This window comes from Rutilus rutilus, assembly GCF_951802725.1.
Source record: "Rutilus rutilus genome assembly, chromosome: 11".
NCBI classification, from domain to species: Eukaryota; Metazoa; Chordata; class Actinopteri; order Cypriniformes; family Leuciscidae; genus Rutilus; species Rutilus rutilus.
In genome coordinates, this window is record NC_140216.1 from 27303657 (window position 1) to 27431708 (window position 128052).

Consider the following 128052-nt stretch of genomic DNA (forward strand, 5'->3'; position numbering starts at 1 on the left):
TTACCTAATATATTAAATGAAATTCCACAAATGTTTTTCACCTTAGTGAACATATACCACAGCACTATTGTTTGAAATCATAATATTTATTCAGGTATTACTAATCACAATGTTTAACTCCTTCTGGCCTTTGTGTTTCTACAACATTTTCCTCGAGCTCTCCAAGGAAATGGTGTGAACCTATGTTTGAGTGCTTTGTTACCAATATAACAGATCCATATAAAAAGATAAATAGGTTCTTTGAAGGACTGATTAGCCAGTACTGAATGCCTTATATTCAGTGATGTTTCTGAAATATTTTGTTTTTACTATATTATCTCATTGCAAGATAACCCACATTTCAAATGAGGCTCGAAGAGTAAAGCAGAAGGTTTGGAAAATGATCAACCCATTCTAATTTCTTACAGTAAATGGTGCAGATCCATTTCATATTCTTCAAGACATCCTTTAAATAGTTTTTTTTTTTTTTATTAAACAAATCTTATTAAAATGATCATGCTGTGAAAGATACGATTCATTTTTGGAAAATGTTCTCAGATATGTATGGAGGTTGCAAATTTGACTTAGTATGACCAACAAAATCTGATTCTTGAGTTAGCCTAGGTGATCAAGACTGCTTTTGAGACATGAGCTTCCCTCTTCACCTGGGAGGAGGAAATTGAATATGCTAAGCAGCCAATCTGAGGCCTAACTTGGCTGCCTTGGTAAAAAAAAAAAAAAAAAAAAAAAAAAACAGAATAAGCTGTGCTGAAATGCTATAAATAAAGACATGCACTTCAATAACATATACATTAAATAACCAGACCAGTTCTATAACAATAAAACGGTATTCATCATGCTTGCTCCCTTTTGAGTAAATTACAACGGACAATTTTTTTTCTTGGCGCAGCTTACGGTGCTTTGTTTCTTCAGCCTGGACGCACTGTCTTCGATGCACCGTAAATAACGCGGATAGACGCCAGAGGAATATGACTTTCACACACCCGATTGATTTAATGTGACCTCTACTTTCTTAATACCACTGGATGCCTATTTAACCAGATGAAGGCTCAGATTGTCCCGTACACTTGTGCATTAATTCCCCATTCATCATCATTAGGCAGTGAGCGGTCCATTCACGCCTTGCTCTGCCTGCTGTAAATTAGAACGTAAACAGCCTTTTAAACAGTCGCCGCCTTGAGATGCGCTCTAACGGACAGATGCGCGGGACCGCCCCTGCCTACGGAGTATTGTCTCTCCAGAAAAAAGGAAACGAGATGTCAAATCTTATTCTCACAATTACAGTCATATGATCTTCAACACGCTCTTTTTCATAGATGTAGGTACTGTTGGTGTGTACTATTATCATCTGACTATTTTCATTCATTATTACATTTTTAAGATGATGGATATGCAGAGAGGTGACATGCGCCGAGGTTTCATCAGAGAACAGATTAATTATTCCGAAGGCTGAAAGTAAGCAATTCTGCTTGTATAAGACTGAAAATAACTATATGAACGGACATAGGTTTTATTTCATTGATTATTATTATTAGGCCTATTTTTATTATTTTTTATCCCATATATGCTCATTGGTGCAGGTAAACCAGCGTTGGTTACGCGCATAAAATGTCACATTTTAAGTAGGCTATCAAACATGCTGAAATTTATTAGACGTTGGTGAACTATCAGCCCCATGTGGTATTTTTTCCCTTTTATTATTAATTGTCAGTTGAATCGTTGGCCATTTCTTACCTTTGCCTTTGGTAATTTAATGTAACAAGCGGACATAAATCCGACTTTGAGTTAACTGCTCTGGTTTAAATGGCGTATTATTCCAAACATATGCATTTTAATCAACTTGGTCACACTTACAAGAGCTGCTTCTAATAAGGCCATCAATCACGTGCGCAACCAGGACGTTCCGGTGGGGGCTCGAGTGTGGGAGGAGGTAAATTGTTTGGGCAAGCGATCACAAGCAATTGTTGACATTTTGTTTGTAACATATCAAATGGAAACAACTATTTTCAAATAATTATTTTAAAACATATAGCCTAGTTAAAAGTGACTGAACATGCTATAACACGGTTAATTGAAAAACAAACAAACAAGATTATTATTTTCTTTTTTTAAAATAATTAAACAGCTTTGCAATAACTGCAATTCTGAAAATTGTAATGCATTTTAGTTTGTCTATTTGGTTTTAATTCTGTATACTGATACAGGGCAGTCACTTTTGTTCTTTTTTATATTTGAATTTTTTAATATTCTAGTTTTTGCTTAGGCAGTTCGACATGTGATGGTTAGACACAATATCCAACCTTCTCTATTATGTCAAGAAAGCTTTAATTTGCCGCTCCAGGTGCCACAATTACGCAGACAACCCAGCTAATTAACGTGAGTTGATTGGTAAGGTGGAGCCATCATCGATCTTTCTGCATTCCAATATTTCCACTAGACATTCCATTCCAATCTTTCTATTAACAGCGCCGGGATATTGGTTGTACTAACGGTCCCCGACAGGGGACTACTTAACAGCTCCTTCAAATAAAGATGTTCAGTTATGTCCAAGCTATTAGATCATTTCAGTGTTTCAGATGAAAAAATAGAGGCCACATATAAGAGATTAAGGTGACAAACTGTCATTTGAAAGCAATACTTTGTGTCATATTTAAGATTGCTGGCTGCTGTCCTACTTTTATTGTCGTTTATGTGTCGGTTTTCATTCATTTTCATTCTCAGATTCTTCACATCTGAATGATTTGGCGCTTGTTCGTCTTTCAGAAATTCTAGAAAGATACATTTGCGAATAAAATAAATTCATTCTACAAATCTTGGACGAAAGTAGCTTATTACTTACAGTGTTCCATCACTAATATAAAATATTTTCAAATGACACCTTTGGCGTTTTAAGAATAAACATTAGTCACTCGTCACTTTTCGTTTGAAATAGTTTATTATGAAATTCAACTTAACCAGAACACTACTGACCCATTTTTCGCGCATTTTCCACAACCTGAAATCAACCTAACTGAGCAGAATAGGAGTATGTAGCCTAATTATACATAAAAGAAAACTTGATGCAAGAGTTAAATTCAAAATACATAAATGGAAAAACATTATGGTCAATAAATCAATAAATAATCCCATCTGATTATGTCCATAAATAATAGCGTTATAAATGCGGGATTTACCATTTTACTTGTGTGTATATTTAGGCTATTGTATTGTGTGTCTCAGAGTGAAGTTGAAGCCGACAGCAAGGCCGGGAAGAGACGGTACGGGATGGTATTCAGCTGACGGTATGCGGGGAAGACAGACATCTCTGGCTCGCCCCAATTTGCCGCATCTGATTGTCCAATGGATCTCTAGCGCATGTTCTCCCGTCAAGCCAGCAAGCCTCGCATGGAGCTTCTTAATCCGCTCCCCTGGCGCCTTGTTACCGGTTTGGCAGACAAGTCTCTGAGCGTGCAGCATTATCATTAATTCAACATTCAAAATTTCTCCCTTCCGAATACATCACTCCTTAATTTCCCTCGCATCTGCACATTTCGGTGTGCTACCGGGACCGGGTGTTCGTGGAGGAGGAATAATGAGCCAACCGTGCTCGGTTAACAAATCCCCTTGTTAAAAAGCTCGATGAAAAACATCGTTTTAATGTGAAAAACTGCATGTGGGTCAATTTGGTTATGAAAGAGTATAAATTATCATAGATTCTTGCGCTATATCCTTCAGTCATTTTTTTACAAATACATTTCCTTGTCTCCTTTGTCACATTTTTGTATAGGGTGTAGCCTACTTAAAATGTATTTGAGTTAATATGATATCTCTGTTATCAGTATCTAATTTCTCCAAAGATTATTTAAAAGTCCGTGACCTGACAGTGTTAAAATAAGACTCTGCACAACATATAGCTTCTTAACTGGAAAACATCCACAGTTTCGAAACCTTAACTAAAGCAGATTGCTTTTGTGTTGTGCAAGCTGCTTTGAGTAGTTCATGCGTTGACTTGTTAAATACTGCCAAAGTGCCCAAAGCTGATCCGGATACCCGAAGAATCCATGGCCTCTTTCTGTCGTCTTATCTGGTAAGTGGCACTTCCTCCCTCTGGTCCAAAGACACTGAAGTTGATTTGCTGATGACTGCTGGCGAGAACGTGAGGAAGGCCTCAGTCCTGGTCGTGGGCGAACACGAGAAGTCTGCGTTATTGGACCTATGTGGGAGCCCGTTTGATTGACTGGCAGCGTGACAGGCAAGGCAAGAGCATGGGCTTCCCCCAGGACCAAGCCCGTGACCCGGGCTGGGGTACAGTGATGGGTGTCTGAAGGCGCACAGTAGCTCAGGACGCGGGTATGGATGCGAAAGCACCCGAAAGCTGTCCAGCGAGCGCAGAGGATTGGAGAATGGACTCCCAGTAGCAGAGGCTGAACCTGCAGTCACACCGCTGAGTGGAGAGTAGTAAGGTAGAGGAAGGTGAGATTGGAATGGATAGGGCAGGCTGCCCGTGGCTGCAGCATGGCTCATCATATAGGTGTAAAAGGCGGGGTCGGCAGGATGCGGCCATGTCATAGCCAGCCGCTGTCTCTTGTCCTTCATGCGACGGTTCTGAAACCAAACCTGTAACCAAAAGCAACAAAGAAGGCGTAAAATAATAGTAATGACTGAGGCCTAGGTGCATGCAAGCAAAGCCAATTTGGATAAGAAATAAACCAAGAGGAATGATCCCATAATTAAGCAAAAAACAGGTATGATGCATATTTCACATAGAATTGTGATCGTTGTATTTCTTATCGTAATTTTAAACCATTCTCATTGTTTGATGAATTGCCCGCATTGATTGGCGCAATCTTGGCAGAGTTTTTATACTCATTGCTCGTTGGTAGCCTTATCAATCAGTTCACCTTTTTCAATACAGAATCGGTGGCGCAATGCAATACCTTTATTGTTGTTTCCGGTAAATTTAGGGCAGCCGCCAACTCGCACCTACGTGGCCTGGACACGTAATTTTCCCGGTAAAACTCTTTCTCCAGTCGTGATATCTGATCCCTCGTGAAAGCTGTTCGATACCTTCGCATCTGGTCAGAAGCATAGTTGAGAGAACCGGGGCCTGAGCCCATCTTGTTGTCCACACCGACTTCTTTACCGTGGTTCGGCGAGCCCATCGCCAGTCCTTACAGAAAATAAACATTAGGAATTTTAGGACATAAATCGGTAAGCAGAAACCTTGCATTGGATGTATTAATTAAAAGAGTTCATACTACATCTCTTGCTAACGATTTTTGGTTGCATGATAACAGAAAAAAATATAAGATGAGTCTGAATTCAGTTCCATATCTTAATATTACGGAATCATTTCGGACAAACGATAGCGCAAACAACAACTACAACAACAACAACAACAACAACAAAAAAGCATAACAGCTTCAGAGATTAAGACTGCATGTTTTTATTAGCTTTTCTTTATAAAAATCTAATAAAACATGCACTCTTAATCTCTAAACATATTATGATTTATTTTCGAAATATAGACTAAACAAATGGTCTGCTTTGATATTGCATTTAATTTGAATTAATATTAATATTTGAATCATTCATGTGTTGATTATATGCATATCCTACTTAAAAACAGCAAGATCATTCATTAATATTTGCACTATTTCTTTCAATAATGTTTAATAGAATGAAATTAATTGAGAGACGCCGTAAGAATTTTAAAGAACACATTATGATACACTGAATAGTTAAATGCAACCGTATTTACAAAGAACATTCTTAAACAAAAAAAAAAGAAAAAGAAAAAAGTTAATGAGTTGTTAGAGATTGGTGAAAGATGACTTAACAACATGTTAAAGCCCAGACAACACCCCAGATACACAGTGGCCTTATAATTGACTCGTTAATTCAAAAAGCTTGCAATAACGTTACATGAGCTGACAATCTAACGCGCTCACAAGCAGTGAGCTACACGGCAGATCGATTAAACGTGATAATATGCTCGCGTGTATTCTCTCTCAGCGAGAATTTAAAAACATGAGAAGAAAATGTGAATAAATAAATGCAAATAAAACAAGAATACTATGAGTCGTTATAAAACATTTTGTTGTTGTTGTTGTTGTTTTTTACCTTGTCCACTCGGGTAATCCATGCTCTCTGGGGTACAGCTGACATCTATTTCCTCATAGAGGTCTGATTCCGCATCCGAGCTGCTGGCCTCTTTGTTGGGAATGTCTGACAGGTCTCTGTCCGGCGCGGAGGGCTTGCTAGCAAGTGTCACATCTCCGTACTTTGCGCTACGGTGTCCCTTTGTCGCGTCATCCACTAGGTTTTGCGAATAAGGCACTGGGCTTAGTCTGTTCTGGTTAATCTGTTTGTCCGGTAACTTGCGCATGGGGTCTCCGGTAGCTTCCGTCAAATTAGAGCCAGTTTTGGCAGACAGTGTGCCAATCTGACCACCCTCGGCGCGCATCAGCATGTCCTTAGCGCTGTCCATAACCGTTAGACGAGAGCAGACGGCCAGATCTCTCGGAGATTGGTAAAACAGTTTGGAGCAGCAAACGCAGACGAGGAGCTGTGCGATGCGAGCGCTCGAGAGTGCTGCACGAACTCTGGGAGGGATCACCATTGCCCTCTCTCTCCTCACGCGCTGTCATTGTTAATAGGGCAGTCGTCATAATAGAAGGCTCAGTGACGCCACGCGTCGATTTAGAGTGAATAAACAGAGTGGGAGAGTAGTCTAGCAGAGACAGAGGTGAATTCAAGGCTACATCACCGAATACTAGAAGCATGAAAGATGCACCAGCTTTACCTTTTTTAACACGTTTAAATTACAAGATTTATGATTGTGTCATAATAATAAAGTGTTTGACTCAGCATTGTTTATATTTCTCCCTTAGAAATGTCGTAATTGAATCGAATGCGTTTGTTATTATTGTGTTAGGCTAATTAAAATGATAATAGTGGACCCAATATAATAACCAGAATATCAATGGAATTTTTGTTTTACTGACCTCAGATAATCTTTTCACATAAGAGAAGAAAGTGTGGTTGAGGGATTTTTGATGGATTAAAAAAAACTAATGTCCATTAACGAGGACAGCCAAGGTTGGAATAATGTGATAGAACGTAGATATGGTAAAACCCTATCTATTATCTCCCTGTCTTAAGCCCACTTGGATAGGAAGGAGTCATAATGGCAGCCTTTCGGAATATATTAGCACATGTTCTTCGCCGATCAACACAGTCAGTGCGCGTTGGAGGACGTCAGACTGAATGGGAATATTCCAAAGATGAGGAGGGCTGTCTCTCTGCCAGTGGCGTAATTTGAAGTGTACAAGTTCCATCCTTTCTTCAACGCACCATCTCAGTCACGCTCTCTTCCCTTCGCTTTTCCTCCCGCCCTAACTCGATCTTCCAAAGTGGTGTCAAGTAAAGTGCAAAAAGGTCAGGCCCCCGTGACCAGGAGTAAGAATAACAGGCTATTTGACATTTAATTAGATTTGTTTGAGCCGCGCCAACAATGCATATACCCTCACCGCCTACTGGCGGGAAGCAGCTTTCCAGTTTTATTTCTGGAATCTTTCAATTTGAACTCTAGGTTTCAGATGATTAGACTCTATATTCACAATTATTAACACGTTTTTTTTTTTTTTTTTTTTTTTTTGGTTACACGTTTTTTTTAAGGTGACGTATTTACATTGAAATTACTCAAATAAGTACTGAGTAGCCTAATATTAATTAACATGTAGCCTACTATAGAGTTATAGGGTTAGTTACTTGTAATTACGCATAATTTACTGTTATTACTATAGTAACTAACATGTAATAACGTGTAATACGTCACCTTAAAATAAAGTGTTAGCCTACCAATTTTTTCCAATAGTGTTATAATTGCACGTATTCTAATATCAAATGAACCACAATACAGGTAATAAACAAAGAAGAAATAGACCTATATAAATGATTGGTCTTCAAATCCTGCAATATGCAAATTAGTTATTTTCCCCTGTATTATTACATTTTATGTTGTTTATGATGTTCTTCAAAGCGTTTTCTTTACAAATCTTAGATTCCATTGTCTATTTTTGACTTGTTTTGATTTATTTTTATCTGCATGTCTCACATATAGCCTGTAGTTGAAAGCATGAGCAGACTGAAATGGACAAAGTTCAGAATCCTGTTCTGTCTCTTGGTCGTTGACAAAACCAACACTTTAATGATAGCGAGGCTTATGAGTTTCGGGCTCCAGGAGACGAGTCTGTCGGGTATATTATATAGACTGCAAAGATAACCTAGCGCAATGCTTGCTTTCAGGGAGGAGGCTTTGATGTTGCGATTTTTTACTGCCCGAAATCCGAGCTGTGATGAAGTTCAATAGCTTTACAGAATATGTCCTCAGCAGTTTAAAACTTAATATTGCTTCTCAAACCAAATGGCTTTCATCGTTTTGGTGGCGTAATATAACCTGCTACAACTGTGTGGCTTTTCCTTATAACCTTGTAACACTGTTGATACATCACATAGGCAGCAATAGAATCATAACCCACTGGGATGTAATTAGCTCGACTTCTGTATCTTAATTGCACACAAACCACCCATCTCTCTTAAAGAAAACATGTAGCCTACAACATTTTCCAAAATTGGCCAAATGATTTTTATTAAAAAACATCATTTCATTTTAATTAAGTTAATTAAAATAATTCACGAGATCGTTAAAAATGCCAATAGAGTAAACCTATAAGTGACCATATCAGGTTAAGGGGTGGTTAGTAGAGTATTTTATGAAGTTTGCGTTTCAAAGGCTTTGTTGACAACAGTGGTTATTGTCTCAGTGATTATTATCTAGTATGCAGCTCAACGATTCAGTCTTCTCATTTCTCATCAGCCTTCTTTCACGTCTTCTCCTGTAGTTTAGCGCATGGGAAATCCGGGGATGTTTCACGAGCGCTTCGGGTGCGCCTTGAGTGGATGGGACGCGCATGTTGTGCAGTGACGTCAGACGCTCTGTTTGTGTGGCCGCGGTGACAGATCTCTGAATCATCAAAGCTGTCCTCGTGCGCCCTCGCCTGTTAGGAAAGATAAGAGCACTGCAACTCTCTCTCTCTCTCTCTCTCTCTCTCTCTCTCTCTCTCAAGTGTTCTGTATTGACAAGGAAATATGTATAGATGCTTACAATGAAATGTACAAAAACAACAAATGTAACGTAATAATAATGATAATGCAAATGAAAAAGTATTGTTAGATAGCACTAGCAACCCTAGGGTACTGGTTTCAATTCGGCTAAATGCCTATGTGAACTTTAAAAAATAAAAATAAAAAAACGGAGTAATTTAAAGAAGAAATATGAATTGCCGAAATATCGAAAAGACGAACTGCATTGTAATTGTTTAGTAATGGAAACAGATTCAGATCACTTACTGTCCCATATTGTGGCAGACAGACAATCTCACAGCAGTGCTTGTGTTTCCCTTGAGAGTTTCTCACTGTAAGATCATGTCAAATGTGCAGTGTATCTGTTTAAACATTTACTGGATGATTCTGTCATTTGTGAATTTTGGCAGAGAAGTGGGCGGTAACACTTTATTTTAAGGTGACTTATTAGTTACATGTTACTACATGTACTTACTATAGTAATAACAGTAACTTATGCATAATTACAAGTAACTAACCCTAAACCAAACCCTAACCCTAACCCTTATTGTAACTCCAAAGTAAATATATATGTAGTTAATTAATATTACTTATTTGAGTACAGTGTAACTAAGTCACCTTAAAATAAAGTGTAACCAATTGGGCTCTGTCTAATTTGATTGCAGTGTCCATTTCATGGTTGTGTCTAGTGTTAGTGTGGTTAGTGAAACACCAGGACTTAAGTTGGCATTGCATTCTCTCTCTTGGTATTGCAGAGATTTATAATGAATTTTAGATGGTTTCAGAATGTGATTGGCCTTTTTTAATTCCTTAATAATCTGTAGACTTGTGTATCTCTTCTTTTGTTGTCATGTTTTTACCTCAAACATGGACCTTTGTTTAGCTTGCAAAAAAATATTTAAGTATCAATGCAACAAGTTATCTTTTGGCTGTACAAATACTTTGGGACAATAAGTATAGCCTATCAAATCTCTTAACAAGAGGTGCCATCCGATCTTCAAGGTCATAAGGTAGAGAATAAAAGTCTAACCTAAATTGCTTAAAATGATGTAAACAGAACAATTTTATTTGAATAAATGAATATGTTTGGCCTGACTATGGCTCACGCAACATGGACCCTGATTTACATTGCTCATGTCTCATTTTGTGTACATTCCAATAAACCTCTTTTGTGGGCAGTCCTTGCAGGCGTCCTTGAACTTTAAACAATCATATATTTGTAATTCTCTCCTGGAAAGCACAGGCTGCGTCTTGTACTTTTTTTTTTGCTCAACCAAGTCTTTAAATTCAATGGACAAATTCGCAAATTATTGTCAGTTATATAGAGGTTGCAAATTCCTCACACACTTTAGGCTGCTGGTCAATATTTTGGAATTTTATCGCAACTAATTCTCCCTAGTTATCTAATAATAATAATAATGATTCTCACATTCTTAAATTAAGAATCTTTCTTTATTCCTATTCTTCCCTTTGAACGATTTAAATTTTAACACAAAGTTTCCTCTATAGAAATCGTATCTATAGCAAGTTTAAATTTACCATTATACTTTTGTAGTAGGCTATATTCCCAATTCCATTTTTTTTTTGGTTAAGTAAGTTTTTTAAACTAGTAAGTAATAAATCAGTAACCTAATATTTAAACTCTTAGTGGTAGGCTATTTTATTGATTAGACGACAATATATTTCTCTTTTTTTATGTCATCACTCCCTGGCCCCCATGCAACAGTGTTTCCTTTCTTTGGTTGATTGACAGTTCAAGTGATCTATTAGTAGAATGGGAACACTGAACTCAACTTGCTCTCTAGTTTATCGTGGTTTCTTCTTGACAAGTCTCTTTCCTTGTCAATCCCATAATGTTAATTATGGGATTAAATAACAAAATGTACTCATAAGATGTTGCGGTTTCTGTAATTCTGGTGTGAACGCAGATCAGAGGGGAATTTTAGGCCTTGTCGCGCGTTGACTGAACCAGGTCCGCCCATAGTGCTTCCCAAACTTCCGCTAGAAGTTTAACAACAGTGCCCAACTTGAACTTGACCATGACGCGCACAGAATAGTCTCCACTACAACTTCACTTTCCCACTTTCAAATATGTAGTAATTTAATACTTTTTAAGCAGACCTATTGGACAAAAAGTACATATTCTAAATAAAGAAAAAGAAAAAAATCTCTACATCTGCAGTGATCCAGTGGCCAACTAAAGGACGCTTACCAGAAGAGACGGATGTCAAAACACGTGCACATTGGTTTCCATTTATCATAATATCATTTACTTTGGGAGGATGTCCAAATTTAAAGCGTATCCGAAATCTCACTGGCCTATACATAAATTCATTTTAAGACGTTCATCGACTGTCTCTGATTTTTGTATCGCTTTTTGTTATGAACTTTGTGATACATGCTTTGAATTTGTCTTTAACTCACACGCTAATTTTGTTTAGGCCTATAAATGACTTTTGTAAATAAGATAAAAACATACAAGACTAATCGAATTTGACCGAATTGTCGTCTCTAATTTGAAAACTTTGAAGGAAATTAAATGCTGCGTTAAAAATGAGAGCGAGGGGAGTAGGAATAGCCTAATAATAGATCGTTTATAGCCTATCACAAAATGTGATAAACAAGTGATATATATGCAATATAAACAATGTGATATATGTGTTGATTATATTACGCAATTTGATATCAACAAGGTTTATTTTCAAGGCCTTCCTTGAATTTGGGCCTGACAACGACAACGGTTAACTCGACGAACGAGTGTTAAACTGTTAAATGTCGTTTTTATTGTTCTACGCGTCAAGGTGTCATACAAATGCATATTTAATGCAAATTTTAAATATGAAACAATATCAATAAACAAAACATGTATTTGCGAATTTGTAGTGTTCAATTCATTCATAAGTCAGAAAAAATATAGCATTTACTGTGGAATTTATGTTGTGCATAATCGATTATTTCGTTTAAGGCATTCGTTAAAAACGCTATTTGTTCATTCATGGGCAATAAAGCAACTGAGATACAACTTGTAAAAGTAAAGGCAGCATCTTTAGATTTTCTAATCGAGAAAATAAATGTTTTTGCCTTATGCAATGAACCATTATTTAACATTATGTTTGTGTGTTCATCTTTACTGAAAAGTTAGCCTAATACACAAAAATAAATGTTAACTACCGATAATGTTTGATGATTGAGCAATGTCCAACGCGTTCGACTTCATGCAGCTAAATATTAAAATTTGGCTTTATTAAAATGTTCCCAGTAATTGATGATAACCGCATGTCTTATTTCCATATTTTTATGGTTAAATATGTTGCTTGTGGCTACCTCTGTTATTTCATAATAATCATTATACAAACATTCATCCTATTGTTTTCATATAATATTCATTGCGGTAGACGTCGAGGCCAGCAAGTTGAATGCACGTTAAACAAATATTTTATTAAAATATTATTTTGGTTTTGCAGTGAAAATAAGCCTTTCGATGTTGTTATCTATTTTGTTGCCTAAAAAAGAAATATCCCCTAATGTGTTGGGAGTAGAATCCATTGTGTGATATAAAAGATACCTAATAGGCTACTCTTCTTGCAGTATGCTTAGAATCACAAACGTGTCCTGCATTACTGTTATTTAACACAGTCTTGCTGCCCACAGATCACAACACGCGCTATACGCACAGCGCTTCCCTTCCACCCCACAGTATTATTTAACCTAATTTTCTAAAAAAATATATATTTTTTTAAATATCACTAGCGTTCACATCACATCACGTTCACTAGCCTGAAATCATAGTAAAATATTCGTTTTAAATACTACTAGGCTACTAGCTATTACTATAGTCTTACTACTACTACTACTACTACTAATAATAATAATAATAATAATTATAATGTTGCCCGTGCTGTGTGTTTCTCCGGACAAAAAGTCTGAATGAGTATTCTGCAGGCTTTTGTAGTGTTGTTGAGGTACAAAAGTCGTCCGATAAAGACAAAAGATGCGTTTACTTTTAAATCTTTGCATTGTCATATTAATACATTCTAGTTGAGCATGTGGAATAATCAGGAAAATAAATAAATAACATATAAAATATGTAATTATAAATATGTAATATAATAATAAAATATGTTTATATAGGCTATATATGCGCTCACCATAATAATGAGGCCTACTTATACGTAGGCCTATATTCTTAATAGTTAGGCTACTTACGCATATTCTTATTTTGTCTGCGAAATAAAAACATAGAAAATGTCGCGGATAATGCTATTGTGTAGTTTTCGAGCTACTAAGAAAACAAAAAGTAGCTTAGTTTACACATCAGGAGGTAATTAAAAAAACATGATGTGTTGTTTTATGAATCAGCATAATTTAAATATGTCGACATTCAAGAAATTTCGCGCGCTCTGGACTGCAAATTACCTGTAACTAAATTAACTAAAATTTCTAAAGAATCATTTTCATGCAACATCAAAACCAAATACTAATTTGTTCCTGCATTCAACCATTCAGAAAACATTCTATATGCGCCCGCCCAATATTTAGTTTGACGCTTTTCAACCTTCTTACCTATTCGTCGTTTTCTTCCAAAAACAAAATCGAAAGGAAATCGTATTAAATTGTAGACTAAGTTATATTCATTCTCCTCAGATTCGCTAACATTTGTGATACAAAGTGGCAGGCCAGACTGGCCAGTAAAAGTAAAAGGCTTCTGTGACGTATCTCATTCACCAAAGATTTCTCACCATTCGACTCTTCTCCTTTGTAAGCTTTGAGACTAGCCATCAAAGTCTGAATAGGCCAACAGGCACAGTGTCGCGGTCAGACGACAACTTTCAACTTGACCTTGGCCTGCAGACGCGTCAGCTCCGCACGTAAAACGCACAGACGAATACAGGGGGTGTTCTCTGTCTCCGCATCTTGTAAACAAAACGGAAGCCGTCGCAGCAGGACTTCATGCCACGTTCAAAAATTGGACCTTTTTCTTTAACAGCCATCACTTGCAACCAATTTTCTAAGTATTGTAAAAAATAACCAGTAGATTTCGTTGTTAACCGTTAAAGGGCACACCTGGGTTGCTGTAGCACACAGTTGTGTTGCATCATAAGTCGTGCAATGCTTACAATTTGATGAACGAGTAGGCTATAGCCTGTTGTTTGAAGATGCACAAATTATTCGAAGATTTAGAGAGTAGCCTAACAAATTTGGGAAAATGATGTAGGTCTACTTTTTAAACCTCTCTATTGAGCAGTTAACAGTGAGCAGGTTTTAAAAAAATCTTTAAAAGTTCTGTTGAAATCTTAATCTTCAAATTGATTGCAGGGCCACCAAGGGCTGAACAGTGCCAGCGGCTCACAAATGGCGGTCGTGCACAAATGGATCTTTGCAAAAAATTGACTGGAATCTTGTGCGCTTATACAATTACACAATATTCGTTAAATGTTTACTCCAGCGCTCGTGACTATTTTAAATAACAAAACAGTACCTATGAACCTTTTTGTTGTAGTTCCATGAAAGTGGATACAGAGATGACATCGCATGAAGGACCACATCTGGAATCACCATTTTCTGTTTATCTATCCATTCAACTTCTTTAACATATTTAAACGGGTAAAATACTTTGACAGATAGTAATCTCACATCACGGCATTTTTCCTCGGTTTAATTGTTAGCACTTGAGGTGATTATCGTCCTAGTTTACATATCACATGACCAGTTTTGAGCCAATCGAGTCGTGATCCTGGACGTGCGCAGGGTGCGTCAGAGCCGCTTGACTCTCGCGGAATCGACTGTCTCCTCTTTTTCAGTCTCAGGGCTTCTCAAAAAAGAGCCACACGTCTCAATGTCCGAAGGGCTATGACAACGTCACTGCTTCTCCGCACGCGCTGGATTGACCCGGTCATGTTTCTCTATGATAACGGTGGCTGCTTGGACGACACCGGCAAGAATATGGAAGGGTTCACGGGAGGTAACTTCTCGCCGAGCCCGTGCAGGAATTTGATGGCTCACCCTGCCTCTCTTGCGCCCAGCGCTGCCTATACCTCAAGCGAAGTGGCTGCCGCTGGAGCGGGTGAGCCTGGTAAGCAATGCAGCCCATGTTCAGCTGTCCAGGGTTCAGCCAGCGCTTCAATTACATACGGATATTTCGGTGGCGGTGGATACTATCCTTGCCGAATGTCCCACCACCACGGGGGCGGTGGAGGTGTGAAGCCATGCACCCAATCCCCCGTCTCTTCCTCACCTTACGGGGAAAAATACATGGACACGTCCGCTTCTACAGGCGAAGATTATACCACTTCGCGCGCCAAGGAGTTTGCCTTCTACTCGAGCTACGCCTCGAGCCCGTATCAGCCGGTTCCGAGCTATCTAGATGTGCCTGTAGTCCAGGCAGTGAGCGGGCCTGCAGAGCCCCGGCATGAGTCCTTATTACCAATGGAGAGTTACCAACCATGGGCTATCACAGCCAGTGGCTGGAACGGGCAGGTCTACTGCACCAAAGAGCAGCCACAGACTGGAAACGTGTGGAAGTCTTCTATACCAGGTAAGGCTATTGTCAGAATAGCGCAAAAAAAAAAAAAAAAAAGGGAAGAAAAAGTTTTATACAGTATTACTTTTTTTCCCAGCGTATCAAAACGATGTGTTCATATTGCATTTATAACAAAGCACACAGGACTGTGCATTCATCCTTAAACACATTTCAATACTCTTATTGCAATTTTCTTTTCAGAGGCAGTGTCTCATGGAGGGACAGACGTCAGCTCCTTCCGCCGCGGGAGGAAAAAACGTGTTCCATACACCAAGCTGCAGCTAAAGGAGCTGGAACGGGAGTATGCCGCCAACAAGTTTATCACCAAGGACAAACGCAGGCGGATATCCGCTCAGACCAACCTGTCTGAACGACAGGTCACTATCTGGTTCCAGAACCGAAGGGTAAAGGAGAAAAAAGTCGTCAACAAATTAAAAAGCAGCAGTTAGCTTTTGCTCTGTAAATGTAAGCGAACAATTGTAAACAGTGATGGCCCACACACACTCAAAGCTATGAAATTATAGACGTTTTGACGAATACATGTTTTCCTTGGACTACTGCTTTGAAGTGATCACTTTGGATCGGACAGGGATGATAGTGACGCGGTGCGTCATTTCTGCGCTGCAAACGGTGTATGGCCATATTCCCAACTCAGGACAAAGAGGGCCAAAAGATAAGTCTGTTTGTTGAGATTATTTACTGCTCACCAAAATATCTAATGAAGAGAAATACATTGGATATTTAAATTGTGATACTGTAACTCTTTACAGTGTGGTACGACTTTTTTCCACCACCCCTATTGTCGATTGTAATTGATATTATACTTTGCTTGAAATCTCAAGTTCATGAAATTTCGTATCATGCTGGAGAATATGAGGCATGGAGCCTGTAGTTTATCAGGTCCATGTACAATCTGTGGTCATATTTGTGCCAAAATAATATACACTATAAACTTACTGTGTGTGTTAAAGAGTAGCCTACCTTATGTGTGTTTTGTCGTTGTATAGTGTTGCGCAAAATCCGTCCTAATAAACCATTCTTAAGCAAAATATGTATGGCGACGTATTAATTTATACCCTTGTATTGCAACATCAAACCACATGACAAAAACGAACCATTAAATGGCAAAAATACAAAACTTGAACTTGAATTGCATTTAACACGCTAAGAATCTTTGTAAATGCAGCAGTTGATGCAAGCAAGTAATTGACCTGTTGGATGGTATCCAAAACTTTATGGACTGTAAAAGACGTAGCCTATGTCTTCAGCATGAATATACTATGATTTTTTCCCCTGTCCGTAGGCTGTAACAAGAAGTGATGCATTCGAATTTGCTCTTGAGTTCTGTAAAACTAGGTGGGTGCGTACTTCAGCCGAATGATAGAGCAATTGCGCCATCTTCTGATGTACATTTGTAAGTGAAGCAGCCGGCCTTAGTCATTCTAATTATTAAAATGAATAAGCCTAAAAGGAAACATTTGTACAAATTGAATCCCACATAATGATCTGTTATGTATTAATGTATTAGCTACTCACTCAGTTTACTTTTTCCTGTCTTGGAGGTTAATTTCCACAGAGCGTATAGGCTATACGCAAATTGGTTAATAATATAGGGCTAAAATAAAAACAAGAAAACAAATAGGCTATGGACTCAAAATAATTAAAATATAAGCCTATACAAAAGAGCGATCTCGGGGACAATATTGTTTTTAACAAATGTATCATACAATTATAATAAAGTGTGTTACCATCTTATTTTGAGATCGCTTGAATCTGTTCACGTTGCTTCTCGGTCAAGAGAACGTATTGTACGTATTTTATATACATGAAACATTTAAGTTGCAGACTATTTGATTAATTGAGAGAAATTAAGACTTGTAGATAAATGTCAATTTGTGGCAATTACACATGCCGGACAAAGAGGACAAATTCTAAGAATATCGTGTTTATCAAGCCTCTGGCGTTTTAATGTGCATCGAATCTATAGTTTAGGACAACATGAAGATAAAACTGTAAATTTGCTCATCAGGCTTGATTTCTTATAACATCTACAAGGCATAAAGTGTAATTTAATTTAACGTGATGTTAAGTTTAAATTTCTTTAATTATAGCTACATCTTTAAAGAATTTTCAAAAATAGATTTCTTTTAGAAAGCTTATAGAATTTGGAATAGCTTACATTTTGTTTTATAATAGAACGACTGCAGCTGAATCCTCTCGAATTCTGTTGTTATGCTCTGGCTTTTCATTTTAGTTTTGGAGTACAGTATAGTTTTTGTAGTAGGCCTAGTACTTTATTTATAATCATGTCATGAGTAATTTTTAGATCAGGTTTCATGGGGAATTAATTCTTTTTTTTTACGCACACAAAAAAAGGACGCACACAAACAGACATGTGTATGTAAAATGCCCTTTTAAACGTATTTATTTTAGCCATCCTTTGTTGTGTTTTTTACGTTTAAAAATAAAGTATTATGATCAACAAAATTTAACAGGAAGTCATTTTTATCAAGATTTTATCAAGAAAACTTTGAATTCGGCTGACTGCTGAATCGTTATCACACACTGTTAGTCTAAACAGACTTTAGGCCAAAATATTGAATAATTATAAAAATATTTAAACCTTATTTTAACACGCGATTGGCACATTTAGCCTACATGAGTAAATTTCAAAGAACTTTAGACAAACAGAATTTCCTTATTTTGCAGCAGTGTGTAGCCGATAGGCCTATCTTACAACCTTCATGGTATGGTCCCGACGGCCCTCATATGAATTTCCAAAATAGTTTATTATTGTTATTATTATGCCATGTAAACAAATAAATAGGACTATAGGCTTCACAGTTTCTAGGTTCTTTATTGTAGGTTATACACACCCGATATTGATCTTTTAGCTATATATTAGCTAGATTTTCATAATTAGGTAGGCCAACTGACTTGATACTGGAGATGAAAAGATGCTTATGCCTTCCAAAGTCAAGTTTCAGTTTTCTGCGTCAGCCTGTCTGTGTGTGTAAGGTCTGTTGTGTTGTGTTGACGTAATGTCTTGAAAGAGTGAATGCATTTGAACCATTCGCGGGTCCTTTGCTCACTAGTAAATCTGGTTTCTGGCGCCATCTACAGAACAAAAATTTAACCGCACCTTCATTTTTTTTGGGAGGGGGTAATTTTATCTCTGGATTTCCTCTCTCTCTCTCTCTCTCTCTCTCTCTCTCTCTCTCTCTCTCTCTCTCTCTGGATTTTGTAGGCTATAGTTGTCCGTTAGTGAACGATCAGTCCGAATTCGATTGTATTGTAGCATAGCCTACTGTCCTAAAACGGACATATCATAAAACATTTTTTTTGTTTTAATCATTTTAATGGGATTTTTTTTTTATAAAACCCTTTTACATGTCCGTATTGATAGAAAACAAAGAAACTAGAAACTTTGATAATTATAGATGAAGATCATCTAAATATAGACAACTGACCAAAGAAACAATTGAAACTAGTATTGCCTATGTTGTTTAGCTATAATTCGGCGATACCCAAGACTTTGGCTCAAACACCCGAATGTTTCAGAAGAGAATGTCGGAATGTGTTGTGAGAAAGATTAGAGATTTGTGAATGACTGGTAAAATGGCGCGGGTATTTATCAGGTTTCATTCTGTGAGCCATTAGAAGGGGTGAAAACTCAGGGTGGTCGTCTAGACAATGAAAGCCAAGGCCACATACAATATCTCAAGCGTACGTCTGGTTTATCCATTTTATTAAAAATAGGCCTATATGTCTATTTTATATTTCATAACGGTTCATTGGTACTCTCTTGACAATGTGTTTGATGTAGAATTTCATGACGCAAAGTCTTTGTCAGATACAGAGATATATTTAGATGCATGCGCATTTATCGCGCTCCTTTTTAAAACACGACTCGATCAAATAATATTGCTATAACGTATTTAAAACACTTCTAATGGTGAAGGAGATGGTAGAGATATAAATAGAAATCATAACCTCCAAATTCAAACAAAAATTATCCCAACACTATATTCTAAACAACACAGAAAAAAAACTTAAAATGCTCTTCATGTGGTAAAACGTTATTTATTTGATTTTGTTCTAGTCAAAAACAACATCGCTGAATATCAATACATTATGCAACACAAGATATAAACTCTTAAACTTGAAAAAGTCATTTACGATTTAAAAAATCCCATACATAGGCTATATATATATATATATATATATATATATATGTATGTATGTATGTATGTATAATGTTTTTTTGCTTTAACCATTTTAAACAAATAGTTATTCATGACTAGAACATTTAAATGCATGTGTTTAAGTCATGAATCTTTTGCATCCTCAGTCAACCCCTGAACTGGCGTGCACTTTCAAAACAATTTTCTTTGACAATATATTTTTAAAGGTGTCAAAAAGATACAGGTTTTAAGCGGTCACTTTAGCCTGAAATTATACGCATAATATATATAGATAATTTATACGCTTTGTAGATAACACATGAGTTACTAATCAGTGAAATTAAATCCGTTGTAGTTTTAGGATGTTTGGGTAGCGGATGTTGCATGCCAATTTCAAAGTCTTTGTAGCTTAGTTCCAAATAGATTCGAAAATTTTAGAATTAATTCCATCTTGGTATTTCGTTTTTTTCCTTCGTTTGATCCTCAGTGGAATGTACAAAGAGACGCTAAATGGCATTATTTAGCGTTATTTGCAATTGTTTGACTACAGTACATTTTGTTAATTATTGTGTAGGCTACATTACACTGTTGTTTTTAAAAATTGGTAATGTAATAGAAATTATCGTAATATGCTGCATGCATTTTAATATATAGGAACATTTTACAAATAAGTAACTTGTAATCTAATTTGAAGCTAATTGCAGACCATTAATTCTCCGCCCTCATGCCCAAGCAAAAAACTAACAAAAAAACAAAGCAAAGGGCTCATTAACTGTTCTGCATTTGTGATAGACTTGCTCTTGCAATGTTTCGCTGAGGTTAATGGGGATTTCTAGAATACAATTGACAATGTTTTGTCGTACTAAAAGTGATATTCATGGGGATCGGCTGTCGGCAAAATCCAGTTTGGCTGCAAAAACATAATTTTTTTTCTTCTTTTGATTATATTATATTATTTAGCTTCACATTGATTATTCTTTTTTTTACGGCTACTAAAAACGGCGTGTTGCTGCGTGTGATATAGGCTAGGCCTGTTCAATTATTGTTATGAATTACTTTGTGGCATTAGTGTGAGAGAGACTGTAGCCTATACAATTTTATTGGGTGGTTTCGTTCTCTCTTTTTTTTTTCCTCAAGTGCCTGTTTTCCCTACTTGTCACGTTATAGTATTGCTTTCTGTCGTTCCCTTATGTGAAAGCGACATTTGTGAAACTCCATCCGGGGCACAGAGTGGCTTGCGTGGCGTTTGTTGTTCATTCTCTTTTTCAGACTTGCGCGGTGGGCGGTAACCCGTCCCCCTCCCCGAACTTGAAGTCGACCCTGAGGGAGGGGGTGCGGGCCGCGACATCAGACTAGACATAGATACACTGGGGAAGAGAAAGCCAAAAGAGCAACAGAATGACATTATGTCATAACTTTATAGCAAGTTGATACAATCTCTTACTTAGAAAAATGTAGGCCTGTATGTAGTTGGATATTAATGTCCGTGTGGCATTATATCGTATTATTCATATAGCCTATTCTTATTATTTCAGTCCATGTTCCTGTTATTATAAATAGGCTATTATTTTGTCTAAACTAATCTTACCTTGCTCTTAAACTGTAGCGCATCCCTATAGAGTCGTTACTTACTTTTTTGGAGTACAGAGAAATTGTTGTCTTTATAGCTGAGATTATGCGTCAGTGTTACCCATTCATCTCGGCTGCGCAGCATAGTTCTGTTGTGTATATATAAAAAAAATTATAAAAAAGATGTAGCCTACAGGGGGTCGCACTATATAGATCCTACAAATTGCATCAAATTCTCTGCTTGCCCATCGCAGGTTTCCGTTGCACTAGGTCCCAAATGCTGGAAGCTCTAAAGCACACGGCGCGGAATTTGTCATGAGTTGACGAAGAGGCGGAGCATCTGGTTTCGGGGCCACCAATTTTGTGTTTATGTCATTCTGCTATTTGTCGTGAAGAACCTATTACTGGTGGTAATATAATCGTATAATCAGAATATTTAAAAAAGCCCGACAATCACACCGTGCAAATATTATAAACGTTGCACTAAACGAGGCTCATGTTTCTCACCTCCCTCTGCGTTCCTCGGAGGCACGTATGGGGATTAAGGGTAATGCGTTGTGGAAAAGCGAGGCCTTTATACCGGCCTAATCCAGGTTTAAAACCTACGGTTAAACTTGTTTATTCTTGGGTCTTTCAAAAGTAAAAAAAAAAAAAAAAAAAAAAAAACACTTTTCTAGAAGAGCTGCCAAAACAAAATGTCACACACATGATATTTAAAAACCAATAACAAGGTTCTGAAATTTGAGATAGTTGCCAGAATTTTGTTAGGCCTATATAAAATAAGGTCCCGGTATATACTGTGGAATTCTTGAATTGAAGTTGAAATTATGTAGCCTATCACTTATTTTAGTAGACCTAGGCCTATGTCAAAACTTTAGGCCTATCGCGTTAACGCACAAAGTGGCGCATCTGAAGATACGCGTCTGAAGGTATTCGTCAGTTCTATATTAATTGGTATTGGAATGAGTATTGCAAAAACTGAACAGAGAAGTAGCCTAACCATCTAGGACTAATTATTACGAATAATCATCTGTTCAGATTTATATGCATAATCATTAACTGTTAAATGTCATGCGGTTAAATGTCATTTCAAACTTAATGAAAACAAAATAAGAAATATGATTGAAATACTGAATAGTGAATATATTTCTAAATGTTTTGGTTTAGGCCTATATGATTTCTGGATTACAGAAACCATACACTTTTCTCAGCAGCCTTTATATAAAAAGACTTGTTTGCTTTTCTTCGTATTGATGCCGTTTGTGGTATATAGCCCAATAGCATTGCCCGCTCGCAGTCACAAACAATGTTTTCCTGAATTATAAACTTATAAGCTTATAAGAATATACAGCAGGCTATTCTGGGAATACTTTATAGCCTAATTGTGTTTTAGAATTTCATTTAGAAAACAGTAATACATCATAACGTCTATTTTCTAGTTTAATATTCATACATCCCTGTCAATTGAACACAATCCAAATTATTTGTGTTCCGCCGCCTCAACAGAGATTTTTTTAATCTTCACAAACTAGTTTTCACAAAGACATTACAAATACATTCGTAATTCATGGATAGATTTCTCGTCAATATACAAACAGTGAGCGAGTCTATCAATTTATTTTCCAGACCACGTGATCCTGGCTTCAGTTGGACTGGACAGAGATGAATTTCCACGTCATCTTACGTCTCAACATTTCTGCCTCTCGATACCCCTACAACGCGGGTAAGAGGCACGCGCACATGAGAGCATGTTGTGGGCGTTGCGTATAGTTCTCGCTAGCCCAAGCTAGACGCTGCGCGGGTACAATGATGGATTTTGACGAGAGGGTTTCCGTTGGCTCCAACATGTATCTGCCCAGCTGCACGTATTACGTTCCGGGTGCTGATTTCTCCACGTTGCCCTCTTTTCTATCTCAAAGTCAGTCTTCTCGTCCCGTCACCTACTCTTACTCCACTAACCTGCCTCAGGTACAGCATGTCAGAGAGGTTACATTCCGTGACTATGCTATTGACGCGTCCGGTAAATGGCCTCACCGGGGTCCACTGGCTCAGTGTTATCCGTCGGAGGACATTGTACACAGGGAGTGCTTACCAGCGGCAACGACAGTTGGTGAAATGTTCCCCAAAAATAATGCATCTGCGTATTATCACTCTACATCGAACTCGACCTCCGCGCACAATTTCTACGGCAGTGTTGGAAGAAACGGGGTGCTTCCTCAAGCATTTGACCAGTTTTTCGACAACGCTTACGGCGGCTCGGACAGTGTAGCGAACAGCGACTTTGCAGCGAGGGATAAAACGCACTCCAGCAAACAGCCAACGCCAGCGCCCGCGCCGGAGCAGGACTCCGAAGGAAAGGAGCGACAGGAGACCAGTAGTCCAGAATCTTCTTCCGGAAACAATGAGGAAAAGACTAGCGGTGCGAGCAGTAAGTATGAGCTCAGCGAGACTGTCATGCGAGAAAGTTTGCAATCTTGCCGCTCCTGTTAAATTTTTATATGCTGTTTTATAAGCGTATAAGGTTTATAGAGGGCCTGAGATTTTCCCAACAAAACCTAGGCTACTTATAAACTGTGAGAATCACGTGCTTGGAATTGAAATTGGCCATGAAAAGACTTGAAACTTTTAACTTGAACTTTAAAATGCGTTTAAGTGGCCGCAGTGATTTCACAGGAATGCTTACAACATTTAGAGTAGCAAGCTTCTCGTATGTCTCTGGTAATTCATGCATGTTTTTTTCCACTGGTTCAAAAAATAAGAATATGCAATTATATATATATATATATATAGGCTATAGGCCTATATATAATTTTACAACGCTTTTGATAAAAAATATGTAGCTTGTAGGCTAAAATAAAACGGTTCGACTTATTGTTTTCGTATTTAGTAATAACGCTGACAACCATTACTAACATTATTAGCCTATTCATAATGATAATAGGCTATATGAATAATATAGTTATATAATAATAAAGCCTATGTAATAATAAATTATATATTCGTTTAGCCTATATTTATATATATGACATTAATAACCTCAATAACCAATATTTCATAGCCTATAGGCTATTCTTATCTTTCATAATCTAGACTAAGAGCAATGACGTTTTTTCTTTTCTTTTCTTTTCTTTTCTTTTTTTTTTTATTGTCTCAGGTGGACCCAGGGTACGCAAGAAGAGATGTCCCTACACTAAATTTCAAATTCGGGAGCTCGAGAGGGAATTCTTCTTCAGCGTGTACATCAACAAAGAGAAACGACTTCAGCTCTCACGGATGCTTAACCTCACCGATCGCCAAGTAAAAATATGGTTCCAGAACCGGCGCATGAAGGAAAAGAAACTAAATCGGGACCGGTTACAGTACTACACCAACCCACTGCTCTAGAACAAGGAAATATCAACAGACAATATACAACAGCTGCAATAATGAGATCACATACGAGACGTTATTGACTCTCAGCGGTTAACTTCAAGTTCGTGACAAGGCACCATTCACTTGTATACAATTACAGAGAGCATATAGTCCATATGACTGGATTTAAATTCACATAATTTATGTACGTTTTATGCTCGTAATAAATAAACGTATACAATTTTGTGGCGAACAGAAATTATTTAATTATAAGCTCGTGATACACACTAAACAAGTAGGCCTAGGCTACTTCTCCCCTTGCATTTATGATGGACACGCGAAGATTGAGTGCAAATGGCTGAAATATATGGGTCTAAACAAGGAAAGACTTGACAGGCCATTCGTATGGCGTGTTAATTTCTGTAAAGGAATGTTGTACAAGTTGGCCTAATGACTTTGGTGTGACCAAATAGAAGAAAAAGTGCTAGAAGCAGACTGCACCCAATTTTCGAATTATTTATTTGATTTGCTAGCAAATGGAATTTCCACTATCGTTGTTAGTGAACACTTTAATCAGTAATACTTCTTCTACATGTCGTCTCGGGATTGTAAATTTAAACTCATTACAAGCAACTATGTACTCATTATATTCAAAGTTTTCACTTGGTGCAAACTCTGAACAAAGAGACAATAAGCTCGTTGACTGCACGGAAAATGCAAACTCGCTCAATCTCATCCCAGTCATAAACAACATTTCCGGACTCGAATAAGGTCATCTTTAAGAAGTGGACTCTTTACATAACTGTTCTCACAAGAAACTTATTTGCCCATGTTCTTCTACACCGTGATGTACATCGTCACGGGGTTAAAATAAGGTTTGGCCGATTGTAATCCAGAACATCATCACCAGAACATAATGTTTAACATATATTTCCTAAATTAAATAACCAAAGAGTTACAAAGTATATTTGTAGTACACCGTTTTCTTATAATTGTATATAGGCAAAATATTGCATGAGCATAAACATGCGCATTATGTGCATTCATGAAGAACAATGATTATTGTTGTTGTTTATTGTTGTTGTTTTTATCTCCTTTTTTTCTCAAGAACTCTCTCGGACCATGGGATAAAGCAATTGTTACCTGACAATTTTTCAATAGCACTGTGGTTACAGTATTTGCAGTTATCATCTGAATGTTTATGGCCGTACTCGTAACGTTCATATATGGCATCCTACGAGCAATAAACTAAGTCAGAGGGAGGGAGAAAGTAGAAAGTATAAGAGGGGGAGAGAAAGACTGAGCTTTATGGTTGCTTGCTGCAAAGCGACTTGGCCTGGCTGGTGCATCCTTTGAGGCGCTGAGGTATATCCGCCTAATTACGGGGACATCCTCCTTGTTGCTTCAGCAACACGACCATAAAAGCTGTCTGTGTCTGGAGCATTTGGGCAATTGCAGTGTGGTGCCATAAACTGTCTGAGAACCAAGGTTATTAGCCACGATTCCAAGGGGATAGAGGCAAAGAGATATTGAGGGGCGGCATTACGAAGTGCTCGTGTGCTTTCTATCTGTTGTATTAATTTAACACTATTTTTTATTTTATTTTTATTTTTTAGGCGCGTTGTGCTGTTTCATCTGCTTTATTTCCTTTTTTGGAAAATTTGTTTTTCTGTCTATATTTACTTGCAATAATAACTCTCCCATTATGAGCATGTTCAAACGGCCTCCATTGGGAGGCACTCGTGAGATCAATGTCATGGCCGTGGAACATCGACTGCAGACTCAAATCTTTTGAGATCTTTGCAGGTGTTCCAACCGATCTCCCTTAAATTCAGCAAGTCACTAAAACATTCCACAACTTTAACTGTCTGGATCCAGAACACGCATTAAACGTCTACTGTTCTCATTATATTAAATATGATAGTGTAAAATATGAGGGCATTAACACTAATAACAACTTTTACCACTAAATCAAAAAGTTTATGGCAAATTAACTATGCTCCGTCGTTTAAGAAATCCATTAAGGATACGGAAGATATGCGTTTTCGCTTATATATTTTAGGCAAAATTATTAGATTAATGTTTTACAAAAATGGTTAAGGTGATTTATTGCCAGCTGTAATCAAGGATTTATTGTGGCCTCAGAAATGAAGTAGCTTACATTTTCATTCGAGCTTTTAGCGATCATTGAACATTAACTGGAGAATATAGCTAACAGTGAGTAGGCCTATGCTGTCTGCACATTTCTTTTTCTTTCTCTTCGGTTGACAAATTGCATTATAAATGGTGTTTGTAATTGTGATACATTATCGCGACTTCCCGCAAGAGGGATTCAGTAACAACATGAAAAGGAGAGAGCAGGCGAATGGGTAGTGTTACAGTGCGTGTGGACTATTTGTCTCTGGTGCAAAATAAATGCTTCCGCTGATAGCAATAAAATGAGAGATTTTTGTTCTTGGGTTTCTCTTACAGCGAACTCGATCTTGGGAATAAAGAAACGTGCAAACGTGCTGAGTTTATCTGACATTTGAACTTTGGTACATTGGCCTAAAACTAAAAGACATATCAAAGATAAGATTTAGATCGACAAATATTAAAGAAGGAATTGGTCAGCTGTTGTTATTTTGATGAGGACTGAAATAGCATTGCCTAAACATTTGTGTAGTCCCCAAACTAAGCCTTACTTTGTTATTAGACCTAGTATTTATTTTCCATAGACTGCACGAATCTAACCACTAAATGACACCTAAGACAAATTTCCAGAGATTATTGTCTTGGGATAGTGTATTAAATATGGTCTGTACTTAAGGCAAACAATATACAACCATAATAATAATAATAAAATGTTATATAGCCCTATCCCCAAAATAAAGCTTTACAGAGCATAATAGAAAATAAGTGGAGAAGGAAGAATGAACACGATAGCAAAGCAAAATAATATTAGTTAGTTTAATATCCATAGTTCCTTAAATTACACTGTTACATTTACTTAGTAAAGGTCAAGGGTTAGATCGCCCTTATTTTAAAAACAACTTAAAATATCGAAAGAGAGATAAATGGTCCTATGGTGGGATTTATGATTGTCTTTAAACTATAAATCCCCTTTTTTTAACTTGAATTTTAACAAGCCAGTGTCAGCGTCACACTCTAAAAAATGCTGGGTTGTTTTAACCCAATTTTGGGTCAAATATGGACAAACCCAAACGTTGGGTTAAAAATGTAATTTAAAAATGTAACCCAACGGCTGGCTTTGTCCATAACAGTATTTTTTTTAGTCCAGTGTCATATCGGACTGCGTGTGTTTTGCAACCCAAGAAACATTGTGTTGTCATTGTGTTTTGTTTGTTTTATTTTATTTTAGCATGTGGATGTTTTAAAGAAAATGAATAATAGGTCTATTCTGGCCAAGTTTGATGACGGTACTTTGTACCTATCTGTGCACCAGAAAGTCTGTCCCACACATAATTCTACAAATACGTATTAATTAAAGAAATTACATTAATATTTAATTGTTATTAACACAACCTGACAACCTGACAACAATTAACAACCCGATTTCGAGTTGGCTAGGCCGATATGTTTTAAAATAATCTCTAAAATTAGCGTGCATCTTAAAATAGTTGTTTGGTCGGCTTTACAATCTAAAAAATGCTGGGTTGTTTTAATCCTTGTTTGGGTGAAATGTGGAGAAACACAACCGTTCGTTTTTTACATTACGTTTACATTGTAATTTTAAACCCAATAGGGTTTAACCCATATTTGAACCAAACATCTGTTGAAACAACCGAGCATTTTTAGAGTGTGAGCGTTGTGTATTTCTTCAAACACTGAGGGTGAAAAAAAAGTTTGTGGCAACCCGCAATTCCACACATAGCTACACACCTTTTAGCTCTACTTCGAGAATCTAGCCGTCCCACATGGTCTTCTCTGCAGTCCAAAAGTTGCTGCTATACCACAGACAGGTGACGAAGGCATGGAAGGGGTGTGGCTTTGTGTGCGCACTGAATTGAATGAGGGCACCTTTTTACATCCAGTTTGTCAAACGAAGTAGGCTATAGCCTAAATGACGCCCATCCTTTCTCATCTCCAAACACTTTCCGGTAATGGCGTGTCCAGTTAGCGGGGAGTGAGCGTCATTTGGATTCCTTAATTAATAAGCGGACTGAACCTGACAGGTTGACCAGCATCAGCAGCTGGAGTTTAGCATCTGACTTGGAAAATACAAAACTAAACAAATGGGGCTGTCCAAACCATGACCACTATGGCGATGTGGTCTGGAGAAGCTCGTGTCGCATCGTGAATAGATTTTTACCTCTGTCCTCAGGACATCAAAGAAGACGGGCATGTTGTTCGAGTAGCGGAAGTGCACTAAAGGAGCAGCCAGCCACAGTGATTGAGGATTATGGTTCACGGGATGCGTCGGACTTATACATCCAATAACTTTATCATGGTATCTTGCAGGAATCAGATAGGCCATATCATATCAGACGTCGAATCCTGTCTCTACTATGGCTGCTTATAGGCTAGTATTATCAAGGGACAAGATGGAGATGAGGAAGATGCACAAGAAACAAAGCACGTTTGGGAAATATGTCAAGCCTACAGAACTTGATACTTGATATAGCCTATTATTCGGTGTAATGTGACAAAGGTAAGGTAATCGGTTTGTAATTGGTCTGCTCTCCATACCTTTAACTTTACACTTAAAGACATTAATGTAAAAAACTGGTGCAGAAAATAAATGAATATATTAATTAAAAGTAGGCTAGGCTAATATATTTCCAGATATTTAGTTTAAGGTAAATATCATAAAGAACAAACATATAGGTAAATGCTATATCTGCATGGCTCAAGAAAAAAGGTTTAGATACCTACTAAAGCCTACTAAACTGTGTTGAAACGGTTTTAAATCATGTCGTAGCCTATACTATAGGCTAATGAATTACTAAAATAAAATATTTAAAAAGAATGTCACTTTTGGTTAAAACTATTCTATTAAAAATGTATACAGAAATAAAGATCAACTGTATTCATGCCATCAGTGCAGGCCAATACTGAAGATTATTGATATTAGTTCGTAAAGCCTTCTGAAAATCGTGATCTAAAATATTGTTACTTTGTGTTTAATTTTGAAAACAACACTCACATTTATTTATTATGTTGACCATGAAACACTCACTTTACTAATTCTATATCTCATACAGGAAACATGGAGTGTTCAACAAACTGGCTAACGGAAGACTTCCCGGAAGAAGAGCTGTCCTTGTATTAAACAACAAACCTTACAGCTGGAGAAGAGGTTATACACTTTATATAGGGTATGTAGTTTGACTCAGGAGCGCCGCCTAGATATTGGCTGCAGTGTGCACCTGACCGATAGGCAAGTCAAAATAGTTCCCTAGAACCGCCATGTATAAAGTGGAGAAATTACCCGCGAAAAGACAAAAGACCCGCGAACTTTAGCACGGTTATGAGTTTTCATCATGACCAGAAGCCTAGCGACATATTTTTAGGTTTGGCTACTTGTTTTCTGCATCTTCTTTTTCTTCGAGATTTTGTTATCTGATTTTCTAGGATGATAATCATGTGGTTCAAAGCCTATACTAACGAATGTAATCGATATATCTTTGTTCTTGCAACAGGCTATGCCTAGACAGCACCCAACATTGTGAAAAAGAAAAAAATATAGGGCCTAATTGAAGATTATAGATTATATTGAAATGGATGTATTAGTGTGTCTATTTTGAATTTAATTGTAATGGTAGGCTATGCATTTTTAAAGAATCATATAGGCCTAGCTAATACGTTAAACTATTTTGAAACCGTGCCCGCACAGGCGCTTTTTTTTTTTATAGCCTACACATTAAAATATAATATAAAACATTTAAAATACCAAGGTCGTTGAACGACGAATTATAAAATGAATTAAGAACGACATAAACACTCGACGAAAAAAAAGTAAAAAAAAATAAAAGTGGATAGTGGACTAGGCTACTGAATGTGCTTGAATAGGCTACAATGTTGCTTTTGCAATGTGTGTGTATATAGGCCTATTTTGCATTTGTGTTTACTTGACATTTGTTGAGTTTCGCTTAGAGAACATATAGGATTTTCAACATTTAATAGGCTACGTTCTAGATTTTTTAAGTCATAAATTTCGTTTCCGTTCTCTCCGGCGGAAATGTATTTAAACCAAGGCTACTTCAGCGACTGGCCACAACATGTATAGACAGTCTATACGAGTTTAGTCCGCTTTTGTGGCGTTTTATTGCTGGCTACTTTATGAGGCTCGTCACTTTTCTGAGTGACTATACCCTCAGTAGAGACTGGATAGAGGTAGGAATAAAGACGTTCGGATTTGAAGCGTTGGAAAACAGTCCATTTTTGGTTTTTTTTTTTCAAGTTAACACAGGTAAGGTGCTATTCTGACATTACTGGTTTTGGCTGTTACGGAAAATGCATGTTGTTTGATAGTTCTTTATAAAGATTAAATTAAAGACAATGCCGGAGATTTGTTTACATAGCATAGCCTACTATTAGATTTTTTTTTACCGAGGATGTGAACCAGACTGTAGAGTGGTTTAGGTAGTTTCATGTTGTTGGGATTATATAATTAAACCCTACAACACGAGACTGTCTTAATTGCCCCAGTTTCATTCGTCAGTAACCTACTATCTTTTTTTTAGCGGATATCGAAACAGACCGAAAGCATTTAAATGATCAGTAGCCAATACATTTTACAGCCTTGCTTTTTCAATTGTACGAAATGCAACCTCTTTTTGAACATAATCGGCATTAGTTTTATTTTATTTTAATTTTTTATCGCTCTGCTAGTGAACCGGGCTGATGGCAGAGACTGATTTTTCGAACTCAATGTAGACAGCCTTGACAAGGCCTCGGTTACGTCCAATACACCGTAATCGGCCACGTCTGCTGTAAGCAACAGCGACCTCGGTGGCGTTCCACTGAGCTAAAGAAATTGCCTTTCCTGGCTTCCGCCTAGCGCCGTATAAGTGGCTGAACACAAAAGACAAGATTGGCTTTATGGTGGCACTCCAGTACAGCTAAAGGACCTAAAAAGCATGAATAGCGCCTATGGTAAAACTCAGTTGTGTTAACAAACACCCTATCGCAGTTTACGGCTTCAAAGGGCCATTCTGTTTCCGTCTCTTTTTCTCTCTCTTCTTTTTTTGAAAAGTAGTGGTGTTTCCTGCTGTAAAATGCTTCTGACTATCTGTAATCACTGGTGGACCAATAAGAAATATGAAAAATTATATATATATATAAATTGTTTTTGATAGAGCCTTTGTCTGCGTTGTCATCAGGCCTACTGTACGAGGCTCATAATACTGAGCCGATGCACATTAGACTTTCTTTATTTGTATTTATGGCTGTTGAAAATATACCTGATTAAAAAGTAAAAGAAAAAAAGGTTGAAAAAACAGTAATTAGCCTACTCATTTTTTTTTTGTTTTCTTACGCATTTTGTGTTATATTGTTTGCTTTTGCCGTTAAATACTAAATGTGTAATTCAGTTTTTTTCTTCTTCTTTTTTAGGCTACCATGATTTATATCTAAAGCATACAATGTATACAATATAATCTATTTATGGGCAATGTTTGCCGAATAAAACGTACAACAACAACATTTATTATAATAATATTTAAATATAATATAATATAATATAATATAATATAATATTACCTAATAGCCTTTTATATTTTCACTAATAATAATAATATTGCATCGTTATAATACTATTGCAATTTGCAATAAGGTTTTATTGGTTAACATGAACTAACAATGAACAATAATTGGACAGGATTTATTAATGATGTTAATCTCAACATTTACTACTACATTTTTAAGATCGAAAGTTTTATCTCTTAACTTTAGTTAATGTACTGTGAACTAAGATGAACATGAACTTTTTTTACTAATTAACATTAATAAAGGTTAATAAGTGCTGTAATAATATTTCGTTAGTTCATATTGTTAATGTAGGCTATTTGCTAGCTAATGTTAACAAATGAAACCTCATTGTAAAGTGTTACCTTTACTATTTTACTGAACAACGAAATTTAGAGGGATTAGTTACACTATTGTTAAAATAATATGGTTACAGTTGTTAGTAAATGGTTACATTGTTACATTGTTTGATGTATTGTTATGGACACGACGACATGAATTAACGGGAAGCTACCATGGTCAGCTAATTCTGTTCATTTATATTTTCACTTGGTGTTCAGCAGCAAGCTGTTGCTGGTATATTACTATCTAAAAAAATGTGTGTCCTTTATGCATTAAAATATACTCTTCGCATAGTACATTATTCCAACATATTCAGTATGAATGAGAATATACTGTAATGATGGACTAAAAGAGATAACTTCTTATTGATTATCCAGAATCTTCTGTATTTGCAAATTTATTGAATATCAACAAACTGCAACAAACTGCAACAGGAAAAAATACACAAAATGCACCTTGTAGCCAAACAGAAGCCTTACATGTCTCAAACAAGGTATACAATCCATAAAGAATATAACGAATGTGGAAAAATACAATTTGACAGTTAATGGCTATTCATTATACGCATTATATTAACTAACGATCAACTCAATCGAATAGACAATAAAGTCAAAATTGTTATAACATTCAAACAGACTTGGTGCAGAAAATGTAAGGACCACTTATGAAAAATGAAAGAGCTTTTATTAATATTAATACTAATCCTATTAATAAAAATAACAGCATAGTGTCAGTTTGATTACATGCATTTCTGGCAATGTCTCTTGCCCATGGCTTTTGTCTGAAGAAAGAAAAGAAAACCTTTTGAATAGGTTTTTTTGTATATTCTTTGTAAAGCTTATTCGATTGTGGTTTATATATAGAAGAGTTTAATTGGAACCAATGCAACACATTTCACTTTTCTTTCTTTTTTTCCCCCTTTTTTTTTTTTTTTTTGTTGTTGAGAAATTCCATTGATTTTTTTTTTTTTTTTTGTCCCAATGGTCACGTGTGTACCTCACCCAATCAAATGGCGGTTTGCTCTCAACTTATTACTTGACTGGGGCTTTGCGAGGGGGAAGTTGTCTCTCCATTTTAACAGATTGTTATTTTGTGAGCGTGTTACTGTATGTGTGTGTGAATGTTTTTATGGGTGTGTATGCATGAGAGTGCGTGCCTGCAATGTCGACATCTGGAGCTTTGACAGGATACTATATTGACTCTCTTGTAATGCCGGACAACGAGGAGACTCGCTTTTCCTCAGGTTCAGGGCTCATTCAGCACAGGCCCTCCGTTTTACCCACAGATCATACAGAGATCGGTCCCTGCACATTCCCGGCAAAGCAAGCCGTTTATGGTGGCTCAGGTTGGGGCCACATCCCAACGCATTTCTCCAGTGGTGTACCGTCAGTGTATCAGTCGCATACACAGCCTCCAGTAGCTGGGGATTACGTGCAGTCTTGGCTTTTGGACTCTGCGTGTGGGCTGCCTTTCACTGAGCTACCGACGGTACATCATCACTATCATACCAAACCCGATACAAATAGAACGAATGAGGACGGCACTGAGGCCAGTTCACATGCTGTACTCCCTCCCGGAGGCTTCATTAACGGGGGATGTTCTACCGACACAGAGAAAGTATCTGGCCGGACTGCTGAGAAGGGAGGCGATATCGAGGAGAAACCGGGCGCTCATCCAGGTAAGGCTGACCAGATGGTGCGATAGTACAATGAAATTAAACTTATATTATGCACCTCATTTTCTTATGTATTTAACACGATTCTCGTAGTTAACTGCTGTAATATTTTTGACGGCGAAACATATTACATTGTTTTACGAGGCTCTGAGACATAGGCTATGTTTGGGTAACTGTGATTTAGGCTATGCCATCGTCTGGATTTTAGATAGGGTATTGTGTAAAAACTATTCACTATTCGCTTATGATTTCGAAACCCTCCTTCCCATATGCCTCTATACCTTTCCCCAGACAACCCTGTGTCCAACTGGCTTCACGCGAGCTCAACGCGTAAAAAACGCTGCCCCTATACTAAGCACCAGATCCTCGAGCTGGAGAAAGAATTTTTATTTAACACTTACCTCACGCGCGACCGGCGGTACGAGGTCGCCCGTCTACTGAACCTCACGGAGAGACAGATCAAAATTTGGTTCCAAAACCGCAGGATGAAGATGAAAAAATTTAAAAGAGATGGAACGAAGGACGAATGAAGCACTTCGTGTATGTGAGGATGTGAGATGATACATCCTTTTAATGAAATGATTGTCGTGGAATTTTACATTAGGTGTCATTCTTTTCAAACAAACCATATTTGACTTAAAGCATGCTGGGATCGTGTTGCTTTATTGAGTTATAGGCTATTTGTCATATGTGGAACACTTTTAATGAATACGGCACAAATCCATTTTTCAGACGTTCGCTGATGCAGCCTTAAACAATCTGTATTTAATTTAGACCTAATTTATTAGGAATTAATAGCCTAAATATGTCGGAGCTATATGTGCTATTTCTTCGATTGTAGGTGTGTATTTCAGACCTTCAATTAACATTTTCTTTTGTTCTGTATCTTTTCCTAATTTGTCTAGAAATATTTGGCCCAGTTTTATGTAAAGATAATACACTTGAGATCGTGTGACCTTAGATCATTTTTTTTAAAATAGGCTATAACATTAGGCTACCACTAGTCACTTCACTACCTATTTGTTTTGAATCGACCAACATTTTCACGCCATATCACACGATGTGATAATGGGTGAAGTCTGCGAATTCAGGGAACAAGTAAAATTAGATACTGAGCTGTAGATATAAAAGCACTGTAGGCAACTTTACAAATACCTCATGGTCTGTTGACCGTCATATTTTTATTTTTATTTTATTTTTGTTTACTGTTTACCTATTTTCTCAGATGTAATTTGTGATTTTATTTATTGAATAATAAAAGCAATGCATATCTCCAAACAAGTCTCCCTTATATTTTGGATTCCTCGTGACATTTTTTAAATAACAATTAAGTTGTAATGTAACGATGTAATAAATTGCTTGTAGGCTACATGTAAAGTTTTAATTGTGTAATTTTTTGCTAGATTTTCTTGTGCTTTTCCTTTTCAGACTTTTTCGTAAAGTTGTATTTTGCATCAAGGGAAGGGAAATATAGGCCTATACCTATTAGATTTAAAAAAAAAATGTTTTTTAATTATTACAGTTATTTTATTTTTATTGGTTGCTGTTGGTTTATTGTTTTACTTTAATGGATGGTGTGTAAACAGTCCTAATTAAAAGGATTCATTGAGAAAGATGTTTTTTTTTTAAGCCTAGTAGGAGCAGCTGTTTTTGTAGAAAGAAAAAAACGCAAAACGATATGTAAATAACAATAATAATAATAATAATAAGTAGAAGTAAAAGTAAAAGAGTGTTCAAACCTTAAAGTCTTATACAGACGCTAATTTTGGCCTGTAATTTACTCAAACCATTTCACAGACCTGCCGTCAGCTCTTGAGGAATGTTCTCTGAGGCTAGGGTATGCCGGGCGAGTTTGGAGTCGGGGAGAGCAGTCTTGTAGACCGGCCTGGCAAGATGAGGTTGTTAGCTGCATGCAGCCATAAAAGACAATTACTGCTATAACCGTTTATGGTGTGCAAAGCGCTGCGAGGCGAGAGAACGCAACACAACAGAGATATTATGAGACTCGACAGCTGGGCTAAGTGAACAACGCACCATGTGTGCATGAATCTGTGGAATTAAAAGAACAGACCTGTCGTTTGGACCTCCATGATGAGGTGATTGATGATACGGAGTTCGGGGTGTTTTTAAATTCTGTCTGTTTAAACAAACCTTAAAGTATAAATATGAATATGTAAGGCCTATAGGCTATAGCCTGGAGGAAGCCCATAAGTGGCACAGATATAGGCTAGCGGATGGACTTTGACTTCAAAGGCCTCCTCATGGAGACAAGGCAATGAATCGCAGACGCGGCAACAGACATTGGCATTCCGTTTTCTATGGCTTTATGGCCGTCCAGACACAATTAGACCGTTTCCAGAGGCCCGACACCCATTTGGAGAGGTGCTGTTATTTTCTTCAGTTACCCTCTGCTTTCAGGGAGACTCGACTTCGTGCACAAAAAGCCAGCGGAAATAATCTAGTTTTATTGGTCTCTAATTGCAGTTTACTCTATACCGCACCCTTTGTGTAGACCTATACATGGTAAAATGGAGGCGTCAGTACAAATTCTCCAGAAAGAAGTTTCAAGAACAGTGCTCACTAATAAAATGAAAATGATGAATTTTTTTCATATTCTTGCTTTCACTTGCGGGAATTATTTTGGCCATAAAACAATGTCTAATCGTGGATGCCCAAGCTAAAAAAATGAAACTATATCGTAGTTATGGAGGCCTACAGTTGCTTGCGTTGTTATACAGTTTGGCCACTTGATGTCAGTAAAACCTCATAATTGAGAAATGTTTTGAGTGGCCCTAGCCTATTTCCAATAGCTTCCATGTTCTTGTTTTTTTATGGCTTCATTTGTTTCATTTTTGTTTGATGAAATAAATTAAAAATTAAAAATCGTTGATGATCTCTCTTCTATTTCTATTGTAAACGTAAAGCAATAATTACAACTTACATTGTAACAGTGAAGCAAAATCATTTGAGCACCGTCTGGATTATGAGTCAATGGTTTATATTCTCGATTTTTAATTAGTCAGTAAGCCTATTGAAGTAGCCTACCGAAAGAGATTTATTTATTTTTGCATTTAAGGCCTATGTTAATGTTAATTCCATATTAACTATCCACTGTTCCATATTCTATCCATATATCTTGGTAATAGAAAATGTCTATTTATTGACATTCCGTTTAAAAAAAATATATATCTCGCAAAAATATCGGGTAAATTTGATACAGAACACAAACTGCTCCAGTTACGGTTTTGTAGAAAATCTATGAATGCATATCGGCACAAGCCTTCTTCAGAGTGTGTCAGTGTGTATGTTTTCAAATAGGCTATTTTTATTCTAAATGTGACCAGCCAAAACAACTGTAAAGGCTTTTAAATATTTTGCAGTCTACTGAAGTGCTAAGATGTTTGACTAAAGAGCACCTTCTGGGATTTTTATACGAGGTCCTTCCAGCAAGTAGCCTATAGCGTAAAATGTTTCCCTCTGAGACTAACATCGATCTAACATTGAGTTATTCTACAAGTCATCTACAATTTATACTAACGTTTAGTCTAGCCTACTATGCACACCTAAAATTACACTTAATAACTGGTAATTGAAATCTTTATTTTGTAATAATTTTTCTTAAAATGTAGAAAAATATAGTTAAAATATATATATTTTTTAAATGCATTAAAGTCCACACAATAATCATAACATTGACATTTTCGGAGGTGAAATGAGCACATAAAAGCAGTGGCATCTGAGGATTCTACGTTTGCAAAGTGACGTCGAATAAAAATATACTGCCTTACCAAAACAATCTCACTGCAATTCGTAATATGCCTATTTGGCGTTATCTTGTGTGCTCTCCTGTGAAAATAAATAAAATAAAATAAAATAAAATAAAATAAAATAAAATAAAATAAAATAAAATAACACGCTTTTGAAAATGCTCTGATTAACATGCTACTTTAAATAAAAGCTTAGTAGGTCTATGCTATTGTTTGGAACACCCTGTGTTTTATTCAAAAACTGTTTTCTTTTGGCAAAATTATCTACAATATAAATTCCTTCCATTATATTTATTATGTTACGTGTATTCAGGGCTCGTCTTATACATCCTGTATAGGCCTACTTCATTTTTCCTCCTTTCTATTTCACAACAATGAAATGTAGCCTATAAAACGAAATACATACCGAATACTACAATGGGATTTTAATAGTTAAACAAACTTTTCCTTTTAATGGTTTGAACCTGTTAAATAAATGTACTTCTAATAAAATAAAAAAAGAAATAGAAAAAAGAAATAAAGACTATTAAAATGTAAGATATGTGTTCTGCCAAATCAATGGATTTTTTCGAAGACTTTCTAAATAAATCAAAAACTATCTAAAGCCTTATTCTTCTAAGTCTCATTAGTATTTCTATATTTTTAAATACTAATTTTCATAAGAACTTTCAGCGGACCATTGACTGATTTGGATATTAACTACTCTTGCAAGCTGACGAAAAGGCAAAAGCAATGCTTATTGGCTGTTTAAGTGCTTGCGGAGTAATCATGTGACTTCATGGACCCAATGCCAGTGAAGTGGTATTTAATATGAACTCTGGCTGTAATGGGATTGTATATCACCCTGGCTCGTAAAAACGACAGCAAGGATTCCTGCTCAACAATTCTGCACGATGAAAAAATATGAATTTGAATTAAATTGGAATATTTGTCACAGGCATGGGCAGGGCGCACTCACTCACTCTTCTTCTTCAGCACTGGCCAGAAATGTTGCTTTGTGTAAAACAAATGGTCGTCTATACAGCAGGAGGAAATGACTTTCTAAAATGTTACTTACACATGACATGGCCAAGCTGTGGCTCATCGGGGATTTAGAAAGGAACTTGGATATATCCCGCCCCAAATTCATATGGCACGGACAGAACCAGTCGGATGTGTATCTTCAAATGAGAACGCAAGGTATGACTTTCACGTTTGTTTGAGACAGCTTGTAGTCTATCTTGTGTAGGTTTTCTTATATTATTGTGTCAGAGGCTACAGAGTCGTGTACTGTAACTGCATACCCAAAGCCGCCGATGCAGCTGTTCATGCATGTGTGAAGTCGTAAACGTTTTAATGTCTTGGCTCTGTGGTAATAAATTAATTACTCGGTGTGTCTTAATTTAGAGGATCTCCTATGCGTATCTGGTTGCATAATTGATTTCTCTCTTTGTGTCTGCTTGCAAGATTTATAGCATACTCTGTTAAAGAAACTATTCTATATCCGATGTTATTGTGCCTTATAGGTTACTGCAACAGATGGCTACATTATAATCGAGTAAGTGACCAGAATACTATTTCCAGCTCACAGGCATATACACTTTTAAACTGTTGGCCTAATATAATTAATCTATTAACACAAAACCAAGAATCATTTTCATTAGTCAGGAGCGATGATATGTATGATCATGACACCCTAATACAAGGCTAAATAGAGTGAATGTCTCTCTTTAGAGTAATCGTGCAGTTTAAAATGATTAAATCTAGAAATGTTTAGATCATTTTACGAATGTACGCATTTTACGTAAAATTTCTATCATTTTGTATTGACAAGGCGACAGGCCAACATGACCCAACGCCATAGACTCAAGGGACACCAAATGTGAAAACTCCTAGGCATATTTGCGCATATCATATTTAGATGCTATTGTCTTAACACGTTCAGTTAGTCAATCACAGCCTAAGTCAAATGGCCACAATTTAAGAATTAACGCGTTAACTCGTCTTCTTTATTGCTCTGTTAACATCAATGTGAGTTTGCAACAAAATCTTGGAGCATAAAGGAAACTTAACAACTGCAATGGTAATGTAGACACTAAGAACACTGATCGGTTTTTCCATTAAATAATACAAAATCTTCTTCTTACCTTTTCTCTTGTAACCCTGCACTACCTATAGGCTACCCTAATTGAATTGGACATGCCTATGTGTTAAAGTAAAACATATTGTGTAATTATTGTGGTCCCATCTATTAAAAACACCTGAACAGATCAGCTATCCTCCACAATATTTTGATCATTTAAAATCCAATGTTTCCCTTATGATTTCAAATTTTTATTTTTTACTTATATTTTATTTTAATAAAGAAATTATTTTATTATTATTATTAATACTAAATCGATATCTATATTATGGTTAAATTAATAGCAATATGACAATTTCAACAATTGATGAAAAAAAGTTGTTAATACATTAGCTACTGCGGATAAGTCTTTAGAGTTAGGCTACTTTTCCTGTGAGCTCCTCCTCTCTGTAAAATGGCGCCTGGCTGAAAACATTGCTTTCCCAGCCCCCACCTCTGTCCTATTCCCTGGAGAAGCTATAAATCTGTTGTTGTTTATGAAAATTTACTACTTTGCCATACAACTTTATGAGCTGCCGCTAGCTCCTATTGGCTGCCACGTTGGTCACGTGTCTGAGGCCACATGAACGTTAACTTTGTATGTGAATGTATCCCTACCCAAAATAGAGCAGCATACTTCTTCTGACCTTGCTTTGTCTAGCATTCTTTTACCTCTGCTTTTACACACAATTTCGTCGTTGTTATTTTCTTGTCTTTCAATTTTGAGGTAATATTCTACATTCGCTGCCATCGAAGTGAGCATTGACTGACGGAAAAGAGAAAACTGCTCATCCTGTTTGGCACACTGTGGCATGATAGAGAAGCTGTCCGAAGATCTGTGAAGTATTTTTCATCAGCTTTTGATTCTTGCCTTCGTCGACCAACAGACACTCTGAACGGTAAGGACGTGGGTTGTTTTTGTACTATCGCACTGATTTTGATGTAATGTGTCTAATATTGCACATTTTGTAGAAATTTTTTTAATTAGGTTTGTTGTTGATGTTGTTCTGGTGATTCTGTTTTTGTTTGCTGCTGTTGCTGTTGTTGTTTGTTATCCACAAGAGAATGTCTACTGCTGTTCTTTAAAAACTGTTGGGTATGTAATTTGACTGCAGTAGCCAAACGTTGCAAAAATGGTCATGTCTTGATAAAAACTTGATAAGAATAGAAGGCTGCTTATTATTATTTTCATATTTGGAATAAGTTTACATAAGCTATTTGTATTCGAATAAGAGCCTACTATTCAGTATGCTATTTTGTTTAATTAATCATGCGTTGTTAAGGCAAGAGCTGTGGTTTCAGGTTTCGAGTAGTAATAATTGTCATAACTTAATAGTAGCCTAGGCTAATTAATCAGATTGTATAGATCATGTTCTTAAAAAAAGTCCAAGTAGGCTATAAATTAAACGGAAGGCTAATACAAATAGCCTAATAAATTAGAAATACCGTAATTAAAAGCTTATTATCATTAGGTCTTTTGAAAATCGTAGTACGAGTGCTAAAGTGCATAATGATATAGGCCTACATGCCGTCACCTGTAGGACAACCGCAAAATTACACCTCAATTTAAATCGGGTTATAGCCTTCGTACAATATCCGATAGGGTAGACTATAATGGTACTTTTAAATCATTCAGATTTTTAATTTATTCATTTTAGTTGTTTATTTTTTATTTCAGCACGTTATTCAATGCAAGCAAAGCGTAAAAATCTCCCCAAACGAGTTGAAGAGCTAGCATCTGTCCTAATCGGAAATGGAACCTATAAGATGTTTAATTTATCCCATATAATCTATTATTACAAACGAATACAATTCATAAGAGATGTGCATAATTCTATAACTTTTCAATTGTGAACGAATGACTTGGTAAATAATGGTAGGCTACATCAAAACCACCACTAGATGGTGATCTACTTTACTGGCTGCACTAGCAAGTGGTTTAAGTTAACTTGTTCAAGCTATGTTACAATGTAACATACTGAAATGTGAAGTGAAACGGCAAGGAATCTATCTAGATCTTTGCCGATGATACAGCTCAAAAACATGACTTTTCATAGCATTACATTTATACAGAGAATGGTCTTGTGTCAGGTTGCCTGAAACATCTGGATCTATCATATTCGAATAGCCAGAATGTGCAGGCTCTTGTGTTTACCACAATGTCACAATTTGCATGGTGAATTTCGGAAGAACAAGTATAGCCTAAAATAAACATACAACGTAAATAGGCCTAAGTAGGCCTATATTATTATTATTATTATTATTATTACTTAGGCTATTATTATTATTATTATTATTATTATTATATTTTTTTCTGTTTGAGTTTTATAACGTTTTCGCGCCCCATTTCACAGTTAATCTTTATCACCACATTTCCATAATTATTGAAGCTAAATTAATCAAGTTCAGCCAAAGACAAAACATAATGTTTTCTGTAACGAATCGCGACCTCAAGGTCATTGGAACTATCTTCGTGCGTAATTATACGACGAGCACCGTAAAACCAGCAAGTAGATTGCTCGATATTTACGGGAACTGTCGGATCTTAAGATGCTGAACTAGAGCCGAAAGTTAAGAGAATATATCAGGACTCCAACTATTTATTTGTCATCTTGTCAAAGGAGGCCTAAATAAGGTTTTAAGTTATGCAGAACCAGCAGCTGCGGAGAAGAAAAGTTGTTTTTAGGGGGAATTTTAACGATACATATATAGCAGATATAGTGCTGTGTATCGTTAATTACGAGGTTATGTTACAAAAAGCATAAAAGGGACAGTTACTTTGTCACCGCTTTGCTCTTTTCATCATCATAAGATCCTGCTTATGTTATTCCTGCATGTTGGTACTGGCAGCTTGTCAAGGAAACCGGTAGAACACATTCATTCATTTATGAAAGTTCTCTTTTTCCCTATTTTTCCCTCTTATAATCAAAGAAATGTAATTTCGTAAATGTGCTTATTCCCTATATTGTATATAGTTAGCTTAGACACATTTTCCCTCTGAAGCCATTGGTCAGTATTTGAAACATCGGTGGTCAGTTTTATTTGTCCCCATTGGGAAAGTAAGTTTGCAGCATAATCACACAGACTTCAAAGAATCACAGTTGGCATATACAAACAACAATAAGTAAATGTAAGTGAATTTAATTTAACCAGACCAGATGGCCATCAATTAACAGTATTAAAAGAAGAATTAAACATTTTAATTCAGCAGTGGTTTTTGTTCTATACAAACTGTATATTCTATCCCCCTGCACTTACCCTACCCCTAAACCCCATTACAGAAAGCTCTGCTATTTTAGATTTTTTTTTTAAATATCATTCTGTATGATTTATAAGCTTGTTTCCTCAGGAACCAAAAAAAGGTCCCCTGCACAAGGTCAAAAATGATTGTATTGCCATCTTTGAGCATGACGTATAGGGATTACCAGGACCAGACACACACACACACACACAGCTCAACATATTTAACAATTTCCATATATGTTCTTGTTTTATAATATTAGCTACTACATTAATTAGCGATGATCATGCAACATATGTTAAAATGAGATAGGCTAATATAAGAGCGTGTGGCGTACCTGGTACCGAATTACGTAAACTCTTTATTTGATAAACCACTGTTTATTTTCCTTATATTCCTTATTATTTTAAGCGGGTAGGCTATGCTATAGACCCAACAATGGTATCCTTTGGTATTATATTTTTATATCCTTGTCGGTTCTTTATTTCAAACCTTTAGATGCATTTGTCTTTGGATCTACTGAATCCATTAGACATTCTGGTGCGTGTTTTGTGTGCAGGTCACGGTGCATTGTTTCACCAGATACAATTTTTCTACCGCAGAGTCGTTACCCTCTGAATGACCCCATCGCGTGCTCGCTTCCAGTCTGATGGTTTATGTAGTACCGCTTTTAACCAGAGGGTGGCGCGCGGCTCCAATCTTTAGCGGGGCAAACAACAGCTAGTTCGTCGAAACTCTTGTTGCGCGCTCCCGTATCCAAACAATTCCACCCTGATTTCCTGCTTACGCGTGAGTTTACCGCTGGAGGTCACGGAATAGGATTTACGACTGGTCAACAAAAACACGTGACTCTAAGCCGTACCCCATATTTGGGAGCCTACGTAAGGGAGCATTAAGTCTGTGTCTCACTCATTTCCATAATTCATCATAAATTGTGCAAGGGTGTAATAGAAGCTCAAAACCACCAAGAGATACAAATCAAACACAGACGGCAGCATTGTTCTCTCCATCAAGGTAGTTGTAGTAACTAAAAATAATTATAAGGTAATTGTCAACCAATGAGCTCTTATTTTGTGAACTCATTTTGCGGTCGCTATCCAAATGGCGCGGACTATCCCTTACATAACTATGGAGACCACAGCTCTAGTGGCCAATGCAGAGATTCTACGGGCATGCATTCGGGCAGGTATGCTTACGGCTACAATGGAATGGATCTCAGCACCGGGCGCTCTACCACCGGACACTTTCTCTCATCTGGTGAGCAAACTCAAAGCTACACAGACAGTCCAACTGCGACGCCTGTCCGGTACAATCAACCGGTTACCGCGAGCAGCGCCGAGACTTCCTCTGACCCTCTCCCCTGCTCATCCTTAGCCAACTCTCCTGTCAGCGAGCAGTCACACCGCGCCCTGAAAACCTCACTAGCGAGCACCGCTGGCTCTGCGACCAACAGCGTCGGGACGGTTCTCAGTCGCGAGGACGTCTCTAAAGCGTCCATGGAGGAAGAAAAGCCGCCGGGAAGTGCGCAGACAGCTTCACAGAATGTATCCGAGGCGCCGCAGATTTATCCATGGATGCGAAAACTTCATCTAAGTCATGGTAAATGGAAAACAAAGTTCTGTTTTTTATGTTTGTTGGAGTAAGACGGAGTAAGGTGTGAATGAACCCCTGTCAAATTACACAAATTCAGTTGGGGACGTCTAATGCAAATACAGTAGTTTACTTTGGTTTTGGACAGTTATATCGAAATTTGTCACCTCCAGCATGCTGTCATGTTGTTTGCTGACTCCATGTCTCGGAACATAATATAAAATATATTTTATTTTATTAAAATGAAAGAACCCAATTGTAGCTATTATCAATTGCCCTGTCTATTATCCAGTAATGAATTGGCTGTGCTATAAAATTCATTATATAAATCTGATTTCATTTGAGATTATTTAAGGAAATAAGACGAATTAAATGTTATGCTTTCTGTCATTGAGAGCGTGCCATGCACGCATACTTTGAAGATGAGGCATGTCCTTTCAACCATGTTTTGTGTTGTGATTACATGATATGTATTATTTTAGGCTGCATTAAATTATAAAAGTGAAAATGTCACACTTTTGTGTATAACAGACAATTTGACCGGACCGGAGGGGAAAAGGCCCAGGACAGCCTACACACGCTACCAGACACTTGAGCTTGAGAAGGAGTTCCACTTCAACCGGTACCTGACACGTCGCCGACGAATTGAGATTGCACACACACTCTGTCTCTCAGAGAGACAAATCAAAATATGGTTTCAAAACCGCAGAATGAAATGGAAAAAGGACAACAAATTGAAGAGTATGAATATGGTGGCAGCAGGAAGCGGATACCGGCCCTGAAAATGTGTATATTGTAAATGTGCATATAACGAATAAATTAAATCTGTTAGTGTTTCAATACGTGTGTGTACGCGCACCCGCGCGCACACGTATAAGTGTATGTTTTACAAGGGGATGAAGGTTTTTCCCATTTCACAAAAGAACTTTCCACTGGTCGTGAGAGAGTGTTGCGCCCTGTTCTGCGGCCTTTGTCGGAATAACAATAATAGTAGTAATTAAAACAAGTCCCCTCTGTGTTTTCATGTAATGTTGCTAATGTGGATGACCTTTGCATTGTCTTAGAAAAGCCACATAAAGGTGTCGATTAATATAACACGTTTTGACGAAAAATGTTTGGTGCATTTGGTAAGCCAACCTGTAAAAGTTTTTGACTCTTGCTAAATGAAGCATAACTTAAATGCGTTTTGTTGTTGTTGTTTTTTATGTTTCCTGTTTGTACATATAAATTGATGTATTTAATGTATTTATTTTAATTCGATATTAAATATCGATTGTATTTAATTCATTGTAAAGTTGAAGTAGAAGACTGTTTCTTTTTCGTGTTACTGTCATTTTTGTGTATTGATAAAATCGTTACGTTCAGTCATGTCCGTATATTTGTCGTGTCCTCATTTTTATACTTGAATATGTTTGTGTGTTTTACTGAACTGTTCAACTAGAATTATTTAATTCACCTTCTTGTGAAATTTGAATGATAACTGGAAGTGCAGAAAACAATGTGGCCAACGATAAATGCAATGTTCATAATAATAAAGTTTTTACCTAAAATGTTAGATCTAAATTTGTTGTCAGGTTTGTCCCATAAGGATTGTGTGTGTATAAAAGAGGCAGGCGTATCTATAAAAGTCAAATGCACCACGTAATTGTTCGATTATTGATGTAAGGGTGAGTATTAGTCATAAATTGCAAAAATACCAGCTTTTCCTCTTTCAAACCCTAAATAAAATATGTAGCAAGAAATTTTTCAATTTCTAGTTTGTTTACAATTTGTTTATTTCTGTAAAAGTTTGAGTGGTTCAACAGGTATGGGACGCACTAATCACTACTTTACTCACCCAATGTGGAAAGGGTACTTATGTTCCCCTTGCCAACTTCTCAACATGAGTGTGCGTCCACGCCCAGTGTTTCGCACTCTTCTCTTCTCTGGAAATCTGAAAAGGGTTTTAGCGGCAAACTTTAGACCCTTTGCCATTCTGGATCCGTGACATTGGCGGGTAAGATAAATAATGAGGTTTTCTCCACGAATTAGATCGTAAAACGGCAGATAGGCTCACTGGCCATAAAACAGTCACGTGGTGGCAATTAAAGTCAGTTTTATGGTTTTGGGGAGTCGACACTATATCGCATATAAAGTTTAATCGCACTGACGTGGAGCTTCGTTCTCTTTCTCTGCAGACCTTAGAGGTGTTCATTGACTGCTTACCACAACTTCTATTGACACACCAGATTGCTATGGACTGGAAACACGTCGACCGGATTCACTCGGGTGGACGAGAGACAGATCCTGGTAAGTTCAAGTTGGTTTGTTTCGGTTTTTAGTTTCTGTTAAGAGATATAATTTACTTTAGGCCCTCAGTGAAAAAAATGAGCAGAACATGAATGCACTCAGTTTCAACTGTGTTAATGAGGGTTTGTACTGTGAAGACCTGCTTATCCGGCAGATGAGTGGTAGGGGGCATTGCTCTCTGACTGTATAATTGCTTCATTCCTACTGCATAAAATTACGAATTGTAAAGAAGTTTTTGGTTACTTTTTTGGTCAGTTTTTCTAGTATCAGCCACACCCTTCAAAACTTTTTGGTAGTAGATGTTGATGCACAAATTTACCGCCTGCCAGACCTGCCTACAAGTTTTGCAACAGAGGATAGGGAGTTGTTCTATCTATCTATCTATCTATCTATCTATCTATCTATCTATCTATCTATCTATCTATCTATCTATCTATCTATCTATCTATCCTTAATGGCAAAAATATAGGCTATTTTGCCTACTTTGTTAGCAAGATAATTTTATACTCTCAATTTGGATAATTTGTTAATATTTCTGGATATTTTAACCAACTGACAATCTTGTGATTATTTTTTTATTATTATTATTCAACCAAATCTTATAGCACTACTACTGCTCAGGAAAACTGTATGTCATGATCAGCAATGCTGTTTTATTTATCTTAACGGCACATAAAACGCAATAGGCTATTGTCGAAAAATAAAAACGTTAATGCAGATGAGATGAGAAAATGCGCATATAACTTCCACATACTTAAAGCGATGTGTGAGAATGAGTGGGAGATAGACAGAATTCGATAGACAATGAAGGAGAGAGACGTGCTGAAGAAAAATGTCTTCGCTCCTGGTTCACCGTGAGGTCAGCGGCGGCAGGAAGATGAATGTGCGCACGCCGTAAACCACCAGCAGAGCTCGCTTTTGGCCAAGTTCAGTGTCACCCGTATTGGCGCCCCTTTTCCCTATAAGGATAAAAATGAGAGAAAGAGAAAGAATAATAACTCCTGCACACACCTTTAATTGCAAGGACTCTCAGTAGAATATACATGGTTCACAAATCTTGATGCAGCATGGATATCAGCAGAACGACATTGATGGCTACAGCAGGCCAAGCTGTCTGCAGATATAAAGCTTGTTTGATACCACATTAATAGATTTGGCCTAATATTAATGGTCATGATAAATTGAAGATATAAAAGATGCACTGGGAAAACAATAGCATAGATTGAAAGAGAGGGAGGAAGAGAGAAAGGGCGAAAGAAAGTTGATGAGCTCGAAGGCTTGTTTGTGTCCATCTGTTTATTTGTGCTTGTTTGTCTGAGAGAGAGAGAGTGCGATTGTAAAGGTAGGGGGAGGGCCGGGGTCAAAAGTTTACGTCAGAACAAGTAGCTGTCATCTGTTCTTGTAGAGCGCAGTGCCACTTTTATAATGGCACAAAAGATGGAATAGCTGTGAATCCCGTGAGTTCTGGTCTAACCTCGCGATGAACTCTGCAAGCTGGGTGACCCTGGGTTAGCATCCCCAAGAGACTACCTCCTCCGCCTATGCCAGAGATTGAGCATTCAGGTTTTATTAAGGGGTTTGATTGGTGAATTTCCTTTGAATAAATCGCATTTGATGACCAAAAGTTCTGCTAGACATTTGCATTTAGGATTGATCATATTTCCGCAAGGAGCATTTCTTTGTTCTGAAGCGTTGATTTCTCTTTGTCTGGATTCTTGAAAACCAAACATTTGTTTAGTTTAATTGAATAAAAGAAAAACAGTACAAGGAAAATAATCTGTCTAGCATTATTTACCGGTTAATTAGGGATGAACGAGGCCGAGACTGTATTTAGATTTGTAATAAAATGACTTGGAATTGTCTTACAAATAATTTTAGGCTATTTAGTAGGCTACTTATCCCCATCTCCTTTTGGATATGCGAAGAAGCATCGACGCCATATATATAGGCTATGTTTTAATTCTCTATATTTCTGTTATAGCGAATACAAGCCTCATATCTGAAGCCTAGAATTTGGATATCTTTATTGGATCTCTTTGGGGTCATTTAATAGGCCTATTAATTGCTTTCTTTTTTTAAAGAATGTATAGGCCTAGGCTGTATTTTGTGCAATATATGACATTTCCGAAAAAAAAATACAAAAAGTAGGCTATAATTTTGTAATAGCCTACAGAAAATGTAAACAACAAATGGCATTAATGATAGTGATAATGATAATGACGAATAATAAAGCTGTATCACACACATTTGTATCGGCAAAATTTGTTTAATGAAATTATTATATATTTCGTATATTTCGAATAATTTTGTCCAAGGCTATATTCATTTAGACAGCTTAATTTACGGGTCTTACCTCAGGTTTATGGTTTACAGAAGACCCGATGACACTTGCTATAGGCGGAAATTCCCTTTTTAGTTGTGACACGGAGAATACTGCGGAGATCTCTGTAAATATAAGATTGAAATGCTTTGAATTGAAATACTGAAATGCTCGCGATTTAAATTATTTAGATTTTTCATTGTATTTTGGTTTCAGCCAACTTTATGTTGGAGTTCTGTCCTCAAATCGGAAATTTCAATACCATAGTATTTTGTAAATCAGTTTTTAACGGGTTTAAACTGAAGGTGATAAATCAGTTGGGCGAAATGTAGGCTATATTACCTTTTACATTTTTCGTGTTTCATTCACTGTTGATTTGTTTAATGTTTAAACTTCTTTATAGTCAATTTATTGGCAACTTATAATTCTATGTAATATAGACGCCGTTTCTGAAATTGACTTTCAATACTCTGAGAGATAGATATTCATTGGAGTAAAAAATGTGACAACTAACCACGATCTCTCTTATTTCTATTTTATTCATATATCAATAAATAACAATTGTAGTTGTGAGATTTAAATATCCATAATCAGGATTTTCTTTCTTCTGATCCTCTGATAAATTGTTTGTTTTACCTGATTTAAATATGTAAATACTGCAGCGTGTTGGTTTTGTTTTGAGTTCTCCAGTTTTTTACACAAAGGAGTGAAGTATATAATGAATAACAGACGACATGGTATCTAAAGCTTCTTTTCTTCTTCTTCTTTTTTTGTTAAAACCTTGTGGGTAAAAGTCTTTAGACGTTAGCAATATTAATTTATCAAGAGGTTAAATCAAATACAACTACTTTATAATAACATTTATAATAATAATAGTAACAATTATTATTATTATTATTATTAAATATGTTGTTATAATGAAGTTGAAAATTAAGTTAATGATAAATGTTACATTTTATATATATATATATATAAAAGGACCCTGTTCTAAATGAAGTCCAAGGCCGGGGTAGATGCAAGGTCACTGCGTCTAACAAATATGAAAATGTCACCTTTTCACGGGGCACGCCTTGTTGTTTAACAAAGACTGTCAGTGAACAAGATTAATAAGGGACGAAATGGACGCTGAGTCACGGAGAGGTCAAACCGAAGTTATCTCTGTGTAGCTAAAGAAAGGTAGCCAGAGCGGTTCTGATACTGTGGGTCCTAATAACGTGAATCTTGCGTGGATGCTTGAACAGGAGTTTTCCGTTCGGGGTGGCTGGTGAATCACTACATGGAAGTATTAAGGATAAAGAAGCGTTACATTGGAACTACCTGTCGCAAGAGGGATGTTTCTTTATATTCGTTTATCTGGGCAGTCTTATCAGCTTCAAGGTCAGGAATATTATTTTGCTCACGAACTTAAACAAGGTAGGCCTTCTCATATTTTAGTGTTCACATAAACATTGAAATTCAACAAGTCCAATAGGTAAAGTTATGGAATAGAATTGTTGTTGTGCATTTCACAGGAAAGGGGAAATATACAAAAATCAGTGATAGTTTTAACACTTCTTAACATTAAGATGCGTTCCAGAGAGATATTTCAAGACCATAAACGTGACATTGCAGCCATTATTATAACGATTTTGAAATATTTTCATTACCATTCAAGCAATATTCATACAAAATAACTCCATCAAGACTGCTATGTATTGCTGTTAATAAAAAGCCTGCTGCAATAAATACAACTGATACAACTAAGCAGTGGCTACCTTCAAACATATAAGCTATTGTGCAGAACATGAAAGTTCTTTATAAGTTGTCCAGTTTAACTGGACAGTTAGTTCATATATATATATATATATATATATATATATATATATATATATATATATATATATATATATATATATATACACATATATATACATACATACATGTGTGTGTGTGTGTGTGTGTGTGTGTGTGTGTGTGTGACCAACATATTTCATTTTGGGACTTCTGTGAAAGAATGCCATATTTATTTATTTAGACTAGGCCTACATTTATGTATTTTTGCTTTTAATGAAGACATATGTAAGGTTGTTCATATACTAATTCGGTACTAATAATCATTTCAAAATCAAAATATGCAAATTTGTGACACTGAAAGGCTCGTGTATGCATTCGTTTTTATTGACTGCACATGCTTAGGCTGCTTTGAGCAGATCGTCTAGATGATGATATTTCGTAATAATTGACGATGCCAATGGTAGAACCTCTACAACTAAGTCCGTTTATTGTGTCTGTAAAAACTGTTACAAAAGACGTGTGAAATTATTGGTTGATGCTGTTGCTGGCTTGAAAATAGTCTTTGTCCTATTCATTAACAGGGGTGCGTTTCCCGAAAGCATCGTTGGCCAACTATGGTCGCAAGTTCATCGCAATGTCCATTGAACTCTATTGGTAACGACGGAACTTGCGACCATAGTTGGCCAACGATGCTTTCGGGAAACGCACCCCAGGTGCATAGCCTACTATCACTGTGTTAGTTGCTTTGTGAAAGTGGTCATGGGCCTTCTTGAAGGTTCTTTTGAGGAACCTATAGAAATTTGAACGTCCCTGTAGGGTTGGCCTACAGAACTGCAAGTCGTGGTACACAACAAACGAGATTTATTTTTGTACATTTGTCATCAGAAAGGGCATTAACACTGGAAGGGGATGCTTTCGTGATAAATCACGTCTTCTGTTGCACTCAATCCTTTATCACTGTATATCATTTTAACATAGAGCGTATACATTCAGCCAGCTGTTTCGTTTTCTATTCAATGTATATGGTAACTATATCGAATTAATTTCTCATATTTTAATTCGATAACAAAAAGAGACGCATATACCGCTCGAACACATTTTTGCTGTGATGATGCCTGGCCTGCTATTGGTGCTTGTTTACACGATGCCCACAGGAGGCGCTGATTGGTCGCATTTCTCACGTGACCGACCAACTTTGTACATTTGACAGAGGAGTAGGTGGGTTTTGGAGAGATCAGAAAAACGACAGCACGATAAAAATTAGAATTGTTGCACTTTTCAAATTAATGATCATGAGTTCCTACTTGATCAATTCAAATTACATCGAACCTTCTTTCCCACCCTGCGAGGAATACCAGCAGAACGGATACATGCCCGTGTCCTCAGATTATTATGAGCGGCAGAAAGACGCGGGCTTCCCCCATCACGAGGAGACATCATACCCGCGATCAAACTACCAAGAGCCGAGCTATGATTACGGTAATGTGTCAACCAACGGCCTCAACGATTTCACCGACCGTCATCACGCGCAACCTCAATCCGTTCCGCAGAATCATGGACCCCGCCTCACCACAGAGAGCTGTGCTGGTTCAACTGCGAGCAAGGATTGTAGCCTCGTGTCAGAGGCTCTCCCAGGCGCACAGAAGGGTAAAGAGCCGGTGGTGTATCCCTGGATGAAAAAAGTCCATGTTAATACTGGTAAGTAATGTGCACGGGCAATAAAAGCTCTAGGAGCCCTGTGGAGGGCATTTATTTGAAGGCATTTATCGGAAGGCATGTAGGGAACAAACCCAGTTGTAATTGCTCATTTAGAGGATTTACTGCCATCGAGATCCCGGTGATAAGGAGTTCTCGCACATTTGATTTCCCTCGATGTTCCGCCCGGGCCATTTGCCTTTTGTTTCTTATGAATCAAAAGAAAGTTTATCGTTGACCATATTCACACCAAACAGGCCTTTTAATTGAGCTATTTTCCCATAGGCTTTGACTCATGTTGCAATGCTACCAAATTAGTTACATCAAACCTACTGTCGTCGGCGAACGACGCGTATCCGTTGTTTCATACTCTACTCGTTTAGTGCTCTTCGAAAAATTCAGTAAGTGTACTAATTATCCGGCATCTCACTTATACCTGAGAATGTCAATAACACCTGCTTGGTTGTGTGTTTATGTGTTTAGTGACCGCCAGCTACTCTGGAGGAGTGCCCAAGAGGTCTCGCACCGCCTACACACGACAGCAGGCTCTTGAGCTTGAGAAAGAATTCCACTTTAACCGATACCTGACTCGACGTCGACGAGTGGAGATAGCACACACTATGTGTCTTTCTGAGCGTCAGGTGAAAATCTGGTTTCAGAACCGCCGCATGAAGTGGAAGAAAGACCACAAGCTGCCCAATACAAAGATCCGCTCCTCGAGCTCTGCGCCCTCCAACCAACACGTGAAAACGGATGCCACTCAGCAGCAGCAAACGCTGCTTCCCACGCCGTGTTCCTCGAACCTATAGTGCTAGAAGCAAATCGACACAGACGGAACTGAACAAGAAAGAAGAACACATTGCAGTATTAGGATCGGAATTTCACAGGGTCACTTTTTATTCAGTGTCCGACGAGGCAACCTAACTTTGCCTTCCCAACCTCTTCCTCCACTCTAATTTGAGCTGGAAATCACATCCTTCCTGTAAAAATAGTTTTTTTTTTCTCCCTTAAAGGAACAACAGTAGAATGTACTTTAACTTGGACAATGGATCGTTATGTTTTCTGTCTTTAACCGAGGCATACCGAGTCTTGTTTGTGAAGATCAACGCTATAGTGACGCGTGTACAAACTGACATTTTAACATGAAGGCACAAGTATAGGAACAATCTTCCTGGAGTAGATATCTTATTTGTCTTAGTTACATATTTTAGAGTATTGTTAAGTGTAATTACGTCATCAAAGCTGTGAATATTCGTGTATTTGGTTATTTGTATATTGGTGAATGATGTCAAGTTGTTTTAGTAAGCCTGTATGCAATTGTAGGCTACCCGTGGAAATAATAAATATGACTTTATTGTGCATTATCCCTTTAGGTTAATCCATAGAAAGGACTAAGGTGGCCTTTGTTATTTAGCTGTTGACTGAGGCATAATACCGTTTTATTCCAAGTATTTTGATATCCATAACAAAAACAAAACTTTATATAGCCTAAAACTGAAAGGAAATTTTCGCATTGGACTAAAAGCTTGCCTCCGAAATTTTTATTACGCATATTGCGAGACCAATACTGTTTAGACCAACGTTTTATGTTTGCTGATTTGATTTTCAAGACATTATAACATTATATAAAAAGGTGCACTTCACAAATCTAATTACTTTTCCACCAAACATGTGAGTTTTTATTTATTCAAATAGACTAATATTTGGGGGTTTTGTTTATAAAATAATTAAAACGTCATACGCATAATGGTTATATTAGTGTTCCTTTACAAGCTTTAATGGTTATATTTAGATTTACCTTTACAAGCTAACTTGTAATACGATAAAACGTTACAAAATTCCGATAGCTGAGCTTGCATTGCTGTTTGTTGAATTATATGAACTAATGCAGTATTTTGCAGTAGTTTTTTTCTAAATATTCAAACTGTTAGGGTATTGTGATAAAATCCCATACATTTGTTGTTTTACAATTTGACTAATTCGTGATTTCACTTATTATATTTCAGTGATATTTTCAATATAAACAGACCTCGTTTGTGTACCCAATCTTTTTGCGTTTTATTTGTCAGGACAAAGACATTTTTAAATTCGATCCTAACTGTAGCGAAATCTCTTTTGCAGTCACTTTCTATAATCAAAATGTAGGCTATTTAAATAACAAATATCATTAACTCTTTCCCCCATAGAAGTCTATTGAAATAAATTAGAGACGGACAGTAGGCTACTTACCGGTGTAAACTACTGCTGGGGTCAAGCAAAGGACACAAATGAGCTGTCCAATCATCAAACTGAAGCACTGTGTACGACCCCTTAACCTCTGACCTCGCCATATTCAGCACCCTCACAGACCATGGTCCTTTTATTTCTCGAACGCATGGGGCAGTAGTGGAACTTGAATATGGCCTATTTGAACATTTAGGGGAGACCAAACACGTTTACTTTGTGCCTTATTTGACAAAATATTTCTTAAATGTTCAAATCTTCTAAATTTCTCGCCCTTGAACAAGCTAATCTAAGAGGTTTATTATAGAAAACACAAGAAATCTAGACTTCACCGTGAAATAGACAGATCGAAGAAACTAAAGGAATGGTCGATAATTTAAGAATACCAATTTAGGGATCTAAAGTCCACTCATAATTTTTATGTGTAACTATCACCAGAATAGCAAATATTATTACACAGAGACAACATTGGATTTTGAATTTGAACAGTATCTGGTCTTTTTACGATCTGTTTATGATATGTTGCGGTCTGTTTGTGGCTTTTGAAATCAGTAAGGATGACTTTAAGGATGATGTTTGTATAAATATTCAGATTTCGAAAGAAAATCCTTAAACTGCAGCCACCATGAGAGTCACAGTCCGTCATCATTGATTCAGATCTTGACAGACAGGAAATTTAAACTTCCATCATGACACTAGCACCTCACCTCTCAATCTACCATGCTTAAAATTTAATTGACTGGCTCACATGACCTTATTAAATAATAGATAGGCTACATCTTGGTTAGAAATAGACACAGGAGGTTCGGTAGGATTTTTCATTTTGCAGTTGACCGTCGACTTAGCCAGACCTCTCAGAACCGACCAGCTGGTCCTCTTCCGGTCAGTCTTCAAAAAGAGGTTTTGGAGTAAGTAATCTAATCTTTTTTTAAATATAGCTAATATTGTGAAGGTTATATATGAAAAACTATGCAGAACATTTTTTGAAGTACAGGTTATGCAGATGTTGTTTGTACCGATGTGAACTAACATTATACAACAATTATCATGGCGATTCCCTGAATAATTGAGATTTTTTAGGTTAAGTAGGCTATAGATGGTCTGTTTATTTGCGAACGTTAAATAGTGAATCACTGTCATTTTAGTGGTAGTGTTTTTTGACTCATATACATGGCAATTGTAAACAGTGCAGTAACGTATAACAATAATGATAATAGTAATGTGTTGTTCGTAAGCCACCAAATCATTTCACTGTGTATGTGTCAATGTCTTGTTTCTATTAAGAACTAAACACAGGATACAAAGAAACGTAAGTATATATTTTAACTTTTTTATTCCATTCACATTCAACAAACGTCATCGGAACTCATAGGCTACATCCAATAAGCAGTCAAAGATCATTGCCGTTTTCACTGGCAACATGGTCAAACTGCTTTGAGCTGTACGTCATTATTAGCTTTGATGATGACCACGGTAAATCCAAGGAAAAGAATTATCTTCGTCTGCGTGTGGTAGTAATCTTAGCTTGCTTGAAGAGCTCCAAATGTCAGCATTGAGAACAGATTTGTTCTGTCCCCTGGCGATTCTCCACGATCCATTTAGAGTGAAAATACAGCCATGCCTGTTGGCTTCTTTAAAGCCACTTTGTTAAGGGGGGAAAAAAACACTAAATTGTTGAAATATGTTTATGTTGGTATGCAGTTAATAATATAATAATAATAATAAAGTCATATAAAAATAAGTGATGTTATCAAAATTATAGGCCTTTTAAAATATGAAGAATATTCGCACCCCGCTTTGTCCTGGTTCAAAATGGTTTGTTTTAAAGCCTTCGTAGTGCAATTGGTGCTGCGGGTGAGTAGGATGGAGACTGAAATGTATTAAGACAAACAGACAGCACCAGGGACATCAGCAGGTTCGCGTTAGGTCTCGCAAAACCCAGGGTTTCTAGTTATAACAGGCAGGTTAATACACCTAAAAGCAACACAAAAGAAGTAGCCTACGACTAAAGCAGTTTTTGAAACATTGTTTACTCCTTTAAAATATCTGACTTTCATAAGTCACGCTTGGAAGCAGGGACATCAGTAACTCATCTACATCAAAATGAAGATGTATTTTGTATCGCCTTTGCACTGTTCACTCAAAAAAGGACAGCGCTGGCCTCTGTGCAAAGATTCTTATTGTATTAATATGTAGTTAAAATGATAACATAGTTCAGCGCATGTTCAAATCTGGAGAGAAAAAAGTTTGTACTCCTTCAAGTTATGGCTTTTGAGAGAACAAAGCATTGGTGCATGGGGGAGAAGCGGTCCTGCCTGACTGAGGTGATTAATTATCTACAAGGCTTCACCACGTCTGGTGGATGAGCTTTCAGTAAACACTCTGCTGCCGGAAAACAAGCACCAAATGGTGTAAAGAGTAGGCCTCTTTTCGGGACGGGTCTTCTTTCTTTTGTTTGTTGAGGTATGGACTTGATAGATCACTGCTCTGTAAAAAAAAAAAAAAAAAAAAAAAAGATGTAACTTTACAGCGACTATGACTCTTGTAGGCTAACTAAAGTTTATGATGTCCACAATAGTAACTAACATAGTAATTAATAGTAACACAATAGTATTAACACATACACTATTGCATATGCACATTTGTAATTTTTAGTACTGCAGAGTTGACAAGAGCAAACTCTATAAGGTTAGAGAGAGCAGTAGTTGGTAGGTCCGCTGTTAACACGAACTTCCACTCGCAGTCTTGTTTGACTGATACACCGTAATCACCGAGAGAGGGCCACCTTGCACACACGAGTTCTTTACAGGTTGGCTATTTAGTAGGATAACAGTGGTGTATTAGCTTTTAATATATGTAGTTAGTTGGTAGCAAGCATTTGGATGGTGCATTTTTAAGAGATAGTCAGAGGGGAAAAATAGGGGGAAATCTGATTGTAGGCTATTATTATTATTAAGAAATAAGAACTTCATTTGTTCTCTGCGAATCCATTTATTTCCTTTAGGAGTAACACTGGCACACAAGAAGACTATTAATGTTATGAGGTATGGTTTTAAGACACCCCACAAACCTCAAAAACACCAAATGTTCTCACATGCAACGGACTACAACCAATCTCATTATAACGTTTCAGCTAATCTGTGATGCGGTCCTTTGGTTAAAAAAAGGCCCAACATTAAGACTAGAATATTACATTTCGACTTATAGTCCAAGCACAGGACTTCCATCGTTTCCATCTTTGTGATCCTACTCAAAGGGGACCAACAATAGTCTCTATTAATGATTCACAGATCAAAAAAGGTTTCCTTTTTAATAGACACTGGGTCACGTGAGTGGGGCGCATAATATGGTTGCGATATTATGATGAAGGGGGTGGATGGCATGCGAACCCCGGTCTGCTGCTGTGCTGATAGCGCTAGCCTACTTTACTAAAGTGGGGTTGGGTCATTGTGGACTTGCTGGAAAGCCGGAGAGATAGAGAGAGAGAGAGAAAAAAAATTAAAAGAACGAAAGACCCTGGTACGTTTTGCGGATGATGTTATACAGCTGTCATGAACGGATATGTTTTTCCACACAGAAAAAGACAGAAAGCCCTGCGCACCATGAGGATGGATTTTATTTTGAGGTATTTCCGTTGATTGTTCATTACTATAGTGAGTTTTTGCGGCTCAAAGAGAAGGTCAGTTACCGTACAATGGCGGATAAACACAGGAGAGAGTAGGACTCAAGATCATTCAAATAAACTCAACTTCGAGCATATTAAAGAATCAACCTTTATTCATCACTTAACCGGCACCGAAACAACCATTACACTCGTAAATGTACATCTATTTGTGTTTCATACATTTACATGAATGTTACGTTGCTTTAAGCAACACTTTACAAAACTAATATTGTTTAAAAATGTAAAGAAACTTACACTGATTTTTTATTAAATAAAAATGTATTAAAGTCATATAAATCAGAATGAATCTGCTTCATTTCACAAAACCTGAGGAACAAATGTTTTTTATCAATACATAGTCTGCATGTATATAATAAAATATAAATGTAATATAAATGTAACTAAATGTTACTTCATGGACTTGCTATTTTATGTAGTTTCTAATACATTTCAAATGTTTCAAAATTTGTCTGCTGGCCAAAAAACATTTTCTCTCACACCATTATGATTTAATTTGTTTTTTGTTTTTCAGAATAAAACTATTAATTTTTATCTTAACATTTTGTTTTTAAATGTCTGAATTATTAATGATAATATATTTGTATTGCACGTGGACTCAAATCGGCAACACTTGTGCGTGGCTGTAAAGCTCTCTAGGTTGTGAGGGTGTGTAAACTGGGTTTTCCCAGAAAGAATAAATCACCAGACAGCGAATAAAACTCAACAGAGCAGTGGCGGCCGGATTGTTGCGGAGCTCGCATGGGAAACGAGGATATAATATAAGGAGTATCATCCAGAAGCACGCTGCCTCGCGAGGTCACGACGCTCGAGTCTTGATTTATGGGCTGGGGGACTAAGGGCGGCCGCTGCTTGAGAGCTAATGACTATTCGATCTAAATTCTCTCGGAAGGAAACACAATGGAGGAGAACTCGATGCATTTGCCCGAGTATTTTATTCCTTATGATATTCCTAATGATGATGCATTCTTATTTTCCCACCTGCATCAATATTTATCTTTAACTGTAAAAATACATTCATTAATTTGATGTATTTGTGCTGTTAATCCTAGGGGTTTCCACTTATTTTTATCATATGCATTTGATATATTAGTAGTGTAATTAATTATATTAGCAAGGCAAGAATCAATTTTAAAATTGATATTCATCACTAATGTTTTTTAGCTTTCGGTTGTTTTTCATGTACAAACCTTGAGGATACGTTACCAAGATCGTTTTCGGTAGTAGCCTAATACTTTTTATTAATATCTGTTTATTATGTACGCTATTTGTGTCAGATATAAGTTGAAGTTAAAGTAGTAACCATTCGTAATGAGTTCAAATGGATTTAGAGTAGAAATAGTGCAACCCAGCTGAAATCAAAAAGAAAAGAAAAAAGTATTTATTGTCTAAATTATTTTGAATTAGGCTACATACTCATTTTAAAAAAATAAAATAAAAAAAAATACATAAATGAGTGACAAACACAAGCGAGTTTTTTTATTTATTTAGAGAGTATCACAGTGCGCCCACTGAATTGTTCAGCTAAGTGTCATTGACATAACAACTATTTACATTTCTCCTGGTTCTTGTTGATGAGAAAACACAAAACAAAGGTATTGTTATGAGAAAAGACAAAAAATGACAATACTTTTATTTTTTTGTCGTAGATCTCCAAATAAATGAATGTGTCCCATCACTAAGCCTGCAAGAGACTGTGTTTTGCTTAAGGTGAGCTCTCAATTGCATTTCACAACCACCATGTCTTGCTTTATTATTTAGTATCATTCCATTTATTTAAAGGCTTACACATGCACGCATGCACACACCTAGGCTACATGTAAAATGAAGATACAATTTATTTCTTGCCACGTTTCTATGGTCCAATTGTCATAATGAAGGAGTGTGCTGCAATGCTCTTAAGCTAACGTGAGAAAATGGTTTTAAAAGACATACGGATTAATACATGTTTTGCTGTAAGACACATCTAATATAAGAAGTTAAATTGCAGTGATTTAAAATATTTTTTATTTGAAATGTTTGACAAAAATGAGCGAATCTATTTCTCATCAGTTTTCGCGCCATTAATGAAACCCCTTAGTCATCGTTTTAATGAAAGAAAAACGGAAACAATGGTGCAAATGTTCAAAATGCTGAAATTGTAGGAAAACCGCATACACAACGATTTTTTAAATCCCACTCACCAACCCACGCCGCCCGCTCTTTTCTCTTTAGTTTTGGCAATCTGTAACCCAGTGGGCCGCGCAAGAACAGGAATCTGCCTCTGTGTTTACTGCCGTGCTGCGTAAGGACATAAATCTTCGCGTCTGACCGAGAAAATACACAAGCTGATGTTGGTAATTCATTCGTATGCAGAAGAGTTTGATCCATAACCTCCCGTCCCCAGCTCGCGGCTCCCTTTTTTTCTTCCTGCTACTTTGGAGGTCCGGGAGTTTTATTACCTTTTTCTGTGTAGCAAAAAAAAGCATCCTTTGCTTTTTATTGCCGATAGTCCTTGATTCAGTCTTCATGACCAATTATTTGTTAAATGTTAAATAGTTTATTGGAAATGTTGCAGTATATTATTATTAGCCTACTACTGCTACAACTATTATTATTATTATTGTTGTTGTTTATTCTTAGCTAGCCTGCTATATTTATTATGTTTATTGAGTGGTTTACTGCCGCGATGTATAATCTCCCTAAACAATTTGTGATTACTGTAGCCTATTAGTAATTAGTAATTCAGTCTTTTTCAGTATAATAGGCCTACCTGTATTGCAGTTTTGAATTATTTAATAACTAATAGTTACGGTGTTGCTACGATTAGGTTTGACATAGTTTCAACAAATAGTCCAGTTCTGAGCTTAGTTTAAAAGATTTTATGAAGTTGTATGTATTCCATCCTGACTGTGTTCACATGGGAGTAAAGCAGCTTTCTGTGCTTGAGAAGGCGCTTCATTTGCATAATTTTTCTTGTCTACGGTGACGCTCTGTTTCGAGGGAGTTCACTGGGGTGTGCATGAGTATGTGTTAACGTGCTAGTTTGTGCACGTTAGTGGTACACGAAAGACTCACTAGAGCGCAGCCCATGGTGGCATTTAGTATAGGTCCGAGAACACAGGCGGTCATTTAGTAGTATGTAATATGTGTGTATGTGTGAAGGTGCTTAATCTTTACGACCAGGGCGCACGAGACAACTTTCGTTATCTGGCTGCTATACTGATTTACGTCAAAAAGAGAAAAAGACAGAAGGAAGGAATTTGAATCCTCGAGCGCGACGGAGTCGCATCTTTACTGCAGATACGTCCCATGACTTCTGCAAGTGCAGCTCTGGCTTTGTTGTCTTCCCGATTTAGCTTTACCCTGGACCGCTGTTTGATCGATTTCTGCCGCTGAATGAGAGAAGCTCGCGCCGTGCTGCGCGCTGCTCGTCAGAGAGGAAGGTAAGCGGGACAGAGGCAGAGTTCTCGCATGGCTGTTAAATGGCGAGTTTGTGATTTATGACCGCGCGACTGAAATCTCGGTTCAGGAAGAGTTCATTCTCGCACATACACACACTCACTCACAGTCAAGCCAGATTCCTCCCGTGCAGCAGCTGGGTCTCCTGCTTTGTGGCTTTAGTGGCTTTTCTTTTAGCTTTCCTGTGATAGTGCCAGAGAGTGAATTATTGGAAGTCAAACATGGATGGCTAATATAGGAAATAAGGAGGCCTGTTGGTTTGGTTTTATGTAATTATGTGGTATCATGTAGGCTATGGCATTTGGGCCTGATACCAGTACAGTTACATCGTTGGTTGTAAAAAAACAAACAAAACAAAAAACGCTTGTTTCTATTTTTTTATTATTATTGAGCCGAAATTTATTGGTAGGCTATATTATTATTATTATTATTGTTGTTGTTGTTGTTATTATCGTTGCTGGTATTATTTGTTATTATTAACGATGTAATTCCTGAAATAGTCCATGATTTAGGCTACATGGTTTTTATTGTGCGCCAAGTAGGCTAGATCATGATTCTCTTGGTTTTCTTTCTTGTGATCTTATCTTCGTTTTGTTTCTTATATAAGCATGTCGAATTCTGGGATATATTTAATAGGGTATTAACCTTTCAATTATCAAACTTCGGAGTTGAACATTGTACCAGGCGAATGTAGACTAATTCGTTTCAGTGGTTATACTGCCGCGCTCTGCATTCGATCTGGGCCGTGGCGATAGCATTTTCCCGGTTTGACGACTCCTCATGCATCCACTGATGCCAGTAAACTATCCATTATTTTTGGTCGGCGAGGAAGAGTTCAGTGTGGTTATGGAAACGCGCGTCTGCCCGGTTTTTCAGGTTTCCTGCAACAACTTTCAAACCCAAACAATACACGCAGGGGCTTGAATTTATGTAGACTAAAACGTTCTGGAACACCTTAAGATCTTAAGAACAGATTAACTTGATTAATGAACTTTGTTTAGAATAGAAAACAAAAATGTAGAGTCAACATTAAAATTAATAATAATAATAATAAGTTTTATTTATATAGCGCCTTTCCAGAGCTCAAGGACGCTTTACAATAAACAAACAACAATAAAGGCAGTTGACAAAGACAGCAGACAGGACAACAGTAGGCAGTTGAGTACAGTAAGTGAAAAATTAAAAGGCTATCTAAGACAAACTCAGCACAAGCACGCAAAAAGTAATTTCTTTGTATAAATAACACGACAAACACAATGCGTGCTATACGCAGTAGGCCTACTAGGAGATCGTGTTGGAATAAAGGTCGCATTAAATTCACGGCAATGGTTGTTGCTTATTTATCGCCCTATACTTTATTTCGGTTCACACTACTCATTTACGTTAACGCAATACTCTATTTTACAGGAAATATTAGTTGTGCTAATTTGTTTATTTATTTTAACCTATTAATATTGACTATATCTTATTTTGATTGGACAGTGTGATTAAGTTAAATATTTCAAGCAGTTATCATGCTCTCAGTTCTCTTCACTTATTTTGGCTATTGTTGCAGCTGGCCATAAGGTAAGTGGTGACTGCTCTCCCAGTCTCGCCACAGTGTCAACTAAGCTTTGAAAAGTAAGATGGATAGGCTTTATTTCACCCGCTCAACGTATCTTCTCTCACCGTAGGTTCACCCGTAGAGCCCATTGGCGAAGAGGTGTCACGTGACTACGTTGAACCAATGTTCTTCTACGAAGGTGTCAGGACCTTGTCAGAAAGTGAAATAAACATTGGGAAACGGCGAGATGCAAAAAGCGACCTACTGCGACGGCTCGGCAATTTACAGTGGCTTCCCCTATCAAAGCGCAAACGGTTTAGGTTATGATGCCAATCAGCAGCAATATCTCCAGGCCCTTCATGTGGAAAGTGAGTACCATCGACCGGCCTGCTCCCTGCAGTCCCCTGGTGGCTCTGCAGCTCTGCACAAACCCAATGAAATCTCCGAGGGCTGCCAACGGAGTAACGGGACACAAGCCCCAGTACCAGACATCCCCGATAACAACCAGCCCCCTACTGCCCCTTCCGGGCCATCATCCCCCAGTGCCCTGAACCAAATTCCAAGCAATGATACCACCACCGAGAATCCTGGGCACTCACCTCCAACGCCAGCTACAAGGAAACACATTTTTCCGTGGATGAAGGAGTCCCGTCAGAACACAAAGCAGAAATCCTGTAGTACCATTTCAGGTGATTACATGTATAGCCTAGCTATAAAATGTTATAAAATAAGATAACGAGCCATATTACGCATCTAATCTTAGTTGAGTACTAGCAGCTTTCTGTTTTTTTATTTTTATAACATGATGCCAACTAACATAAATGTCACATGTAAACACGCATCTGTATGCTACATGGAATTTAGCATTTTCTACTTTTAATTGGCTCCAAGTGACAATTCAGAGCTTAGCATTATTTCAAAGGCTTCTGAGCAGTCAGACTTACAGATGACACATCCAACACACACTTATGTCTACCGGCTTCACTTTCATTCGGTAGGCAACCATTTTATTTGATAATTACTTTACTATGAATTGCAAACACAACGTGCTGAAAAGTTCAGTCATAGCACATTTATGGGGAAAAACAAGTTGCCAGGTTACCGCACTACCGCTCTGCCCCAATTACGGAGCAGTCTATCCCACTTTTCTATACTTATTTGTATAGAATATACCTGCTGCGAATAAGCAATTAATTATGTTTTCAATACAGTAATCATGTGCTTGTTTCACCAATGATAGCCTGGTAGTATTACTCTATAATCTTTAAATTGATGAATGATTTACAGTGAGCTCAATTTAGTGGGGCATACACAATAACGTTTTTCGTTTTACTTTATTCCTCAACAGTAGACAGCTGTGCTGGAGACAAGAGTCCCCCAGGTTCTGCCGCCTCCAAGCGCGCTCGTACTGCATACACGTCTGCTCAGCTCGTAGAGCTGGAGAAGGAGTTCCATTTCAACCGTTACCTCTGCCGCCCGCGACGAGTGGAAATGGCAAATCTGCTCAACCTTACGGAAAGGCAGATTAAAATATGGTTCCAGAATCGCAGGATGAAGTACAAAAAGGACCAGAAGGGGCTTGGAATGATGCCCTCTCCTGGAGCACAGTCCCCTCACAGTCCCGTTGCTCTGTCATCTGGTGGCGGAGGAGGGGGTGGGACTGCATATTTAAGTTCAATGCATTCTCTGGTTAACAGCGTGCCCTACGACTCACCCTCTCCAGCATCGTATAGCAAACCCCAGCCTAATGCGTATAGCCTGCCTACGTCATATCCTCCTCCTCTGAATAACTGCCCGCCTCCTCAGAAACGGTATCCGGGGACTGGCACAGCCACGCCTGAATACGACACACATCATCTTCAAGGCAACAACAATTACGGAACGCAAGTGCAGGGTAGCCCGGTTTATGTCAGTGGCGGTGGAGGCTACTCGGATTCTTTGGTAGGTATGGGGGCCTCGGTATTTGGCCTGACACATCTACCCCATCCACCTCAAGGCAATATAGACTACAATGGCGCTATCACCATGGGAAACAGCCATCAGCAAGGAGGGTGCGAACCAAACCCATGCACATTCACAGACCTTACACCGCACTATTCTCAGGGAAGAATTCAGGAAGCGCCCAAACTGACGCATCTATAGTGTTGATTGATACAATGTATTTCTCTCCCCGTCCACGGCACACATTTGCGTCCCCGTTCTGCGTTTTCTGCCAACTATTTTGTTCATAGGTTTCCTGACGTAGCCTCAGTTGAAACGATCTTGTTTTATGTTCAACTTTACATATATAGAAAATAAGTTCCTAAAACCGTAAGCTAAATGTCATGGCATATGTAGGGCTATTTGAATTGTTTTAAGTTAATCTGAAACAGGGTATAAGGACAGTTTTATGTTGTTTTTAAATTGATTTTTATTTTAAAGTTTTTAAATTGTCCCTATAGTCCACGATTTCTTTTCTGTTTTGCATTTTGCACTTGAGGAAGGATGCATATGTACATGTTTTTTTCCCCCAACAGTTTTGTTATACAGCGTGAGCTCGTGTCTGTCAGTCCTTCAAATGTATTTATTTGTTTCCATGGACAGTTGTGTTATGTAGCCCAAACCCTTCAGATATACAGAAATGGGTAAAAGGAAAAATGCATCCGGGGATTTTCACAGTCATGACAGCGCTTAAACATATTGTCAAGTGCTAACAGGCAAGACTGTTTATCAAAGGTCAGTAGGCTATATATTAATCAATGTTTGCGAATGTTAATCATGTCTTGCTCAAACAGTCGAAAAAGACATCAGATACTTTTTATTTGTTCGAATATTTTTGATGTCACACATTCCATGCTGCTCCACTTCTGAAAAAATAAAAGAAACTAACTGACGAGCTTATGTATTTGCCTTCGTAGAAAAGGGGTTACACAAAAGCATCAAAAACAGACATTTAGCAATCAAAATAATAATCAGCAGATAATTTTCTTAATGCATGTCACTGTTTAGTTCAAATTAAGTCAAATGTAAAACTTTTCTTTTATATTTACATTTTTATTAATGAAAAATATGACATTTGGAAAAAGGACACAAACAAGCAACTTTTGCATATATTTAATGAGTGCTGAACCGTCATTTCCTGCAGTTTTGCAGTATGTGAAAAGTGCAACCAATTCCATCCTTTGTAGTGGCAGTCTCCTATAGGCCTCCAGCAGTGCCTGTGGGAGTAAAACAAAAAAAAAGTCTTTAAAACTCTGAAATGCTCAAGTCCTGCCCCTTTTTGGGTCACCAACAGTGCAAGAAAAAGAAAAGACAGTTACTGCATAAAAGATAATGCGATTATTAAATAATGCGATTAATAAGACCGCAGAAGTATCAGAACCAATTCAATTGAAATTGTATTCACCCATAGTCATCAGTACTCGAGACAGACATACACAATATTCCTGTTAACAATTTTAAGTCTTTAGACGCTTTTCTTTAATATCAATAATGTAGTTTTGTAATTTCACTTTACATGAAAAGGCGATTGATTAACAATCTCATTTACACAAGTCGCACTAACACAATTGCTAGTATAAAATACTACCTTTAATGTCCAAATATTAAAAGAGTGTCATCTTTTAAAACATTGGTAGGCAAAGAGCTTTTTTTCACTAGCCTATATGTTTAGCCTATACATGACTGTCCGATGTAATGTTATAAATCATTGCAACACTTGGAATTAATTGTAAAATGCCCTCATTCTATGGTATACGTTTAGCAAGACAAGTCAGAACAACTGATTTTCTTGAGCTTGCGTGAGACATTGGGGATATCTAGTTCACGCCGTATTAAAACCAAAGTTGATCGATTTAAGGACATTAAAGATGTAGCCAGTTATAGGTTTCATGAAAACAGGGCCATGTTTCACTGACTTGGAGTTAGTGCCAACTCCCTAACCTCTTTTGTACTCTCACAATCCTAACGATAACTACTTAAGAAATAACACTAAGCCTTTATCACAACAAAAATAGCGCATCCTTTTATCAAATGATGCAGTATAAAAGAAAACTACTTACTCTTCGATAGCAAATTACTGTTCATCGAAAGTGGATGTGGACTTTAGGTTTGTGTTTATGAGAGAGATAGAGGCACAACTCTGTAATGGAGCCTCTCGTTCTACCAGGATTTGATTCGCGTAGAGTTAGAAGGTTTAAATGTGTTTTGGGGGCACGAGGCTGTCAGACCCTTTGGCAAGTAAGATTGATCGCGTGCAGGCTTCTAGAACTCTTTGTTTAGTATATAAGCACTAAAACAAACGACCAAGTAGGCTACTCGTTTCCTAAAGTTTAAACATAATCCGCATATGCTGTATTCAGCACAACATAAAAAAAATAAAATAATAATTCAAACTTTTACTTCACAGAAAGCCAAACAATATTCATAGTAGACTAATGTAAGGTTAGTAGAACGAGCTAGAGCAGAGCATACAGAGTTTGTATGTGATGTTACGTATTTAGTAGCCTATTTACTCTGATCCACACTGTTCAAACATTGCTCAAAAAAAAAAGAAAAAAAGTCTAGCCTAGGCTATATATGAAACCATCTGGTATCAGGAAGCTTTTTACTTCAAATATTGACTGAGAACGACGTAGGTCTCCATCTTAGAGAGCATAATTAAATATACAGACTTTTAATTTACATTTTATATTGCACGGTATTTTATAAATAAGTGGATAGATTAATAATGTATTTTAGAATACGTAGCCTATATTTCAGTGCAATCATCTTACAGAATGTTCTGTTAAATATGAAGCTGTACGTTTTTAAGCCAGTGTAGGCTATCCTACGATAGGCGGAACGTTACATCAATAGATTTGGGTGGGGGAGGGCTATATGTGATTCCAATGCATTATGTGCAGTATTAATGGTAAGAGGAGCTGGGCTGAAACCGCTGTCTTTTCAGGTCACATAAAAAAATAAAAAAATAAAAACTTCTCTGTCAGTATAGCAGGCGTAACTTATTTGGCTAATGTATTGGCGCAAGACTGGTCCACTTAGGCTACTTTATTTGTGATACGAATAGACAGACCGAATGCACGATGGCAGAAAGGAGACTCTAGACGCACCGGCGACAGAGTCTGACAAGGAGGCTTCAGGACCATTGCCTTCACCATGACACCGATGTACATAACAGTGACCTCCCTCTTGAGAGAGGAGTTGCTGGAAGAAGTTCTTCGGATCGATCTGTCAAGCTGGATCCTTTTGAATAAACCCCAAATTGCCATTGGGTAGAGGTAATCATGTGACATGACTTTTCAGACTTTCCAGTGTCTATTTGAATTCAATATTGTCAATAGTAAGCGGTCCACATATGGCATGAATAGTTAGGCTATATTAAAATGAATAGTTTTAATGTTATTGTTTTCTTCAAATAGCCTGCATAATTTAATTGAGAGCGACAAATCATAGACTTCAACGAAACCAAACTTTCCCTACCCGCGCTCTCGGGGCAAGAGACAACAGGTTTACAATGAATTACGAGTTTGAGTGCGAGACAGGTTTCATCAATAGTCAGCCATCGCTAGCAGAGTGCCTTACTTCTTCCCCCCTGTTGACGACTCATTTCAAAAGTCATCAGTCAAAAGCTCAGCGCTCACGAACCCTTACCCTCTTATCCTACCTCCTTTCGAGCACGCCAAGCTTAAGCCTCAGGAGTCAGCCAAGCCATGTAGGGCCCCGGTACAGCATAGATGGGGGAAGCCCACTGTACTCCAATTCTCTGACCCCGGAATACCCGTGGATGAGCGAAAAGAAGACCAATAAAAGAAACCGTCCTCCTACACCAACCGGCTCCTTGACTACTACAGTGGGAGTCATTTGCTTCTCTCCAAAAGGTGAGTTTAGGAAAACCTAACCGAAAAGAGAACTAAGGTCATTTAAGGTCTGAGAGAAAAAATGAGCATCGTCATATCTTTCTTTACATCTGCACTATCCTCTCGCTGTTTACCTCGTCGCTGCAGTCTATGTGAAAATTATATAAAATGTTTGACTATCTAGTTTAATTCGAATCAATAAGGTCTTTCTGATGTCTGACGTCTAACGAAGAATGATAGATTACTGTTGTGGCGCAAGGGACGTTCAGGCATTCATTAGAAGATATTGGTCGGTACCACGCACACACTGGCGATGCTGTTTGCGGTCTACAGTGTTTTTCACAATGCTTTTTAGTTTATCAGCTTTTATCGCATTTTACAGGTAACATTACATTAATATTTCGATAGAAAAATACTAGGTATTTTCATGTTATGCATTGTTTGTTATTGTATCTATTTTTGACTATGTAACAAAACAATTCGTGTGTTCTTTTTTTGACTAATTTTTCCAGGCTTACCCGAGCTTCCCGAGGTCGTCTTGTCTAGTGGAGAAGGAGGTTCGCGCAGCTTGAGAACAGCATACACAAACACACAGCTTTTGGAGCTGGAGAAAGGAGTTCCACTACAGCTATACCTTTGCCGACCTCGCCGTGTGGAAATAGCCGCGTTGCTTGACCTTACGACGCCAAGTCAAAGTGTGGTTCCAGAACCGACGGATGAAACATAAACCGCCAGACCCATACTTCGGACATCTTATGGCGAGCTAAGCAAGACGACTGTCGTTGATGATAGTGGTGAACCAGCCTGATCTCACGGGTGAACTGAGCGACGAGGACGCCTCCATTTGTGGCCTGCTTCATGGTAGACTGGGTGTAGAACGAGAGTCAAACTCTTTTCAAAACGACCTGTCAACACACTCCGGGCAGCCCTGTAATGATAACGACATGCAAACTTTTGAAATGTTTTCTAACAGCTTTATGGAAAAAAGTCTGAAAGCCACCTACTGCTCTGGGCAAGGGGACAAATTGAACAATAACACACAACCGATGTGCCAGACCGGATAACTGCGGTTTCCCGCATGTTATGGACGCGGCTGTGCAGGATTTCGACATTTTTTCGACCGACTCACGTCTGTCTGATGCAACTTCGCCTACACTTTTCAATAAGTCGCTGGAATGTCCAGATGATATACCAACAGGGTTTTATTTTTTTAACGGATTAATTTACCACATCTGATTTACAAAATGCAAACTAATGATGAACAAAGTGGATCAGTGGACAAATGGACGGATAATTCCGGAGTTTTGAAAGTTTTTGTTGTTGTTGTTGTTGTTATTTTCAAGATGGGTGATAACCGACACGATTATCATAACATATCGAAGGTAAGATATAAGACCTGGGCGCTGTATTCAGTAATACATTGCATAGGCCTAATTCATAACAGAAGGGGTAGTTTAGATTCCTTGTATTTTTGTATGTTGTCTGTTGCTTATTTTTTGTAAGAATAAACACACTTTGTAAATACTAGTTTCAAGACAATATTATATATATATTTTTTTTAAATACACAGCAACAACTAGCCTATTAGGCCTATTTGTAAGTATATGCTACGAAATGTAAACACGTTATAATCATTACACTTGAACCAAATTAAAATGAATGATCAGATTCATGAAAAGAAGAAAATGAAGAAAAGTCACACAAATGTGATTGGTCGTGAGATAGTGTTGGAAATGCACACAGATTTTATATTTTTACTTTTTGTCTCACTTACATGCTGCAGCAATATAATTAGGGGCCATGGAATCAGCGCTAGGAAACTTTTTTTAATTTATTTAATTTCGGTTTTATTTAATAAATGATTTATTTAATTTTCTCAATGAATGTGCACTACGTAAATATTATATTGTTTTGTTTTCCCCTTAAACGATGCAAATTAATATAAACTCTATAATTATTCCCACCACATGTGATATTATACATACAGGTGTAAACTTTTCAAATATTATATTTTAAGTCGTAAAACCGTGTTCAAGTATGGTTTCTTCGCCAATGGTGCGCTCTTTGTCTTAGACTCTTTTCTCCGCTCCGCGCGGGGGAAAGCCAAGAATGTATCTTTCCACAACGAGCTCATAAATCAAAGTCTTTCAGGCAAGCTGACAGCACCAAGACAATCACTGCATGTGAAACGTCTACCCAAATAAGCGTTTTCACTCTCTGTTTATCATTGAGAAGATTTTGGATCATGAAGTACAACCCACGTGGACGGTTAATAATTCATTTTTATTGCCGTTTTAACACCCGGCATTAGGATTACACAAACCACTCATAAACTATTTCATTGTGCGTGCCATACGCAGTTTGTCTTAGTCTCTTTTAAGCTTTTTTTCTTGTCCTCCTAACCTGACTGAAATATTGTGATAGAAATGGTAGTAAAAACCCTTTTCAAATGTTTTATATATATATAGGCTATATATTAATAAAATATCATTATAATAAAAGCAGTATTTTCATGTTCCTAAACATCTTCCAGAAAAATGTCTCATGTGAATTGACTGCAATAGCCTACTGTAGTTTTTTTTTTTTTTTTTTTTTTTTACTTCGGTTTCACATTTTTGCTTAAATGCATTGGCTGTGAAGCTGTTTTATTGTTCTTTTTTATACTATGTTAATACTCTGGCTTGCTTGTTTATGAAGGACCGTGATTTACAAAAAAAGAGTGTTAAAAAGAGGGGATGAGAAATACTAGGCCGTCAGAACCTTGTGGAAAGCGCCATTTTGAGGATTAAAAAAACATTGGACATCTGTAAGAAATTTTCCCATTTTCATCCACAGGGGGCGCATGTCTCCCTGCTCCATCAGGCTAGGATATATATAGTTATAGCCTACTCTCTCTTGCTTATGATAACTGATCGCTTTTTGACCACTGATCACAAAACACACATTCAGTAAAACAAGAAATAAAGTTAATTTATCTTATCGAGTAGGCTATAGCCTTTGTAACAAAGTCCGTTTCCTTGTTGAAATTCACATAGCCTATAGGTTTTAGACATAAATCGCTTATAGCAGTAATAAATAGGCTGGCTAGCACAGACTTTTTATTAAGTAAGGCTCAGTCTTATTAAATTATGAAAACATTCTAATGAAAAGATAGTAAACAAAAATAATACAACCAGTTCAGCATTTTTATCTTTTTGACAAAAGATGATGCTTAGCCTACAGCCTAACAGCCTTACAAAGCAGCGCATAAGGGAAAAAAAGACATTCCCTTTACATTATTGTCCTGTGGTTCATCTTACCTTACGCATTTCTTCAACATATTTCCCCACAACAGTATGTTGATGCTGCCTGGACGTTGTCTGTGAGACACTTGCTCCTCTGCCAGCGAATCCATCCTTTCAATTGGGGGTTAAGGTTGGCCTACGTCATGTTGATCGACAAGAGGTCGGCATTTACATAAGTCTGGTCTTTAACGACAACCTGTCAGTGCAAGGCCACTTAAGATCAAGATGAGACAGAGCAACTGATCACTGGCTGACCCGGCCCACGTGACTGTCACTGGTCATTCATATCACTAGCGCGCGGACACCCCCAATTCACGACTGATTGAAGGAGGCAGAAGGGTGGCTCGGCACAACCCCGGGTGAGTGGTGAGACGTTAATCAGTCCCGGGGCCCAAATATCTGTCAGTGTGGCAGCCACGCGCAGAAACGCACAGGAAGATGCTACAATGAGCACATTCTTAGATTTCTCGTCCATAAGTGGTGGTGGAGACGGAGGTGGCGGAGGCTCGTGCTCAGTCAGAGCGTTCCATGGCGACCACGGACTTTCAACATTCCAGTCCTCGTGTGCAGTTAGGGTAAACAGCTGCAGTGGGGACGAGCGCTTCATGTCCAGTAGATCATCACAAGACGCAATTAACCCTCAGCCACATCAAGCCGGCTCGTACCAGTCCCCCGGGACTCTGTCAATTACCTACAGCGCCCATCCAAGTTACGGGACTCAAAGTTTTTGCTCCGGATACAGTCACTATGCCCTAAATCAGGATGTGGACTCGTCTGTGAGCTTTCCCCAGTGCGGCCCTTTAGTTTACTCTGGAAATATTTCCTCCACTGTTGTGCAGCACCATCGCCATGGTTACAGTGGCGGAAACGTTCACCTCCATGGCCAGTTCCAGTACGCCTCAGCCACATATGGTAATAGTCCAGATCAGGCGAACCTGACGTTTGTGGCGGGCTGCTCAAATCCGCTGTCCCCACTGCATGTATCTCATCACGATGCTTGTTGTTCACCTCTATCAGATGGCGTGTCCACAGGGCAGACATTTGACTGGATGAAGGTTAAACGGAACCCGCCAAAAACAGGTGAGTGCCTGGAGAACTTTCAAATGTCAGTGTCTTTTTTTTTTTTTTTTTTTGACTGATATAATATTTATGCTACGATTGAAAAAGAAAAGTACTTTCCAAACACCCTGGTTGTGTAAAATTGTGTGTGTGTGTGGGGGGGAGGGGACTAAACTGAGAGACTGATATGAAATGCATGCGCACTCATTTTTTTAAATCTGTTTTTCGTCTCTCTTCAGGGAAAGCTGGGGAGTATGGATTTGGTGGGCAGCCAAACACTGTACGCACCAATTTTACCACAAAACAGCTGACAGAGCTTGAAAAGGAGTTTCATTTCAATAAGTACTTGACTCGCGCGAGGCGTGTGGAGATCGCGGCTGCGCTCCAATTGAACGAGACTCAGGTGAAGATTTGGTTCCAAAATCGCCGTATGAAGCAAAAGAAACGCGAAAAGGAAGGTATTTTGCCTAAATCTCCGCCCGAACTGAAGGACGGTCTCGAAAAACCCGAGGACGCATCTGAAAAGTCGCTCTCCGCACCTTCCACGCCCTCTCCCACTTCCCCGCCTGTTGATGCCTACTCATCGAATTAAAAGGCGTTTGTTCTGCCAACCTGTTATTGCAGAACTGTTACTTTTGTTTCAAGGTCATTGTCAAAATCATCATGTGACATACAGAGGCCATTGCACAATTTTGTTTCGACCTGGACCATTTTGACCACTCAGTGTATTTACCTGTGCTTTGTGTTATTGTGAAATGACTGTTAATAGTCTTGGGCACTTTGTCAAGCACCTAGATAGAACAAGTGGATTGTGCATTTCCGTGCACAGTAGCAAATGCTGCACCTTTACACATGTCTTTTGTCGGACTTGTACACCACTTGTCAAAATGCCTACCTCAAGAACCAAAAGAAATAGCCTAGTGCAATATATTTAAGTAATGTATTATTAAGAGAGATTAATCAACTGTAACTCTCGGCAAATGCTTGTTTGAAGAAACTGACAACTTTTCTGGACCGTGAATAGTGTTAACCCTGATGTTGTGAATGTGTTGTGAGAACATGATGCGCAATTCTTTTAAGTTGTCGTTGGTCATACTGAGTTTTATCAGTCGGAGATGAAATCACAAGTCTCCGTTAGAAACATGCTTTAGAAAAAGATCAAGATACGGGTGAATTAAATGTGTGAACTAAAAATTCTCATACAATTTGTTTGAACACTGGTCCTTTACTCTTGATTGTATTAATGCCTGTCATATCCCGCATACAGCCACATTTAACTTTCAAAAATATTACTGACAATGTGATAGGCTTTACATTTGAACCCGGCCATCTACAAGATATAACGTTTAGATAAATGTGTTCATTATAGAGTTTTTTTTTTTTTTTTGGGCTGGACTGTTATGTTTGAGTCATCGATTTGCATAATCTACCAATACCTCACTCTCTGGCTCCGTAACTGATGTATGCGTCCGCGCGTTGTTTCTTCCTCAGGGACAAAAATATATTGGCACATGGTAAGCATGTTTATCCACGAAAGAAGATGCGCAGTGTTGTCACCGTCATCCGTGATGACAACCCGATTGACCTGTTAGTTTATCGAATTAAGGCAAACGAAGGACAAGGGGTAAAAAAAAAAAAAGTGAACATCGATTAAATCATCTCAGCTATCGACAAGAATGAGTCGGTCTGACACCGTCCGTGTTGATGACGTGTTTCCTCATTTCATTTATCAGTCGAGTGAAGCAGTAACAGAGCAATATAAAGAGCAAAAAGTCTGAACAACAAATCTGGCCACACACACATACTCTCTCTCTCTCTCTCTCTCTCTCTCTCTCTCTCTCTCTCTCACACACACACACACACACACACACACACACACGTTGGTACACTTGTCATCACGAGGACATTCCATGCGTAATGTTTATATATATATATATATATATATATATAAACATTACGCATGGAATGTCCTCGTCTATATATATATATATATATATATATATATATATATATATATATATATATACAAACTGTATATTCTATCCCTTTACACCGACCCTACCCTACCCCTAAACTTATACCATCACAGAAAACGTTCAGCATTTTTACATTTTTAATAAAACATTGTTTGTAATGCTTTAAGCCATTTTAATTGCGAGGACATTACGAGAAAATGTCACCACGTTTATGTTGTAATACCAGTGTAATACCCACGTACTTATACACATTTATTCTATGTTTTCTATCTCCTCTCACATGGGTACAAATCTGGCCCCAAAAAATAGTTATGTACACACACACACACACACACACACACACCTTAAAACGTTTCGTTCAGTTAACTTATTTACTTCCTTGAGTACAGAGAGCGGGACAGGCCGAAATTTTCACTATGCACACTACACAACGGTCTTGATTGAGCTTCACCTTTACCTTAAAACAACCTGCACATGAGGGTTGCGTGTGAGTACGTGTGGAGTCCGGTTGCGTCAGTTCTTCTAAGACTAGACGTGTGTTTGTATGTTTAAAACAATAATCGTATTAATGTATTTTCTTAACTGAAAACACTGCTAAGTATTAGTATTCAGTTTAATATTATTAAATGAGAGAAAACTTTTTCATTCAACTTTATGAATAAGATTTTAAGAACTTTAAGAATAAGGTGTTTTTTTCTGAGATTGGGCACACCCCTGAACGCGGTGAAAATACTTTGAATAGTTATCGATTTGGTTTGTTTGGTGATGCTGAAGTGATGAAAAGTCAATTATAACGCAAAAATATGACCCTCTTTGCCATTTTTATGCATTTACCAATAGTAATATATTTAATATGCATGGTTGCATTGTGTTAAAGTTTAACAAAGTTACCCAAATAATTTGATCAAAATAACCATAAATAATACAAATCAACATTTGGCAAATAGGCCAAATTTACAATTATATAAAACCGAAGCAAGAATCTGAGGAAATAAAGCCAAGTCAATTTAAAGTCAAGTGATCTCCATGAGATTTAAATGTCTTCCTTTCGCGTCTCTAATCACCAGACTTAAGCAGTAGGCTAAGGCTCGTGACTGTGAAAACATGAATGCGATCATATTCTTTTCCGTTTAGGCACGTCAATAACAAAAAAAACGGGCTACAAAAAAACGTTTGTGTTATCTTTATAGCCTATATAAATCTTCATATTTTGCGATATTTAAAGGTTATTTTGACTTTTTTTTTTTTTTAAGAAGACTGATAACAAAGGATTAAAAACTGAAATATGTCACTGAAATGTTAATTAAAATGAAACACTATTATTATTATTTATAAGTGATGCATTTGTTTATTACTGAGTTATTTAAAGATATCTTTTAAATGAAACTATTAAATGAGCCTATTACATTCAGTTCTTATAAAAAACTAACAAGAGCAAATTCAACTCTATTCATTATCCCATGATAATAATATAATAATAATGTTTCTGTTTTGTAGAAAAGAATATTTCGGTAAAAATGGATTCTTTCACGTGGATATTTATTTAAAGAATAATTGTTGCGGCTTTGCATTAAAGGTTGACCTGACCTTCGAAAGAAAATCCCGGGGTCATTTAGCCTATCGGTCACTGAGAGATAATATTTTTGAAATCTTTACACTGAGTGAGTGCTATCATACCATTATCTATATCAAGCGAAAAAGGCCATATTTTACATCTCTTTATATAAGGAATTTATATAAATTAAATTTACAAAAAAAAGTCATGGCACGTTTACGCAAAGTAATGGTTACTTAACGCAATTCCATATATGGCAATCAATGATTCTAGCTATTAAATATATAAGATACTTAGAAATACATAAAATCTACCAATTTATTATATATGATATATTTATATACATTATATAAACCCTTTCCTATTTAATTAAATATTTGCCAATTAACATTCTCTTCTATCTGACTGAAAATTAAAAGATTTTATGTGACTAACCATTGAATTGTGAATAAATATAACAACAACACTGCAACACATGTACTGCACGCATTGGCCCATTTGAAATCACATGTCTTCTGCAGTCTTTTTCTTTGTCTGTGTTGCTGAAGGTGGAACACCTGTTGGTCACTTTGGATTATGCACATGAGAGAGACAGAGAGTGCAAGAGGGGAAAAAAAAAAACAGCAAGGTCATCTATGCGGACGCTGTTAGGTTTGATGTTAAAAACTAATGTCTAACATAAATTAATTTTATCTTAGTGGATTGGTCCTAAAATGTATTCATTCTTTTGAAAACTCTAAACCTCAAAAAGTGATTTTTTTTGTCTGCGTGTTTGGTTAATAAAAAGTTACATTTCACTCAGTTCTAATCTGTTCTCTCTCTTTTTTTAAAATGGAAAATATAAATTAAATAATGTACTCACTCTGCATATAGAAAGGTATGAGCCCAAATTTCTAAATCAATTAGTATTCATATAGGTGTAAATAAGGCAAAACTGAAGAATCAAGACTAAAACCTTTCATTTTCCTGAGGTCTTACTTTGATCAGTCACACTCTTAGCAACATACTTAGCCTTAAGAGTCAGAAAATCCAGCCAGAAACAACCTAATGCTAACCTAATGTAAGTGGTAGAGTATTATAACACACACAGAGACATTCTTAACAAAATACATGTTAAGCAACACATGCACATATAGCAAAAATGCACTTACTGTTATTTTATTTACACAAAATTAAGAAATACTGGGGCTGCTATGGAAATACATGCACTTATCTCTGCTCTTTCCATTATGTCAACAAAGAATTACATCATTTTAAGGCAAGGATGATAGGGAAGGAATAAAATAAATATAAAACATCTCTCAAATAATTTGAGGGGGGAAAAAACTAGTATTATATGCTTAAACGATGCTTGTGCAACTTAAACTTCAGACTTTTCCTCTGTTAGAAACAATAGCATTTACGAAAACATCTCCAAATGTCCATCCCTGCAGCCGACAATGGAAACCGCATGTTAGAGAGCAATGGACAAGACATGTTGTATCACGTTAGTAAACACCTTAACTTTTCCACTTCCTTTGTGTTCTTGTGATTATGTAACCGTCCTTTCAGTAAAACAAATTGTGTAATAACACACACAGAATTTTCATATTAGACATAGACATATGCATAGACATATTCTCGTTGTCATACATGAAGCCTATAATTTAGCCTAAAATTGATGAGAGCAAAGCTGATATAAGAAGAACATTACAGAGGGGTGTTCAATTGAGAATCAGATAGAAAAAGAGGAAGAAATGGGGGGTAGAGAGAGACAGACAGAGTAAAAAGGACAGAAAGAGAGAGGTCCATCCATCACACTGTCTTAACCTCACAGTGACCCCAGCCTGGCAGCCAATGAGGCACCTCTCCTCTGTGCAGGAGATCGGGTAACCGTGGAGATGGACTGAACGTTTTAGCATGCTCTTTTTGTGCGATCTGTCAACACCTCCCAGAACGTCTCGCTACAACTTAACGGATGTGAGTGCCACTACTTGATTGAAATGACTAGACCCACAATAACTTAAATACACAAAGCATCTTAGATCATATCCATATACGAACACAACCATTTATATGAGGGGGGGAAAGGAATGCGCTCATACACACAAACTAATGGGCCATTCTACAGAATTGGTGCAAACTGCTGTCCGACAACCAAAAAACACATTTAAAATGTTTAGATGTTTACCAAGATCCTTCTATTATATTGAATCCCACAATAATATTAAAAATATAAGTAAGCTTAATATATATAAAATCATAATTTATTGGGTACTTTCAATTGGGAGGTGGCTGTCCCGAACCCTAACCCCTAAATTTCAACTTGTGAAAATGATATTAAAATATTAAATATTTTATTTTTTCCATTGTTGTTTTTAAAAAAATATCTTTTAGATTTCTTTTAAAAAGTAAAGTTAACAAAAAAAAAAAAAAAAAAAAAATATATATATTATATATATTATACATTATAATATATTATATATATTATTTTTAAATCATGAAACTTTATGTAAAAAAATGTGTCCTGCATTTTCATGTCACTACCAAAACAGTGTGTGTTATATTCCATTGGCTGAGACTGCTTTTAACCAAACCTCTACATTTTTCATCAGGAAATATTATTGTGTGCCTCTTTCTCATAGCCTCTCTTTCATTATAGATAGGTACCATCATTTTGAGGGTAATGTGTTCAAAATTCTGAAAATCTGTGTGTAACTTTAAGGGATGTCACTACCAAACTTTTTTTTCTGCAATTAAGCAAAAAAAAAAGTGTTTTATGTGTGTACAACTGTTCATAACTGTGCTAGGTAACCATGTGCTGGCTATCATCTTTGATCTAGGCTCAAAAGTATCTAATATTGTCACTACCGAAACAGTCATGACCGAAACATGTCATCATTGTTTTGGTAGTGACAAAAGGGAACACATAATCATTTATTTGGGGGAAATAAACAAAAAATGTGTACAGTTATGCAAATCATTAGTACCTTAGTATGTTGTAGTAGTGTTTTAGTATGCAAGTTAAAATTCTGTAATGTGATGTGGTCACTACCAAAACAGCACTGTCACTACAGAAAATGTGCCTTCACAACCAAAACATGGATGTTTTGTCTAAAATAAAATATACTGAATTATCAACGAAGATGTTATTGGAGTTTGGTTCAATGTATATTCAAACTAATGAATCCTTAACTTTGAAATAAGTATGATTAACTTAATGCCTTTTACAAAGAAAGATTTGGTTCAAAATACAATATAAGGTCAATATAAGCCTTCTTATCACATTATTTATAATTGTGTTTAGGTTTTATTAGTGACAAATTTGGGGAGAGGAAAAATATTCCAAAACTTTCTGAAAATACAATATGATAATTAACTGCACAATTACTATGTGTACCTAGGATATTTTACAATTTGCATACACACAAGATTTGTGGAAAATACACCTTTTTTTCAAGACGTTTCCAACTCTGACTTTGAACCAACTCTGTAGAATGGCCCATATAGCCTATTCATTTTAGAATATTTCTTATCTGAAAGGTTCATGCTTAAACCAATCATACATTTAGTAACCTTGTTGCTTTTTTAAATGTATGGCATAAGAATGGCTGTAGGGCAAAATTTTTAGTCATATACCTGTGCCTGTTACTGAAAGGAGTAATTGTGAATTGACAATAAGCTGAATTGAAGCCTTCTGATTTTCAAAACTATATACAACTTTTGAAGGAGCTTCTGCAAATTCTTATTCTAAATATATTTATAGTCAACAGTCCAGTCAAAGGGCCTGTATGGATAAGCAACTTTAAATAATATAATATAATATAATATAATATAATATAATATAATATAATATAATATAATATAATATAATATAATATAATATAATATAATATAATATAATATAATATAAAGTTCTATTAATGCCCTTCAGTGCAAGAAAGAGGGGGACAAAAAGGATAGGTGATGAAATGTGGGGGGAAATTTCCATAGTCAGTTTTTCCTACAAGCAAAACCAAAGTTCATCAGATAACACTGATTCTGTTTCAAGTTCAGCTCACCTGCACCAATTAGCCCTGAGGAAATAGTCTTCCTTCCTTGCAAAGAATTTGCAACACACATACACAAGGCATACAAGATCAAAATGAAAAATGACACTCACACGCCTTTTGACAGGCCTACCATTTAAACATTGTATGCGGATTTGGTGCAATTAGTCCTCTGTGTGACAAATTGATGATTTGATGATTATTTATTTTTTTCTGTTGTACAGGGATGTGGAGTTTTCAGCTATCAGAAGAGTAATCAATCCATTTAAAAGCATATATCTTGCTTTTTCAAGATAGTATATATATATATATATATATATATATATATATATATATATATATATATATATATATATATATATATATATAGGCTTAGATAAGCTTCAGGAAATGCATTTGTTTCATAAAGATCATATAACTAATACGGAGACCAGTAAAATGACGGTCAGTTATGCTCATTTTAAGGTATGGTCTTCAATGACAAGAATGACTGTAGGGCTAGAGGTACATTAGTGTTATCATTTGTACATCATGGTTTTCAACAACTGCTTCTCTGCTCCCTATTAATGCCAACAATAGTCACACTGTCAAGGTCTGAGTAATAATGATATTCTTGTTCTTAGAAGAATGTAAATGCAACCCGGGGGGGGGGGGGGGGGGGCTGTGACACTCATATATTTATGAACTGAAACATCATGTCTTTTTCACACGCCTACTCACTCTCACACTAAATGTCTTTTACAAAACAGAGAAAGGCAAAGATAGACAAGCTGTCAGACATATACAGTGAAGCTATGCAAGAGTAATTATTGCCTGTCCCCTCTAGGCAAAGCCAAGTCGCACCTAACACACACCTGCATGAGACCGGAATGAAATGCAAACTACATCTCCCACGAGGCATTGGCTGTCCATAGTTGACTTGATGGCTTGGATATGATGGACAGGTTACTAAACTGAATCATCACCAGGTGCTGATCTAGACTTGGAAGACAGGACACTAGAGACATTAAACTGGTTAAGTCTGCAAATTCAGACAAGTGGATAATAAGATAAATAGAGGGATTCCTAGTTCACCCCAAACAAATGTAAATTCTTTGGTAACACTTTACAATAAGGTTCATTAGTTAACATTTGTTAATGTATTGACTAACATGAACTAACCATGAGCAATACATTTGTTACTGTATTTGTTAATCTTTGTTAATGTTAGTTAATAAAAATACAGATGTACATTTTTTGTTATTTAAAAATGTTAGTTCACATTGCATTAAGAAATGTTAACAAGATTTTGATAAAGTAATAGTAAATGTTAAAATTAACATTACCAAAGATTACAAAATGCTAAGTGCAGTTCATTATTAGTTCATGCTAACTAATATAGTTAACTAATGTTAACTAATACCCCTTATTGTAAAGTGTTACCAGTTCTTTCATAATTTACGGACCCTCATGTCATTCCAAACCTGTATGATTTTTAGTTTTTCTGTAGAACACACAAGATATTCTGATGAATCTTATTTGCTTTCGACAGAAGAAATAAAGTCAATGGGACAACACGAGGGTGCATGAGAAAATTATGGGTGTATACAGTATACGGTAGTTTACAGTAAATATAGCTTGTGATATTTTTGGCCATTGACCGCCATGATCCTCAGAATATGTCTAATGACAATATGAAGTTATCAACTTTTGAGAGGTCTGCGATTAATAGAAACCTTCTGGTAGTTCCTTCCCTTGTTTTGTCACTTAGTTATAGGTTAAAGTCTAGTGGCATTTCATCCTACAGACAAATAGCTCACCATGAGGATGAGTAAACTAATGCTCTGCTGCTGTTTTGTTTAGTGTTGGACCAGAAAGCCTCAGTAGGCTCCTTGTTTTTAAAAACTTTGCATAGACAGCCTAGGTCTATTTGCAGATCCTGACCTCTTTGGGCTTTTAGGCTCACACCTGTGCACTATTATCTCCCCACATTATAATTTGTGCAACAGTGGTTAAGTGATTCCCAGTACAAGCGAGCATTTAATGACAGAGCTGTCTTTACCCTGACCATCACTGCCGGACGTTGGCAGGGATCATTCCATCGGAGCGTGACGTGTCACCCATGTGTCTGTGTGGCCGGTGATGTGATCTTTAGTCCCCTCATGATCTATAGACTGGCATTTTGGTCGTTTAGACACCAGACCAAAGCGTGCATGCTAAACACTCCGTCAGCCAATATCCTGACAGGAACTTAACGCAGTCACGGCAATACTAAGACAGGACAGAGAGAGGCTGAAGACACAAGCGCCAATAGCCAACTGGCAGCTGGCTGCTGAAGGAGATAAAACATTTTTTTTTTTTAACTTCAAAAAGTCTTATAAAAAATAAAAAATAAACATAAAAATGTATATTGTTCAAAAGAGACCATTTATTTGATAAATCTATTAATCACTAGAGTTTTATCAAGAGGTCATTTTTAGGACAGTCTATTATATTTCTGCCTAAATAGGTTGAAGAACACAGAGGAAATGTAATCATGCTAAACTAATAACTGTGTCTTTAACTTACAGTTAAAGTTACAGATCAGTACATATTTGAATTCTTCATATTTAAAATTACTGAGGCTGATCCTGACAAAGAAAAATCTTTTACTTACAAGTTTTACTTACAAAAAACCCCCTAATAAAATATACAGATAAATTGTTTAAACCCCCATAAATGAACATTTCCAGAACATTGCAGGGAGTGTTTTTCTGACACAAATATGAATTTATATTTTATACATTTTACATAAACATAAACATTTTTGAAACATTCTTTGAGCAAAAATGGTTAGGTGGGGGAACAAAAGTGCTCTACGAACTACTCTAAACAGTCTTGAACTGTTCATAGTGTGCATTGATGAAGTCAAGTCAAGTCACCTTTATTTATATAGCGCTTTTTACAATACAGATTGTTTGGACAAAACAGTGATGTCATCGTCCAGCTCAGTTCAGTTCTCCTATAATGGTGTCAATGCAGGCAGATCAATGATATTGTTGAATATTAAGACTACATGATATACCAAGTTCATCACGGTACATTTCCTATGGTCAAAGTACACAAAACCTGAATTGTCTTTCTTTACACAATGACATTGGTAGTTAGCCTATATATTTACTGACCCCTGAACTGCAAATGTCTCAGATTTTCAGAAATCAACTTAACTTAAAAGGAAAGTTCACCCAAAAAATGAACATTCTGTCATAATTTACTCACCTTCAAGTTGTTCCAAACCTGTATGGGTTTCTTTCTTCTGCTGAACACAAAATAAGCTATTTTGAAGAATGTTGGTAACCAAACAGTTGATGACTTCCAGTATTTTTTTTTCCTACTATGGAAGTCATTGGCTATCCTGTCAACGGTCTGGTTACCAACATTCTTCAAAATAGCTTCTCTGTGTATGAAGGTCTCTTCATTTGTTGGTTGAACTATCCCTTTAACTTAGTCTTATTTTCTCTGTTTTTGTATGGCGATGAGGGTCAGAGGAACAGGGTGTGTGTGTCCATTTCAGTGCCTTTGGGACCATCTGTCCATCCCTCCATTGACACGTCCATGGAACTGTGAAGTGATCTAAATGCGTGGAGGTGTGCGCGCACATGTCTGAGCCTTAGGTCAATAAAGCCCTCATCAGGGATTCCTTGGCTCGAGCGTTTACATAAACAGCCGCTTAGTGGGATTAGCATGGTGTTAGCCTGTTAGCTTAGCGACGTAAACAGCGGTTTAATCTTTTCCCAATGTCTCAGGGGGCTGACCAAGATGACCAACATCTCATTAGGTTAGGATATTTTTTTATCATCCTTAGGTCACAGGTTCACGTCACAATTGAGAGGGCCTATTTTGGAACGGCAATCAATTTGTAGTTAAACAAGAAGGTTTAAGCAGAGATATTCCCCTCACACTCCGCAGTTACAACACCCTGGATTCAAATCTTATCAATAATATAGCTAAATCGGTCATTTAAAAAAATAAAAAAAGTAGAATTTACATTAATAAATAAACCTTAATTTACAAAACACATTCAAACAACCAAAAGTTTCCCCATAAGAAGATGCTGAAGGCAATTGTCAGTGTTGTTTGTGTCCAGATAACAGGTCCTCACAGGATTCTAAACAAAAAGTATGCATCTATGCTTAAAATAGCTCGGGGAGTTTTTACTGCTGGCTCCACAGTTTTCACTGTTAATATATACTAGTGGAAGACAAAATAGCTCATGTTCTCAAGACTGATATTGTGTGACAGGCCAACACGAGAGTTAAATTACTTTTTTTCCCCTCATATAGGAACCATCTTAATGATTGAATGCTCCTAAACTATGCACTGTACAACCAACCCCACACCTCTGAAACAGTTTCAAATGGGAATTTCTTCAAAGCCCTGCAGCCACATGTAATGCAGAGATGGAGGTAATATGTTTCATACATTTTGGTGACCCACAGTGACTCTTGTTGAAGTTTGCAGCTGTGATGTCTGATGCCTTAGGGACATGCCTCATTTAAACCCCTCTTTGTCTTTTGAATGATTATTCCTTGATGTGGTTTTCATGCATCTCTTCACTCTGTACTTTACTTGTTTCAACTCAAGTAATGACCATCATGAATATGGGGCATTGTCCAGTATTTTCAAATATTTTCATTACTTTCATATACTACTAATTTTCATTCACTAATATCAGTATTCAGTGCTAAGTATAAAGATTCCATCGTCTGTCAGTCTCTCATACTTTCTCTTTCTCTTGTTCTACAAGGCTCGTATGACACATTACAGCTCTTGAGGACAGTTATTCATGAATTGGAATGCAGAGACTGCAAGTCAATTATTGCCAAGCAGCCTGGAGCTACAGTTGCTCTTCCACTTCCTTTTTTGATCAGAGTATATGTAAATGTTTTGTTGTGCTTTGCCAGGATGTTTTTTTTGTGTGTGTGTGCATGTATGAGGGTATTGTTTTGTAAGGATGATATCCATTGCGTTCAGCAAACCATGAGAGGTCATCACTCCAGTGGGTCATTAACCTGAACAAAAACTTTTCTGCATTTTCAATACCAGTTGATAGAGATAACACAAAGCCAAATCACATCATGTTTGACAAAGAAATACTATTCCATACATTATATTATTATTCCAGCCTGCTTCGTATATACAAACAAAGAAGATTAAAAACCTATACAAATATAAATGTTTTCAGGGGCTGTAGTTTACTGGTTGTCTCTGCTATATTGTATATACAACATTAACAGCGTGTCATAATAACTTTAGGCTTTAAGTTGCAAATTATGAACCTCAGATATGGTACCATCAATGCACCATCAGAACATTCTAAATTTGCTAAAACATTCTCTCACAAATTCTATTCTAAAATACTGCAGGGTGAAAGGGAGTACAAAGAGAGCAATACTGCCCCTTGTGTTGAAAATACATCATAATGGCAGAGATCCTTTGAATGTGATTGTGTGTGTGCTTTGTAAATGAAGCATCTACTTTATGCTGCATATAAACACTGCACAGGTGAAGTGATGCAAATGGTAACAGACTTTTAAGTCGGATATGTCTACATGTTCGATCTCATCAACAAACACATCCTCTCACCCATAATATTATTTGTTGTTTCTGTAAGCCATATTGATATTGGCTTCATGGAGGTAGACACCTTGATCTTACGAACGGGATATTGTATTTTGTGTGTCTGGTTCAGGTATTCCCTACATTGAGGGGACAAAATGTACCCAAAAGGATAATACCAGAAATATTTGGTCTGGTGGTGCTTATAAATCATACTTGAAAATGTAAAAACACAGAATGCATTGAGGGTTTTGTTTAGGGGTAGAGTTATGGCTGATAGAATGCATAGTTTGTACAGAATAAAAATCATTATGTCTATGGAAACCCACCATCTTTGTGTATGTGTGTGCATGCAAGAGAGAGAATAAAAGAGCCCGAGATGATAATGTGAAATTCAACACATCTTGTGTATATAATATACATATGAAGAGTTCAGATGCAAAAGATTTCTTCTAGAATGATCATTTTTATAAAGCTTGTATATTTAAGGTAAGTAATTTCACTTAAATGACAATTTGCATTTAAGTGAAATTATTGACCTTAAATATACAAGCTTGATAAAAATGATCATTCTAGAAGAAAATTTCAGATGGCACTTAGAGGCTTTTGCATCTGAACTCTTCATATATATATAGGCCTGTATTTAATATTACAAATGAAAACCAGAATGTGACACTGAAGTAAAAAAGATACCAAATAAACTGAAATACACTTTAGATACACTCTATCTAAATGACAAAACAATGTCTTAAGTCCAAGGACATACAGAGGTTGTAAAGGACCATATGAAGGTCTCTGTTTATATTCCAGCTCTCCCCCTATGGCTGGTGGAACACATATGTTGGCTCATACTGTGAAGTGACCGGCTTGTGTTTTGAAGGCATCACACCCCACCAGGTTCAAACAGGGGTCAGGCCCCTGTCTTTGCTCTCATCCCAGCTGTGATGGAATGGTACCAGGGCATTGCTATGGCAACCTGCCACTTATGCACAAATAGACAAACATAAGAACATGCAAATAAAAGACATTATAAAAAGTCTATTTAGTATATTTGGCATCTGTGTGTATTTTTGCATGTGTTTCATTTTTTTAAAGCCTATAACCTTGAAATTGTGTAACAATGTAACACAATGGTTCACTAGATACCTCTTTAAAATATTAATCATTTCTTTAAACTCAAAGCAAATTAACAAATCACCTCTGTAAATGTAAATTCTGTGAAAGCAACATAAAATGGCTTCACATTGTCACTGATACAAAACATGCTGTTACACAAACCTAGAACACTCTGATAAAATGCCCAATTACACCTGTCCCACCAGATTGCACGTTACCTTGACAACCAATTTTTGACAAGTCAATTCTTTCATTTGTGGTGGAATTAGAACAGATGGTGCTTTATTTTAAATCATTTCACCTCTATTATACAGCTCTATGGATACATTAGATGTAAAAAGTGGAAAGAAGGGTCAGGACACTATCAATTAAACCTTGCCAAATTTCTCTATTTCACAACTAGACAGAGGGAATTAATGGATCCAAAACCTTTTTTAGAAAGTAGGCTAATGCAGGAGCTGCTAGCACTGACCCCTATAGGCGTTTGTAGTAATTACACAAATTATTCAGTGGTCAATTGGATGAATAAATGTTTGAAAAGAATAAAATAGAATGCAACTATTTGCCCAGTTTGTGAAACACGGAATATGCTGTTTAAGTTTATTTAAATTATTGGCTTTATCTTTGATATAGGGTTGCTGCATATTTGTACCTCCAGTTTACAATGTTTATTTCAAAGCTTATACGATTCATGGAATGACTAGTTGATAATAATAATAATAATAATAATAATAATAATAACAATAAGAAGAAGAAGAAGAAGAAGAAGAAGAACCAACTGCGACAATGAGAAATTAAAGACATATTTAGGCAAAATGGCTGAAAAATCATGAATACAATCACTAGTAATATAGACCAATAGGTGGCACTGTGACCAAATTGATGTGGTGTGGACCTTGTGGTCAGAGTAAGGTGACTATAGCCCCTTTCACACCGTAATCGCGGTAAATTACCGTAAAATAACAGAATGAATTTACTAGTAAATACACAAATATGCTGTTCACACAAGCAAAGGCGATCTGGCTTTTTACTGGGAAGAGACTAGGGGTGTAACAATACATCGGTATGGATCGATGCATCGATCAAACGTCTCTATTGATATAAGGTACCTTTATTTTGACACTCTCCACATCTTCACGTAACGTCCATCTACGCATTTCCGCCAAAGCACGCATTTTCGTTTACTCACCGTACTGTCTGCCGGTGTGTTTCTATAACGTTAATCTCCTCAGCTGAAATAGACGCCTGACAAGATTGACTTAAAAACCCTAAACACGTTTTGTCACAAAAGCCGGTATCTCTCTGTCACTGTCAAGGCATTGCAAGTTCATGTTTTACAGCAGAAACTGCCAAGCACCCTTGTTGTTGGTGAACAAAACCTGATAAGTCAGTTTTAGCGAATCAGCAAGCAGTATTCAGGTCAGGTGACAAGGCTGCTTGTCACTTCAAGAAAACACTCTAGCTGAGAGGAGTTTCAACAAAGCAGACTAAAAGTGATCGAGGATGGATCATTTCAACAAACTTTATGAACCCGTCATATCTTCTTTGGGGTGTGAAAGGAAAATAAAAGCTGAATTTGTTTCACAGAACCTTGCTAAAGCAGCACGTTTCAGAGGTGAGGGAAAAGCTCCCAATAACAAAGTTGTTCAAGGCCTGACATGAAAGCAATTACTTGGTTTTGTTTAACTCTGAAACATGAAATATGGATTTCCTAGGTTCGCAGGTTTGTCTGTTCATTCTGACTGTCTTGTTGTGTTTTGTCACTGGTCTGATTGCTTGTCAGTGTTGCCTAGCTACTAGCTAATCTGACCAGCCACACCTGCGGATCGTCACCATTCCCGATATGTAGTCTTGTGTTTGCTGTGTTCATTGTCAGATCGTTCTGGTGTTCATGTCCTGCCGGCTTGTTTTTCATCAGCACCTCTTTAGTCTTTTGTTCCTGTGTGTTTGATTCCTGCTCGTGTCTGGATTATTTACCGCCTGGCTGTGTCTGGATTATCACTGCTTCGCTGACCGGACTGCCAAGGCCTGCTACCATTCCTGCACTATATCGTCTGACCACCCTGCCTTGCTTATTTCTCCTGTTTATTTACATTAAACTGTTGATTGTATTCGCAACTGGATCTTGTCTTTCTTAACCTGACATAACAATCTGACCAAGATGGATCCAGTGAGTGCTTCGGAACTGAGAGACATCTTGTTAAGCAACAACACTCGTATAGAACGTCAGGAAGAGCAAATCATGGCTACGGGTTGTGCAGTTCAGGCCTTGAAAGCGCAGGTTTCGGACTTGACCACCCAGTTCTAGCAATTAAAGACAGAGGCTGCCCACGCGCCCACTTCGCACCAACTCACCACTGCTGTTGCACCTGCAGATAACACAGCTCGCCTCTCTGAACCCTGACTGCCACCACCAGATGCTTATTCCGGTGAGCCTCAATTGTGCCGTTAATTTCTGGCCAAATATTCTTTGCTTATTGTTCCCTTTCGTGAGGGAACAAGACACTGCATCGATTGACGCTAAGGGGAATGCCTCAGGCATGACAGGTGTCTGAAATCACAATCAAATCACGGCAATTCTATCGACCGGCGACAGCCCATGAATCATTAACGTGTGACCTGGAAGTATACAAGGGCGCCTTGCAAACATGATAATCATCTTTTCGTCTTCTGTCTGTAAGCGCTTGAAAATCAGGTAATTATGAAATGCACTGAGAAGGCTGAGTGCTTTCAGAAGTGTGCAGACCCGTGCTCAAGATATTTGACGCTGGGTGACACACACAAACTGTGTGTTTTCTGTCTTGGAAGGAAGAGCGCGCACAGGCAAATCTCGAGGGAACTGTGCAAATTGTGAGAGTTTTTCTTTGAGAAAGCTCCGCTCTCATCTGGCTCTCTTCTCGAGAGAAGAGGGTTCGGCGTCTGGACCTCGCGGCTCAGGTCCTGCTTGTGCTAAAAAGAAAGAAGAAAAAAAAGCAGAGCGGCGACGTGCGTTATGGGGTTCCCAGATGGAGCTCGCCGATCGCCTTGAGAGGGGTGTAATCCTCTCAAACGATTTGGTGGCTGACGAGGGTGAGCTGTAAGTGGATGATGAAAGTTTTTCTATTAAAAAAAGAGAACTTAGTCGGGCAGCGAGTGCTCTTCCGGACGAACAGGAGATGATTGATGTTTTTTTGTAATGGAACGTGCCGCGGGCAGGCTGCAGCTGCAGCTCGCGATAAGAGTGGATTCTCCCAGGTCATAAACCACCAGCTCAGGTGAGCCTTCCATTTCTTCCCGATCTCCATACTGAGATCGAGAGGACATGGAAGAACCCATATTCTACCCGTATCCACCAACATCAGTGGGCTAGTCTCGCTGATGTTGAGGCGATAGGAGAGCGGACATTGACACTGAGAGCTCCAGTTTGAATGGCAGAGCATACACGCCAGCGGGTCAGACCGATGCTACGCTGCACACCAGCTCTCCAGGCCACCAAACAGACTGCTGCCGCGATCGGCTGGTCGATGGCGGCGATAGTGGCCACAGAGAGACATCTGTGGTTGAACTTGGCCGACATTGGGGAGAAAGAGACCTGTCTCCTTGCAAACATAATTATCTTTCTCCTCGATTCGCCGGTTTCACCCTCTGAGCTTTTCGGCACCTCCGTGGAGGCGGTGGTTGGAAAGTTCAGAGAGGCGAAGGCATGCTGAGCTGCATTTAGGACCATGTATACCGCTGAGATCCATATCCACGCCCAGACAGATGGGAGGGCCTGGCCTATCATGGTCCGAGGACCATGGGACTCTCATGCGCCGCCTCTGTGGAGGAGTAGGTCACATAAGAGGCGCGACTCCCGCAAGAAGAGGGATCTGAGGGAGGTGATCCAGCACAAACGCACACAGCGTCGGTGATGGATCATATATATATATATATATATATATGATATCTTAGCCCTCTCCTCTCTTCCCTGACTCCCCAGGCGCTTCTTACAACAGGCTTCGTTAGTGAGAGTGCCTCTTTCAGGCATGTAAAGGTGGTAGACCCCATGTTCATAAAGAACTGTCTGGTGAGTCTTCACTTTGTACGGTTGGTCTTCTTTAAGAGTAATTTTTGTGTGCAACTGTAAGGCGGGTGCCAGCAAGTCTGAGCGACCCCTAGAGAAAACAAAAGACTCTCCTGAGAATTAACATTTGAACTCTCTCTTGCATATGTAACAGCAACATCCGAGACGCACCACAGATGCAGCTCACACCTCACTTTTACAATCTCACCATCTCCACCTTTCTCCCCCCTTCTGCTCCTCACCTAAAACTCACTGAAAACCTATGCAATGTTAAGTATGTACAAAAAGTAACTATACATGTTTGGTATCATTTAAAGTGTCTCAGTGCACCTTGTAAAATGGTCTCATTTTCCAAACCATAATGAAAAGCTAAAAGAAGTTATAAAATATGAGAAAAGTGATGTGTCCCTTAAAGGTGTTCCCTCCCCAGATCCTCCATTCAAACTGCCTCCTGTATGTAAAACAAGAACCCATTAAATTACAAATTCTGATCTCACAGTTGTGAACCCCTCAATAGGGGACCAAAATCTAATTATAATGACAGACACCACCATTTGGTAAGAATACTGAATTATCTGGGTTTATAAGGAAAATGGGGAAAAGGTTCGGGGAGTCTGTAGGTAGACTTCCCACATGACCGCTGTGTGTAGTTTTTCGTTGCCAGGTAAATATTTCTTTAATTCCTTGATTTCCGAATTGTTGTTATTATGTTTGAGCGACCGATGATTTTATTGTATGAATTGGATTTGGAATTATTGTTCTATTACCTGGTCAATAAATTGTAAACATTTGATTTTATTCTAACTGACTCTGACATTATTTTCAGTAAGGAGTTAAAAAGAATAGTCAAACATTTGCTCACATTTAATGATGCACAGATATCATTAAAACCTTTTCATTTATGGAGTCAGATGAAATAACGAGGTAATGCATATGAAAAAATGTATTTCATTTAATCAAATGACTTTGCCTCGAGGAAAGACAGTAACGCTCAAAAACCTTAACCCACTGACCGGATGTCTCCACTGGGCCAACTGAGCCAGGCTTACACAACTAACACTCAAATGTATCTCTCTACAGACCTCGTTCCCTGTATAGAGTTATGGGGTCATGTCAATGTCATATGGTAAGGTAAAATATTTTGGTATTAGGGCCATGAAGTTCCCCTGTTAGGTGGCTAGAACGATAGAGAGAAGCTCCAGTTGTATGGGCTTCTTTTGTGAGTATGCGATGGCTTCCCTTGTTGTCATATGTAAGATAAAGCGAGGTGTGCCACTGCTCATTCTAGTTGTAAAACTATGTTTATAGCTCAGGCTTCCTCTCATGGTGAGAGCATTTGAGGCTGCCCCTCATTCATATGAAATATGTTATCAGCAGAGAGTTAAGTGGCATAATGTCATTCTAGAAAGAAGAATGGGAATATTTATGTTTTTTTTCTACACACACCTGTGTTAACCCTCGGGCTATAAGCCACCTCAGGGTAGAGTAGTTGGTCTGAAAAGAAAACCTTTGTTTTGGAGTATAGACTGACACTAGAGCTTCAGATAGATCTTATGTCTGGCCCACAGGACCGTCTGACATCTTTTGGTCCTGAGTACATCACCGCCTTGAGCTCTGTTTGGGTTTTCAGTAGGCTGAGCGATTCTGCAGCCCCCCGTATGAAAAAATAAATAAAAATATTATCGTATGGCTGTGGCTCCTCTATTCTTACAGGCTGGCCTTCACCAGGGCAGTCTCTGTAGCTGGCCTAGGCTATGCTAGGGATAGTGGAGGCGTTCTGTTAAAGCATTTCTGCCTCTAGCCCTTCAATTTGTGAATGTAGGTTTTTAGCATCCCTATATGACAGCCTCCTCCCATGGGAGTCGTTAGGTCAAGGCCCGCCCCTCTCTGCATTCTGGGGCGAGAAGACTAATGCAGCTCTGTGCAGAGGCATGATTTATAAAGACCCTGGGTTAGGCCTCAATAAGGCCTCCCCGGTACAATGGGTCTTTCTTGAGCAGGGTTAGGCCGTCTTTCACCTCACGAAGAGACTGGATTTTGTCTGCCCGACCCCGCTGTGCAGAACTAGCATATGGATTTGGGCCGCCAGAATAGGCTCCACTCACCTCGCTGAGCTACTGCTCGAGCGTCGGTTTGTAGGTGGATGGCTTACAAGCAAGCCCCACTCCCCTAGGAGCAGATAAAAGTTCTGTCACCTCTAGAGCCGCTGGCAGGCCCGCACCCTGTTAAATCTCAGGGTGAGGTGGTAGTATTCCCCTGTGATACAGAGTAGGTCTGAGTGCTTCACTTTCAGTTATGTATTATCCTACCTCGCACCATTATGGCTCGGGTCGAGCGGAAAGTTCTAACCTTCACTTCTTTTTGGTTTTCGAAGTACGCTCCCATGAAGCTAGAGCATTGCCATGAGCTGATGCCCATGTGTACAGATGGTAGGCCCCTGACTCTGGGGCCTCCGTTGAAGTAGAGTGGTGTATGTTGTACTCCCCTTGCTTAAAGGGTGCTGCATTTTTTGCTGAGTATACTGCCATGGGCAATGTGATTAGGTTCCAGGATGCTGTAGGCGCTGTGTAAACATGTTTGTATGACGTTGTATACAAACAGTGGTGTTTATGGTCTTGACCTTTGCAAGGCCTCCCTGACCCTGAGCCCCTGAGCCCCCCTCATATCTCGACTGTTAATTCGCTGGCCAATCAGACAATTGGCTTCAGTGGACCTCTCTGGAGGCTAGCCCCGATTAAGATTAGCCAAATAAGATTGACCACTATCAGGTGGTTGGCCTTACCAGGCCACCATGTAGCTCGGTCCCCAACCTTACGGCCATGGCAGTCAGTTTCTTACCAAAAGAAAACTTTCAGACAACCGGCTTTAACAGGCCGCTCCGAGACTGAACCCCAAGACTGGGACTGGGACTGACACCCAGAATCAGAACCAGTTATAGCTTGCTATCGGGTAGTAGGCCTCTCCAGGCCTCCTTGAAGGCAGATAGTAGGCCTCTCCAGGCCTTTCTGAAGGCAAGTTCCCAAGGATGCTAGCTATCAGGTAGTAGGTCTCTCCAGGCCTACCTGGAGGCAGGTAGAAGGCCTCATCAGGCCTCTCTGAATGCGAAGTCCCAAGGATGGGCAACTGCACAGCTAGCTGTACTGGCTGCCAGGTAGTATGCATCACTAGACCTCCCTAAAGGCGAGTTCCCAAATATGGGCACTAGGTAGCCAGCCCTCTGGTTATCAGGTAGTAGGCCTCACTAGGCCTCCCTAAAGGAGAGTTCCCAAATACAGGTACTAGGTAGCCAGCCCTCTGGTTATTAGGTAGTAGGCCTCACCAGGCCTCCTTGTAAGTGGTCTCCCAGCGACGCTGGGTTCTGGCAGCTAGTGGCCGCTTGCTATCAATTCAGCTGGTCTTAGCAGGCAGCTTCTGAAGGCGAGCTTGCGCCCTAGCATGACTAATGATCATTTTCTGCTTCTGGTTCCCTAGCTGTATATCTAGCCTACAGCCTGGTTTTCCTACCAGGCAGGCCATATGCTCCCCTCACTGAGGGTCACTATGAGTACTCAGCCTCCAGAGTCTGGTCAGACGGTCGTAGGCCTCTCGTGTGGCCTCCCAGTTAGATCAGTCCTTAGGCCTTTTCAGGCCTCCTCAGTGCTTTGAAACACAAGCGCTGGGTAGATCTGTGGATCGAGCAGAGAAACTCCCCTCGCTGGCAAGGGTTGTAAGCGCTATGCTGAGTCATGCTCTCCTGGATACGCCGTCTCTGAGATCTGGGCCGAGAGGTTGACTGTCAGCTTCGCAGTCCCTCGGGTTGGATGCCTTTTCTAATGGCAAGTGTCCAGAGGCTCTGTCTTCGGACAGACAGGAATTTGGCCAGACTGAAATGTCCAATGTAAGTGACACCAGCTCAGGTCTTCCTGGTGGCACTTTGGGTGAGTATGTTCCCCTGAATAGTGATTGGCTGGGGCTCCTTCAGGTTCCATAGCCACATTCCCTAGAAGGGACCCCTTCTAAATTTGAGGCTGTGGTCTCGTGGCTGTGGTCTCGTCCAGATCACAGCATTATCACAAAGGCCACTTTAGACTCCTCAGTGTGAAAAGATGATGGATGGAGAACGTCTAGTTTATGACTGTAACCTTTGTTCCCTGAGAACAGGGAACGAGACACTGCGTCTTTTCGCCATGCCTTGGGGCCTGCCTACCAAATAGTCCCTTTGGATGTAAAGGTGATTATCATGTTTGCAAGGCGCCCTTATATACTTCCAGGTCGCACTTTAATGATTCATGGGCTGTCGCCGGTCAATAGGATTGTCGTGATTTGATTGTGATTTCAGACACCTGTCATGCCTGAGGCGTTCCCCTTAGCGTCAATCGACGCAGTGTCTCGTTCCCTGTTCTCAGGGAACAGAGGTTACAGTCGTAACCTAGACGTTCTCCATCTGTCATCTTTTCCCACTGAGGAGTCTAAAGTGGCCTTTGTGATAATGCTGTTATCTGGACGAGAGGCAATTTGGGGAACAGCTCTGGTGGGAACAAAGACACCAGTGTTGCTCTCATTATTTCAGTCTTTCAACGATGAACTCAAGAAGGTGTTTGATCGCGCAGTCTCAGGAAGAGAGGGTGGCCTGAGTGTTGGCGGACCTGCGTCAAGGTAACAGAATGGTTACTGACTATTCCATTGAGTTCCACACGATGGTCACGGAAAGTAATTGGAACGTAGTGGGACATGTTTCTGCATGGGTTGGCCGACCTTATCCAAAATGAGATCTACACGTTGGAATTACCTACGACTTTAGATGGTTTGATTGATCTGGCGATCCGAGTAGACTCGAGGATGCAGCGTCGAGATCAACACGCTCTGCAAAGCCTTGTTCCAGCCACTTCCATCGATACGGTCAGCCTCTTATTTGATCCTGGACTCTGGTGTGAAGGGCAAATTTTATGGACGTCAATATGGCTCACAAACTTAAGGTTCCTGTGGTTCTCCTTACACACCCAATTTCCTACAGCGCTCTTAGTGGACAGCCCCTATCATCCATTACCCATTCCACCGGGCCGGTGAGTCTCATCACATCAGGGAACCACACTGAAGACATACATTTTTTGTTGATTGGCTGTCCTGGCTCCAGTCAACATTGATTGTCCCTGGCTCACACTCCATAACCCTCACATAAACTGGCGTCAGAACAATGTCTTGGCTTGGAGCAAGGATTGTCATGTTTCTTGTTTAGTGTCTGCTTGTTCCTCTGTGTCTTGTTTTGTGTTGCAGGATGAACATACGGACCTGTCAAACGTGCCCAGCGAATACCTTGACCTGAAGGAAGTGTTCAGTAAGTCTCGAGCTGCTTCTGTTCCTCCGCATAGTCCTTATGACTGTGCTATAGACTTATTGCCAGGTAAGTCTCCACCTACGGGCAGATTATACTCGATTTCCGCTCCGGAAGAGGAGGCCATGGAGAAATATATTTCTGATTCTCTGGCAACCAAACTCATCCACCCTTCCTCTTCTCCTGCAGGTGCCAGGTTCTTCTGTGTGGAAAAGAAAGATGGTTCCCTGCGTACTTGTATTGATTATCGAGGACTAAACAGCATCACAGTAAAGAATACCTATCCTTTGCCATTGATGTCTTCGGCTTTCGAGAGATTGCAGGGCACTTCCTTTTTCAAAAAGTTGGACCTTCGCAACGCCTATCATTTGGTCTGCATGAGGGAGGGGGATGAGTGGAAGACCGCCTTTAACTCCCCCAGGGGGCACTTTGAATATCTTGTTATGCCGTTTGGGCTGTCCAACTCCCCTGCGGTTTTCCAAGCACTCGTCAATGACGTGTTGAGAGATATGGTCGATCAGTTAATTTACGTTTACCTGGATGACATACTGATATTTTCTCCATCTCTCCAGGGACATGTTCAGCATGTCAGACAAGTGCTTCAGAGGTTGCTAGAAAATGGGCTTTTTGTCAAGGCAGAAAAATGCTTTTTTCTTGCACAGTCTGTCCCCTTTTGGGGGTACACTGTGTTCTCTGAGGGAGTGGATCCTGACAAGATTTAGGCTGTGGTTGATTGGCCAAGTCCAGATTCCCGCAAGGCCCTGCAGAGATTTCTGGGCTTTGCCAATTTTTACCGGCGTTTCATTCGCAATTACAGCCAGCTAGCTGCCCCTCTGACCGTTTTGACCTCCACCAAAACAGCGTTCAGGTGGTCCAAGGCAGCCAGGCTGCATTCTCCAAACTCAAAAGCTGCTTCATTCCATTCTTGTCGCCCCTGATCTTTCCTGTCAGTTTGTGGTGAAGGTCGATTTTTCTCATCGTTTGTCACCCGCTGAACGCAATTACGTTAATACGTTCTCCAGTCAAGCTCGCCATGGAGAAATGGCATCATTGGTTGGAAGGTTCGGGGGTACCTTTCATCGTCTGGACCGATCATAAGAACCTTGAGTACATCAGATCCGCCAAACAACTAAAGGCAGGCTCGGTGTGCACTTTTTTCGGTTGTTTTGAATTTTCCAAGAACATCAAACTTAATGCGTTATACCGTGTTTTTGACCAATCTGAATGCCCGCATTTTCACGAACATAACCATGTGGTTTCAATTAGAGCCCTGCACGGGCCTCAAATCTAGGCCCGAGCCTGGCCCTGGCCTGAGACGCTCAGGCCCTAGCCCGACCCGTGTCCGACAGCTCATCAGAATTATCAGCCCGAGTCCGACCCGAGCCCGTTTTTTTATTTTTATTTTTTCACAGCGGCAGCCTGCCCTATTTGCGACTATTAAAATAGGTCAGTTTTGTTAGTTATGTTTCTGTTCTTTTCATTTCTTCATTAAGTTAATTTAGACAAATGTTTGGAGCATTTTTTTTTATTTATTTTTTTTTAAATGACGACCAAGCAAGCCGAGCCAACAGCGAGTTAACATGTTTGATCAATTTAGCCTCTCAGGCTCAGGCTGCTCGCAACAGCGCTCGCAAACGAAATGAGCAATAGCCAATCTAAACAAATTAAATTAAATAAATCAAAAACAAACTTGCAGGTTATCTTACCTCAAAAATGCACCACAGAACATGGCCATTCTTTTTTCCAGTAGTTTCCAACAGTTAAACGAAAATAAAGTCCAATCAAACGTAAAACGAAAAACATCAGTAGTTTCCAACAGTTAAACGAAAAATAAAGTCCAATCAAACGAAAAGTTAGAACAATCTCTCATGGTGCGTTCACACCAGACGCGAATAGCGTGTCAGGCGCGAGTGATTTCAATGTTAAGTCAATGCAAAGACACGCGTAAAAAACAGTCACAGAGCATCGTGGAGAAAAAATAGCATCCACAGTGGAAGGTTTTAACCCAGTCCTCCTCTCTTCTATTACTCTGCGATTTTTCTCTTAATATTCTCCATTATTTGCACATGAGGTGAATCGTGGGTCGCGCTGACCGGAAACCTTCTGTGTGCGTGCGTGTGTGCGTGAGACTGTCATGTCAATCATATGTCAGTGTAATTATAAGATTATGAAAGTTATGAGGTCATGAAATGTCTTTCTATGTTTGTTTTTCTATCGTCGACGTCAGCTTCTCATAATTTTTTAATTAATGTCTAAAAATATAAAAAGAAGGATAACCCAAAAAAGGCCCGAGGCCCGCCCGCATGTGAACTATGACGTGAAAATTGGCCCGAAGCCCGGCCCTAGGGGCGTAAAAAAGTCGGGGCCGTCGGGCTCGGGCTGAAATGCAGGGCTTTAGTTTCAATGTTGACTTGGGAGATCAAGTCGAAGGTCTGCACAGCCTTACATGGGATAACGTCTCAGTGCGGGTTGGAGAGCATTTTGTCAATTATTGGGAGTGAATGTCAGTCTTTCCTCTGGGTTACATCCTCAGAGCAACGGTCAGACGGAGAGGGCCAACCAAGATTTTGACCGGGTCTTGCGATGTTTGGTCTATCAGAATCCGTCCTCTTGGAATCAGCAACTCTCATTGGATGAGTACGCTCAAAACTCATTGCCAGTATCCTCCATGGGCCTGTCTCCATTTGAATATAGCTTAGGTTACCAGTCACCAATTTTCAGAGTCTGGAATCCGAAGTAGCAATTCCCTCTGCCCACGCTTTTGCCCAGAGGTGTCAACGTAGCTGGAGGAAGGCCAGTCAGACCCTCCTCCAGGTGGGATTGCGCACCAAAGTCCAGGCCGATAGCCATTGGTCGAAACCGCACGTTTATGTTGTTGGTCAAAAAGTGTGGCTTTCAAAAAGTGTGCTGGGAGTGTTGCGGTCCGGAGGAGGGGAGTTGGGTTCAGCCTCAGAGTCGTTTTGTCATTATGCCATCCACTTTATTGATCCATAACTTTTCGCCATCATGTTTTGAAGATGATCTGACTCGAATTTGGTGAAAATCAGAGAAGTATTGTAAGTATTATTGACAGCCAAGGACACATCTGCTCCGCTTGCAAAAATCAACCATATGATGGTGTCACAGTAAAAAAGATTTGTTTCACTTTATATTAAGGTGTCAGTATTACAGTGTAAATAGACATTTACACAGTATTGATTACACAGTAGGGTAGGGTTAGGATGAGGGTTTGGATCAGGGTTAATGGCATGTTATTATGTATAATTATTACTACAGTAACTACATATAACGTGTAACAGTGACACTGTAAAATAAAGTGTTACCGAAAGATTTTGTCTACATTTGATTCAGACACTTGCCTTAATGAGGCAGTATTGTTACCTTTTAGACTCTCATATTCCAGCCATGTATTATATAAAACATTTTCAAAAGATATGTCACATGGAATGCCTTTGAACAGAAGGTAGCTAGTGTGAGAGTAGCTAGTGTGCACTCTCAAAATGCACTAGTTTTTCTGGTTGTCAGCAAGTATACACTCCTGTCCTTTAGTGTGTGTGTGTGTGTGTGTGTGTGTGTGTGTGTGTGTGTGTGTGTGTGTGTGTGGATGTTCAGCGTTCAGCATGAATCTTAAATTATTCATCATGTCAGACTCTCCTGTTCTCCCAGGCATCACTATGGAAACTGCTGACCAAGAACTTCCACCTGTCCCCATGGATACCTTCTCTCTTCCTCTGATGAGTCAACATGTCTGCCTTGTGCTCCTTTTGACACACTAACCTTTATACATTTCAGCAATTTTTGTAGCTTAATGTTCATGAATTAAGAACATAACATCATCCTTTTTTTCTTATTCAACACTATTTATTTACATTTATTTAGCAGACGCTTTTATCCACTTACAATTATCGACTTACAATTGAGGAATAAAACAAATGATTCATCTAAAGAAGCAATAAATACAAAAAGTGCTATTAATACAAAGTTGCCACTCACTTACAGACCGGAGGCTCCTTGAGCCTCAAGAGAGAGTGTAGGTAGGAGGGTGCGGAGCCCGTGATCGTCCTGTTGGCAAGCACCAATGTCTTGAAGTTGATGTGAGTCACAACCGGAAGCAAGTGCAGAGAGTTAACAGTGGTGTGACGTGTCTTGAGGATATTTTGCATCATGCATTTTTCTAATGTCAGGTAGCTTATACATCTTTTCTCTTTATTTCTGAGCATTTGATGTTATTGTATTGATTATCTTTTAATTGATTATGTAATTGGAATGATACATTTACCTGACTAATAATAAATTGAAGTTTCATTTGATTTTATTCTGACTTACTCTGAAATTATAAAATTGAGTAGATTCCGTTGTATCCATTGTTTCCGCAACTCTGCGTTCAGGGTTAAGTACATACTAGATCTCAGGTTAGAGGGAGCATGAGGCACATCAGGTGGGATTCTAGATTTATTACCAACTGCTTGACTTTAACGTTGTTATGCAGTCACATTACTATAGGAGGCTAGATAAAAAAATACTACTGAGGTAATAGCAAGCATTTGAGCGGCATTATCTTAATGTACTAGCCATAACCTCTGGTTATTGATCAGACTGACAAGTTTGTGATCGTGGGCCCGCATAAGTCACCACATGACTTTGCCACCCGAATTAACAATTATAATAAGAGTAAAGAGTTAAATAGAATAATCAAATGTATTGCTAAACTATTATATACATGACCAATAACAAACTGGCAATGTAAATTCGAGGTCGTGATAAAATGGAGTAAGATAAAAGTTTAATTGGAATTAAATTACTTACTAAATTACTGCTACGCTGAAAAGACAGTAACACGCAGTAAACCTTCGCCCGCTTATCGGAAACTGTCGTTGTACCGATTGTGCCAGCCTTACATCATGTTGGAAGTCCAACCATAAAAGTATTGCAGTAGTCCAGCCTAGAAATGACAAGGACCTGGATGAGAAGTTGTGCTGCATGCTCAGTTAGAAAGCACCTGATCTTCTTGATGGCGTACAGTGCAAACCTACATGATTGTGCTGTAGTCAAAGATTACCCCAAGATACCTGGCCGAATTTGATGGTAAAAGTGTGCTGTACAAGAAGGCTGGGAGGACAAGAAGCTCTGTCTTTGGTAGTTGAGTTGTAGGTGATGTTCTTTCATCCATTCCAAGATGCCCGCCACGCAGTCTGCGATCTTTGCAGCTATCGTGGGATGGTCTGGTTGAAATACCAGCATAGCAATAGTAGGAGAAACCATGTGCCTGTATAATGGGTCCCAGCGATGTCGTGTATATGGAGAAAAGGTCCAAGAACTGATCCCTGGGGTACCCTGGTGACCAGATAATGTGTTTTGGATACCTCCCCTCCCAAAGCAACCTTGAACGACCTACCTGTGGGGTAAGATTCAAACCAGCAGAATGGAGTTCCAGTGATGAGAGGATGGGCAGAAGGATCTTATGATTAACAGTGTCGAAAGCTGCAGATAAATATAGCTGAATGAGAAAAGAAAACCTGCTTAAATCAGCCTACGCTGGTTTGTTGATCTTAAACTGGTTTCCCAGCCTGGTACAGCTGTTGTTTAGCTGGTTTATCTGGACAGTCACTAGGTTTCCAAGCCTGGGCAAGTGAAAAGTGGCTAAAAAAAGCCAAGAGACCAGATAAAATGAGCAAACCAGTTAAAACCCTTTCACACGTAAGTTTAAAATATTCTGGCTGACCCCCCAGCGTGAGTTTTTCAAGGCGACCGTTATTTAGAATGTGTCACTTTATGGTTTCCATGGTGACGCGTCATTGCTTGTCACGTGACACACCGCAACAACAGAGCTGAATGAATGATGATCTGCTTTTATGTCATTTTTCCTTTTTTATTCAAAATATTCACAAATTTGTTAGATACGGCATGAAATATCTGATATTCCGATTGTCAAATATATGCAAGTGGAAGTGTTTTGTTGTTTAAACACCTTTATAACGATCGCGTTAGTTGAGCTGTATGCGCGATGGGCGCCGCCATCTTAGTTTGTGCCGCAGACGCTTTCAGAGAATCGGATCTGTCGGATTTACAACACGTGAATTCATCCACTTCTCCCGAAATACATAAAAGCAAGTGGCTGGTGAACTGGGAGAAGAATAGAGTAAAACTTTAAAGTTACTTACACAATGTGTATCTGATATGAATAAAACGTGTCTAATTATAATGGAAAGGATTATATTGCCTCTTCCTTTGACATCAGTGTGTATTTTACAAACTCTAAATGTATTGTTTTTTTAGTACTTATATGTCTGAAAGAGCCCGATCTCATGAAAGTGCGTATCTATAGCACGAATGATATTTCTCGTATCATTTATACGCCAAAATGAGTTTTTGCGTAGGCCTACATATGATACGCACTTTATGGCGTGTAATATGCACGCCCTCCTCATCCCTAATCCTACCCAAGGGGTTTACAGTGCGTATCATTTGAACGCAAAAACTCGTTTTGGCGTATAAATGATACAAGAAATATCATTCGTGCAATAGATACGCACTTTCATGAGATCGTGTTGGTCTGAAACCTAAAATAAACATTATGTGGTTGAAAACACTGAAAAGTTGTGATATATGACAGCTCTGAGCGTGCCTGTCTCTGGCTCAGCGTCAGCCAATGCACGAAAGCACATTTGAATTTAGCAGTTGATCACGTCATGCACTGACCGTTCTAATCACACCGGTGTTATCGTATGCTCCAGGGACCAGCCTAGACTGATCACACTGGTGTGATCGTACGTGCGAAAGGGTTACGTTTTTTTTTTTTTTCAGCAGCTTACCTTTACCATATACCAATTTTAAAAAGTTACTATGTTTTGGAGAAGCAAACTGACCTTCATCTGAGACAAAACTTTAAGCTATTGAAAATAAAATAATTGTCAACCGTGAATCTTCATTTACAATACATTTTCAGTTTCTATATATAGTTTTTCTAGCTTGCAAAGGCAATTATATCTCTATTTCATATGTATCAGGAAGACCGCTTGATTGTGGTGCTTTTATTTTCTGAGAGGAGAGGAAAGTTATGGAGGAGAAGAGAAAGAATAAGACATAGACAGTAAAATGGCACAGACAAGAGAGAGAGAGAGAGAGAGAGAGAGAGAGAGAGAGAGAGAGACCGAATGAGCTTGAGGCCTGTTGAGACCCAAGCACCACTGCGGATTCACTTGCTTCTTACACCATGTGTGAGTGTGTGTGTTCGCCTGTGTTCTTTGTGAAGTGTGTGTGTCATGGGGCCTCTGATTCTGACATGGCTCATACATCACAACTCTTGAGTGTGTGTGTGATTACAGAGGGAGGTTCTGAATGATTTATCACTGGGCTTTGAATTCTAAGCTCCAGACAGACACACACACACACACACACACACACAGACCAGGACTCCAAACTCTAACTCAGCCAACCTCCCACATACAGAACCCACCTGTCCAGCTTTTCCGTTGAACATCTTTTGTATAAAGGCATCATTGCATATGAGCACAGATGCTGGCTTGCATACATGTCCATAGGAACACATAAACTAATTCACAGCTGTGAATAACACAACCTGAAGAAAAGGAATAAACCACGAGAAAAACAACAATGTACTCATAAAATAAGGACTATTTTAATTTATCCTTATTTGTAAAACAAATTTTTAGTTTATGGTCTATTCTGCTTTGAACTTGAGCCCAGATTTGTTCTTAATTTACAGCATTTAAAGTTCAAACAATCGAGAATGGCACTAGCAATGCCAAGGTCACTGATTTGATTCCCAGGGAATGCATGAACTGATAAATACTTTCAATGCAATGTAAGTCACTTTGAATACAGTGGGGAGAACAAGTATTTGATACACTGCGGATTTTGCAGGTTTTCCTACTTACAAAGCATGTAGAGGTCTGTAATTTTTATCATAGGTACACTTCAACTGTGAGAGATGGAATCTAAAACAAAAATCCAGAAAATCACATAGTATGATTTTTAAATAATTAATTTGCATTTTATTGCATGACATAAGAATTTGATCACCTACCAACCAGTAAGAATTCAGGCTCTCACAGACCTGTTAGTTTTTCTTTAAGAAGCCCTCCTGTTCTCCACTCATTACCTGTATTAACTGCACCTGTTTGAACTCGTTACCTGTATAAAAGACACCTGTCCACACACTCAATCAAACAGAGTCCTCTCCACAATGGCCAAGACCAGAGAGCTGTGTAAGGACATCAGGGATAAAATTGTAAACCTGCACAAGGCTGGGATGGGCTACAGGACAATAGGCAAGCAGCTTGGTAAGAAGACAACAACTGTTGGCGCAATTATTAGAAAATGGAAGAAGTTCAAGATGACGGTCAATCTCCCTCGGTCTGGGGCACCATGCAAGATCTCACCTCGTGGGGCATCAATGATCATGAGGAAGGTGAGGGATCAGCCCAGAACTACACGGCAGGACCTGGTCAATGACCTGAAGAGAGCTTGGACCACAGTCTCAAAGAAAACCATTAGGGACTTCAAGCAACAGCTGCTGATGGAACGGCAACGGCAGCCGGAAGTAAGCGTTAACTGCCGTAGCTAAAGAGCGCAAAAATCACTAAGCAACAGTAAAGAGGACGGCGTAGGGGTAATTTAATCATCAGACAAAATATAAAAAAAGGAAATGATTTTAAAAAGCAAGAGAAGGGTTGCTTTTGGCATTTAATGATATACAGAAACGATTACAATGCCACATAACATTAACTTTCTTAATCTGTCACGTAGTAACGACTACGGCAAATCAGCTGTTCTCCCATAGTAGACAGTTACAGTAGAACGTCGCGAGGTAGCAGTTAATGTCGCACGTGCGCAATAGAACGACAGAATGCCGTTGCCATTCCACCAGGCTGTTGCTTAAAGTCCCTATTAGTAACACACTACGCCGTCATGGATTAAAATCCTGCAGCGCACGCAAGGTCCCCCTGCTCAAGCCAGCGCATGTCCAGGCCCATCTGAAGTTTGCCAATGACCATCTGGATGATCCAGAGGAGCAATGGGAGAAGGTCATGTGGTCTGATGAGACAAAAAATAGAGCTTTTCGGTCTAAACTCCACTTGCCGTGTTTGGAGGAAGAAAAAGGATGAGTGACAACGACCCGAAACACACAGCCAGGGCATCTAAGGAGTGGCTCCGTAAGAAGCATCTCAAGGTCCTGGAGAGGCCTAGCCAGTCTCCAGACCTGAACCCAATAGAAAATCTTTGGAGGGAGCTGAAAGTCCATATTGCCCAGCGACAGCCCTGAAACCTGAAGGATCTGGAGAAGCTCTGTATGGAGGAGTGGGCCAAAATCCCTGCTGCAGTGTGTGCAAACCTGGTCAAGAACTACAGGAAACGTATGATCTCTGTAATTGCAAACAAAGGTTCTGTACCAAATATTAAGTTCTGCTTTTCTGATGTATCAAATACTTATGTCATGCAATAAAATGCAAATGAATTACTTAAAAATCATACAATGTGATTTTCTGGATTTTTGTTTTAGATTCCATCACTCACAGTTGAAGAGTACCAATGATAAAAATGACAGACTTCTACATGCTTTGTAAGTGGGAAAACCTGCAAAATCAGCAGTGTATCAAATACTTGTTCTCCCCACTGTATGTAGAAATGTAGGCTACATTTATGCAGAAGCAGGAAAATATTTACAATTTAAAAAATTCAGGTAAAAAAAAAAAAAAGTATTTACATTTTAATTACACTATATATATATATATATATATATATATATATATATACACATACATGTATATATATATATATATATATATATATAAAAAGCCCGTAAAAGTCCTTTGCAAAACTCACGTGTCGCTTTCTGCCAGGACTTTTATGGACTTTTCCAAAATCGTGGAAGTGACCTTGATGTCCGGGTTAGCGGTAGCATGAGCCGTCAGGCAAGTGTTATTTAAATGAACTCCTGATGTACTTACAAACTTTCCAATGCCTCGTTTTATGAGTACAGAAGCTATTTGTTCTACTGTAGAAGTTTTGTACCATTCCGGGCATTATTAGTGGGGTAATTTACGAGATACAACCTTGGATCCATTAGCGCCTGCACTAAGCTATTCGGCTGATATCTCTAAATAAGCTCTAACTTTAATAATGTTCGACCAAGGGGGAAAAAAGCTTCTGGGGGGGGGGGGGGGGGGGGGGTGTTTGGCTCGAGGTCATGGTGCAAAGGACCCTAGGTTGAAATTACTCCGAACCATCCCTTTAACCCCAATGATTTGAATGCCTGGAAATGCATTTCTATCCAAGGACAACTGCTAAATCAATCGATCAATTGGTCATCTGGTCAGTCATTCACCTGATCTGTTTGTCAATATACTAAAGAAGGTGTGAGGAACCAAAGCTAAACCAAATCTCAACCAGAATGATGGAAGAAGTTTAGAGATTCCACATGTTTTATACACATACAATATGCATGGTCAAAGTAATAGTGGGAGAGAGAGAGTGTGACTGTGAAAGTGTGTGCGTGTGTGTGTAATCACAACCATACTTCTTGTTTATGCCTCTTATATCCAGTTCCCTAATTAAGGCCTTGGGCTCTGTCACTAATGAACACTGAAGTAGTTAACAAGCACTCTGACAAAGCAGCGAGATGTTGATGGTCTAAATGTGTGCGTGTGAGTGTATATGTGTTCTATTGCCCTAATTAAACCCAGGGGTTCTAATTAGCTGATTAGCTAAGGACCATCTTGTTTAACAGGAAATATTATGCAGAGAAAACACACACAAAATGTCTTTTAATTGTAGTGACTAAACATTTCAAAGGCTGGAGCCCTTGAACCTAGGAACCTCAGCTATGACTCAAGACACAAGTATGACTTTAAGTAAAACAAAATCAAACATCTAACAATTATTAAGGTATTTTGTGATTAATTTGTGACCAATAATATAAAGTCTGGTGCAAGTTTAAGAGATTCTCAGAAAATGCACTGCAAAATCTGTACTGTTCTATGTTCAGAAAGGAAAGTTTGCTTTTATTGCTACTTATTTATCAATCACTTGTCCTGGTACTGCAAGAGTGAAACTTTATCTTTTTTGTCTCTCCTCCTCTCTCTCTTCTTCCAAAGTGTGTTTAACTAGTGAGCATGGACAGATGTGGTCAGGGATGCAGAAAAAAACATTAGCACGGTTATTAAGAGATTAAATCCCATCTCTGGCAGACTTGTCAGCAGCACAGATGGAATCACACACTATGGTAATTTGACAGTTTCCCAGCCTGACACTAAAAACAGAATGTTGAGTATGCAGAAGAGTTCCTGCATGGTCGCGATATAGTGATTCAAATTCTTTTCCTCATCTTTTTTTATCCAAAAAGTGCCAGAAATCTAAGCTGAGAGAAATGCAATTTAAATAGCTTGACTGTGTCAGATCAACGAATGTTTGCCACCTTCATTGAGCTACTGAGTTGATCACTATCAGTCTGCCACTTTCTTCCTCTCTCTTCCATTTTACAATGTACGTTCAATAAGATCATTAATCTTGGAAAAAGGACACTCCAACTACTTAACCAGAGATTTATTTGACATTAGATGGTACCAAGGCCAAGAGGGTATCTCAAATTACAATCATCATATTGCACATGTCACAATAGTCATATTAGCCAAGAAATGATTGAAAGATTTTATTAATCCATCAATATGTGAAAGTTAAATTCTTCAACATAATATGATATATTACATCATACTAAAGCTTCAGAAAATTTTAAAGTACTTCACTAATGTAATTTTATGCTATAGTGGAGTGATATGAGAGAACTTATGAGGCTAGCTGCAAATTACATGCAACCAACTGAATCGTAAGTTACTGAAAAATTATCAGCTGTTTACTAATAAACTGGAAGAGTGTCCCCTTAAGTCATTCTTCTAATACATTTGACAAAAAATAGAGCTTTTCGGTCTAAACTCCACTCGCCGTGTTTGGAGGAAGAAAAAGGATGAGTACAACCCCAAGAACACCATCCCAAACGTGAAACATGGAGGTAGAAACATCATTCTTTGGGGATGCTTTTCTGCAAAGGGGACAGGACGACTGCACCGTATTGAGGGGAGGATGGATGGGGCCACGTATCGCGAGATCTTGGCCAACAACCTCCTTCCCTCAGTAAGAGCATTGAAGATGGGTGGTGGCTGGGTCTTCCAGCATGACAACGACCCGAAACACACAGCCAGGGCATCTAAGGAGTGGCTCCGTAAGAAGCATCTCAAGGTCCTGGAGAGGCCTAGCCAGTCTCCAGACCTGAACCCAATAGAAAATCTTTGGAGGGAGCTGAAAGTCCGTATTGCCCAGCGACAGCCCTGAAACCTGAAGGATCTGGAGAAGCTCTGTATGGAGGAGTGGGCCAAAATCCCTGCTGCAGTGTGTGCAAACCTGGTCAAGAACTACAGGAAACGTATGATCTCTGTAATTGCAAACAAAGGTTCTGTACCAAATATTAAGTTCTGCTTTTCTGATGTATCAAATACTCATGTCATGCAATAAAATGCAAATGAATTACTTAAAAATCATACAATGTGATTTTCTGGATTTTTGTTTTAGATTCCATCACTCACAGAAGAGTTGAAGAGTACCAATGATAAAAATTACAGACTTCTACATGCTTTGTAAGTGGGAAAACCTGCAAAATCAGCAGTGTATCAAATACTTTAGACCACTACAACAATTAATCATATATTCAGCCTGGCAAGGTCAGATGTGTGAATGTACAAGAGATATTTTTTCTTTCTGTCTCCTCAACTTTCTCATTTTGTCCCTATGGAGCCATCCAAAAAACATGACCCAATATCTTAGAGGCGTCATTGGGCCGTTTTTAAGCATGGCTTAAAATAAGTCATCAGCATGCAACCAGGCAAATCAGGTCACAGCCAAACCCGTTCAACACCAGCAGGAGCCGGTGATCAGGGTTCACAGGACGCAGAAGCTTTCCCATAACCAAATGATTTAAAGTGACCATCAGTGCTTGATGTTTATTTTTCTCTCTAAACCAACATTTTTCTATCCTTTTCCATATACATACATATTAAGATTATAATATCAAAATATTCATGAAAAGGCCAAAATTATTTCCATAGATACAAATACCTACACTATACCGTTCCAAATTTTGGGGTCAGTAAGATTTTTTTAATGTTTTTGAAAGAAGTCTAATGCTCAACAAGACTGCATTTATTGGAGCGAAAATACAGTGAAAACAGTAATATTGTGAAATATTATTACAATATAAAATAAATAAATCATTTTCAATATACATATTTGAATATTTTTTTTTTTAAATGTAATTTATTCCTGTGATGGCAAATCTGAATTTCCAGCAGTCTTCAATGTCACTTGATCCTTCAGAAATCATTCTAATAATGAGTTGGTGCTCAAGAAACATTTCTGATTATTATCAATATTGAAAACAGTTGTGCTGCTTACTAGTTTTGTGGAAACTGTAATCATTGTTTTTCATGATGAATAAAAAATAAAAATGAATTTTAAAAAGTTCAAAATAATATTTTTTAGCATTATGTCTTATCACTTTTGATCAATTTAATGCCTTTTTATTCTTATGATAAACCATTTTGTATACATGTATACAAATCAATATGTTTCATGATAACGTATATAATTCAACACTAGAACAGTTTCTTTTAATGTATACATTTAAAGACCAACGAGTGAAAAATAGGCTACTATATAAATATATCTTCAAGTAATCAAAGCATGAAATTAAAGTACATTTCTTATTGCAATATTAAGAATATGCCCCAATATTACATGTTGTATTCAAAACCAAAAACTAGGCATTTTTTTGCATACTGTTCTTTAGGGGTACAATATTATACACACACTATGTTCAAATATACTATCCTATATTTGGACATCGTATGAAAGCCAGAAAGTTTTTTCTTTTGAGAGCTTAAAATCCAATCACTGATTAATGGTAAAAGAAAGTGTTTCAGTGTACAGGGCCCTTTCCCTACTGATGCGGCAGTGGGGTCAGGGTGGGTGTCAGATGTTAGTTTCACATTTACTCCACTAAAACCACAAAAGAAAGACAGATTACTGTGTTTATTCCCATAAGAAACCACAGAGGAAGAGAAATGGACAGTTTTATTTCGGCAAGGTTCACGGAGGAGGAAAGATCATTACATTCAATTCCACTGGAAACCTCAACCGTCTGAAAAATGCAGTTAGAGCTGCTTATTGCCAACATTACTATCTACACACACACCCACACATCGAGTTTGAGGTGCTCAACAGTTGTCATGGTGATGGTTTTGGATGCATTAGCTATGCAGAAAACATCTTAATTAATCTTGATGATGACAGTGTGACTGTCCTTCCGGAAAAGTCCACATCGATTCATAAACAAACCATTGAGATTCATAATGAATGATGCAGTGCTGCAGACATTAGCCTGTGAATAATTAATTATTTTTGTTCGATTGTGAAATAAGATGGTGATGTTGTCGGACCTAAAAGTATGAATTGGTTTGATAAATGTGTATTTTCTTAGATATCAGAAATATATTTTTATCAGGATTGCTCTTTCTGTATCAGAAGCATACTGGTTCATCAGTACGATAAGTCATAGTTCTGTTCAGTATGGATAGGAAAAGCTTCCAGCAACAGAACTAAAATGAACTAAAATGAACATTTAACATCATAAGAGAGCACAATACTGGCACAATAATTCAACCACATTTAATTTAGTAAAGCGAATGAAAAGGTTTTTTACTGTTTAAATAGTTATAGATGAACTTTGACATACTTACAAGAGATGCAATATTCTAATGAGTTACTGTCATGAGCTACAGAAAGAAAACCAAAATTAATAACAAAATGTTTAAACACAAAATGGAGAAAAGTTACCAGAAGAGCAGTGAGTCTAAAAACCTGTAGGTTTAGGTACAAAGAGAGAGAGAGAGAGAGAGAGAGACAAGATAAAGAGATTATTGGGACGTGGCTTTACAAAGTAAGCCAATTTACACAAGCAATCCTGCCTTGAATTAGCAGGTAATGACTCAATTAGCTTTCATTTTTGCACAGAGGAGATTTGGCCGCATAAATTAGCCTGCATTCATCGGCAAAGTGTCAGTGGCAAAGGACAGCTCACAAATACTGCAGCCAATCTCTGTCACTGCCGCGACAGTGCAATATAGACGTCCAGCCGGACTTTGTGTTTGAGCCGAACGGACCGGTGTCACTCAGAGTGTGACACGGGAACAGGAGGGGTGCCCAGGGGACGGCCGGTCGCCGATGCCCTGAAAAGGTCAACTTGACACAGGCAGCTTCCCATCGACCTGTCCCCCGTCCGGCCAGTGGAAAATCAGATAAACTTAAGACCACTCATCGATCCTCGGATACACAGCACAAATGTTGGCCAAGCTCAAATATCTTCACGGTGCATATCATTAAGAAACGAGTCGAATCAAGAGTTACGTACTTTATGGATACAACAAAGAACTGAGAAAGAATGAGTTGGACGAATTAAGCATAAAAAATCAAATTAATCTGATTAACTGTTCCATTTCCATGTGTAACCAGATGGTCAGAAACTAATAGAGACGTTCTGATTGGGACAGAACTACAAGTTATCTCGAGCCAACGCGGTTTATTCTCCTGATTAGTGTTCTCCATATGTTCTTTTAGAGTGTGAAAGGGGAGAATTTGTGGACAGCAGAAGGAGGAGGTTATTACGACAGGAAGCCTGTGCGTTAAACGGAAGAAGCTGTCTATATGCTGGCCACCACACTGCTTTTATCAGTCCTCACACCTTTGTCTTTGTCAGTGAAGGCTATGTGTGAATAATTTTGAAAAGCTGTCTGATAAACCATTTCTCTTTGTGTTTCATGCAGGGCAAAGGTGTATGACCCTATCTGTCAGACTGACGAAAGTCATGTGTGCGTTATTTTCAGTCAACTTCTGTTATCTGCATGAGACGAAGAATGTGTTGACGTACATATGCCTGTGTGAACATGCGTCCTAGTTACTTGGTTTTCTGTATACATATAAATGATGTCTTGAGGAAATGACATCATGAACTTCATGATAACAGGTCAAGGTTACAGTCATTGCACTGAACACACGCAAACACACAAGCTCAGCCAACATCTCACGTGACTGGTTCAGAGCAGCTGGTGCTGCAGTAATTTAATCAGAGTGTCGTCACTTCATAATTATGGCAATTAACAGGACTTATGAGTACTTGTAGGTCTGTTTTCATAAGGCTTGAGCATCAAACAATGTGCAGATTGGCAATTCCAAATACACATAAAACACAGATGTGTGTGTTTTATGTGGTGTGCATTAGAAATTGATTTCCTAAAAATGAAAAACAAATCACCCTTTGTTGTCCCACATGGAAATCTGGAAATATAAACTCACTATCACTATCACTATGATTTGTGTTAAAGACTTCATAAAATCTAAATTTCCTATTTTTTGGGTTTATATTGTTATAAAATATCTATTAGCGTTGGAGCCATCTTTATATTAAAAGTGAGCAAAATTGCCAGATTTATGGATTTAAAGATGACTCCATCTGCACTGCACAGATTTTTGTCCAATCAAATGATCTCAAGAAAAGAAAATGTCCCTTTTTAATATAGGCTATATATAAATATATTCAAAAACATATCTACATAATAACTAGCATTTTAAAACATCACCAGGGTGTTTTCATACTCAGTGTGAGAGTTATCACTTCTCCATGGCACAGGAGTTAGTCGAACATAGCCTGTCATTTTTTTTCTTTTTCTTTTTTTCTTCAATCTTCTATCATGGCATCATCAATTATAGTAGTCCAATATATAAACGGCGCATTCCCATTAGACATTTCGTGGCTGCAATGTGTGCGAGCGCTGTGAAACACTGAAATTAATGGTGGCAAACATATTCCGTCCATAAGGTTAAGTGTTCGTAATAGTCCGCAGCATTTGTTTATTGGCATGCCTCAGTTTAAGGACCTTATTTAGACGATCGCAATACTACATGTCGAGAGCGATGCATTTACTACCTCGTGGCAAATTGAATTATAGTTTGATGTGAGGTCGCGCATCATCACTCTCGGAGGCGCGCACTGAACTCTTCACCTGGCATCGCGCAGCGCGCCCCCACAGCCTCATACTTCCACTTGAAAGTTTGCTTTAAATGTTAGTGTGACACCTAGTGGTTAAAGGGAAGAAAATCATGCATGGTGAAAAGTGAATGCGTTTCGATCTTTTTTTTTCCAGTCTATGGTTTGAATGCGTTATGAATTTCTTCGCTATTGTTGTCAAATTTGCAACACTAATTCGAGATACATTTTAAGAAAAATCAAGTCATGGTAGGTAGGCTATCTATTCAGACATATTTGAGTTGTTTGCACTGCAGGTCTGTGGACCTTGGTCTAATTTTCATACATCTCTTCGAGATACATTTTTAAGAAAAATCTATTCATGAGCATCATAATGGTACATTTTTGCAGACATATTTGTGTTGTTTGCAGGTCTGTGGAGGTTGGTCTATATAATTTTCATACATCTCTCTCACGCACTCTATTATATATTTCTCAAATGTTTTATAAAATATGTAATGATGTTATCTTTTTTTTTTTTTTTTTTTTTTACTCTCTCTCAGTCATTTTGAATTGTTTTTCCAAATCCCTTTTCCAATATGTGTTTTTAAACAAAACTATTAGTGGGCTGCTCTAATCAATCTATTTTTATATATATATATATATATATATATATATATATATATAAATGTATTTGTTACTACAATAGGCTAATACTGTTTTTTGTTTTTTGTTTTGCTTTTTGATACTACTATATACAGCTCTGGAAAAAATTAAGAGACCACTGCAAAATTTTCAGTTTCTCTGGTTTTACCATTTATAGATATGTGTTTGGGTAAGATTAACATTTTTGTTTTATTCTATAAACTACTGACAAAATTTCTCCCAAATTCCAAATAAAAATATTGTCATTTAGAGCATTTATTTGCAGAAACCGACAACTGGTCAAAATAACAAAAAAGATGCAGTGTTGTCAGACATCGAATAATGGAAATAAAATAAGTTCATATTCATTTTTAATCAACACAATACTAATATTTTAACTTAGGAAGAGTTAAATAAAACTTAGTGCTTCAGCAAGGCTGCAATCGGGCAGATTTGTCTTTGTGAAGGACGCATGAGTAAAGCAACATACAAGGATGTCCTGGAAGAAAACTTGCTTCCTTCTGCTCTGACAATGTTCCCCAAATCTAAGGATTGTTTTTTCCAGCAGGACAATCTCCATGCCACACAGCCGGGTCAATCAAGGTGAGGATGGAGGACCACCAGATCAAGACCCTGTCATGGCCAGCCCAATCTCCAGACCTGAACCCCATTGAAAACCTCTGGAATGTGATCAAGAGGAAGATGGATGGTCACAAGCCATCAAACAAAGCCGAGCTGCTTGAATTTTTGCACCAGGAGTGGCATAAAGTCAACCAACATCAATGTGAAAGACTGGTGGAGAGCATGCCAAGACGCATGAAAGCTGTGATTGAAAATCAGGGTTATTCCACCAAATATTGATTTCTGAACTCTTCCTAACTTAAAACATTAGTATTGTGTTGTTTAAAAATGAATATGAACTTATTTTCTTTCTATTATTCGAGGTCTGACAACACTGCATCTTTTTTGTTATTTTGACCAGTTGTCGTTTTCTGCAAATAAATGCTCTAAATGACAATATTTTGGGGGGAAATTTGGGAGAAATGTTGTATTGTAAATGGATTTTTTCCAGTGCTGTATATGACACTCCAGATACAATGGAAATAGAATAGGAACGGGGTAGACGATAAAAAAAGTGCACTCTTGCTGATTGGATTTTGACGTGCACGGTCCTTTGTCAATTTTCCATTAGGTGGCACTAGAGATCTTGTATTGGACTGAAGATTTGTCAGCATTAAGATGAGGACTATATCAGGAGCTAGTAACTAATTTACTAGAAACAGGATTAACCACGTTTTGCCTTTAGGAGGGCAAGATAAACAACAAAACATTAATACTTATTCCAAGGCCAAATTAAATTTATGTTCAAAGTTAATCTACTTATGTCTGAACTTGGTCTTTTAGTGTAACAAATACCATTAGGATAGATTGTGCGGCTTTCTGTGAAACTACATGAATATCAATGATTTGAATCATTCTGTAATTCTCAATAGCTACTGAAGCTACAGGATTTGTAAACAACTAGTCTTTGCATCAGGGCTATAGCTGAAATTCAGGGGGGCAGGGACAATTTGCATAGGTAGGCCTCCTCTCTCGTAGTATGCTGGGCCTGAGACAGTTACTGCCTTTGTAAATAATAAAATTTAAACAAAATTAATAGTGAAAATGACAAGACATGGCTCAGTAGCTAAACATGACACGTGTTTATGCAAATGAGAGACAGATTCTGCGAGTTCTATGAGGTTTGACTGCATGTGTCTCTGAATGACTTGAAAGATGTGAGTCAATGATGCAGGCAGCAGCACTGAATTCATTCGCTACTCACATCCTGTCTGACAGACACTCCATCATTCTGACAGCTGTCGCTTTATCGGCTTCCACTTGGCACACACACACACACACACACAGGCACACACAAACTGGCTGTTTTGGATAAAGGATGTGGATGTTGGAAATACTGTAGATATTAAATGGAACTGTGCTCAAGTTAACATGCTTTTTTGCAAATATGTATCTGTGTGTGTAAATGTGCATGTGTGGGTTTAGTGTAATTTACGGACAATTTTGATCCCAACAGTTAAACTTTCTTTTGGGAACATCCTTAATTACAAGAATTATTCATACATTAAATAAATAAATATAAACTATAAAAAATAAATCTAATCTACACTCACCTAAAGGATTATTAGGAACACCATACTAATACTGTGTTTGACCCCCTTTCGCCTTCAGAACTGCCTTAATTCTACGTGGCATTGATTCAACAAGGTGCTGAAAGCATTCTTTAGAAATGTTGGCCCATATTGATAGGATAGCATCTTGCAGTTGATGGAGATTTGTGGGATGCACATCCAGGGCACGAAGCTCCCGTTCCACCACATCCCAAAGATGCTCTATTGGGTTGAGATCTGGTGACTGTGGGGGCCATTTTAGTACAGTGAACTCATTGTCATGTTCAAGAAACCAATTTGAAATGATTCGAGCTTTGTGACATGGTGCATTATCCTGCTGGAAGTAGCCATCAGAGGATGGGTACATGGTGGTCATAAAGGGATGGACATGGTCAGAAACAATGCTCAGGTAGGCCGTGGCATTTAAACGATGCCCAGTTGGCACTAAGGGGCCTAAAGTGTGCCAAGAAAACATCCCCCACACCATTACACCACCACCACCAGCCTGCACAGTGGTAACAAGGCATGATGGATCCATGTTCTCATTCTGTTTACGCCAAATTCTGACTCTACCATCTGAATGTCTCAACAGAAATCGAGACTCATCAGACCAGGCAACATTTTTCCAGTCTTCAACTGTCCAATTTTGGTGAGCTCGTGCAAATTGTAGCCTCTTTTTCCTATTTGTAGTGGAGATGAGTGGTACCCGGTGGGGTCTTCTGCTGTTGTAGCCCATCCGCCTCAAGGTTGTGCGTGTTGTGGCTTCACAAATGCTTTGCTGCATACCTCGGTTGTAACGAGTGGTTATTTCAGTCAAAGTTGCTCTTCTATCAGCTTGAATCAGTCGGCCCATTCTCCTCTGACCTCTAGCATCAACAAGGCATTTTCGCCCACAGGACTGCCGCATACTAGATGTTTTTCCCTTTTCACACCATTCTTTGTAAACCCTAGAAATGGTTGTGCGTGAAAATCCCAGTAACTGAGCAGATTGTGAAATACTCAGACCGGCCCGTCTGGCACCAACAACCATGCCACGCTCAAAATTGCTTAAATCACCTTTCTTTCCCATTCTGACATTCAGTTTGGAGTTCAGGAGATTGTCTTGACCAGGACCACACCCCTAAATGCATTGAAGCAACTGCCATGTGATTGGTTGATTAGATAATTGCATTAATGAGAAATTGAACAGGTGTTCCTAATAATCCTTTAGGTGAGTGTATATATATATATATATATATATATATATATATATATATAGCAAGATGGGGTAGGATGCCACCCTTTAAAACATTGTGCCCCACTGTTGGGGAAAGTTGGCCCCCTACCTGGGGCAAGAAGCCCCTTTGCTAAACTTTTTTTACATATTGTATAAATTACTTAATTTATCATTCTTATCAATATATTAATATATATTTTTAAAGTGTCATTAATGTAACATACTAAATCAACTATTTGATCCAAAATTGTATTTTGACAATTTAGGTGAATAACTGAATAACCGATCACAGACAAAGCAGAATCCCAGTAAAAGAGATTTATCTGAAAGGTCTTTAAATAAAATAATAATAATAATAATAATAATAATAATAATAATAAAATAAATTAAAAAAATATATATAAAAAAAAATATATATATTATATGCGTATACGTATAGGTAGACTTTATTAATCTCACACCGGGGGAATTCACTTATTACAGCAGCTTCACAAAAATAATAATAATAATAATAATAAATTATTTAAAAAAAATATATATAGGCCTATATATAATTTAAATATTATGTAAATATATTACTTTTTTTATACTAATATTGATAAGTAAGAAGATGTGTATATTTATATCATAAAAAGTAATGTATATTTGATATAATGTATTATGGATGCACAATATATTATCATAATTGATTATTGGACAGTATTACAGATTTATGTATTTAACAGTATCTGTCAATAGTAGATATTTAACTAATAATTTAACAACACAAGGGATAGAATGAAAATTCTGTCATCATTTACTCACTCATTGTTCCAAACCTGTATGAGTTTCTTTGTTCTGCTGAACACAAAAGAAGATATTTTGAAGAATGTTGATAACCAGACAGTTGATGGACCCCATTGACTTCCATAGTATTTTTTTTTCCCATACTATGGAAGTCAACGGGGTCCATCAACTGTTTGGTTACCCATATTCTTTCAAATATTTTATTTTGTGTTTAGCAGAAGAAAGAAATTCATGCAGGTCTGAAACAAGGGTGAGTAGTGAGTATGATGACAGAACTTCCTTTTTGTGTGAACTATCCCTTTAAATGTAATCTTTAGCAAATCACAAAATAAATATAGCCATTTTAAATGTTATGCATTGCAATGTTGTGATGCATAAATTCACTTACTGTAAATTAAAACTTTTTACTGTTTTAATTAAAAATGTATTTAGACAGAATTGTTTAGAATTCACCTTTATATAAAACAATTGAAGTCTATGCTATGTCCTCTTTTTAAATAGCTTGTTCGTGTAAAAGACAGGCAGCTCTGCATGTAGCACGAGACTTCCAGGAGCCCTTTGGCCAGGGGGCTTGTTCCTGTGTCCTGAACTTTCCCTTCCTTTTCTCTTCTGTCTTGTCTCATTCTCACTTTACCTTATATGCTCCTCCTCTAGCTGTCACTCCCTCAGCATTCTCGCTCTCTCCTTGTCTATCTCTTTTCCTCCTCTGCGTTTTATGTGGCTGAAAGAGAGAGCACAGTCAGCATGGGAGAAGTTAATGCAGCACTATTATAGCTCTGCCATCTATTGGGGGAGCCTTCCAGCTGCTGACGGGGCAGTTTTACGCCTGCAGAGAAGCTGCCCTCTGAATGACATTGCATACTCATTGTAAATGTATTATGATAATGAGCTACAGAAGAGCACATTGTAATTATTTCAACAACAGCAGGGGGAAGCAAGTTAATAAGCTCATTCTGTAACCGCTCCTCCCCCTCTGTCTTTCACTCTCAGATCTCAGTCCTTACTCTATCTCTCTTTTTCTCTCTGAAAACTTCAGTTTGAAAAGGTTTAATCAGCAAGAGCAAAATAAAAACATATTGCTGAAAAAAAAAAAAAAAAAAAGCACTGATAGCCCGCAACATGATGTAGCGTTTGTGTGTGAAAGAGTGTGTGTGTGTGTGCACATTTAAGTGTAGAGTGATAGATGGTCGACAGGCTACATGGCAGCTCATTTCCTCCCGACTGGCAGAGAAAGATGTTACGGAGTTGCCACAGCAACTGCAGCCTGTCAGCTTGACAGACAAAAAGATCTCTCTCTGTCTCTCTCGCTCTCTTTCTTTTGTTCTCTCCTTCCCTCTTTTTCCCTTCTCAGGTAGGTGATGAAGTGCTGCCGTGAATCAGAGGATGACAGATTGATGGGAGATTTAAAAGGCTGCTGTACAGCCTAAAATTCCTATTTAAACTGACCCATGAATAATGCATTCATCTGCACTCGTCTTCACAGACACACACAAACACACAGAGACAGAAAATCTGGACAAGCTCCTGTCTTAATTAAACAATGATGTTGCACAATATAACATCAATACAACTATTATTTTGCATTTTATTTGCATAACCACAAAACTGCACTATACAAATTTAAGAATGGCAAATATTTATTGATCACAATCACATGAGTTTTTCCTTTTTGTGCAAATGAATGCCCATACTGTGACTGGTAATGGTTGCTTACTTTATGCACCAGCCTGTCAAATGAAAAGCTGTTTGCTTCTAAATGTAAGCAGGCTATGCTATAATGCAAAAAACTGCTTTGGCATGAATCCTATATTTCCTAGGTCTGGCTGCGATTGGCAGTGGTTCTACTCCCAATCCACGACACAAATTACTTCTGGCTCTTTGTATTTTGTTGTATGTGTGATATTTACAGATCTGATGTGGATGCAGAGACTCTTACCTTTCCTTCCTGAAGGAAATGGACCCCTCCCCTCTTCCCCCACATTGCCAGTGCCCTCTAGTGGTCCGGTCGTATTTCACGTTCTTCATTCCTCTGAAAGACCAATTTGTCTTAAGCTCTTTAAAATGAACATATCGCTAATTGCTATTCATCTTTCAGGCTTATCATGTTCCGATCATGTATTTAAAACATTGTTATAACTTGTAATTCATGTCTCAACTGGATGTACGATTAGAGAAATTGTAGACTAGGCTACGTGTCTTAATGTCCTTGGGTGTGATTCCCATGTGCAAGTGTAAATGCTGTTGCTAAAATTACTTCTGTTGGTGTAATCCATGTCTTAATAATAATATTCCATTGCCTATTATTTTGACATGAATTAAAAAATGTAATCAGGGTTTTGGACTTCATAGAAGAACATTTCTTTCAGTTGTAGGCTATTCAAAGCAGCAAATTTTAACTTAAAAACACAGTTCGTTCCACTTGAAGAAAAACTCAAATGCAGTCCTAACAGGCCCATAATAGCCATATTTAAGTTTTTTTAAAGACACTAAAGGCTAGCATCACAGAAAAGAAATATCTAAGTGAATCTGCCAAAAACTAACCCCACTTTTGCATAGTTGACCCTTTTAATACATCTTTACGTATCGGTGATAGCCCACAAAAGACCTCCTAGTAACCATGGCCTACTGCCATTTCATGCCGAAATTAAAAGCCTTTTAATTATTCTCTGACACTATGTAGCCCTAAAGAATATGCCCCACAACCTCTAAAGGCCCGCGGTCATATCGCCACGGTCATGAACTGATTTCATATGAGCACGCAGAGACAATTAAACATCATCTGCCGCTTTGCCTATCTGCTGCGAGGGGCTTCATTTAACGACCATTTGTCTCAGTGATGGATTTCCTATTTTTACCGACAGCAACCCAGTCGAGGGACGCGTGAATTATAGATGTGGGGGGGCTCAGCAGCTCGCGGTGATATACTGTCAGGGTGAAGAGAGAGAGGGCTCTTGCAAAAAAAAGAAAAGTGGACAGCGGCTGTTTTTTAGCTCACGTTTCTCTTGCGAAGGACGTTTATCACCGGGGTCGCAGGAGGTGATGTATCGTCGCGAGGACGAGCGAAAGAATGGCAGCGTAATTATGGCATTAAACGAGAGGCCGGACACAAAGCGAGAGGAACGTAATTTAAATTGTTTTGTTTCCCTGGAGCTGGATCCTGCCCTTGAGTGACACACTGAAATTGGAAGCAGTTATTTATGTCTTCACACTAATTGGAGAATTTAATAGGATAAGGTCTCTGAGAGGCAGTCTCGGTTTCGTCTGTTCAGTAGGCTAGGCCTAATAGATCGCCTGTTCCTTGCTTTCTCATTTTTCTGTTTGCCTGCTTCTCTTCTCTTCTCTTCTCTTCTCTTCTCTTCTCTTCTCTTCTCTTCTCTTCTCTTCTCTTCTCTTCTCTTCTCTTCTCTTCTCTTTTTTTCTCTCTGACTTCTCTTCTCTTCTCTTCTCTCTTTTTTTTTTCTCTGAGCGATGCCTGCCATCAGGACCCATCTGTCCGGCCCAGCCCACAAATGAACGTCATTTCCTCAACTTGTCAAGGCTGTCATACTTATTCCATTTAGCTTGATGTTAATCATGAATTCTCTTTTAATGTATTCTAATTGGACTGGCTGTTCTGCAGCATGTTTATGTGTGTGTGTGTGTGTGTGTATCTCCCATCATGAATCTGAACTGAAGCGAGAGAGGGTTAGTTATTAGAAAGCAAGGAGAGAGCAGAACAGATGGTCTCCCTCGCCTTTTCTCTCTGCGTCCCTCGGCCTCCCTCCGCCATTAGTCACTCAGTCGGTTATGCACATTTGCTCTTCCCCTGTCTATCCCTCTCTTTCATTATCAAATAGGAAATAAAATTACATTCTGCTGCCTGCAGCTGCATCATGCGGACTTTTATTAATATATTTGTGCATGACTAACAGCCATTACAAGTCACTTTGTTACATCATTAACTAACCATGAGAATAATGTTTGTCACAATAAAAGCTGCTGTAAATATACTTGTATTTATTGGGTACTGTTGTGCAGTGTGAGGGATTGCTCATGCCAAAGAGGAACTGTAATAGAATCTATAACCTTTTAATGAGCGCTGATTCTGAGTTGCACTTCAGGATAATGCTCATCAGTATTTTTATTCATCATCAAGGGGAAAACCAGAAGTACTGTCCTGAAGTCGTGATAAAAGGCACCCAAAGAGTTCTTCCATGGTATGACAATGATTCTTCCTATAACCAGATGTAGCCCACTTAAAAATATGTAAATACTTAATATACTGTTTTGTTGTGTACTACATGTTTGTTATAATAATTGTGCAGACATGAATCGAGGTAAACCTACACATAGGCTACACCCCATCAGTTAAAATTCTGTTTGATTTTAATGTAAGTGCTTTTATATAAAATTGTTAAATTATTTTCATTTTAAGCGCCTCACGGTAACCTTTGTGGTAGCAATCCGTCTGATTTGTCTTTGCACCTCTGTGATATGTGAGTGTGAGTTTAATTGGAACAACATCCAACATTCCAGTAACTCTGTCACAGACACCGCCGGTATACCCTATTAAGACTACTATTTGCTGATTAACAAAATTAACTGTAAACTAAAATTTGACACATTCTGGTCATTGCAACATCACCATCATTTAGCTATTATTATTGGAGCTTCAATTTCAACATTTTTGGAAATATTCTAATATTATATAACAATTATTAAATTCACAGTAATGAATCCACATCTAAAGAAATAAGTAACTTGTGGCTCTTACAATCTTGAGTTTTGAGTTGGGGGGGGGGGGGGGGGGATCAACATTATGCTACAAATATATCATTGATAATGCTAAATGATATGATATCCAGTACAATATCAGTTAATAATGAACACATTTCAAGTTTGATGCTTGGGAAACACTTGTATACACTTGTATAGCCTATAGGGCCATCCACCCACCACCCCTCAAATAAAAGACTAAATCCTTAAAAATCCTTTACCTTTTTATTTTTATGGGTGATTTTCCCCAAGCTGCAGTAGGGTATATCCTACATGCCAGCACACTCCTGAACTCGGTTGTCATAGCAACAGAAACCCCACCTGCTCAGTAGCTGTCAACCCAAGGTTAAGAGCCAATAAACCAGAGAAACATAGCAATTACTGCACAATATAACACACATGCACATGCACACACACACACACAAAGTAATCCATCTGTTCCTTCTCCCCAGTTGATCAGTAACAACTGGGTTTGGATTAGGTTCACCCATCAGGGTCCATTACGGAGTGTTCATTTAGACCGGTTATGGCAGTTCAACCAATGAGCACCAGGGAAGTCTTTACAGGAGTTTTTTTGTTAATACCCTTGGCAATGGAGTGACCGCCATGTGCTATTTCAAAGCAAATGATTAACTTGACAGGTAAGGGTAATCGCAATGGGGCATGTTTTGATGTAATCTTAAAAAATGAAACCCATATCATAATATGAACATATATAGCTCGTTTAGAAATCCCGCCAGACCTAAACAGATTAAAGTCTTCACATTTGCAACAAACACACCATCCTCATAAAATGAACATTTTGTTTGGCCAATAGGCTTAATGTAGTTTCTGATATTGGGTATAAAAGGGCAGAACTGGCTGATTTATCACAGTCTCTGTTGATGGTTAGCTTAGCAGACAGCCAGTAAAAATGGCCAATCCTTGTCATCTCAGATATCAAAATCAGACGAGGCAGTGATTGGTGGGCTGAGTAGAGAATATGAGCGTGTGACCGCACTGGAGGTGCATTTTATTGCTGTGTGTGAGGAACGATTAGCTGGCGTTGCACAGCAAGAAGAATCCAATTCGTTCAGTTGTTTAATCCATCAGCCTGTACTGAGTTCTGATCACTGTATTGACGAACCACAGGGCAATGACAGCCGTTCAGTGGTAATACAAGACTCTGCTCCTGGCCTCTGGGACATGGCACTCATTTAAAGTGGATTGTTTTATAGAATATTAGAAAAATGAAACAAAATATGACATGTCCAGTTTAAAGAGCAAGTCATTCAGAGTGATCAGATCCTCCTAATTCCTTGCTTTTCCTCAGATCTGGCTCAGTCTTTCCTTTTGGCCATATTCTCCCCTCACTCTCCCTCTCTCTTTGTTTCTCTAAGCCTCCATTATCGGCTGTGGGTAGTCAGGTAATCAGTGCTGATTAATTCTCTTTATTGTTGGTCGTTTGTCTGCAGAGTCTGCGCTGTCTTTTCTGCTCAGCCTCACTATGAAACAGCCGGTGATAAATGACCGTCTCTTCCCTCACCCAACCCCACTCTCACCACAGCAACCCCTGCTCAGGCTAAGTGCTTCTGATTAGTGACCCATGACTTGAAGGTAGAGGTGGCTCTTTGTTTCATATCCTAATGCGACATGTTTTGCCCCCCTACCGTGCCCTTAAGGACTTATTTGGTGCTGAGATGCTATCTGGATACATTATAGACAGTCCTGTCATCGCTGGTCATGAACAGGGAGATGAGAGAGATGATTGTGTGTCTTTATGATTCATGAGTAATTAAAACATTTAACAGTTGGCCTGGTTTTTGTATTGGTTTATGTTTATTGTTACTATCTATCTATCTATCTATCTATCTATCTATCTATCTATCTATCTATCTATCTATCTGTCTGTCTGTCTGTCTGTCTGTCTGTCTGTCTGTCTGTCTATCTATCTGTCTGTCTGTCTGTCTGTCTGTCTGCATGTTTTATTTGTATTATAATATTAATGATTATTTTTGTACTGGTTTATGATTACGTATGTCATGTGAAAAGAAAGGACACCCTATTGAATTCTATGGTTTTACGTATCTGGGGTCTCATTTATAAAGCGTGCGTACGCACAAAACGGGGCTGGAAACGTACGTACGCCAGTTCCCACGCAAAGGTTGTGATCTATAAAAAACAAACTTGACGGGAGAATGTGCGCACCTTTAAGCAAACTTTGAGCCGTGCGTACGCACATTCTGGAGACAAAGGGAATTGGCGACCCGATGGTGAGCTGGAGTGTCTTTTTGGTCACTTTTAGACAGAAAATCTAAAGAAAATTTAACATATACAGAAAGATAATACAAATATAATTTCACTCACCAAGCCTGTCACTTGAAGCAAATATCCATCCCTTCTTAAATGTCCGCGCAAGCGAGCACGTTGGGCCGTTTAGTGAAACTGACGCAAATAACAGTTTAAATAAATAAAATAATGATTTAAACTATGTTTTACTTTTGATATAAACATTTAGATTAAATATGCCATTCAAATTAATGGAGTTAAGCACTTAAACATGAAATCATTACTGAGAAGTTACAACATTTTTATATTCAAATTCAGTCAATAGAAATATTAGTTGTGGATGCGGTGTTTTTGAACACTTTTCCTCTGGCATGCTGTGTTTTAATGTTTTAACCACAGAGATAATTGCTTATCATGATAATACCAGATTGTCTGAGAAAATAGTTTTGTGCAAATAATGCCCAAGGCCTATCTGTTTCCATTAAAAATATCAATTAAAAATACAATTTGGCCAGTGGAAAAGAGTGAGAAAAACTTTCTCTGAAATGTATTTTACACTATTTGATTTATGTATTCAAAAACAAGGCAAGGATAGGCAACTACTTGATTTTTATTAATGTAATGTGTCTTGTACCGTTAAACGTTATCACGTGGATGAATAATCATATGCAAATGATATGCAGATGAGGATCTGCATAGTAAAACTAGGCGTTGTAAGCTCCATATATGGTTATTTCGGGGTGGAGACGCATGTGCGCACAATCTTCCGCTGACTGGGATTTATAAAGTGAATTCTGCGCAGGTTCTGGCGTACGAACGGTTTTATAAATCCGAATATTTTTTTGCGTACGCCATTTTTGGCTTTCGGGCGCACGTACACTTTTAGTAAGGTTCCTACGCACAGTTTTATAAATGAGACCCCTGGACATAATAATAAAAAAATCATCTGGTTCTTGGGAGGTCTAAAAATTAGGTAAATACAACCTCAGATGAATAACACATGACAAACTACACTGTGTCATTATTTATATAACAAAAATAAAGCCAAAATGGAGAAGCCATGTGTGACAAACTAAATACACCCTTACTGCTTCCATTTTAAGAGGGTAATAGCAGTCAAATGCCTTTGTTTAATTGATTGCAAGTGTGGCCCACTCCATAAAAGCTGAAGTTTTGGCAGTTTGTTGGTCTGGAGCATTCAGGTGTGCCAAGGAGG

At 38.2% G+C, this 128052-nt stretch overlaps 8 protein-coding genes and 1 pseudogene across 17 annotated transcripts; 8 read left to right on the plus strand and 1 right to left on the minus strand.

The window, feature by feature from the left end:
• Nucleotides 1-4059: 4059 nt before the first annotated feature.
• Nucleotides 4060-6469, minus strand: evx1 (even-skipped homeobox 1; the record flags this gene model as incomplete). The annotated part of the gene is made up of 3 exons (XM_084424329.1): nucleotides 4060-4596; nucleotides 4917-5149; nucleotides 6103-6469. 3 exons carry the CDS (start codon nucleotides 6467-6469, stop codon nucleotides 4060-4062), a joined length of 1137 nt encoding a protein of 378 aa, XP_084280455.1.
• An 8480-nt stretch (nucleotides 6470-14949) lies between these two features.
• Nucleotides 14950-16137, plus strand: hoxa13a (homeobox A13a). 2 transcript variants are annotated; one of them, XM_084424653.1, is made up of 2 exons: nucleotides 14950-15661; nucleotides 15848-16137. In XM_084424653.1, the coding sequence occupies exons 1-2, from the start codon at nucleotides 14977-14979 to the stop codon at nucleotides 16093-16095; spliced, it is 933 nt and encodes a 310-aa protein (XP_084280779.1). In that variant the 5' UTR covers nucleotides 14950-14976; the 3' UTR covers nucleotides 16096-16137. The 2 variants fall into 2 exon arrangements, with proteins under 2 accessions (XP_084280779.1, XP_084280778.1); XM_084424652.1 differs by having other exon boundaries at nucleotides 14967-15661; nucleotides 15854-16137.
• Nucleotides 16138-23205: 7068 nt separating this feature from the next.
• On the plus strand, nucleotides 23206-25798 carry hoxa11a (homeobox A11a; the record flags this gene model as incomplete). Its single annotated transcript, XM_084424777.1, has 2 exons — nucleotides 23206-23827; nucleotides 24554-25798. The coding sequence occupies 2 exons, from the start codon at nucleotides 23206-23208 to the stop codon at nucleotides 24781-24783; spliced, it is 852 nt and encodes a 283-aa protein (XP_084280903.1). The 3' UTR covers nucleotides 24784-25798.
• A 7946-nt stretch (nucleotides 25799-33744) lies between these two features.
• Nucleotides 33745-36063, plus strand: hoxa9a (homeobox A9a). Its single transcript, XM_084422525.1, has 2 exons — nucleotides 33745-34459; nucleotides 34748-36063. Exons 1-2 carry the CDS (start codon nucleotides 33943-33945, stop codon nucleotides 34984-34986), a joined length of 756 nt encoding a protein of 251 aa, XP_084278651.1. The 5' UTR covers nucleotides 33745-33942; the 3' UTR covers nucleotides 34987-36063.
• Nucleotides 36064-44041: 7978 nt separating this feature from the next.
• On the plus strand, nucleotides 44042-46528 carry hoxa5a (homeobox A5a). Its single transcript, XM_084422843.1, has 2 exons — nucleotides 44042-45164; nucleotides 45687-46528. The coding sequence occupies exons 1-2, from the start codon at nucleotides 44624-44626 to the stop codon at nucleotides 45935-45937; spliced, it is 792 nt and encodes a 263-aa protein (XP_084278969.1). The 5' UTR covers nucleotides 44042-44623; the 3' UTR covers nucleotides 45938-46528.
• Nucleotides 46529-47331: 803 nt separating this feature from the next.
• Nucleotides 47332-66996, plus strand: hoxa3a (homeobox A3a). 8 transcript variants are annotated; one of them, XM_084422518.1, is made up of 4 exons: nucleotides 47333-47444; nucleotides 60787-60847; nucleotides 64252-64810; nucleotides 65470-66996. In XM_084422518.1, the coding sequence occupies exons 3-4, from the start codon at nucleotides 64369-64371 to the stop codon at nucleotides 66261-66263; spliced, it is 1236 nt and encodes a 411-aa protein (XP_084278644.1). In that variant the 5' UTR covers nucleotides 47333-47444; nucleotides 60787-60847; nucleotides 64252-64368; the 3' UTR covers nucleotides 66264-66996. The 8 variants fall into 8 exon arrangements, with proteins under 8 accessions (XP_084278648.1, XP_084278644.1, XP_084278649.1 ...); XM_084422517.1 differs by lacking the exon at nucleotides 47333-47444 and adding an exon at nucleotides 56057-59080; XM_084422520.1 differs by lacking the exon at nucleotides 47333-47444 and adding an exon at nucleotides 56057-58974.
• hoxa4a (homeobox A4a) lies at nucleotides 52293-54593 on the plus strand. The gene is made up of 2 exons (XM_084422526.1): nucleotides 52293-53235; nucleotides 53716-54593. The coding sequence occupies exons 1-2, from the start codon at nucleotides 52824-52826 to the stop codon at nucleotides 54039-54041; spliced, it is 738 nt and encodes a 245-aa protein (XP_084278652.1). The 5' UTR covers nucleotides 52293-52823; the 3' UTR covers nucleotides 54042-54593.
• A 76-nt stretch (nucleotides 66997-67072) lies between the features above and the next one.
• On the plus strand, nucleotides 67073-72964 carry LOC311300120 (homeobox protein Hox-A2a-like; annotated as a pseudogene). The gene is made up of 3 exons (XR_014630311.1): nucleotides 67073-69905; nucleotides 70199-70340; nucleotides 70471-72964. The product of XR_014630311.1 is annotated as a homeobox protein Hox-A2a-like (transcript).
• Nucleotides 72965-73560: 596 nt separating this feature from the next.
• Nucleotides 73561-75903, plus strand: hoxa1a (homeobox A1a). Its single transcript, XM_084422527.1, has 2 exons — nucleotides 73561-74322; nucleotides 74541-75903. Exons 1-2 carry the CDS (start codon nucleotides 73689-73691, stop codon nucleotides 74891-74893), a joined length of 987 nt encoding a protein of 328 aa, XP_084278653.1. The 5' UTR covers nucleotides 73561-73688; the 3' UTR covers nucleotides 74894-75903.
• Nucleotides 75904-128052: the final 52149 nt, after the last annotated feature.

Bases quoted from the DNA above. Each gene is read 5' to 3' on its own strand.
- hoxa13a (XM_084424653.1), top strand. From the start codon at position 14,977: ATGACAACGTCACTGCTTCTCCGCACGCGCTGGATTGACCCGGTCATG. The intron at 15,662-15,847 runs GTAAGGCTATTG...TTTTCTTTTCAG, and splicing joins GTGGAAGTCTTCTATACCAG to AGGCAGTGTCTCATGGAGGG.
- hoxa9a (XM_084422525.1), top strand. From the start codon at position 33,943: ATGTCGACATCTGGAGCTTTGACAGGATACTATATTGACTCTCTTGTA. The intron at 34,460-34,747 runs GTAAGGCTGACC...ACCTTTCCCCAG, and splicing joins GAAACCGGGCGCTCATCCAG to ACAACCCTGTGTCCAACTGG.
- hoxa5a (XM_084422843.1), top strand. From the start codon at position 44,624: ATGAGCTCTTATTTTGTGAACTCATTTTGCGGTCGCTATCCAAATGGC. The intron at 45,165-45,686 runs GTAAATGGAAAA...TGTGTATAACAG, and splicing joins AAAACTTCATCTAAGTCATG to ACAATTTGACCGGACCGGAG.
- hoxa4a (XM_084422526.1), top strand. From the start codon at position 52,824: ATGATCATGAGTTCCTACTTGATCAATTCAAATTACATCGAACCTTCT. The intron at 53,236-53,715 runs GTAAGTAATGTG...TTATGTGTTTAG, and splicing joins AAAAGTCCATGTTAATACTG to TGACCGCCAGCTACTCTGGA.
- hoxa3a (XM_084422522.1), top strand. From the start codon at position 64,369: ATGCAAAAAGCGACCTACTGCGACGGCTCGGCAATTTACAGTGGCTTC. The intron at 64,811-65,469 runs GTGATTACATGT...ATTCCTCAACAG, and splicing joins ATCCTGTAGTACCATTTCAG to TAGACAGCTGTGCTGGAGAC.
- hoxa1a (XM_084422527.1), top strand. From the start codon at position 73,689: ATGAGCACATTCTTAGATTTCTCGTCCATAAGTGGTGGTGGAGACGGA. The intron at 74,323-74,540 runs GTGAGTGCCTGG...GTCTCTCTTCAG, and splicing joins ACGGAACCCGCCAAAAACAG to GGAAAGCTGGGGAGTATGGA.